Source organism: Ascidia mentula, chromosome 5 (assembly GCF_947561715.1).
Source record: "Ascidia mentula chromosome 5, kaAscMent1.1, whole genome shotgun sequence".
NCBI classification, from domain to species: domain Eukaryota; kingdom Metazoa; phylum Chordata; class Ascidiacea; order Phlebobranchia; family Ascidiidae; genus Ascidia; species Ascidia mentula.
Genome location: NC_138570.1, coordinates 15,795,199 through 15,916,517, shown reverse-complemented (window position 1 = coordinate 15,916,517; position 121,319 = coordinate 15,795,199). Strand labels below are relative to the sequence as shown.

The 121,319-nt window shown below is 39.7% G+C and overlaps 10 protein-coding genes and 1 long non-coding RNA gene across 15 annotated transcripts in view; 6 read left to right on the top strand and 5 right to left on the bottom strand.

Annotated features, from left to right (window-relative positions):
* Positions 1-2,971: 2,971 nt before the first annotated feature.
* LOC145903039 (G-protein coupled receptor GRL101-like) lies at positions 2,972-4,141 on the top strand. The gene has a single exon (XM_082991128.1). The coding sequence runs from the start codon at positions 2,975-2,977 to the stop codon at positions 4,139-4,141; it is 1,167 nt and encodes a 388-aa protein (XP_082847254.1). The 5' UTR covers positions 2,972-2,974.
* Positions 4,142-6,264: 2,123 nt separating this feature from the next.
* LOC145903038 (uncharacterized) lies at positions 6,265-9,218 on the top strand. Its single transcript, XM_082991127.1, has 7 exons — positions 6,265-6,451; positions 6,836-7,080; positions 7,229-7,346; positions 7,645-7,786; positions 8,276-8,413; positions 8,616-8,733; positions 8,926-9,218. Exons 1-7 carry the CDS (start codon positions 6,265-6,267, stop codon positions 9,076-9,078), a joined length of 1,101 nt encoding a protein of 366 aa, XP_082847253.1. The 3' UTR covers positions 9,079-9,218.
* Positions 9,219-15,034: 5,816 nt separating this feature from the next.
* Positions 15,035-21,441, bottom strand: LOC145903037 (uncharacterized). The gene is made up of 15 exons (XM_082991126.1): positions 21,367-21,441; positions 20,632-20,761; positions 19,493-19,834; positions 19,165-19,356; positions 18,745-18,861; positions 18,612-18,680; positions 18,207-18,444; positions 17,969-18,084; positions 17,568-17,709; positions 17,191-17,325; positions 16,731-16,892; positions 16,371-16,673; positions 15,723-16,072; positions 15,402-15,595; positions 15,035-15,348 (listed from the first exon to the last, which is right to left on the bottom strand). The coding sequence occupies exons 1-15, from the start codon at positions 21,425-21,427 to the stop codon at positions 15,041-15,043; spliced, it is 2,859 nt and encodes a 952-aa protein (XP_082847252.1). The 5' UTR covers positions 21,428-21,441; the 3' UTR covers positions 15,035-15,040.
* Positions 21,442-22,631: 1,190 nt separating this feature from the next.
* Positions 22,632-29,289, bottom strand: LOC145903036 (uncharacterized). Its single transcript, XM_082991125.1, has 16 exons — positions 29,233-29,289; positions 29,082-29,158; positions 29,005-29,024; positions 28,776-28,902; positions 28,274-28,615; positions 27,711-27,902; positions 27,202-27,321; positions 26,542-26,610; positions 26,044-26,269; positions 25,388-25,678; positions 25,038-25,169; positions 24,689-24,844; positions 24,084-24,392; positions 23,563-23,906; positions 22,946-23,139; positions 22,632-22,870 (listed from the first exon to the last, which is right to left on the bottom strand). Exons 1-16 carry the CDS (start codon positions 29,287-29,289, stop codon positions 22,632-22,634), a joined length of 2,895 nt encoding a protein of 964 aa, XP_082847251.1.
* Positions 29,290-30,053: 764 nt separating this feature from the next.
* Positions 30,054-30,708, top strand: LOC145903727 (uncharacterized). The gene is made up of 2 exons (XR_014402689.1): positions 30,054-30,282; positions 30,514-30,708. It is a non-coding gene; the product is annotated as an uncharacterized LOC145903727 (long non-coding RNA).
* Positions 30,709-30,854: 146 nt separating this feature from the next.
* On the bottom strand, positions 30,855-31,897 carry LOC145902289 (proteasome subunit alpha type-3-like). The gene has a single exon (XM_082990211.1). It carries the CDS (start codon positions 31,829-31,831, stop codon positions 31,076-31,078), a length of 756 nt encoding a protein of 251 aa, XP_082846337.1. The 5' UTR covers positions 31,832-31,897; the 3' UTR covers positions 30,855-31,075.
* A 1,851-nt stretch (positions 31,898-33,748) lies between these two features.
* Positions 33,749-52,513, bottom strand: LOC145901315 (SH2/SH3 adapter protein NCK1-like). Of its 5 annotated transcripts, XM_082988939.1 has the most exons (6): positions 52,385-52,513; positions 51,738-51,895; positions 51,265-51,355; positions 37,049-37,626; positions 36,246-36,377; positions 33,749-35,473 (listed from the first exon to the last, which is right to left on the bottom strand). In XM_082988939.1, exons 2-6 carry the CDS (start codon positions 51,861-51,863, stop codon positions 35,276-35,278), a joined length of 1,125 nt encoding a protein of 374 aa, XP_082845065.1. In that variant the 5' UTR covers positions 51,864-51,895; positions 52,385-52,513; the 3' UTR covers positions 33,749-35,275. The 5 variants fall into 5 exon arrangements, with proteins under 5 accessions (XP_082845065.1, XP_082845067.1, XP_082845066.1 ...); XM_082988941.1 differs by lacking the exons at positions 51,265-51,355; positions 51,738-51,895; positions 52,385-52,513 and adding an exon at positions 49,743-49,897; XM_082988940.1 differs by lacking the exons at positions 51,265-51,355; positions 51,738-51,895; positions 52,385-52,513 and adding an exon at positions 46,810-47,096.
* Positions 52,514-64,279: 11,766 nt separating this feature from the next.
* LOC145902617 (uncharacterized) lies at positions 64,280-68,764 on the top strand. Its single transcript, XM_082990656.1, has 5 exons — positions 64,280-64,435; positions 64,944-65,849; positions 66,490-66,636; positions 67,170-67,382; positions 68,064-68,764. Exons 1-5 carry the CDS (start codon positions 64,331-64,333, stop codon positions 68,211-68,213), a joined length of 1,521 nt encoding a protein of 506 aa, XP_082846782.1. The 5' UTR covers positions 64,280-64,330; the 3' UTR covers positions 68,214-68,764.
* A 255-nt stretch (positions 68,765-69,019) lies between these two features.
* LOC145901760 (conserved oligomeric Golgi complex subunit 5-like) lies at positions 69,020-98,672 on the bottom strand. The gene is made up of 20 exons (XM_082989534.1): positions 98,506-98,672; positions 98,292-98,431; positions 97,856-97,968; positions 97,680-97,749; positions 96,591-96,711; positions 84,458-84,588; positions 81,347-81,515; positions 80,907-81,019; positions 79,477-79,554; positions 78,838-78,922; positions 78,652-78,755; positions 75,010-75,086; positions 74,784-74,945; positions 74,051-74,150; positions 73,272-73,382; positions 72,602-72,768; positions 71,785-71,910; positions 71,004-71,112; positions 70,257-70,460; positions 69,020-69,637 (listed from the first exon to the last, which is right to left on the bottom strand). The coding sequence occupies exons 1-20, from the start codon at positions 98,549-98,551 to the stop codon at positions 69,446-69,448; spliced, it is 2,418 nt and encodes an 805-aa protein (XP_082845660.1). The 5' UTR covers positions 98,552-98,672; the 3' UTR covers positions 69,020-69,445.
* Positions 89,672-95,600, top strand: LOC145901761 (G-protein coupled receptor 22-like). Its single transcript, XM_082989535.1, has 3 exons — positions 89,672-90,429; positions 91,461-92,029; positions 93,877-95,600. Exons 1-3 carry the CDS (start codon positions 90,172-90,174, stop codon positions 94,889-94,891), a joined length of 1,842 nt encoding a protein of 613 aa, XP_082845661.1. The 5' UTR covers positions 89,672-90,171; the 3' UTR covers positions 94,892-95,600.
* A 17,452-nt stretch (positions 98,673-116,124) lies between the features above and the next one.
* Positions 116,125-121,319, top strand: part of LOC145902566 (uncharacterized) — an 8,109-nt gene continuing 2,914 nt past the window's right edge. The window contains exons 1-5 of the mRNA XM_082990588.1: positions 116,125-116,261; positions 118,693-118,841; positions 119,617-119,988; positions 120,454-120,558; positions 120,999-121,319. The exon at positions 120,999-121,319 is cut by the window's right edge and continues 93 nt beyond it. Coding sequence (XP_082846714.1) covers positions 116,192-116,261; positions 118,693-118,841; positions 119,617-119,988; positions 120,454-120,558; positions 120,999-121,319 — 1,017 coding nt within the window. The 5' untranslated portion in view covers positions 116,125-116,191. The remainder of the gene's footprint in view (positions 116,262-118,692; positions 118,842-119,616; positions 119,989-120,453; positions 120,559-120,998) is intronic.

Below are 121,319 nucleotides of genomic sequence, written 5' to 3'. Positions count from 1 at the left end.
AATACATCACCCAATAACAGGGAAGAATTCATATCTCGGTATTCCTATATAACTCATCAATAAAGGCTGTGAGTTTGATTCGATGATAAGTGCTTATTTAAAATTTTTATCATACTTTGTAACAAAAGCGTTTAAAAAGTATTTTCAACGATGTTGCCTGTGTGTGATGCCAAATGCCGCGGTTCAAAGTTCACGAACAGTTGGAATCTCGTATAATTGAATAGATACTTGTGTTTGTATTTCCGAGCATCTCGTCTGCACTATTGCTACGCGCATAATGTATACCAAGACTTGTTTCAAGTACGCAGTTATTGTGAATATTGTGGTTTCCGAAACTTGTTTTAAATAATATTTCTAAATTCACGAAACAGACGTCGCGGAAGCCTGTTCAATCAAAACTGTCCCCAGGCGAAGAGATTTGTCGCTCGGATTTAAACTCCTTCCTGCGAGACGCGCGACCTGCTGTTTGTGACGTAATAATAGTGGGCGAAAATAAGTTATTCAACAAAAGTTTGCCAGATATTACCTAGTTCAGGTTAATATATTACAAGGGAAAAAAGATGGCGCCATCATTAGGAATAAGTATTCCTAGACAAAAGTTCGATGTATTCTTTTATGTGTTAGTTATTGTGACATCCATTCGTCAATGTTCCCTTTCTCGATTCTAATCACTTAATCGAGACAAATTCTAATAACGTAAACTTTTGCGATTGTTGCGATGGACGTAATAACTTACACTGGCAATTATTAAAATGCAATTGTGTCACGCGGCAGTAAACGATATCGAGAAACGCGGGTTCTCTCTCTCCCTATGAGGTCATAGTACAGTACGAGTGGCCCTGTTGTTCTTGAAGTTTGCGATACTTTCTATTTCAATTTATGGAATAACAATAGTGACCATTATTACTGGAAGCGTACCTATATGACGCCACAATAACTTGGTCTAGCAGCTTTTTTTGTAAAAGTAGATAATAATTTATTGACACAACTTCTTCACGATGTTACAGAATGATTGTTCTTCGTTTGATATTGATTTTGACCTTGCTCGGACTTTTGTGCTATTGGAAGGTCAAGCAACGAAGGTTTGTACAAGTTTAATTAAACCTCGTGTTTCCAACATTTTTATTCGACTTTTTGTTTCAAACTTTGACGTCACGTGCCAATGAACAATAAACTTAAAGTACCAATGGATGCCAACCTACCCATTGTCAATGAACTCCTGTGTATGAAAGATTTTATATTTTCCGTCCTTTTGTTCGAGTGTTTATAAAATATCCTTTGCAGGAGAAACACTGATGTTGATCAAAAGTTGGCAAAAAAAGGCGGGAAGTCGAATAAAAAATAAAATGTATTTTGATCAAGTTGATATCCACAACTACTTGGCCAATACCTGTTGCTGTTGCTGTTTCCAATAATACAGAGCGACTTTCGTGTTATGGTGCCGTTTATTTAAGAAAATAGAAGTGTTTTTATGTAGTATTTTCGATAATATTAAGGTTTGTGGTTGGAAACTGCTCTTTTCTAACTTAATCCGTCGTCATAATATTTGTAAACACGCCACACAGCAACCAGTGGTGCCAGTGCAGTTAGATTGAACGGTTGGATGAGCACAGGGTTGCTGCAGTTGGGTATCGGGATTTTCGGTTGACTGCGGTTTGAAGTTTGCGTGCGAAAAATTGCAGTAAAAGTTCACGTTTGCAGAAAAGGGGTTCAAACTTCCTTGAGGCAGATTTATCCTTTACACAATGGAGTTCAAAAATTACTTCAGGACAACTTTTTCCTTAGCCTGTTTCCCAACCGGACAAATAGATATTCTGCAATACTTCTGCTTTCCTTCATCAAAAACAAATATTTTTCCTTTCAAGATAATTATTCCCACTTATGAGTAAATAAACCAGGCAGTGATAAAGGACACAAAAACATTTGGGAAATCTGTGAATATAACTGACGTAACTCTGTCCGGAATTGTGCTTTGACAGAAACATCAATCTTAAATCATCAACACCAGCTAGAAATAAAGACCCAAACGTGACAAAACATGGACGGCCAAAAATAACCATTAAGTTTGTGTAGAAAAAAACCTGAAACCCACGAATATCGGCATATGACGTCAGTAGGAATCAGACATTTTGGGAGCTCGGGATTTTTTTCTTGTTTGTAAACTCAACAGAGGCTGCGACAATTTTGCGCTTTGTCAGTCGACCTTTACATGACTTCACAGTGCAAGTATAGCGATATGCTCGTCGAATTCACGTGTGAAGAATGATCGTGAATAGTAAATATCTGCGTATCAAGGAGCTTGAATTACAATTTGCTTCGTTTTTGCACTTTTTCAGGCTTTTTTAGAATTCGGTGATGCTCGTGTCTAAGGTTGGTAAAAATAGCAGTAATAGTTACGTCATCGAAAGCCTGTTAGTCAGTGCAGTTATACAGAAAAAAAGTTATATTGGCCAAATGTGGCCCGAGGACCGCGGGTTGGCCAAACCTAATTTATCTGATGCAACGTGACAAACCAAGCAAAACCGCACACCTAAAACCCCATGAATTTGTCTGTTCTCGAAGGGGGGTTGAAAGCGAAACGAATTCAACCAACCTGCTTTGCGTTTCTACGCTCCTCTTACGTAACAAACTATTTGTGGCCCAAATGTGTTGCGAGGGCATTTCGAATTCTTGAATTGTTGACGGGATTATTTACCCACATTGCGCAATTTGATTTGATCACTGACGAGTTTCATTCAGTTTAATAAAAGGTTGAAATTAAAAATAAAGGTAACTAATCACTTCAATCAAACATTCAACGACAAAACTTAACCTTGCATTTTAACAAGTCAGCAAGAGAAAAGTTTGAAATGATTCTTCCCGGTTTGACGCCGTCCCTCGCAAAAACCTCGCCACGTTCAAATAATCGGTTCATTACAATTCCACTGATGCATTGCAATGCCTGCCAACAACAGTTTTTGCAGACGTCAACGAAATGATCGCAAACCCAGTTTATCGAGGTATCTTCTGGGTGACAGGCATCTTAGCACTTGGAGGGAATTCGTTTGTATTTGTTACAACCGTACGTGACTTGATTAAAGTTAATAAAGATCAGAATTTGTTTATTAATTCAAGCGTTTTTATTCTCAACCTCTGCGTGTCTGACCTTCTCATGGGAGTTTATCTACTGGCAATTATCATACAAGCGACTAGATTTTCTGGATCTTATTGTTTGTTTGATAAAGAATGGAGATCAAGTAGCTTGTGTTCAGGACTTGGAGCACTTGCAGTTGTATCATCAGAAGCATCAGCTTTCACTATGACTGCTATGACCACATTTCGCCTGATATCGGCCTTTAAACCTTTCCTCATGCGAAATGTAAGTGTTACTAAATGTGTGATTGCTGAATTGTCTTGTTGGACGTTAGCCATTTTGTTGGCAAATATTCCTTTGCTCAACGCAACTTCCGAGTACTTTACCACTGATGTTTGGTTTCCAAATAACTTTTATGAAACAGATTTCGTGTCAAGAGAAAACATGTCGTTACTTGCACAAAGAATTTCCACATCAGAGCCAGAGTCTTGGTACGATGTTAAACGTACAATTGAAAACGCCTTTCCACGTAACTCTATCAAGGGAGAGTTTGGATATTATGGTGAAACGAGCGTCTGTATGCCACGTTTGTTTGCAAGAACCAATGAGTTTGCTTGGGAATATTCAACATTCCTCATCACAATCAACTTCCTCATGTTCATCTACATGGCGGTTGCTTATTTTCTTATTAACAAACGAAGCAACCGCATGAAAGGATCCAGAAGCACTGATGTCAGCTCCAAGATGCAGAAGAGAATCACCAGGTTGATTTTGATCGACTTTTGTTGCTGGATTCCAATTTGTGTGATGGGGTTTTTGAGTGTTGGAGGAGTGAAGATGCCAGGAGACGCTTATGTGTTGAGTGCTTGTCTGTTGCTTCCAATCAACAGCGCCCTCAACCCCTTGCTCTACTCCAAAGCATTGGAAGAGCGATTGTCGAAAACGAAGGAATGGCTCTCGCCCAAAAAGCCACCATTGCCTACGCCAAGGAGTCGTTTGTCTGATTTAAGTGTTGGATACAATCCCAGTGCAGAGCAGGAAGGTGGCAGAGTGATTAAGATTGAGTGATGAATTGAGTACTCAGAAGCTTTTGTTCATCATTCTTGTTTTAGTCGGAATGAACAATCTGTACATAATTACATCACAATTCGTTATTATGACCGTGTTTTAAGCATAAACAAACCTGACAATCGTTTGATAGACAGAATTTCTAAACCCCGTTTTCAGTTAAAACGTTTCCATTTTTGTGTGAAACACATTTATATCAGTTTAGTAAACGTCAACGAATTCAGTTATTTTCGTTGTGCGTTCCTGAGTCAGTTTTGTCAAAATGTAAAATAAATTTCCACGAATTTGTAAATGTTTCCTTTGCGATTTTTGTGACAGTGCTCTTTGTGACGTGTATGTAACTTGCATGGTTAACAGAGAAAAACAAACAATCTGTTTCCAGTGTATGTAAGAAACATACAGACCATGGGTTCCAACCATCAGTCAACGTACAGAAGAAACTGCTGGCCATTATACTAGGGTGTGCGTTTAACATCTGATGTACATTCATACAGTGTAACTAAACAAATCTTCCAAATGACCGGGGATATATTGCGCCTGAATTTGAGCATTAACGATTTTGTTGTTGAACACTTGACCAGGGCTTGGTACCCTTTAGCTAACCGCTGGCTAAAAACAAACTCTGCTATGCATCACCGGGCTGCGATGTTTTTCTCTAGTTTTACCGACGCCACATAAATGTCTGATACTTGGAAGTTTACGCTTCGTTACGGTTGGCTTCTCGTGAGTTCAACAAACGAGAGTGCTGAGTTAAATATGTTCGAAAAAAAAACTTTTTTGTGGTACAGCCTCGATACAAAATATCTTAATTGCGGAAGGCTTTCCAAACCCTCGATATATTGACCATATATGGTTTGCACCACATTTTCATAACAGCAGTAATGCATATAGATGTTGTATATTTAGGTCACAAACAGGGATTGCTTACCCGGTGTGAAGTCGGTAGGTGGTAACGCATCTGGGCCCAGAAAACGGGTAAAAGCAAAAAGTTTGCGTGTTTTATGCGAAGGCAACTATCCGGTAAATTTAAGTGTATTATCCGGATACTGAATATTGGTCAATATCTGGTACAACACATCACCAATTGTTACCAATAAGAGTTTGCACTTTCTCCACGGTTTACAAAAAGTTTAATTTATTGTGGATTTGTAAGGTTGCATATGCCTGCAAGTTGCCAAATGTTTGTGTATGCCTAATGCTACAAAGGGTGTTGCGGATAATTCTCACCAAGCTGTGTAGTATTACAACAAAAATACGTGTATATGTTTCAGTTCCTCAAAACCACATATATTGGGGAAAATTGTGCTTCTTTTGTTCAACTTTTGTAATAAATCAATAAAGCTTGTTCTTACGTGTAACACACCCCAATATGTTACATATGTGTTCGTAAGTAACAACGTCAGTGCGTTTTCCGTGCAGTTTTTGATGCATCAGAAATTTTTTGAGTATTTTTATGTATATACAAGTTATCGTGTATTTTCCTTACCCTTTTGCCTGGTAATCCTCTGTCTCCTTTTATTCCACCAAGATCAACCTCCTTCCATTCAGTAGAGTAAGGATTGTTTCAAACTGTTGGAATGCGGCAGGTTTGAGTTTCCATAGAGTCATGACAAGTTACTTCCAGTAAACCAGATGTAATCAACAACAACCACACAAAGTACAACATCTTGTTATCTCCGATCATGCAACTTGTAAATACACTTTATATAAATATAACATTGCTCTGAGCAACACGTGTAAAGCTTCAGGCTACAACGATTTAGTTTCGAAACAACAAAATTCTACTTGGCCTAACCACAGATCTAACCAAGGATAAAACTACCTTTCAAGCTGCGGAGATTTTGATCCGTTTCTGTCGGACTTATTTAAATTAACACAAACACTTTCACAATTACTTTATTTTCCTCATATTCAATCGTCCCCTTATTGTAACCAATCACATTCAACGAATAAGAATTATTTCACGTCAACACGAAGGGTTTCGCAAGTTCAATTTAATTTCTTTGTAATATTTTGGTCTTTGTCGTTTGTGCGATTTCTGTGACGTCAACCAGCAATCGGCACGTCACAATATCCTGGTGGCAGCATATAAAACTTTGGGAATTGGTTTTCTTCGAGTAAGGATGGCGGCAAGCATCAGGTTCGTGGTACTCTTAATTTTGTGCTCTGGTAGCAACGGTTTTCTGTTTGGCAAATGGAGAAGGACTACTTGTACATACGAGAAATGGGGCAAATGTAACACGACTCATTTCTTGAACGCTGTTCGAAGGCGAATGCCAACTCCCGATAAACTTGGAATCTGTCTACCACGTAAGTTGCTTCTGTTTAATTTACAGATGTTCGGGTGTAGCTGCTCCGCTTTTGAAACCTAACAATCAGGATTTCGCATGAATGCTGAGTCGTTATTCATATCCTGGTACAAAATTAACGAAACGCTAACGTGGTCTTGTTGATTGGAATTCAATAGTTTTCGGGGTATAGTGAATCGCGTTCCCTGCTACCTAGTCTTCAGAAATATGTTAAACTGGATAATTCTTAACAGTATATAATGCATACATGTATCTTATCGAATGTGAAATAAATGCTTTCTGTATCGAATAGTTGGTGTTCAATTTGTGCAACAATATCCAGCGCAGAAATACACTTTCTACAGACTCCCGTTAGTAAAGTAAATTTACCAAACTTTCTTTTCAGAGACGAAGCGATGCACGGCGGGTTCAATCCTTGCAAACACGTTTATTGACAACCTTCTCCAACCTAAACCAACCATGCCAACCTACTATCCCTTGATCCGAGACGATCCGGAGGCGAATACTACGCCTGTCATTATGCCGCGGCAACCCATCTGTATGGAATTTCGTGATCCGCGAACGAACAAGTCGTTGATGGGAAACTGCAACAGTAAGAAACAGATTTTTGGGAGAAAAAAGCGTTCTTTGGTGAGGACAATAATTTTCCGTTTAGTATCCACCTAATAATCCTTGAAACACATTGTTCAATATTACTGAAAAGACCGTAGTGACGCTGATCGTGTGTTACTTGTTTGTATTGAACCTTTACTTTAACATTTACTCAAACGAATTGAAGGGCAATTATGGCACTCGGCAGAAGAGTCGAGACCTTCTCATCATGATGGATGAAAGTGGGAGTGTGGGACCGGTGAAGTTTAAGAAATTGAAAAGGATTGCAGCCGCCATCGTTAAACGTGAGTGACTAAGTTTAGAAATGCATACTGGATAGAAACAGAAAACGGGAAATATATGAGCTTGGCGTAATAGATGTAAAGTGTCAGTAAATGTAGTCGGAACATAGGGTACAAAAATGATGTAACTTGCATGCACATTTACAGAGAAATAATTGTTCTATATTTGTAGTTTAATTAGCTCAATGAAATGACTGGCACTACCTGTTCATAAACCCAGTACCGACATTTGTCAATTTGAAGCAGGCCAATCGATTGTTTTTCACTTCCTCAATTACAACGTTAATATTTTTTTCCAAAGTGCTTTGTGGTGACATCCGGGTGCGCCAGGACAAGACTCGCGTAGCTGTGATGTCATTCGACGCAGAGATTCACTTTCATATACCTTTGAATCGGTTCTTTAGCGATGTGGAAGACCTCGCTAATGATATCAAAAAAATTAGGTTTGAATTTTTGGTTAAGTTTTAAACTTGTAAATGCAAAATTAGGTGGTGATATTAAGATAAATAGGTTTGACTGACAAAACATATCACGTGTTGATTATAAATGAGTTTGCCCACAATGCAATTAAAAATGGTGGAAATTTATGCTCCATCTACAAAAGGCTTGCCTGCACTCGTAGTGCTGTGTGCTGAGGAAGTTTACACGAAACATATTCAAGTGTAATTCGGGAAATAAAAACGTAGCATCGGCATTCAACTTACTATTAGGGATCGTACATCAGTAGAGCTCTCGCTCTGACTTAATACATTAAAGTTAGGAACAGCCACGCCATTGACAGACGATGGAATAAAGTCTAGTAAACACTTAATTTGTTGCCTGCGTTCTAGGCCAGCTCATTAATTATGAGTTTTTGTGTAAAAAGATTTTATTAGAGTTGTGAAAGTGTTTCATTTCCGAAACCGAAAAATGAAAATTAGGCATTTCTGCAGATTCAATGATAGTTCATCAGTAAGAACTTGCCTTGACAACGCCCTCCGCTTCGCAGCCGACGAAGTTTTCACTTCTGCCATGGGAAGCAGATTGTATGATCCTGGCATCGAAAAAGATATTGTTCTAATTTCAGACGGGTGAGAACTGAGAAGTTGCTTTTTCCTCAAAAAATCAAAATGGGTTTTGCGCTGTATAGTTAAACAGATAGTTTCAACGATTTGTCAAATCATAAACAGGGTCTGGAGTTCTTTATTGCGGCGACTCAACGATTATCCTTTTCCTTCTATAAACCACAGGAACAAATGCTTGCAGACCAACGTCATATTTGACTTGTTTCAGATGCGCCAACTGTGCTTCTCGCCGCCTTCTGGCAACCTCCGACTACCTGATAAACATGAATATCAACGTATATGTAATCGGGCTTAATTTGGGTGCAGCTTGCAAGAACAACCTCAAGGTAGCACCGATAGATTGGATTAAGGTGTTGCATAGATGTTTGGGATTTCCACTCTTACCACTGGGGCAATTCAGTTTTTTTTTGTAAATTCATGCTCACTATAAAAATTTTCTAATGCTACGACTTTCTTCCAAAACCCAGTCTTATTCCATGTACCGACATGACAGGTTTTGCTGTTAATTGTATTTGCAGGTGCTGGCGCAAGGCGGAAGATGCTTTCACTTCTTCTATCTTGATCGGTGGGATTATGACGTAGACAGTTTCCTTCGTGAGCTGGAAAATCCTCCAGGTAACGATTGCATGAGAAGTTGGTTCGACCAATCACAGCAAGGTTGTGAAACGTAGAAGAACCCGAGAGAATCGTGCAAAAAAACAGAAGCAACGTACAATTTTCGAAATGCCATTGTGTGTACATTCACCTTTGAATTACTTGACATATGTTTGTCATGGTAAGCGATCAAACCTAATACAAATATTATTATAAAGACTTCTTTTCATGTATCAGAGTCGCTGCGAACAATCGTAATAGGAAATCCTGTTATATCCTCTTATAGTTTACAACATTTACGCAAACAATCACGTGCCTTAGGGTCAAGAATTTATGTCACCCAAATAACTTTACAACGTAAACTTACAAACAAAGAAGTCTCTAACAACGAACAAAGCCTTATTCGCGTAGAAATGTAATTCCTTCACAAACTTGACTTCAAGATTAGCTTGGTCAAGATTTCAGTGTTTTCCAGTGTCTTACTCCTTATTCTTTTTAAGCGCAATATACGTGTTTGTGTATTTTCTAGCCACACGTCTTAATTTACATTAAGGCCAGCAGAGCTATAATGCAGCAATGCACTCGGTAAACTAAGCATTTACCACCTCTTATGTATTTATTGCAAACTGCAAACATAAACGAAAATCAGCACATTATTGATGAATCTGTGATGCCTTCCCTTAATGCTCAAAGATGCCTCTTTCCTCAAGGTTGCAACTAGTTCTGTATATATTCCTTTAACCAACACCTTTATTAAGAAGAAAGCCGCCGCGCCACGACACGTCCTTGCGTCACTGCCACGTGTACGCTGTTAACAACTCCTATGAGCCGCCATGAAAAACATAAATGTGTGCATTAGATGCTTGAGCAGAAGCTGAAGACAGAAATGTGTAGGCTAACCCCAAACACGAGTTAGGTTTGGTTACTGGTTGATCCAACCCTGGCCCAAACGTTAAAAAGGAGAAGCCACGAGACTTCCTCCAGCGGGCATGTGACGTCAGTGTCTTCTTTGGACGTATATTTAACATGTCACCTTGAAAACAAAGTTCTCTTAAAACATTGCGAATCTCGTGACGTCAATAATGAATTGTTCCTCGCACTCCTTTCCAACTGCTCCGCTGGCTTAAGTTCCATCTTCCTGTATTGGTTCGAGGGGTTTGCTATTTCCGTCATCGTTATGACGTCAACTGGCAATCGATGCGTTGCAATCCCTGAAGGAGTTGAATACAAAAGCGGGATTTGTCAGCTCAAGCAAATAAGACGATGTCAGGAACAAATATCTGGTTCTAGTTACTTAACTGTGTTCTACTTAGTCACCAGTGCAAACTAACGAACAATTTCCTTTCCATTTTTCCTTATGCAAATGAACTTTATGGAAATTGGAGAAAATTTATTCCATGAAAATGTTAAAGCATGTTTAAAGCAATGGGTTAGCTTTGTGAATTTCGCCTTTGCAACACATCCATACTTTAACTCGCGTCTTTGGTCCCATTGCAGTGTAATCTCACAGGACGTTAAGGGGAATAAGAAAATATCAACATAGCGTAAAAGAGTCTAAGTGTTGGAACATTTGATAAATAAACCTGTAACCAAAGTTCTACCGCCAATTCTGGAAGGCAACTTCCAAAGCATCGAAGCTACCAAACGTTCAGCATGAACTTGCGTGCGTGGAAATGAGTACAGGAAGTAATTGTTTCTATTCGTAGCTCAATTGAGTTCACTTCACTGCCTGCTTTATGCAATCAGTGCAAACTTTTGTTAAATTGAAGCCTTTAATTGTTCAACATTTCATCAAAAGTCAGTAGGAATTTCATATTCCACAGTGCTTTACAAAAACATCGAGGTACATCGTGACAAAACCCGGGTGCCTGTGATGCAGTTCGACAAAATTGGTCCTCTAGATTAGGGATCTCAAACACGCGGCTCTCGAAGGCTTTTTGTGCGGCCCGTTAGGCCCTTTTAAGTTCCAAATTACATTTAAGTTTGTGTATAAGCTGCAGACAGATGGCCACTGTTTCGACCTAAAAGGTCTCATCAGTGCAGCTGGTATGACTATCAGACGACTTTGCTGACCAAACGGCCAAGCAAAGACTTCCACTTTGTGGTGACTATACAGTCACCGTCATCCGTTGGGCACCAAACTAGGTGCAACCTTACGGAGCAAAGTCTTTGCTTGGCCGTTTGGTCAGCAAAGTCCTCTGATAGTCATACCAGCTGCACTGATGAGACCTTTTAAGTCGAAACAGTGGCCATCTGTCTGCAGCTTATACACAAATTCATATTATTGGCACCACATTGCTTATCATACATTTAAGTTATTCGTTTTTTTAGAAACCAATTAAAATGCTCGTGATACATTTATTGAAAAGTTTGAAGACAGAAAGCTGCAAAAGCCTTTTTTGGAAAGCTATTACTATTGTTTCGTCCCTCGAAGCCATTGTTCCTTCGTAAGCTGGTCTTGTAAGTTGGCGATTTTACAACGTGTCATAAATTTTTATAATTTATTGTTAATTAACAAAACTTTCGCGGCGCATCTCGGACCATTTTGCGGCACACCATTTTACCTATAGTCCATTCCTGTTGTGCATTATTTTTGGTAACAAAAGCATAGTTTTTATAGTGCGGCCTTTTGGCCCTCCGAGAAGTTTGAGTTTGAGACCCCTGCCCTAGATCGATACTTCGACGACGTGGAAGAGCTCGCCTGTGAAATTACAATTATTTGGTATTATGCAGATCATTTTCTATATAAAATTTACCTCAAAATTAAGGTAAAAATTATCGTTTGGGCAAAATGTCCAATTCTTTTACGGCCTTATACGTGACACATTGTCTTTGGATGTTTTTTTTAGATAAAACACACCCAATTGGCGAAATCATGATATACATATATATAAGATGTTTTAAATTTTGATGGATTATGTCCTTTAGTTGTTATTCACGATCAGCGGGAAGAACTTGTCTCAGCAACGCCCTCCGCTATGCAAGGAACAGAGCTTTAATGAGAGGTGGAAGAAGGGGTCAAGCGGATGTGGAATAAAATATTATCGTTATTTTTGATAGGTAGGAGCACAAAACCATTCATTATAACTAAGATTCTACACACTTTTACGTGATACGCTTTATCAGCTATTGAAAAGTTTTCTGCTTAAAAGAAGTTTAAAATGTACCTGTTTTTTTGACATTGCAATGCTGAATAACAACATTTAAAATACGTTATTTTTGTAGATACTAGCTCAAGGAGGGCGATGCTTTTATTACTTTTACTTGGACCAATGGGATGCGGCAGTCAACAAATTATCGAGATGCCGGAAAATCCACTAGATGACAAGTGTCTCCCCGAGTAGGGAAACTTGTGAAGTCGTAAGAAGTTTCTCGAACAATTGGCAACAACGGTCAAGCGCGCGAGCCAAAAACCAGGAAGAAACTGGGATGCTTTGCACAGGATATGAAGGGTTCAAATCCCGATGGGACAAAAAAGTCGTTCCATTACTACAATCTTGATAATTGCGTACTGTTGCCAACATCATTGTTTCTATTGCTTTGCTCGATATTTATCGACATGATGTTGTTGACGTTTCCATATTAAGTTGTATCCACTTTTATGCGTTGTCGTTTCGTTACTCTCTGTACATACTTCCATGTCTTTTGCTAATCTACAACTCAAAATAATGATGATGTTGGATGATTTTGTGGACATCTAACTTCGATATTCCTTGAAATTAATTTCAAGAAAAGATTTAAATCAAACAACCAAGGCCATGTGCAATTGTCAGTGGGAGAGTATATATATATATATATTAGAAACTAACTTTGTTGTATGTAACGTTTATGTAGTGCAGTATAGTAAATGTTGTTGTTCCAAAAACCATGGGTTGGTAACCAACGGCAATCGAAGTCATCCGACCCACCACAGCTTTGTAAATTGCATAAAGTGCAGTAACTTCGTGAAATGAGAAATTACGCAACCGAACGAAGTTGAGAGAATAATTGTTCTTTAGTAAACCTTACGCAACTATATCTTATCAATCACCTGTCAGTCTGATACCCAACTTTACTCCTTTAAACGGGCACTTCCTTTGTATCCTATTATTTTTATCTAAAACTCTACAGAGTCACCAAACTACAACTGGGCAAAGTGTTTCCGCCTTTGAAACCACTTATCGTTTTAACCTATATGTCAATATCAACTTCGTTATTTGCTTCGTCAAAATAATACCTCCTTAAAGTCAATCAGCCACTGTTAAGCTTTACGTGTAACGCATTTTCAGCAGGGTAACCGACAACAATTTTGCCAACTAACTAACCAACTTCCACTTTGCAGTGAGGCCAAGAAAAAGGAAAAATTACGAGTTTACATCCTGTTTGTCGCCTAGTTTGTTACAAATGATGGTGGGACTACATAGTTACCTCAAAAGGGAAGTCTTACTTGTCTATTTAGCTGACAAGATTGTTGAAAGTTACACCATAGCTGTACTGCTAGGACACTGTGGAGAAACAGCGATCTAGTCTGCATCCTACTAAAAACACAATAATCTTCCATTGCTTATAACGCATTGCTCCATTCTTGATTGGCGAGTTTTTTGCGTCATATCCTGAAATTGTCTATGTCCACAACACCATCAAACGATAATCAAATACCTGCCTACAGAATACACACTTTTTGAAAGCTGCATTTTTTAGTTTTGATTCGAAGTTGCATGCTATGGCATGTTGGCCCTTTTGGTACAATACACAACTGATAACCACTACGCATTATGTTGTCCCACGATAGTTTGGAAGAAGGCCTAAAACTGATTTTTGATACGAACGCGAAAATGGCATAAACTCGCTAAATTCAACCCAAGTTGTTGAATAAGCAACATCAATGATGCCTTTATCTATATTAGTTCTTTTAAATGTGAATATGCATTGCAACACACACAAATTATACAGCACACTTGTAGAATTGATAACTTATATATTCTATATGTCAAACATATTCTTTTTGCATTTTCTTTTTGCATTTTATGCACAAAAAATTTGTATAATAATATATTAAAGGAAGACCTGGAACAAAAAAATTAAATCTGTGCATCATTACCGAGTTATAGCCACATGTCATTCATTGTGGGTTTTTATACCACAAGCTATTCTTGGCACTAAATGTCAAACACGATTAAAACTGATTTTTATGTCTGTTTACCAATGACATGGTGCCAAACATTTCCCTTCAAAAAAACAACTTAATCCACTGGAAGGGCGAGGTTTTATCGAGTATATGGAAAACACGTGTAATTGTAGGTTTATCAACTATGTCGTTTCATCATCCAGCTATTTTCCTTCGATATGATCCGACTTTGACACATAAATAAAAATCATGACTTTTGCTATCTCTTCCTGCCTCAACAGGGATCTTCCATTATTGCCGCCTTCGTATTAATTTGCCACAAATTTACTCATGTGTAGAGACAAGCTTGTGCTATTCAGTGTTAAATAGATAGAACTCCCTTTGGCAAGTGGTAAAAACAACAGTTTAACGCACACAACACGGCAGTATCGAAAATCAGCAGCCTTACAACTGTTACTAGGTTCCAGCATACATGCATGACAGAATTGACTCACTTAGAAGGCCTTAGCTTAATTGGGATTATTGGTGATCATATCCTTCAAAAGGTAGCAGCGTCATCAGAGCAGAATGGGTCGTAGCGGTTTTTCCTGACACGAGAAAGTTAAGCTTGCACCGTTACCTTTGCTTAGGCACTGCTCGACCGAAATATTACCACACTGTTTTGATATAGTGGCCAAACTTGTACGAATAGATCAAACTATTCAATCAAAACAAGAGAAAGAAGTTTTGGAAGTAAGAAATTCAAGGTTACATTTATTGTTGTTCATGCTCATCATGGCTAATATTTCAAAACAGCAAAACGACACACTGAATATATTTACAAAACTCACATCAAATATGAGCCAGAAAGTCCACGTGTGTTTTTGTGTTCACTTTTAGGCTTCTAAAAATGCACTTAACTGTCGCAGTAACATGACTGGTGGAGATTTCCATCAGAGATCGCTTGTCTTCCGACCCTTGGAGGATGCGACATGAGAAGATTGAGTAACCTGATCACTTTTTGTGGATGAAGATCGGACCTTTCCTACTTTCTTGCGACATTTTTCTGTAATCTTATCAACAAAGTTGGAGTAGAGTATTGGGTTGAGGGCGCTGTTGATTGGGAGAAGAACGATGGCAGCAACTGCGTACGCAACGCTGTTAATCTTAACTCCGCTGAAGTTGACGAACACCATGATCGAAAGAGGAATCCAGCAACAGAAATCGGTGACAATTAGACGAACCACTTTACGTTGAAGAGCTGTAAAATAATTTAGTTAAATATTTCCGATTCAATCCAAGGCAAGAATCTACCTGTAGTTTTTCCTCCGGATTTCTGCAATTTATTTGATGATTTTGTGGCCCTTATAATGATTGCAGTGTAAGTTGTAGCAACAAATATAAACACCAAAAAATTGATGATGGATATTGAAAGAGAATATTTCCACGCCCAATCTTTAGTAGTGACGAAGAGGTTTGGGATGCATACACTGTTGGCACTGTAATATCTGTGAATAAAGGGGGAGCGTTAAACACTCAAGACATCAAATACTACCAATAGATAAAATAAAATATTTGTCTGTTTTTTAATGTATCTTTTAATGTGTGGCGTTTTTTGTCTAACGTCACACTCACCCGAATTGGTTTGAAATGTTCAACAGATTTCTATGCGGAAAGTTGGAGTAAAGAAACTGATCGAGTTCGTTCCATGACGTCATTGCTGATACTTGCTGTAGAACAGAATCAGGCTGTGATGATAATTGCTGGGAGTAAGTGAGCAATTTCATGGTGAAGTTTTTTGCCGCATCGAAGTGGACAACCACGTTGCTGAAGTAAGGATTGTTTTCTATCAAAACTTTCTCGACGAAACTGCTTTGAGTGAAGCTCGAGAGTGGTATGAGTGCCAAGGTGAGTGATATTGCCCATGTAAATGTGACCATCAGAAGAACAGATCGAAAACTTGGCTTTTGTAATGCTGACATCGGCTGAAACATCAAAAATGAGTTTTTCTTCAACATTAAAACACATTTAAAAGTCTTGTGTACCATACCAAGCAATTACGACGAAAAAGTTGCATGTTGCACACTGTGCATAGTTAACTGCACATGCACAATCAGGAACGAACCTATAGGAGTGAGCGATTACTATCCAAAACTCATTGCGACGTAACTATAGCGATTTTGGTCTCTAAACGGGTAAATAACCATGCAAGCACCGTATAAAGCATTAATTGATAAACGAAAATTAAACTTAGAAAACTATTCACAAAACCTAATCACTCACATTATAAACTGCATACAAGCGTGTTGCAGTTAGTAGAAACATCGTCATCACAGACGTCTCGCTCGAAAGCACGACCAACACTCCCATGACGACACAAGATCTGCTTGTTAACCACGACAGTGATTGAGCGCAATAACTTCCGCTGTACACACCACCTGCTATGCCCAACATCAACAGGTAAATAGCCATAAGAAAATCGGCTACAGCTAAGTTTAAAACGAGCATGTGATTGGTTCTCATGGCAGCTCCTCTATCTTCTGATAATATTGCTTTCAGAGTCCGTGACTCGCCAATTATGACAACCTGAAAGTTTTTATGTTAAGTCAACAGAAGCAAAGTCTTTGGTGCATTGGTACATACTAAGTTTCCAAAGAAGGCAAGCAAAGCCATGATCCACACGATTGCTCGTAATATCGGGTCGGCGATAAGTTCATATCGTGACGACAAGATATTTGCACCCGTGTTAAATTGCTTTGAACATTCATCACTCCAGTCACTGCAGTCGCGGTGGCCATCCATAATCTTACACATGCAAAATAATTTGTAATCTGTAAATGCTAAAACACAGCGATACATGCACTAATCTTGGAACAAATATATCGGTTTTTGAATTCGGCAATAAAATGTAATATTGTTCTGTAGTTGTTAATGCAACCTTCATGCAATGTGAAATATTTTTTCTAGTGTTGCCATGATTGTCATAAGTAAATTGTCAAACAAAAATAAATCCACGTTTTAAAACCGATTCTATGAACTTTATTTTATTTATCGAATTGCGTGCATCGTTGTGTTGTCATTTGATTAAATAAAGTGTACGTACTTGGTTCTTGTGGACGTACAACGGTTTCTTGTTCTTGCAGTAAAACCTTCCATCTATTCCTGTGCAATTCAGTTCATCTTCAGCCTTATCACAATTCACCACAAAATCGCACACAACTTGGGAGGAAACTGAAACCTAAACAAACAAATTTAATGTTGCTCTGAAATGTAACGTAGTTCATATTTTCGGTAATTTGGAATTTACAAACTCGACTTAATATATTTTAGTTCGTACGACGAGAGCAATCACAGGAGACCTTTTCATCAAAATCCGCCGCAATATAATTTACATTTTACTTTCGCATGTTCAAACCTGGGTGTCTGCCTACTTCGTTAAAGCCACGTATAAGGAAACCAGTGGTACAAAGGTGGTTTTACCATTTGTCCATGTAAGGAGGAACAATAGAATCTTTTCGGGCAAATGTTTCTGTGCTCATCTGTTCCATTGTCGCAATCTTTGCGTCCATCGCAAACTTTTGTCTTCAGAATACTCATAAATTTCCCGCTTTTGCACCTAAATCTGCACATAAAAAATACTAAATCAGTTACAGTTCAAATAAAGGAAAGCATTCATTGCCCAAAATATGTGAATCAACAAATCAAGAAAATGTATACATACATATCCACTGTAAGTTCATACACGTGATAAATATGTCGTATCTACATGTTAAATAGTGCTTAGATTTATTTTCCTGATAAAAGAGGACTTAAGACTCGAATTGCCTTGAAAACGTAAGCCACACTTCCGTAAAGTAAGTCTCTTTTTTAAACAACTCCACCTGTCTGGACAATTGCTTTCGTCCCTTCCATCTCCCGTACAATCAATTATTCCGTCACAAAGCTTCATACTCGAAACGCCAAGTGGTACCGCTACTGTCCGATTTCCGACCTGAACCTGAAGTAATTAATGTAATTTTTTAAACATTAAAAATGATTGCAATATTTTTGTCACTGCTAACAATTTTAAATTTTTGATAGTTTGTGCAACACAATCCAGGTAACAACATGAATTCTTACGTTTATTAGACATGGAATTGTCCCTAAAGCTGGTCCTATCTGCCCGGATGCGCTCTTAACGCAATTGAATAACCCGGTTGGGCACTGAGCCTCACACTCGTCCTCTGGAAACCCAGGAGGAAATTGCCATGTACTGTACTTGGGAAGTTTGCAATCCTCCACACCGTTGCAGAGAATCCCGTTGTAAACTGGTTTTGCGTAAATATATGGTGGTCTGGGACATGGATAGAGATGGCACCTGCGTTTTAAAATTGATACGTCATTTTTATTTAAATGAAGAAATGGATTTGGTTTATCGTTGTATTCGAGGTTTTACTGAAAACATTCAGGCATTCGTTTATGCTAAAATAAACCTAATCATTTTCCTGGATTGGTCGATTTTTGTCTACAAACAACAAGCTATACCTGCAAGTCTTTCCAACTTCACTCAGCAATCCTTTGGAACATGGCAACGTTCCTTTGCAGAAAGCGTACCTGTTCCATCATGTCAGTTTAGAATATTTGAATATTTGAAAACATACCAACCCGGTTAACTTACTTTTCGTCCAGATTGTCCGAACAGTCAGCAATTCCATCGCATATTGAAGTTTGGTTGATACACTTGGTGGTGTTGCCAGTTCCACAACTTACTTGACCGGGTGAACATGAATGGGAACTTGACATTAAAAACAGTAGGTTAAAATTCACCGAATGGCGATGCTTACATTTATAGCTTGTTGCAAATTGTTGTTTTACAAAACCAAACTCTGAACAGTAATGGCAATAACACCATTCAGTTTGGTTGTATGGGACAAAATCAGGAATAAGTAAGTGATTATTTGCGATCAAAACAATTTCAGATATCTACTAATGTGAAAATCCGTTGCTTTTTACACCAGTTAAACTTTATGGGCTTGTATTTTTCCTACAACATGTTGTTGTTAATTTATTCACCGAATACTTCCAGAAAAACAATCACCTGATCGCTGTCCTGAGAGTCACGTGATTGCAAATGTTGGAAACTTGATTCTCGCACAAGCACTCATCCGACAAATCCGGACAATCCACTATTCCGTCACAAACCCTGCGACGCGGAATAATTATGCTGTTGTCAAAACAACGGGTGCAGGTTTTGTCGTTGAACGTCACTCCAGAATTGTTACGTATGTCCCTGTGCATATGTTTTTTATTGATTAAAATACTGGAATAGCTTTTCTTGTTACCCATATAATATTAAAAACGGTTAAATTACGTATTCACCCATGCAAAATGTGTTAAAATTCACGCAAGTAACGACCGAGTTTCACCTTCCATCTTGCCTCCCATCGTTTGCAATGTAGCAAAGATCCGACCCATCGTCACAATCTTGCACACTGTCCCATAACAACTGTTGAGGTAGGCGGCAAATTCGGCCTTTTCTTGCACATTTGAATCCGATTCCGTTTTTCCAATCATCGTCTTCGGGGCATCCATCGCAAGCAAACCCGTTGCAAACAGTAGAACGCAAATAGCATCTGTTGCTGTTCTGACATTTGTAATGACTCGGACAACCTACGTCACAAGGCGTCAAACCTTGACACGTGACCGTTCCGTTGCAAATGTAATCTCGGTGCAGCAGACAAGTTTTGTTGTGTGATGAAGTAGTACAGCTGAAAAAAATATATAGATGTTTAAAACTTCAATAAATCCGGTCGAGTCAAAAAAGTCTAGCCCAGTATTTTTTGCAAAAAAGCAGAAAAAAGTATTATCGCATATTTTTGCTGCTGCGGTATAATTTAATTTGCACAATCACTTGGATGCAGCAACTTTTTTAAAGGCTTATTTTTAAATAATATATTTTTTTATATTTCTGTGTTGAGTCCAAAATAACATCATCGGTTTCTACAACTTCCACTGGTGAAAACAGAAACAAAAAAGGAAGCGCGGTGTCGGCGCGAAAAAAGTTGAAGAAAAAGTATACAATAGCCGGTCTTGAATATAACGAAGAAAATATTAGTAACGATGTTGTGAAACTAAAAATTAAACTTATATTTTATTAATGACAATCATGACCCACTATTTAAATGAGAAGATTGCATAAATTACCAGAACATTTTTCGAACACAACTATTGAGATAATTTTTACTAATTATTATGTCAACGAATTGTTTAACAAAGAACCGGTACATGGTGTTTTGCAAGGTTTTGTATTGAACCATCGACGTGTCTATTTACATTGAAAGGCGCGAACAGCGGATCCGGATACAGCCAACATTAATCACATGAATTCATGCAAAAGGTGACCTCAAAGTGCTTAGAACTTCAAGACAAACAATATAGCCAATATTACTGCTCCGAAATTCATTAGAAAACGTTTTGATCGCATCTGCAAACATTGTCAATGCAAAACCATGTACTTATAACTGTTTCTTGTGTCTCGTCCTGGATCGACGTTTTAATTGAATACCTTGTAATGTAAGGATCACAAGTTGAGCATGATGACGTGTTTGATGTGATTTCGTCACTTCCGTCACAGTCTTGAACATTATTGCAAAATTTTGAAACAGCAATGGATGAACCATTCGAGCAAAAGAACGCTGCAGAAAATAAAGTGTCAAAATCAAATCCAGTCACGTGTATTTTGCACAAAAAGCAACTATTCAAATGCTGAACAATACACAAAAGAAAAAAATGTCGCGGCCACCGATAAAACCGTGATGGTTATCAAGTCAGGCGCCCATAAAGTGAAAAGTATATGAAGTCCTAAGAAAAAAGTTTAGTCATCAGCTGACTGTCGTTATGATGTTTACATGCTGGATTTCTGGATTCGAGAATTGATGTCAGTCTAACATGGTGATAAGCAATTACTAACAAATAAAATGCAACGAAACGCGACGTGCAAAACAATGCCGGACATTTGAGCATTTTGCTGCATACAGATGGCTACTATTTCGACCTATATAAGGTCTCATCAGTGCTCCTAGGTGTGACTATGGATGACTATTGGCTCCATGTTCATTTGCAGATTCAAACATTTAACATCCCGGACATGTCAGGAAAATTCTGTCAGACTAAAACCTTATTTGTTATTTCATGAATGCATTGTATGCGACAATACAATATGCGAAATACAATATACATTTAAGCGATAATATAGTTAGGTGCGATGTGGCGTCAAAAACGTATTTATGAACCGACTCACCGTTGGCATTTGTAGAGGTTACGAAATAAACCACCGAAGCGCAAATCCATAATATCCACATTGCCTTTTGTCCAGTTCAATAAAACCTGCAATACATTGATTTGTTTTCGATGCAACGAAAACGAGCGTACTTTCCGTAATGGTTGCCTCACTTTGTTGCTGCTCGCAGGAGATTGCACAGCAATAAATTCAAGCCCAATCTGTCAGAGGACCACGCGGTTTGTGGTCACGTTGTAGATAGAATATGGCAGGAACATCCTGTATGTTGGGTTGAACCTTGTGCGCGTATATGTGTGTCATTTGACACAACATCCTCGTCGGAGTGAAGGGGGTGTCGAGATTATTTAAAATCAAGCACTGTATCAAAAAAATTTTAAACCAATATTTGTTGGGATTTATTGGCAAAGAACACAACAACGCGGTAATGAGTTCCAACTGTCGTTCGGGGTATATCATAAGAGGAAGTCGTATGTTTATCTTGTAGACGCGTGGCATGACTAAAGGTTCCTTCTACCGTTGTGTTCAGCGATTCTAGTTTTTATTATAAGTCACGACAGCGGGAAAACAAGAAATGTGCATTTTAGCCTTTGTGTTTTAGTCCGTTGGCTGCTAAATGCACTTTTTGTTTGACTTTGTGACACATAACCGCAACACTTGCCTTTAAGACAAATTTTTTTTTTACAGTAATATTGTCATAAAAACACGTACATGCACTTTTACTACAATATCACGTTGAAAAGAAAGGGCTGCCCTATATTCCCAGCAGTTAAACTTCACTCATACTTGTGGCATAAATCCTGTGCACAGGCACATATACAGTTGCCAGTCAAAAGCTTTGCAAAGCTGGTGGTCAAAGCAAACTAATTATGTATGTTGATTACAGTACTACAAGCTATAACAACTTATTAGACAATTACATGCATTCCTTTCGTTATCAAAGACAGTAGATTATTAGCCCGTAAACGGCTCTTGAGTATATCTGTTTAAATTCTCTAGGCTTGTCTGAAAATTTTGATTTAAAAACCTGTTTAAATCAACGATTTGTTTTTAAATCAAAATCGTTGTTATCTTCTGTTTTAATTTCTCTCGATTGGTTTTAAATCCCTGTTTTACGACAGCGGTTCCCAACTGTTGCAACGCGAACCACTATATGTTACGCTGAAGGCTTTTCAGTGGTACACGTAAATGTTTGACGAAAATGTACGGATTACATTAATCTATGAATAAACAAAATTAACAAAGTATGAATCCAGGAAAGCACTTGTTTACCAGGACAGGTAAAAATTCTTATTTCCCTTTTTAAATTTCTCCCAAACATTTTCAATGAAATTAGAATATAAGATTGGGTTGAGGGCGCTGTTGATTGGGAGAAGGACGATGGCAGCAACTGCGTATGCAACGCTGTCAATCATAACTCCGCTGAAGTTGACGAACACCATGATCGAAAGAGGAATCCAGCAACAGAAATCGGTTAAAATCAGTCGAATAATCTTTCGCTGAAGGGCTGCGATAATAGTCGTAATTTTTTGCTTTTGTTACGAATCTTTAAAACGAATACAAAAACGGACACTCGTCTCACATTTCTGTGTCTTGGATGTTTTCGGGGAATCAACTCTGGTCGCCTCGGCTCTTCTCAAGAGAGCGCAAAAAGTCACAGCCGAATAAACCGACAACAAGAGGTTGAGAATGGTGACGGAGAGCGAAAACCTCCACGACCAGTCGTTGCGGGTAACGAAGAAGTTGGGAATGCAAACGCTATTGGCGCTGTAATATCTGTAATTGAACACTACATTTTAGCTCGGTGCAAAGGTTGTTTAATAGTTTTTTGCTCAGTTGACGACAATACGTGTGAGTGAAGGTTGAACCCAAAGACTTGCTCTACCATTCTTATAGGTCAATAGTTTTAGCGGGAAAAAGGTCGAAAAATGCAGTTTGGTTACGCTGGGCATTACAGTTCATTGCAAACGTAATCCACAGAATTAAGGTTAAGCTACATTGGTGTGCAAGCAATTATTCGTTACGATTAACGCCATGTTTTGTAAAATGAATAAATTAGATTGCTAAACCTGTTAATGATCCAACAACCGTACAAGTTTATGGGGTCAACGAACCGATGAGGTTTGCTCATTTAACTGTTTACGAAGTTTACCAGAACTTTCTTTCCTACCGCTCTTTTACAAAATCGATCAGACTTGCCCGAAATATGTTGATACCAGCAGGTAATTGTCCAAGGAAAGAGGAATAATTTTGTGTAATTCATTCCACGAAGTCGCCTCGTACACTTTCTGCAAAACTGAGTCAGATTCGATGGAAAAATGGGGTGAGTAGGTGAATAACTTAATGGAAAAACTCTTGACTGCATCAAAATGAACGTCTGTTGTTTTAAAGAAGGGATTGCTTTCGATCAAAGCTCGCTCAACGAAGCTGTTTTGAAGGTAACTGGACAATGGGAGAAAGGCAAGTATGAAAGAAACTATCCAAGAAAAAGCAATCATGAACATCACAGACCTCATACTTGGTTTGGTGAGGGAATCAATAGGCTGAAAATAGAAAATCTGTGTAACTGAGGTGCTTGGAGTGCAGCAAATATTGCACAGTCCAAATGGGTAGTAACTAAACATAATATATATTGCGTCATAAAATGTGTGCTTTCTCCGTTTTAGCCATGGATACTTGGTTTATACATTCCTATAGTCTACACATCTGCTATCACTTACATAGTATACTGAAAGTGTCCTAGTTAGGGATAAGAAAACCATCGTTAGCACAGAAGTCTCGCTGGAAAGCACGACCAGAACTCCCATAGCTATGCAGGAATTACTTGTAAGCCATGCCAGTGCTTGTGAGCAGTAACTTGATTGATACGAGAGGCAAGCAATACCGAGACAGAACAGGTAGACGCCCATGAGAAAGTCGGCTACGGCCAGATTCAGCACAAGCATGCGGTTTGCCCGCACCGAAGCAACTTCGCTATTCATCGGTTTGCATTCTCGCTTAATCTCTTTTATTTCGCCGACGATAACAGCCTGAAAAAGTTCAAACAATCCTCGTACATTTTGCAACCTTAGAAGTACTTCAACATATTGCTCCATTATATCACATATCATCTGCCCATTGAGTGTACAAAGCGTTTTTGCGACCAGTTTCTGTTTAAGGTAGTTCCTATACTAAAAATGAAACCTAGCATTCGAAACATACTCTTATTTTGAGGCAGGGGCTTTACACTATGATACCTGTTTCTCATTGGAGGTTATGAAATACGGAGCGGAGGTATTTTTCGCAGTGTATGGTACTTTCCAAACTAAAGTCCACTTAAACTTACCAAATTTCCGAACAAGGCCAGAAAAGCCATGATAAATAAAATAACTCCGAGTATTGGATCGGCGATTAGTTGTTGAGGCGATGACAAGGCAAAAGCTGCCTTGAGGTTTGAACATTCGTCACTCCAATCACTGCAGTCCCCTCTTCCATCCAAAATCTATTTAACAGATTTCCAAAGTAAGTTCGACCACATAACTAACGTAAATCAAGTGACAATGCATTAACTATACAACGATAGGACAAATCATTCAATCTATTATGACTTAAAGATGCAGATGAAACCGGGTTAAAATAAAAACTGTGTACAATGGCAACAAGTCACTACAAGTATGGGTTAAACTTGGATATACTTGGTGTTTTTTGATAAACAGTGGATTTCCACTTGTGCAGTAAAATCGTCCATCCTCCGTGCACTTCATTTCATCTTCAGCATTGTCGCAGTTGGTGATAAGGTCGCATACAGACCGTTTCGGAATGGACACCTTTTAGTACATAAAGCAACGGAATTTCCTGACAAACCGGTTTTATGTTAAACATATGAAATTTACTAGTTGTGGTCAATGGCGTCATTAAATCAAAACCGTACTTACTGTACATTGCAATTGGAGGCACCAAGTAAAAACCAGAACTGTTCATTTCGGGAAAGGTTTTACGAAAAGAAAACTGAGGACAATGCAAAGCATTCGGTAAAAACTAATACCTTCGTCCCACTCAACGAAGGGCAGCGAAATTGTTGCCTGCATCTCTCCAAACTTTCATCTGTTCCGTCATCGCAATCCACTCTTCCGTCACACAACTGACTCATGAGGATGCTGATCTTCTCCCCGCTTTTGCACATGAACCGATTTCTACAGCAGTGCTGGGGAAGATTACGCGAAATGCAGACTTGCTCGTCTCGTCCGTCAGCAGTACAATCCAGAATGCCGTCGCAGTTGATCGCGTTATCGTAGGTGATGCTTTCAATTGTTTTCGTCCCATTCGGAAGCCTCACCTAAAAAGGAAAATCACTGAAGTTTCAAGCCTTTTTTTGAATTGGTTGCTAGATCCCTAAAAGAAAAAAAGGTACAAATACGCAAACGAGGCACAAATATGCAAATGGGGAACTTCAAGTTCCATGTATATAGGATTAAAACCCACAAACATCGACGCAATTCGGCAGCCAAATTCGTTTTGCGCCATTGGACCAAGGAATAATTTCGGACGTAAAATGTGCTTGATTTTCAACTGGCACTAATATGTTCTTTTGTACTACTGCCTTTAATCTCTGGTTTAGTTTCTAACTCTACGCCCGCACCACAGCTTTGAAAAACATGCACAAGAACCTAAGTAAAACATTGCATCGGTTAATACACTTACGTAAGTTTGGCAAGTTCCAGTAAAAGGGGTATCGAATCCAAAACCGTAGCGGATGGGAACAGTGCAATTAAATCTTTTGATTGCGGTAGAATTGGGACACTTTGCTACGCACTCATCTTCTGGGTAACCTGGTGGTTGAACCCACTCGCCAGGTGGCGCAAGAGTGCAGTCGCCTTTTCCGTCACACAGAGTCGCCATTAGTCTCTTGTGTCCATCGATGGGACACCTGGTTTATTTGAAAACAATATGAGTACAAACTGCTACTGCCCTTGTCCTAAAACCATTTGACGGAGTTCAAATTGTTTGGAAAACTGTTTTTCTTTGCTATCTGTTTTATGACAGAGCATACGTAAATATCCTTGATTGACAAGAACTTTGCGTTAGTGATCAATTTGTCCTATAAGTTGAGGCCTGCTGTAACGGTGGTTAACAGTTTCGCCAATACAGTACTTCTGGTTGGTTTTCTCTACTTTAGCATTTGCAGAACTTAGAACAAACCTGCATGACGTCATTGCGTCTTGCGTTTGTCCGTCCTGACATGAAAGAGTTCCCCTGCAATAATCATATCTGCAAAACATCAGCTTTAACTCACGTTTGTTTTTGTTTCAACAATTGTCAATTTAGTCATTACTTTGTCAAAAATTGCTTTAGTTAATTATTGCAGAAGGTTCATTGACTTCACAACCGAGTCATTGCAGGACCAGCCATTTTTCCGGATGGGCAAGATCAGAAAAATGAGCTCCTGGAGCGTTGGGCCTGGTTAGTCCAGGGTCGTGAGTTCAAACCTCACCGGGAGCTTGATTTTTCAGATCTCGCTCTGACTTTTCGGGTTGCTGATCCAGCTTGGCTGCAAAGCCTGTAAATCTTATGATCGAAATAATGGAGCTGAAATCCTGCCGCCTTGCTGCGCAACAGCACGGTAACACTTTCGCAATAATTATTGCTGGCTACAACAATTCCAATACTTACTACGAAAAAGTAAATATTCCTAATTTTGTGTTCAAAAAATAGTGAGTGTGGTTTATCATAGGTAAAGATATTTGATGTATTTTACTTGTGGCAATAAATCACAGAATGTTAACCTCCGATTTTCACTTGCCATAATGTAACTTTGAAGTTACACTAATAGCTTAACCGTCCAAGCACAAGTTTAATTACTTTTCGTCCATGTTGTTTGAGCAATCCGCCACACCATCACAGATCTTACTCTGATTCACACATTTACCATCAGGTGTCCCACAATGCACCTGGCCGATGATGAGACATGGGTGAAGTAATCTGTGAAAATATCAAAAAATAATCAGAAGAAACCAAACAAAATCACGTGCATAGTAACTCAGAAAACAGTTTCGCATTCCGAATGCGACGATTGGTTTGCTGTAGACTGCATGTATGTGATAGTGGAACACGTGTTGGCGAACGTTTTCACGTTTGTAAGGTAATATTTTATTTGAGATCCATTGGAATTTCTACATTTTTATCAGAAAAAGTGACAGGATGTTTTTTAAATTATCTTTTGACATTAATGGCAAACTATCTGATTGGTGAAGGATAAATTGTATGTACAAAACTACAAGAAATAATAAAATCACAACCACTCAAGTTAAAGTCAAGTTAACAAAACGGCGCGCAAAATTCAACAAAACGTGAATTTGAAAAATACTTGCTTGCGATTAGTCCGAAGTTGCACGTGATCGCAGAGCGTTGCCACTTGGTTTTCGCACAGGCATTCATCTGATAAATCCGCACAGTCGATTATGCCGTCACAAACCTTTACACGTGGAATAATCATTTTTTCGTCCAAGCAGATATGGCACCGCTTTGGTATAAAAGATGGCAACCAGTCCGGGTTTCGTACACTGCCAAAATACAACAATTGTGGTTGTGCATAAGAAAGCATTGTTAACAAGGTCCCACTCTTATTTTTAAAGGACGAGAACAACTTGCTTAATCAGGTCTTAAACCGGTTTTCGCTATAGGTGCGTGGTACATAGTTGATGTAAACTCGACTATTTCACCAAAAGATGCCTAATAATAAAATTTACCGGTTCATATTAGAATTCCTATCAATCCTTTCAGATATTTTTCAAAAAAATCTTTAAACCTGAAAATGAAATCTAATTGACGTTTTTGTTACAGATCAAGAATATGAAAACTTGGCCGGAAACAGCTATTTTACAACCGAAGAATATTTTTTACAATCTCCAGTTTTTATTTACGTATAACTTACCTCTGAGAGTAGACGGTGACGTTCGTGCTGTAGCAGAGATCTGACCCATCGTCACAATCCTTCACATTGTCCCATAACATCTGCTGAGGAAGACGGCAATACTTTCCATTCCTAACACACTGAAACCCTATTCCTGTTTCCCATTCATCATCTTCAGGACACCCGTTCCTAAAGTTTCCGTCACATACAGTTGTACGCGGAAAGCACCTGTTGCTGTTCTGACATTTGTAATGACTCGGACAACCGACGTCACAAGGCGTCAAACCTTCACACGTGACCGTCCCGTTGCAGAAGTACTCTCGGTGCAGCAGACAAGATTTGTTGTGTGATGAAATAGTACAGCTAAAATACAAAAAAAAATTCTGGATTTCATTAGATAGGCGAAATGATTTTTATGATTTCTGTGGTGATTATCAATATTCTCCAACATTCTCCACTAGGGGTCCTTCCTCTACTAAGCATTTTTTGCCACCGCATTTACAAAAAATAGTCTTCCACCTGCCTTATTTGAGGGACGAGACACAGCGGACATGACGCGTTACCACTTATTTCGTCACTTCCGTCGCAGTTTTGCTTTCCATCGCAAAACCTTGTTGTTGCGATATTAGTGCCATTGTTGCACCAAAAATCTGTAATAAAAACCCTTTTAGGCACAATCTTACGATGCTAATTCATTAAAAAGGTAAATAGAAACAACATACCGTTAATTATACACAACCGAAGTAACTTACTTAACAAGCATATTTTAAAACTACAATGAAAACGTTGCATATTCTGTTAGGATTTGTATAATGGTATAAAAACTTACCTGAGAGTGCAGTTGCCCAAAAAGTACAAACGATAAAGACTCGCAATGACGAACTCATGTTTAAATGCAAAACTAACCTGAGAGGTTAAAAGACAAACAACAATCTGTTGATTATAAGCTTGTTGTACTACACTGCTCAAAACCCGTATACCCGTGCAGATTCATCACTCCACACTAAATCGCGGAAGTCAGTTGCTTCATCAATCATTTTGATCAAACCTGAAAGTTTATCATAGGATTTTTCACCCTTGACAAAAAAAATACAGCAACTATTGCCTACTTTGGGAATAGAGCCTACAACTAAAAGTTGCCATTAATTATAATATATCTATAAACGTTCGTAGTTTTGAATATTTCTGTTAATAAGGTATGAAAGCCATTTAATCGTAATATAGGCACCGTCAGTTTCTGCACATATGAAATACTAAAACCACACACAAAACAACTACACTCAGTTAATAAAGCGTGGAAACACATTGTGCCTAAACACTCTCCTACAAACTTCTTTAAACCCCAGTGGGATAGAGAATAGAGGACCTTGCAACTCACAGCGAAGATAAGAAAGAAACACACGCACACTATCAACTCGAAATGCCTGAAGCACAACGTGCAACACTGTACAAATATATGCAATGAATAAAAATAGTAATTTATCGTCGCCCATGTAAAGACAATGTTTAAAGTGAGGTTCAGATTCTACTTGGAATAAAGAGAAATCTACAACGGTCCATACTTTTTTTCACGTTTTTTCTTGGCCCAGGTGAGAATAAAAGCATTTCCTAAAGGCATTGCAATAAAACAATTTAAATTCAAATTCAAATAGCATGGAGAATAGGTATTTTCGCTGAGAGTCGTAGTTAAATGCAAGATATTGTTGCCAAATATCCGGAAATTTAGCAAAAAATTGGCTTCACGCATGATAAAAATTGTTTTCGATACGCATGAACGACCGCACTAGGTTTCTTTGTGGATTGCTTGTGTTTGGGTTATTTGGAGGTAATTTCACTCGATATTTTTTATATGGCTTCAATATTCAAGAGGTTGATTAGATTGGAGGCCCTGCAAAAAGTCAAACAATGTAGCCGACTGCTTTCTTCTGTTGCTTTGAAACAACCAAATACAAACTCTATTCTTTGTCAAGCAAAAGGATTGCTTCCATGCTCCACAACCTTGAAAATGCCAGTTAGGACGACTATAAGAGGTAAAGTTCGAAAAATATGTTTTTTAAACCTATACTAAAAGTAAAGTTGTCTTTACTTGATTGGTTGAAAGACGATTGGCTAACATACCTCTTGACTGAACAATTATTACTGCCATGATGCTAATGTTTATCCCAAAACATGAAAACGAGAATTAGTTTAGTGAAGTTGTTTGATGTAAATGTGTTTATACCATTTCTATGTGTGTATATGAAATTTTCGTTTGTTTTTAGGAAGGGATTTTATACCAAGCACTCACAAAAGAATTGCAAAATTTGGCTGGAAAAAAAGAATGAGCTCCACTAGCCAGAAAATTATATTAATTCGAAGAATGATGCGTGGAAAGTCAAGAAGAGAACTATCCAACTAGTGTGTATTTTGTCTTACGTTTTCAACCTTTCCCAAATTAATAAAAAAAAAACATCTTATTGTTGTGTTCATTTTGTACAGTTTCTGTGAAAAGTCATTCAGATGATTTCTTTTGTTTATAATAAGCAATGTTACCAAGAGGCCTAAGTACAGAAAACCTGTTTCGCTTCCATACGAGGGCCATCAAGTGAAAGTAGATGAAACATACAACAGGGATATTCAGTTTATTTAATCCAAAAAAACAGTACATTGAAAAAATATCAACACTAATTGTTTGCCAGAAACATGCACTTTATTTTGCACAGCAGCGACAGTTTAATTCACTAAAAGCAAATGTTTTGGCATGGCATGTTTTCAGTGAGCAACTGAATCCTCTGTTATTATGGAACATAAATCAAGCTGTGAACTTTTATTTGACAATTTTCTTCAATCCTCGTCAGAGTCACTTTCCTCCATTGCTTGTTTAACAGCTTCTTCCGCACTTTCCACCATATCTTGTGGAACCATTCTGTGCAAGCCATTAGTGTCTTTGCCAACCCAGCTAAGCTGCAGTTGAAAAGCCTTATCTTTGACCTCGTCATGCACAACATAAATGATTTTCGTAGCTTCTTTAACTGCTTCCTGACAAGAGATTCCACCCAAATTTAACTTCTCGATTTCTGTTTTGGCAGCTTGCTTGGCCTTTCCAATGGCACATCCATTGTACCCCAATGGAACTCCAGATGGATCAATCATGTACAATTCAGGGCAATCATCATAATAAGATGCCAATAGCACACTTGCCCCGAAAGGCCTAACAGAGCTGTATAGGGTGTAGGCATGTATGTACATAGCAACTCTTTCAGTTAGGTACTTAAGAGGAACTGAGCTTCCATATTGAAGTCGATAGTTGCTGGCTTCAGTCCGTGCAATCTCAACAACCTCCCTTGCATCTGTTAGCAACCCAGCAACAACCATCCCAATGTGTTTGTCGATATTGAAAACCCTCTGATTTGAATCATCTTCATGCAGCTTTGAGGTGATAAGTTTCTCAACAGCAAGCACAATTCCGTCATTGCACCGAATGCCAATTGCTGTGCTGCTGTTTTCCACTGCTTTTTGAGCATATTCAACTTGGAAAACCCGACCATCAGGTGAGAATTGGGCAGCTGAAAGATCATAGCCAGTGCCTATGGAACTCATGTTGCTTCAAGTACAAAAGCTGATGCAATGCCACAAGTTAAAAATATTCAAACCAAGCTTTTAACTAAACCTGTCAAAATCACACAAAATATTGAAAAAATATTAAAACTCCAACTAATGATACAATAAGAGTGTCTCAGGTTTATCCACATTACAAATTTTGTATTTTCCATGATTTTTGTGCAAAAATTACTAACCCAGACCATCCAACTTTGGCCTATGTTTGTCACACAGACATCACCCAATCGAATTGTTCAAAAACCTGGCTTTGCTTTAACGTCAAATATAAAGGTGCCAACAATTACAAAATTTACCGGTTATGACAAAATCCCAATAAACAATAACTACAGAAACAACAGAATATCCACATTCTAAACGGCACCTATTCATCTTCAAAGCATTACTCGACAAAATTCACGTTGTACCGTTGTCTCATCCGATGTTAACAGTGAAATACGTTCACCCCGCTTCAAGCTCAGTTATAATGGCACTTCGAAATGAGTACGCTGTGCTTCAAAGCAAAGTGTGTTTGCCATAAATACAAAAAATCCTGTATTTAGCCAATGTTTGAAACTTATAAGAGACAAAATATATGCATACTTTTCTGATTATGTTCTTTTCACTACTTTTTTTACCACGCCGGGATTTGAACGCTGGATATCCTGGCCACGAATCTTGATCAGGTTTTCTGCTGGGTATACGTGTCGGGCGCTTGACCGCTGTTGGAGAAACATAATACGCAATACGCCAGCGTCGGTTGTTGGTATCGACTCGATAACAGATTTCTCAAGTTGGTTCTAACTCTAAAATACTAAACTTAAAAACAGTATACATTTGTTTAAATGCAAATTTATGAAGGCCAGAAGGTAATAAAAAACGTTTAGGCTATGATTGTTTAACTAAACATTTAACCCCTCGCACAATGTTTCGCCCTTTCTCCGTAAAGTCCAGTGTGCAACAACACTCAGTTGTTTTGTTCGACCGGCTATCAGCATTGATGTTACCTACTTCTGAGTACAGGTCCCATATCAGTATTAATAACCCCCAAAATCAAGTTTAAAGGCTATCGGCATTAATACAGAGTGATTTTCTTTTTTGCCCACAACAATTCCTTTAGTCGGTGACCCATGAAGATCTATCTACTGGTACTATTTAAAGAGAAAAAAAATTAATTGCAGCAGCATCGGTCAAAACACAGCAAGGATCTGAGGAGCTTCCGGGAGGATCTCATGTCCTATAGAATAGCAAAAACAGTCCCAGGAGGCAACCAAAGCAAGTTTCCTGCGAATTTTTTTTTCATTGCGTAGAAAAAAGGCCAACAATAAATTTCAAGTTGGATGAGGTTTTTGTGATTCATTTTTTCGCAAAACCAACTCACATTTTTGCACCCTATTTAGCTAAAATAATCTCCGCGAGCAGGGGGCGAAATGCCCATTAGGGGGCGCTTTACGCAACTATCCTCAAAACAAACTTTGACCTGAATGCGTAGACAAGAGGCGGGCCTAACATAAAATCATAAATTAAGGTATACTTCTGTGATTCAATTTTGAGCTACATCGCCTTGAACATTTTGAACTAACTTTTTCACAGCACCCAGCACCAAATGACTAGCTGGCAACAGCATGTGCCTTTCTGCTCATTCAACCATAAATTTGACCCCAATGCATCAACGCTTGCCTTGTGACGTAACTAAGTTTCTCTGTGACAGAGTAGTTCAAGATGGGCTTCTCCCGGGTTCCAAACATTTTTAATGGAAATATTGATATGCGGTCTACAACAATTTTGGAATCCCGCCACTAAAACCTACAGCCTCTAACTGTAAGGTCGGTAACCTACGACTGCCTCTTACAACGCAGAGGTCTTTTTTAGGAATCCATGGTGTAACTAATATCAACGTCTTGGAACAGCAAATTCAGTGAAAACGCAGAAGTTTTATTTTTTAAAACGAAAACAAGATGGCCGAACGAAAGCAAGTGACAAAACAACATAAGATGTAGTAAAATACAATGAGCGCCTTCCCGCCAGCAATAAATAGCCTACTTGTAGTTATGTACACAACACTCATACGGGTTAACCTGAAAAAAACAACAAAGTGTTTCTCCAGGTCTATTCAACAGTACCAGAATGCAAACGCATAATTGTGGTTTGCACACGAACTGGGGCAGGTAAAAAGAAAGACATGTATTTGTGCGCGTGCATACGGATGCTGGAAACCTTGTGTTTATCAAATCAAAGTCATACAGCTTGCTTTTTTTGTTTTATGAAAGCCATTACGTTCAAAAGGCCTGGTATGTAGGCCTACAGCTTGTGTTTAATATCGTTAGGAACGACGGACCAAGTTTCCACAGTTGTCTTGGCAACCAGTGGAGTAAATCATTGGAAAAGCCAATGTAGCAAAGCAAAATAAAAGTACAACGTCACGAACTGCTAAACATGTGATGAAAGTATGGATATCAAGAAAACAGTATTTTGTCATAAAAAATTTTGTGGAAAATACGATTTCTCGGAAGGAAATGCGGTGTTTTACGTTTCAAAACCAATCAATCGCCAATTACGCATTATTGCTTGAATCAACGAACGAAATCCACATTGAGGTTTTAATGAAAGGTATTATGGCGAACTGAAAATAAACAATCGTGACTGTCTTCCATTTCTGAAAAAAAATCGTGTGTTTGTCATTTCATCACGAAACTCATGCTGTGGAGCGGAAGAAAGCTTAATGCAGGGGTGACTTTACAAATATCACGTTAAAGATATTCAACATTAGTACAAAAATCAAATGCGAGCTCGTTCCTGAAGAAGCTAACATACTGTGGCATAACGTAATAAACTGAATTTTTTTTCGACCTTCAAGTTCATGTTTTAAGCAATGATTCATTCACATTTTCGTTACAACAAACAGTTCAGACGGGCGAGTTCCCAGGTAGGAATATTTGAAATTGGCTTCTTAGAGCCCAAACTGGTTACCTGTGTGCCTTTTACGCACGTAAGCACATAGGACTGAGCACTGTGGACGTCGAATAAACAGTGTACATTTTGTTTAAAAGATAGATCCGGTGAAAACTGGTTCAAGTAAGCATGTTTTAAAGACACGTAAGTGTTTCAGTTTGAAATGACAATTATTGATTTGTCACAAAAAGACTTGGGTCTGTTCTGCCAACCACAGCAAGTTTAGAGTGAGACACCTTTCGTTTTGTAAAAAGTATTTGCAAATTATTCGGTTGTACCCCTTTTCAAGCTATTTCAAACAGAAACGCAGATAACAGTAACGTAACAGTTGCCATGGCGACGCGTCGAAACGTAGCGAACCGACGTCGGGTTACATCGGTTAGTCTGGCCACCTGGGGGCGCAAGCGCGTCGCAACGCTTGCCGCACCAAACCGCGTTTAGTACACATGGACGCTCTCGGCGCCGTTGCGTTCAGTTCACAATGTGGGCGGGGTGTTAGCGTGGCAGAGGCGTGGTCAAGTACGCTTTGCCCTGCTCTGGGCTCGTGTAGATTGGAGCGCGCTTATAATGGGCGATCAAAGCTTCGAGGGATTCAAATTTGCGCTGACCGATGCCGAATTCGCCGTTGGGCAGGGCGGAAACCTTGAAATGTCGAATTTTGCCAGGCATCTTCATTGATATCGAGTAACCGGTCTGCAAACAAGTAGACATAAATTATAGCGTTGCACTATCATGTTAGTTAGGGGTACGGAATTAACATAGTTTTGTGCAAACCCATGCAAGTTGTGGACATTACAAAAGGGCGATTTTCGTCACTTTTGTAATTGTTAGGACCACGAAACATTTTGCAAACACTCGCGACAAACACAAACCGAAGACATGACTTTTTGCCATAAACACATATTCCCTGTCAGGAAAACAGGATACCATGAGACTGAATGTAATTCAGGAAAAAAATCTGGGAGTTACAACTTGGGAAACTGCACTCATGGACGAAAAATAGGAATGTGGGTATACATGGCGAGTCACATAATACAAGATTACCCTTATTTCATTGTAAAAGTTTAACTGCGTTGGGTTAAATACACAATGATTTGCGTGTGTTGAGTCGGGACAACGGATGGGCACGGGCTAAATTAAATTAATTTATGTTGAAACCAAAATAGTTTGTGTGAAATTTCGACGTGGATCGGTGCTTTTTTTAAACAACGATGCACGAGACAACTTTTCGACTTATTGGCATAAAAAACCCATCAACTGAAATAAAAATTCCTTTCACACATTTTTGGAATTCCAAGCGGGGGGAATCCCCTTATAGACTGCAAATTTTCAAATTTGAGATCGCGTTTATCCGGGGGTAAGGTTAGAAAAACAAACGACATTTGTAACGTTGCATAAACCCAGCAGTGGATTGACCTTGAATGTGCTTCGTGTAACATAGCCACTGAACTTAAGTAAAACTTACTGCTGTCTCGCTATCACGAACAAGGAATTCTCCGGTTTGTCCTCTTAGTTCCAGCAACCGTTCCGCTTCGATTCGAGAAACTCTGCCGTAAAACCAATCACCCAGACCGTTTCCAGCTTGACTGGATGGCTTCTGTTGCAACACAAATAGATGCTGGTAATGGGATTTAAACAGTAGATTGCCTATGCTGCTATTTTTGCTGCTAGGTATGGAAACTAATGGAAATTGCTCTTCTGGCACTTGAGTTTCGAAAGTGTTCATTGAAACCGACGTTTCGTCGTTTTCGTACCATCCGGCGAGACTTCCTCAGGGTCAGGGTTATGTCACAACGACAATCAAACACATGTGTTTATGCGCTTGATGCATTATCGTTGTGACATAACCTTGAGGAAGTCTCGCCGGATGGTGGACGAAACGTTGGTTTCAATAAACACTTTCGAAACTTAAGTGCCAAAAGAGCAATTCCCATAAATAAGTAGATTGCCTGTTTCACATTTTCGGTTCTTTTCATCCCATGTGACTTTTACTATCTTGGTCAATACAGAGCGGTCTATATTTACTTTATGTTTCACTGCATAGCAGACGTAACCATGGTTGAAAGCGTTAATTGTGGTCTAACATCAATTATATTAAAAACTACAACATGATAACATGTCTTGTCCCCCAGCATCCCTAAAATACCAAAGAAATAGCAAATCTGAAAATGTTGCGTCAGATCTCTCAAGCACCATGTGGCATGTACAGTGTTAATAAGGGCTGTCTTTTAACTTTTAAAGCCAAGGCTCAAACACAGCGGGACTTACGTTAGGGGAAGTTTCGGCCGCAGGCGGGGTATTCGGTATCACAGGGTCGTAGTCCTGTCTTACTATTTCCACATAGTTCTTCGGTACAAGACCAGTGTCACCGCCGGAATTCCGCGCAAGCCACCAATCCGGGTCGTTGGCGGGCTGTTCAATTACATCCAGCGTCTCGTCCTGCTCGAACGCAAGTTCTTCGGGATTACCAGAGTTAAACGCATACAGGGTGCGGACAACCGAGATGACGTCATTCGCAGCTGGAGGCGGCACGACGCTGCTCGCCGGTTCTACGTAATTTGAGGGGAACCACCCTTGTTGGGAGGGGGCGTCGGCATTCTGGCCCAACCACCAGCCATCCCCCTCCATCTGGAGAACTTGGATTTTCATTCCCTTCACCAACGTCAATTCGTCATCTTTGCTCGCACTGTAGTTAAATTTGCTGACGTATTCCTCTCCACCCTGGCCCCCGTTGGGCGTAGGACGGGGCGGTCCGAATCCCTGCGATGGGGAGTCGCCGTTTGCGAAAGGGGGACCGCCCCCAGCCCCGCCGGCCTTTCCCTTCCCTTTGCCGGGGAATTTGTTGGCTGAAAATACAATAAGAAATTTAATTTTTTTTAACACAACTTCATCTCTACTTTTCGGCTTCTTTCATATCGATTTTTTGTCAAACCAATATATTTTTAATTTAATTGACAGACAGACCGTGCTAATAATGTATTAAAATCCCAACACAGCGATCTTTAGACAGCTCAGATCGATTTATTGAGAGAAAAATATATTTCGCCTAAAACGGCATCATCAGTTTCTCCATTTACCAAAACTTATTCAAATAGAAACAGACCGTGCTACTGCAAAACGACCCAGGGTTTTCCCAAAGTAAAGTTGGAAATATTATATTTATCTGAAGACCGTGTAAGTCTAAATTAATCTAAATGTTGCAAAACCACCAGTGTGATTTGAGTGTAGTGAAAAGTATAAAAAACACATCAAAACTTTTTCGATCGTCATAACCTGGCTAAGGTATATATTTAATTACGTCACATATAATTTCAACCATCAAATCACCGCCGCACTTGCGTAACAAACATAATTAGTGCCTATAAGTAATTAAGTATTCGGTATTGTCAATACCCTCCGTCATAATGGCAAGCAGTCCGTTCGAACTAACACAGAAAACAGAAATTGCGCGGCCTCTTTGTGTGCCAAGGCATGAAGGGGTTCGAAGGACACTATTATTACAGTCAACAAAAAAACGAAACGGGTTTAGCGTGAGTGGATCGGTGAATAACATGAGAAAAGTCAATTAACCCTGACACGATCATGATTAACCCAAGCTCTCCATAGTTTAAAAACGATTGGGAGTAATTTCAATCAATCCCAAAATTGTGTGGGATTTTTCAGTAGATGAAACAGGGTGAGAGTTTTAATCATCAAAATATCCTACAATAGCTTTATGACCAATAAGACGTAGTAGCAGATATTTTCAAAAGTTATAAATCCTAAGTCGTTTGCTTCTCAAGGTTTTCGATTGATATGTACATATTTCGCTTATGCTTGTGGGTTCGACATAGGTTTTTTTAACAAAATTTTTAAAAATAATGTTGGAACAAATTTTACAATTGGAGAAAATTTGGCTTATTGACAAAATAAATCCCATTTGGTGAAAATAATGTTCATGGCGTGGTAAAAAGATGACCGAACTTATAAAAAATAAGCTGTTACTTGACTACATAACACGTATTTTACGTCATCAAATAATGCAAGCAGGTGGGCGGTTTTCAACGTATGTCTCGTCCTGTTGTATATTCTGAAAACAGAAAAACATTCAGAGCAGACGGAACGTGGGTGGTGTTTCACGACCGATTAGGCACTAAAAACAAAGCGTGTATCTTGCCATATGCCAATGCGCAACTGAAAGATAGAGCCTCACATATCATATACACGCTAGCTGTCTGCGGTACGGCGAATCCAATGAGGGCAACCTATTTAGAAGGAAACGATCCAAACGTTGGTAGTAAGAATAAGATTGTACCTGTGTTTGATCCAGGGTTGTACCACGACATAACTACGTCATTTAGTTCAAGTTACAACATAAGAAATATAGCTAAGTATCTGTAAAACAGAAACCAACTCGGTGATACTTCTTGAACAGTTACTGAAGCAAGCACAACTACACAGACATATCTAAAATAACATTGACGAACCATCAACATCATAAGTTGCTTCTAATCTTAACCATAGACTACAGATACTGGCCTGGCGATCACTGTACTTTCCGTAATGATTATATGCACATCATAAAACACAAGTTTGATAAATGTGAAGACGATCAAAAGGACTCATTTGCATATCACCTGTAATGCACAACATAATATTCTCCTTTCGAAACGTCAGACAGTTGGTCGAGCAGGTAATAAGCATTAATCATACACACTCATTTGTAAGTGAAAGGAAATACCACATTCTCTCTTAACCCCAAAGCAACCTGATTTAAACATTTGCGACAAGATGGTCCGAGATGCTTAAGCGTCATATAATTATTGACAAAATCCCCCTTTTTCCAAAAAAAAGAAGGGCAGAAAAGGAGAACATGATTTATTACGAAACGAACAGGGAGGCGTTAATGAAATTTCCCCTCAGAATTGTTGTGACAGAACAGTAGGAATACGGAGTCACTTATGAACGCTCCAGTCCCATTCACACTTGACAAGAAGCAAAACAAAGCAGGCTTTTAATTAACACGTGAAGCAAGAGTCGTTATATTTACGGGCACGTTGAAAGAGTAAAGTTCACAGCAGTGACCTTTAAAACAAATTGGATGAAACGTCACCATGTGATCAGAACTATAAAATATATTTTCGGAAAAAAACAAACTCATCAAGATATTCAAAAGTTTGATTTAGTTCTTGGAAAACTCATTTACAAGCATTTACAACACACATTGTTGCTCAGTAACCAGCTGATTACTAGTTAAGCCTTCCACAGGACTGATAACTTGTCAAAATACTTTCCAGGCACGAGCAAAACCTTCACAAAAATGCTTGCACAGCTCAATGCAAGGAAATGAACAGAACAGGCAAAGAAACTCAACAGACGCTGTGTTAAGACTGTTCGCCAACACTTCCTCGTAGGAATGACTGCAAAGGTGTTTCCTTGTTTTAGAGATTAACCTGCCAGGGATCATGCGTTTCCGCGGCGTTTTGGCGTGAGTATCTACTTCGCTTTGCCAATGTATCATCACCTACAGTCTATACTAAGAACAGCTGAGGGTATTTGCTGGGGCACGAACTCTTTTACTAAAAATAATTCTTCCGGAAGGCCGGGTGTGTATTTAACCAAGGTTAGACGAATTATGAAGATTGATTTTTAGTTTCAAACAACGAATCATGTCCTCGCAAAAGCAAAATAATGTGGAGTTATTTCGGGGTTAGCTGGACTGACGTGGATTTGTTATGTTGACAAATGGTATATGGAAATTACTTGTTAAATTCGCTGCCACCGATCTACTTTAGGCAGGGATGTTATCGAGTGCACAACCCAAACGAAGTATAGCTAAAAAAAGGAGCGCATGTTTCTTTTTTGACAGGCGAAGTTACAACAATTGTAATGAATTTTTGTTACATTTGTGCACAGGGATGTTAGGAAAATGGAAATTATGTTTTCTGAGACGTTGTCCTTCAAAATGGACAAAGCATACAAACAAGGAAGAACCACGAAATTCCTCGGCATCAAAACCAAAACGACTTCGATCGTGCGATCAATGGGTTTCGATGTCCCTGATGTGATGGAGCCTAATTGCTGGCACATTATGTGGTGGCGGAAGCGGTAAAATGAATATGCGATAGAGAGGCTATGCTCTCTGCGCTAAGCTGTTGATATTCCGCCATCTTGGCAACGAATTAGGCACTGAGTTCGTGTTTATAATAACGACAAATCCGCTTAATCCCAATATTATAAAAGAATTTATATTTAATAATACAAAAACTTGTTTCAAACAGCAACAAGAAACACAAATATATTAGCAAAGACATAAGGCAAGGAGACATAACAACCATTTTACACAAATCACAACAACTCCATACATTACGTTCCTTAATCCTCACCCACAATTTCATATATTCCTGTTAACTAACTGCACACTAATTAAGCGATGTGCCTCTCCTTCTTCATTCTATTGGTTTATGTTCTGCTGCTACTTCTAAACCACAACTTTCACAAACACATTTCCACCTAACAATAAACCTTCCACAATGCCGTCTATCTTCGGTATTTAAAAAACATGTAATCTTGCAACTACACCACTTACTCCCACCTGCCCTGAAACCTCCCAAAGCAAACGACTGCAAACGCAGTAGTTACTGCATCAACTGCACCCACAACAACATAACACTGCATACAGGACAGGACGGAATCGCGTAACTTGACGTCTCAGCGGCTGGTACTGGCACCATCACATAACAGGCGGATGCACCGATGACGTCATTATTAATGATAACAAACTGCACGGCAAGCTTTCATATACACTGCTGCCATTGGTGGGCTGCTGGGTAGCGGGTGATGAATGTACGTGTTTTTTGTCGCCACTCCTGTGTGCATTGTTGATTTTAATAGTTTCGGCAGTTTTGAATTTCACTTTTTGAATACGTTTCGGTTGCCAGGGTTGTGATAAATGGTGTGTATATTTCTTAGTAATGGATTGTTTCGCTTGATTCAATTTCGTAACGTCACCAGAAGGGGAATTAATCACAGAAACACGCGTCAATATTTCCAAAGAAATCGAGACTGCGCGGCGTTCAGCGCGATTGGACAAACGGAAACTAAAATATCTTCTCCATTTTGGAAGACGGAACAGAAACGATGGGAGAGTTTCATTGTTAGGTTTCGCCATGTAAGTGATGTAATTTGCATGTGGGAATTGGCCACAAACACAAATTCGTGGGATTACTTTCAGATTTCATAACACACCTGTCTAGATCAAAAGAGATTACCTTCGTGATTAATAGAGGCCGTTATTGGTGAAAAGTGGTGGAAGTGTTGTAAAACACCACTCCTAACTGATTTCAACGCTGACCGTAATATCTGTCTAATTTAAACATTTTAATTAAGATTGCAGTTTCGACTGGTTTAGGAACTCTATAACCAAGCAAGAGGACTATGTGACTGAGCGACCGTTTAAACACACGTGCTCTGAGCTGGGTATATATTACCTATGTGTTTAATTAAAGCCACAAATAAACCTTTCTTCTGTCATTATCTTCACAGTTAACTTTACCTTGTCTCTCGAAACAACAAAACACATTTTCAAAGTACCCATCAGAAATAAACACCACGACACACTCAGTCATTCACATTGAGTTGTGGCGCTGAGCTGCCTACGAAAATTCCTATTCAACAAGTTGTCTAAATGCAAACTTGAGGCTTTAAAACTCCACACTCTTACGAATGAAAAGCAACGCTCCGTCACACATACAGTTGAAGAATATTTCTGTATTTATCAAGAACGCAAATTTATAAAACGATGCATCTGCAAATAGATGACCAGGAAGCTTTCTGAGAGGCTTCAAAAGTGCAAACCTGCTTTTACCTACGGTGGAAGCAGAAGAACGGTCTTGGTTAGAATGGGATTTGGCCTCCGTTAAAGTTACATCACCAGTGTGTCACAGCATAAGTTGACCCTTAGGGCACGAGGCCCAAACTAAATTCCGCGACCAGAGGTAATGCTCACATCACGTGTCAAGGGGGAGTCAAAACAGGTTTTTTCTCACAACCGTAACAGCCAACTTCGCATACGTTAAAGTAGTTGGATGAAAAGTTCAGTAAGCACTGGATTCGTAAACCAACTATAGGACATTTGAACGGTAGAGAAGTGCCAGACACATTGGGCGATGGAAGTACATAAGAGCACACTCATGATGCACCAGACACGATACAGACCCCACCTAAGAACGCAAACATTAAGATACAACAATTAAGCCGATACACTGGAAACAACTAGTCAACAAAATAACAGTTTGGGGTCTCCATTAATATTTAAGGACATTGTCATTGTAAATACATACTTGTTTTTGTACCCAAGTTGGAACCCGCAGTTGGCAATTAAACGACATTTGAACTAATTTTAAGCTTACAACGTGCCCAGTGTCACAGGCAGTGCCTCAGTCGCAAAACATTAACACATCCGGAATCTATGTGATGTAAACACGATGCGAATCCTTTAAACCACCAGGATTTTAGGATTTACAACTGATTTTATTGCTATAAAAAGTAAATATTTAACTAAGCCATAAGAGAATGCGCAAAATGCTGATCTGGGATTACATCCTGTTTTGACAGTGACATAACATTCAAATGAATCAATTTGGAAACGTTGCTATATTATCTTGTAACTTGGCAACGAGGCAGCGCGCGCTTCTACATGCAATTCTGTTAATCCTGCGAAGCTCATACTACAGCGACAGCCCAATGACCAGTATAATTGAACACAGACTGGACGTAATATTCCTGGAAATTCGGCACACGCCGTTACAACTCGTCTGTTAATATTTCCACGGAAAAACGAAGTTAACAAATTTGGACCCAAAATTGAACATTAAATTGTCAACTGATAGAATGGACAGCAGTCTACCACGAGGCTCACAACTTGACTAACTGAACTCTTTTAACACGTAACCGTTTTTCGAAAGTATTACAACAAGTTTCGAAACACAGTTTAAGTTACTCACGCACCACTACAACAACAATTAAAAAACGTGCAACCGTCGACTCATTACAACAGGTCGATGACCAAAACTTCAACCTCTTGCGTGCGTTATATCGCTCGGCACCACCTTACCTCTTAACAACATCTTTTGAATCCTGAACTTGTGGTAACTTCTGGCGTGACAGAGTCTCTCTCGTTTCTCGTGTGGAATCTTTCGGCGGGCGTTCTGTTCGCCCGGAACACGACTTTCGAGCATTCCCAAGCGGCTGCCGAATCCAGCGCACGAAAGGACTTTCGATTTCATGCCCTTAGCCCCGGCCGCATTGACTGTGAGTCTAGACAGCGCATTGCAAAACTGTATGAGGTAGACTGCGTCAGGCAGTTCGACACTAAGTACAGGCAAAGGTCGCCGCTCTGTGGCCATTATTTCCAGCAAATGTCGCCCCTGTAACGGTTTAACAGTCAAAAGGTCGTGAAAATTTCGAGTAACACCGTGTAAGTGGTCGCTTCCTACAGTTGGCTCGTAACAAGAGCGCGGTAAGCCGCGAGGCACATCGAGCAAAGAAGGGCGATGCAAGCGACGAGGTGCAATAAACAATGGTTAATGCATAATAAATACCTGTCGCGAGGCTACATTGTCCTTTCTAACTGCCATAGTAGATAAATCGATCAACCCGAGTTTAATTTTGACGACGCTTTAGCAAGTCGGTCAATGGCAACGTCGTGTCATTCAACGTTATTAGCTTCTACGTGAACGTTTAAAACGGTATCATTTCCGCCAACATGTTCAATATATTTCGACGATGTTATTACCCCTTTCTCGTGTAATAGAGGGATACATTGGCTCGAAAAAAAAAAACAGATTAAGACTCTATATCTGCCTATACTATTGACAAAAACAATGCAAAATAATATTACTTGGATAAAACACTGCAAAATCAGTAAGCTTTTCCGACACAGAATGAATATAGGCTCTTTGCAAACCTGAACTTAAACTAAACAAAAAAGCCTTGCGATTAACGCTGCCTTACCCAAAAGTTCGCAAAGACCCAAACTCAAGACTGAAAGAAAGTGCAGAAAAAACTCTCCTTTTATACAAAGCTACAACAGCTTCTGAAAAAAGGTTTTCAAATGTTTTCCCAAACAATCTGTCCAAATTCAATCGCGCCGATCATCCACGCAGCGTCATCGCGCCAATGACGTCACAATGATGTGAGACGCGAATCGTGTGAACAGTACTTCTATGAGGCGCCGATACTACGTGGATAAAACAAAGAGAGTTGCTTTCAATAAGAGGATCTTTTAAGTTGTGCAAATGACTGTGAAGGCACGTAACCCCGACACATTTACTGTGATGCATTCGTCGATATCAAAACAAATAAAGACACACAGTAAGCGGTCATTGTGGAAATCGTCATATTCTGACGTTGCTTGCACAAAAGAAAAGTACAAAGCACTGCACTAAAGGCAGCTGTAATAACATTTTGTTTTGTATCAGTGTTGGATTCATACATACATAAACCAAACATCCAACACTTGTATGTTTCAATATGCAGCATAAAATAAACAACAGAAAACTTCAGCAACGGGAATTGACGTCACAAGTTTGCAACAATAACTACCTGTTTCGCAACAATCACAAACTACAAAACAATGTCTGTGTTTACATTGTTCAACACGTCATGTTTACTGATTGTAGCATTTGCATGGAGCTTGGATATACAAAGTTTTCCGGTACGTTGTCTGTGCAATTGAAAATACACGTACTGATGTACATGCGTTTTGGGCAGTACAAGCCATTGGTTACGTTCTAACAACATGATCAGTCGAAACTCACACATTAAATAATTTATGAAATGTACCGTATCAGTCTTATGTCTGCAACTGAATTGTCCTGCTTCGGCAGTCTTTGAGAAGACTGACTTTTATATATTAAACAATATAAAGTAACCGAGCTTTCGCGAGTAACATTTGATTCATCAGGTGTAAAATTACATAATTTGATCGTCAAGTTAAAAATATATTAAGAAACCGAATGGTACAGAGTTGAAATGTACACATCAAATCCTTAGTATCGCCATTGTGGAAGCATGTGAACCTTGTCTCATCCTACAGTTTGTCAGGATCACACAACTTGTGGTGGGAATAAAACGTACGCTGACCGGTTTGACTGACATAAGATTTCAGTCATCCAAGACATTTAACCAGGTTTGCTTGAACTGTGACGTCACAAAAGCAAGCATTGTTACGTTCCAGTTAACAAATATCGAAACTTTCGTTTCTGGTGTTGAGTTTTCCTTGTCCGCAAAGCTACTTGGATTGGATTGGGTTAGTCGCAGTTGAAAAAAAATTCTCGGTACAAGAAAGTAATAAAAAAACAGGTTGCCAAATAAGACGATTAACGAAACATGGCGTGACAACAAAGATTCGAAAGACAAAAAATCGATTCCAATTTACTTGCGTTATCGACAATGAGACTAATTCCTACTGATTATCGAGGACAACATACATTACAACGTGTTGTAAATAAATCATGCCAAGAATTACAAACAATTGCACAATTTCATGAAATAGATAAATTTTACATGAGACAAGTTCCGCTAGCAGATATCACCAAACTTATATGCTAAAAAATAACGCGAAATTTAAATGAACCGTTTTAAAAAATTATACCGGCTACAAAAAAACATTAGCACTTGAGTTACAAGTTGCAGAAAAACACGCATTAATCACATCAAGACTAAAGATAGCCAATGTTGTGTTTAAAAATTATTGAACAGGCAACAACTTATGCATGTAATATGTTACATAGAATTAAATTTTCAACAAGCAATGTACATACCAAGCCTGGTAACGCCTAAACCTTTTTGAATTGACATCTCAACGTAACCTGTTACTTGTTACGCCTCCTTAACATGTAGCGAATCAATCGAAACGAACGAACACCGCATAATGGATACAACTCCGTTATAAATAACTTACTACATTTTACAAAACTGCTCTTTTCTGGAATATTGAAACTATTGAAAAAGACTGACTTAATTTTTTCATTCAAAAGGGAACTCACTTCTCGGTGGTTTCTTCATCGGGTTCAACTTCTGTGGAAGCATTTTAAGCATCTTTACAGTTCTGACCCAGTTGAATCGTAAACTGAACGTTCCAGAAAGCAGCTCTTGGTAACAGTGTCGAACAGGAATGACAATATTACTGTCACACAAACAGAGCCTAGTCGTGCTCGGCAAACATAGACATTACAGTGGTTACAGCGCGTTGTAACGCCCCACTGATCAACAATATCCTAAATCACGGGTTAAAATTTTCCCTCACGCTCAAAGGGAAAAGGGAATATTTTTCACACAAAGGGAATTACCAGGTTTCTGCCTACAATTCTGGGGTACGGACCAAAGACAGTGAACGATGAATTGCTTGTATGCACATAACATAAAAGGGTTAAAAATAAACCCGAGTTATTCCGTGTTGTGAATTGGTGAGATCAGGTTGATGTTAACTGTTTGTGAAAAGGCAAATGCCATGTTACGTCATCGAGGCATTTCTCATTTGATTATTCTCGAAAGAAGCTAAACAAGGCACTCGGAAAGGAATGGCAAACATCGTTCCTTAACGTCACTGTGGGTCGAGGGCGCCAATAAATCCCACACTCGGGTAAAGAGAATCTCCCTGGAGTCACATGATTTAAGATGGTGAACCAAGACCTTCCAAAAACAGGGGATTTCCCGACACAAAAGAAAATACCGAAAGAGGAATGTAAAGATTTATGTAGTTACAAAAACTTACTTCTTGTTTAAATTGGACAAACCTCTGCATTTCTTAAGCAAAGTTACATAGTGCAAGCACCACGTAGTGTACAACGTAGTAGATATTTCGGACTATTCAAGTTTGTACAATTGTTACAACACTGCAACACGTAATAAGCGCAAAACATCTCAAAAATAATGTTGTTGTTTTTTTAGGTGGAAAGCTGTGTTTTGCACAGCTAACGTTTGGTGCACCCAGAAAAATTATACATGTTCCTTGGCTATTTGGAGAGTACCAAAAAACTTTTTTTTTTTTTTCTAAACGTGTGCGTTTTTATTTACCTGATGCAAATGACGTTTAAATATGCTATTTAGTTTTGTACTGTCAGTGACCAGATAATACGTTTTCCGAAGGGCTTGACAAGACAAGATGCAATTAATGCACAGCATGAAACAGAATTAAAGTTTAAAACCGAAAACAATACATGAGACGTGACGTCGTGCTTGTTCATATTATTTCGACCAAATCACCGGTTGCACGTTATGAATCATAAGGGCGAAAAGTTCAAATTGGTCATGATGAAAGTTGCAGTTTCGTTTCATAAACGTTTGGTTAATCTGCACACCTAAGCTTATAAATAAAAACCATAAGCGAGTAGTACTTCTCGTTAGAAGATATCAATAATATATATTCAGTGTTTTCAAAACTAATTAAAAATGCATTATAAGAGCTAACCTAATACCTATATTCATAAAGCTTTCAACAATATAGGAAATAGATCATTATTGAACTCTGTTGACGTCACAATCACATTACGTCATCAATCAAAACAATGGAAGTGATAATTTACACAAATTATTAATTGATAAACGGTTAGCATTATTTCACCTACGACACGTGAGTCTTGCGGAACTTACAAAAAAGCGCCAGCATGTATATATTTCGATGCGTATTGTTGTATAAAACATTGGCTCTCCCAATTTTAAATCCAAGTTTTAAACGTGCCATACTTGTGGTATGTTGATCCCTGTTATGAGACTCCTGGTGAACTTTAGGATTCGCATTAAGTGAGGGGTAGTTCCCCACTTTCATGTTCCGGTTACGTACTCATCTCTAACAAAATGTTATGACGACTCACCCGAAAACTGTTGGCCGTTTTTTTAGGACGAATTCGCGTGCGTAATACAACAATTCGTTTTCTTATCACTACAGCTGCTTATGGAAACAAAACTGTTCTGTAGCTTTTAATTAAGCTTGTGACGCCCAAATAACATTCAAACGAGGCAGTAGTGCGGCATGACATACCAGTTTGGAACCTCTGCATGAAGCTCTTACATCAAAAGTGGTGAAAAACGATGCTGTTACAATTTAACTTACAAACATGTTCACAAATAAGAACACCTAAATTGGGTCAGGCAGGTCAGAGTACTTTGTAAGCGTCATCAACGTCCCCAAATAGAACCAAACAAAAAAGCCTATTTGAGTTAATTAAGGCTGTTACGCTTATTAGGTACAGAAAACATTTCTCTAAAATCGAATTAGGCTGAAACACAAAACGACCTTCACTTCAACGGCAAGCAACGTGATTGGATAAAACTGCTCACGTGGTTAGTGGACGGCCATCCCCACATCGATTGTATGGATTACACAAAAACATAGTTGAAATGCCAACAATAATAAGTCTCGTGTTGTTGCGTCAATACACACGCTCGAGTTGGCTCGATCGATCGATCGCCCATTTCAATTAGTTTTGACGACTGTCTCGTGATAGATTGCACAAAGGAAAATTGAAAGACACGAATATCGTTAACTTGTCACGCTTCTTTCTTGTCCCCATGCAGCAAAAACAGCTACAAAAATCGCAAAATTACGGTTTCTTTGGATACACAAGGGATGTTGTCAAGTATCACGCTTATAGCTCCAAATGTCAACAGATGTAGTCTGGTAGCAAAGAACTTCTTAGTAAACAAAGTGCCGACGCCAACAACTGCATCAAGGCCATCACTAACGTCACACCAAGTAGCTTAAATACAACACGACAATGCTTCGTCTAAAATAAACTATTGTGGGTTTAAAACGTTTCATACTGCGCTCATTCCATTTTCGCAGACAAGAGTTTCACGTAAAGTGTTGCGCCAGATAAAAGGTTTTGCGTCGGGTCTTGCTTTGAAGCAACTGATTAACTATTGGGTTATTGCCATAAATAGATACCTTTTGAAACACGAAATACAAACGTGTACGTACCTATGGACCGAAGAGATTTGCGAAAGTGTCGGTCCATATCTGTACTTTCCGATTAGGCAGGACTTGAAGCAGTTGCTGCAGGTTCTTCAACACAACAGACAAGCACTAGGTCTGCATGTTTCCTACTAATATACAAGCTTACATGTAATCCTATTCTCTACCCTCTGCACGCCAAGCTACGGAAAAAAATCGAAACTAATCAACTTATTTCATTAATAATACATTCGCCTGCCACAACCTAGCCCTGCCTCAACCAAGCAAGATACAAGTAATCGCATACTTCTTGTGGCTTAGGCAAGCTACAACCAGGACAGTTAACGATTTTATAGTTTGCCTAAAGGAAGTAGAAGGACGACATGTTGCACAAGCCACAACCCCGACACATCGTCCGCTAGTTAATCATCTACCATAGCAAATCAGACGAAGAACAAATTGGGATTTCGAACCCGCGAACCACACGTCAAGTTCTTCTACCTTAAAGTAAATTCCAACGCAACTACACTCTCGATTGCGTTTGATGCTGTTAAAGGAAAATCTAACCCTGCACAAAAAAATGACACATTATCTACCAGACATAATCTTTTTCTGACGGTTAGATCCAGGGCAAAGGGTTGCCGGTCACTTCCGGGTGCAGTGATAGGAGTGACAGCTTAAACGTGGAATGCATAAACTGCACTATCAAACACTACCCTACGTGCGTCACCGCTTAAAATTTCCAAAAATAAAACAATAGTTGATGGAACAGAGCATTGCATAAATCAAAGTCTGTGTCACTATGGATGACAAATCACCATAAAGTCATAAACTTCCCGAACTCATAAAAGTAAATAATGTTTAGTTGGCAGAAATGCTGCCAGGAGATTATGATATGAAAGTGTATTGCAAGATAAGCAAAAGCATTTGTTGAGAGGTTGATTAACCGGATGCTTCAATGATCAACCATTTGCATTAAACTCTGCATATAATTTCTCTGTGCATAATATCAGCATATGTAGTTAAAAGATACAGACTTAGCTTTGATCGAAGCAAGTCCAATGGTTGATCACAGAAATCATATTTTAACATTCCTAAAAATTGTCACATGTTTATGTGCAAAGCCAGTAAGTTCGACATTGTCAGGAACTGGTTCTGGCATTAATCAGCCATGACGTAAACCTGACGGCAATAAACAACTTCTTTCTGGCACGACTTTGTCTGGTCTGCGGTAGACTTCCTAGTTCCAATGCTGAATCGCTTTGTAATGCCATGGAAAGAAACATTGTTCTCAGTTCATGGACGAAGATAATTTCATGCATTTAAATATGCAATTGCTTATGTTGAAAAAATTTTTTTTATATGTTTGATGACTTATGTCAGACTAACACAAGAAAACATACAAAAATCAACGCCAGAAACAAAAATCGAGATAGTGAAGCAGTACAAGCAAAGCAATCTTGGAATATAAAAACAAACATTTTTGTACATTTCTCAAATGTCGTTGGTCATACTATAAGACATGATATGAATTGAACTAATAGCTTACCAAGGCGATTAACGAAGGATTCACCCTTTCCCTTATCACGCCTCAGGTAATTGGATGGAACCAGACCAATTTTTGAACTGCTGTTTCGGACCTGTTTGATAGAAGAAATTCATAAAAACACAAAATAAGATTTTTTATAAGTTGAAAGAGAAAAAAGAAAATCTAATTTAATTGTTTCGGCAAATTTTCGTGTGTTCTAACAGTGCAGAAGAAATATGCTTGATTCTTTGCAATGCAAACATTCAAAATCATGATCTATTTTTTATCAACGCAAATTATACTGAATAGAGAAGATATATACACACAAGCCATTTCATTTGGAATTTTGTCTTTTGGGTTCTAAATTTGCTGTAAACATATTGATCACACAACCAATAAATTAAATAAAAACATTTACTTTTCTTAAACAAAAACAAACAAACAAATACATTCATTATATATAAAACTTGCGGTAAACATAAAAAGCTGATTACCTTCCACCAGGAAAACTTTGCATCCAATAGCACCAATTGCTCATTCTTTTTGATTGACAGCTCTTCGGGTTCATTGGCATCATAGTCATACAAGGCAGTTATCATCTCCTCACCTCCCCCAGACATAATGACAAAACCATACACTAACTGCTCACTATCTATAACAAGAAGTTTCTGGTGTGTGTTGGAAGATAGATAAAAAGCATAATTTAACATAATAAGCATGGCATAATGATGGGAACAATAACTATGGACAAAAGGACACCATTCATGAATAAAAACTAAACCTGGGAAGTGGCTACACATCCTAATCATTAAAATTGTATATATGTGTGATCATATACGAAAAAACTAAAGTTTGGAATAAAAACTGAACAAAAAGTCCATTTATAGTAATTGTTAGTATGCATGTAAAGGTTAAATGGTAAAGTCCAACTGTGCAAATTCATTCCCATTTGATTTCAAGCAAGGAATTCAGTGAAATTACATTCAAGTACTTTACTACTAACATAGTTCGTAATTGTGATTAAGAGTATTGTCACCCACTCAACAAACACAATAGCGTGTGGCTATACAGGAAATTGTATGCCGACACTGTGGCACACAAGACAACATATGTCTTACTATGGAGCATTGGCCTGGTTTACCTCAGCGTCGAGAAGGGATTAGATCTCTCACAATTGTAGATGTACAAACATCAATCCAAAAGAATTAAAGATAAAGTTATGTTCATAAAATTGTACTTATTCCTAACACATCTTCCAGATATCATTTCTGTTTATAATACGTGCACACAGTTTTTAAAAAACACAAAAAATGGAACCAAAACACAAATCCTATTGCCCATTCCCATTTACATGTGCGCTTTAATTTGTTAGGTTAGTAGGTTAAACGGCAAACAAAAACTAGAAGAAGTCAAACAAATAAAACTTCTGTTAATTTGTTCTGCTTTGGCCAACAACGCACATAGAAATCGTGAATTATTTCTGCAAGTCAATTCTGCAAAGAAACTTCGTCGCCGAACCCAAAGTCTTTCTTAATGTAAATTGAGTTAAACAAACACATACTTTTAATGGATTTGTACTAATTGGGTTCAAAATGCCTAAGCCAACTCGGTTACCCGTTGATTTGTGAAAAATCTGTGCGGCGGGGTATATGACTCTTAAGCGTGCACCTACGACACCTATTGGTTTTACGTTGTTGTTATAACATACTCTAGGTGTCGCTACAACAACCTGATTAAATGTGTCGCAAATATCTGGACGTAAAAAAAAATAAACTAACTGGACGTGTCGTTGCCTAACTGTACAACAATACTGCCTGATGAAACACATAATTTATCATAGATTTTAACTTTTTCAAAATGATATTAGAACATCATGTATGGCTGTGGCTCTCTACCGCAACGATCTTATAAATACCAAAACAGACAATATACTCTAAATTGAGGTTCACTTAGGGACTTTACGCCTAGCCTAAAGCGTTACCTATTACGGCATACGTTGCACTACCTGGAAAATGACGACAGCGAGCAATAAAGGCGCCCACAAATATTTTCCACAATTTGGCCAAAGTTTCATCAGGTAGACGTTTGATTTTTCCCCAAAAAAGGAAAATTACCCTAAAGAATTTTAATTTTTTTTCCTTTAACTCACTTCTAACTTAATTCAACAATTTAACTTATGTTTCGCACAAAAGCATAAGGCTAACTAAAGTACGTAAGATATTATAATGATACCAATATTTGATTTTAAGGAGCTCATACAATATGGCGCTACGGCGTGAGTACATTACATTAACATTTGTGATGTAACGCTATGTGCGACTATGTACAAGTCAACGGCGCCATTGTTTTTATGGTAGAGGCGCAAAGCGAACCGTTTCTAAACAATGGTATATCTCGTATGCCTGGAGTTTTGATCTGTATCTTTTGATGTTATTTTTGTTTGAGTTTGATGATACTGGTGATTGGCGCGAAGTTTGACATTATGGGTCATAGGATTGAATTGTAAGGGTATAATGTAAAGTGTTCCAGCGCGTTTATATTTGGTTTCTCGGGGCAGATCACTATTGGATCACGTCAAGCTGGGAACCGGTCACTTGAAACACCTTCATGGGCCATTCCCATGTAATTCAAATTAAAAATGAGCATCCAATCAAAACGCGGCACTGAAAACCGCAAGCGTTGGTCCTTTTCGGGAAGAGTGGTGAGATTGAACTGCCTTACTTTAATTGCTGACCCGATGATTGACCTATAGCTCGCGGAAGGGAATCACGAAGTTCCCAGGTCACAGATGCGGCGTCGCAGGAAGCAAAGACGGCCAAGTGGGCCCCGATTACATGTTGCCTCACACGTCGCCGGAGTCTGGACGGGCCCCGCATGAGAAAGTCTCATCGAGGTGCTGTGTGAAAGAGGTTGTCACGGGTGACGCATTCGTGTGAAGGTCGTCAAAGTGCTTGGCGCGTGCGGTGATGTTTTGTTACATTTATGCATATGGCGTTTCCTGAAATAGCCACTCGCTTTTGGGCTGATTCGGCATCGCAGACCTTCTCGGCCTATTTTCGGACCTTTTCTGTATATCACGCCGACTGTCAATAAGTGGCGATGGCTGATGACAGCACATAAAATACAACTGTTTTGACCAGATCACTATTGTACGCTCCGCACATTTTTGAAACAAAATTATTCATAGATGGCATTGATTCGAGTGGTTGTTTTGTTTTCGTGCATCGTTTCCTTTTACACATATCGCTGCATTTATATCTTAAACATTATCAGCGACAAAACCCTTGTGATTTATCTTTAATATCCAATTTATGAATTGTGTTTTACATATTGTGAAACATAAGCATGGTTGGTTTGCACAAAATAATTGCAAATGTGGTCACGGATGATTTACGTAACATACATTTGAAAGCTTTCATAAAATAAAAATATATATCCTGGGCAATGCTCCAGGTATGAGACCACAGTTGACATATTGGATAATACAATGAGCGTATTTAACCTTAATCTGGAAAATGATCAGTAAATTGGCAACATTCACGAGCTTGTTGAGCAAACAAAAAACGTCAAATTCCTTCATAACAGTGCGCGTTGCACAACCTGGAGCGTTGCACAACCCCAAACTGTTCAATTTCTCGCCGTTTTGTCGATAGTATCTATACAGGAAGGCACGGAACAATGTTTCACCTTCAACGTGGAGGAAAAGAGAAGGAAACGCATCGATCATCGTTAGTTGGCGGCTGACAAATCATCGTTGAAATATGATTGCTCATAGCAGGCCTGTTGTATGGTAAGCATGCGATAAACCGCACAACAGGTGTGTATCGGGTTGCTATCGGGATATCAACGAAGGCAAACTTAACTGCGATTGGGCAAAAACTTGCGCCAGAGCCTTAATGCGTCTCGAAAAATTTGCAAAATGAACAACTGATCATTTAAAGATGTATAGGGTGTGTCAAAAATGACAACAGTAAATGTATTTACGTTTTTTAATGGAATCCAGTCGATTAATGTGATCTTGAACAATGCATATAACCCTGGGAAAAACATGTCTATACCGACATTTTTAATTTGCCATATATATTAGAAGGTTTGAAACAATGAGAAAATATAGATATACTGTGGTTATCAAATTTATTCTCATAAATAATTAACTCCATACAACCTAGGTTTGTTGTCACTAGATTAAGTCATTCAACCATTACAAGCAAGAGGCGTGTTGCTATGCGGAAACTACCTGTTTTTTGCAGTTTCCTAACACATATACGCTATTAATGGCTACCGAGAACAGGCGAAATCACGTGGAAGCGTTTAATCGCCGTTTTGTTTAACCCGCTTTTGTCAATCTATTATTCTAATCTCCTGTCTGATTTACCAAGCACAGCTTGTCAACCCGTTTAAATTTTAATGAAGGTTATTAAGAAAAACAAGAGGTAAAGCGTTGATGCCGAAGCGGAAGTTTTAAACTTAAATTGTTCCATGTTATTAAACTTCATCGGGTGAAACACATCCATCATGGGTAGAAGCGACGAGTGTTGTGTGAACAAATTGACCCATTTACAGTGAGTAGTAGATGGATATATTACCTGCATTAACCCACAAAGCTCCTTTGGCAAAAATAAACTGTTGTATATCTCACTTATCTCCATGGCAACGTCCTGGTTTCTGGTTTACAGAAATAACTTTTGTGATCCAGTATCTAAAAACGGCAAATGTCGCAATTATGATATGTTTCCACCAAAACCTCACCACATGATTTTCAAGGGGTTCATCCATTCAGTTCGCAGAAGCAAACAAAGAACCTGAAAACAAGAACGTGACTCACGACGTTGAAAAAGAGGATCAGGGTCGGTTCAAATCCTTTGTGAATCCCGGTGGGGTCGCATACCGCCGACGGGTTCGGGGTCGTAAGAAGGCGAAACCGAACTGGAAGGAACACTTGGCACCAAGCGTCAAGACCCCAAGTTGCTCGTTTGCAAAGCAGAAGTGAGATTAACGCTGGCGGACAGGGGGGGCCAAATTCCAAGCGATAAAAACACTTCCAGTGGCCCCAGTGATGGACTGTCGCCCGGCGCCGGGGCCGTGGCTGGTAAATCAGCGCCAGGACGCCGTGTTCCGTCACGCGTTTGAGCGCGAATCGCCGCTTTTCCGCCCGTTAAAACCCACGTCCGACGGGCTTAGGCTAATCCATCTCAAGTCAGGAGCATGGAGACCGAACTCGCCCTCGTCTACCGACCGAGGTACTTTATTTTCTGATCCCTTTTTTGTGTTGACTCCGACTTCGACGCACAGAGCCACGCGTACGTCACGTGTCTGCGCCGCCAATGGAGCGTGACGCCTGGCGGGGATGGGGATAAGATGTCCAGATGTCAAAATATTATCGGAGCGTTCAAGAGGAAAGCAGTGAATCACTTGGGCAGGGGTGTGTGTAACTCCCGGTTTGGGTTATTTTAGTCACGTCAGCCTCTGTGTGGGGTAAACCGGATCGTTTCGGGCGGCTTTTCCGACGCGTAAACACCTATCCCCTTCCGGGATTTGACCTTTTATTGTACTCCAGTATAATATACTTAGTATTGGGCCAATTGTAAACGCCTTAAGGCTATCGGGATTCAGCGAACTGGAATTTTAATATACAACCACGTGCCTCGTTGACTGGAACTTAATATACCTGTATATCATGAGTGTATATATTGTCTAAATCCTGTAATGACAAAGGTCTTTCGGAAACGTGGGCAGGGGTTTCGGTTCTTCGTAACGGACTCTAAAATTAGAGTGGGCTTCTTCACGTCCACCAAATTTTCATACTTCCTTTCATAGCAAAAATTTTATTGAAGCATATCGGTGCTTGAAGCCAACCTTTTTACGGTGTTCGAGGCCAGATTATTGTTGGTTAAAAAACTAAAAATAACTGTAGCTTTAAACCCTGTCGATTTGGCTAGTTTTTAATACGTTAAGTAAGTCTTCCCAAGTAAAAATTCAAAAGCAACATGTTACCACAGCTTTTAAAATTTTAACTTTTGTACGTTATCAGATTAGCCCCTAAATTAAAAATCTGTTGTTTAAAAGATTTCGACACATTTTTGTTGGTGTTTTAATATATTTAATGTCATTGCACAATTCACGAAATCATCCTAGAACTGGCGTAAGAGTAAAAAAACTCGCAACGATGGTCGTTGCAACTTGTAAGTCAAATGCCAATTCACCACATCCCATTCCGAAGCGCCGAAGGAGCAATACATTTATCCCTGGTTATGAGCTGCTTAAGCCGGCAGACAGCTTGTTGATTCTAGCCCGAAGTCGACGCGAAATCCACTCCAAGGAGGTGGTCGTTGTCTGCCAGTCAAGAGTTTTAAAAATACTCGCTCAGCAAATGTCAGTTGACATTGAGTGGAGCGCTTCTGAATGGATCAGTTTGCCCAACTCCCAGTTACGACCGCACCATGTTTGTCGTTCTGATCCTCAAAAGCGTCACTGGGGAATTGACACAAGCTCAAGAACGCCGAATGAAATACCATAGGAACGATATGGTGGTTTGTTACAAAACACTGCATTGGGAAATTGGAGTTCAGTGCATCAAAGCTTGACATTAATATATTTTCTCATGTAACTGTGCGGTTATTTACCAAATTTCGTTCCCGAATACATATCAACTTAAACAGCAGTTTATTTGGTTTTAAATGGCGAAATATGCCAACATTCCATATGTGAAATACGAACAGATATTACTATGGGATTGCGTTTTGAACTTCTCTCCATTCGTCGTTGCTGGACGAATTGGGAAATTATCTTTGTTTTGATAAAAAGATGAAGAAACACTTTCGAAAGCTAATTTGCATGATTGAAAAAACTTGCCACGTGGCAGTTTTTAAATTGAGTATTTTGATCAGATTTATTGTCTATTTAATATGTTCATATAATCGTCCCACACGCAAACACAACATGATTATCAGATTTGCTTTGAGAGCTTTTATCTCAACGCAAAAAGCATCGCAGTGCTAACGTGATCGGGAGATGTATCCACGTACAAGCTTCCCGCAAGCCGCGTTCATATTAAGATACATCTCACCGGCAAAACCGCAACCGACGGGGATCGCCGATCTCGCAGAAGATCGCGTTTCGACGTTGGGGGTCGATTCGCATTCATTTCGCGGTCAGATAATAATCGCGATTCGTGCCCGCGTCATACGGAGCTGTTCACTTGAGGTAAGACCTTATGATATCGCGGAGGCGAGACATAAGCCCTCGTGCGTTACAATTCAGCTGGGATTGCTTTAATGGAAAACAGAAATCCGCAACAAATATCGAATAGTTTCTCCATGGGCCACGACTTGTTATGACTGGAAACGTTTTGATTTTATAAATATTATATTCGTTTATTGTGAGAGTTATTCGATTAAAAATAAAAAAATAAGTAGAATGTATTAATTGTGGTTATCATTCGTTCCACTAAATCAATTATTAATGCCATTATCTAGACAACAGCTCTGAATAAAACTTCTCAAAGTAGTTGAATCTTTTTTTAGAACGTAGTTTCAAATTTTCGCGCAAAAAAATGTCAGAAAAACATATGCTCACCAGCTCACGTAATTCACTTGTATAAATAGGTCCTTGAACCATATATTTCAAAGCAGGCCAACGACAATTTAAAAGCGATAGTTTCAACCCGGAAAATATATAAATATGAGACCTTGTAGTATTTTAATGACAACCGAGTAAGAAAATGAAAAAAAATACTCTAATAAAAATCATTTCTGAGTTTGGAAGATAAAGGTCATGGTGCAAAATCCCTGGTTTATATTTTGCGCTGTGAGATGTTGACGCCTGTATGTGTTTTGGACATTTGTTGTAGTTTAAATCCGGGGCAAAAAATGCCAAAGAAATAAGAAAACAAGTTTCACCGTACGTGGCCACCTTTGGTGTTACGAGATCAGCGAGGAGTCGCGGTTCACAAGTTCGCATGCACATGCATCTTTAACGGGTCGCCACCAGCGCTTAAACGATACAAATTCGCAAATTTTACGCTACTTGGCGGCTACTCGCTGCCTAATGCACTCGCAACATGACTGCTGCCAGGTTTCGACCTGTGTTCGTGTCAATATTTTATAATCCTTCGCGTTCAACAAGATACCAGGAGATGCTTTTAAAAGTTGACAGTTGAGTGATTGACAAGCTGCTACAAACCTGTTGAGGCGAGGTCGGAGTGGTGACGCAAGTAGCAAAATTATTATGCTTTAGATAACAAACGCTTTGTGATGAAAAATTTTGCAAAAAAATTGCAAGTATGTTTGAAGCAGATAAACTATGCCCCAAAGTCTCAGACACTATGTCATTAATAGTCAGCTTTGAGTATTTGCTTAGAAGGCCAAGTACAAAAGGGCCACAGTTCGAACATTGGCGTTTCAATGCTTCACGATTTAATGGAAACATTACCAGATACTGAGTTAAACAAATTCTTTTAAAGCCAGAACAAAAAATTATTTGACGTTTTTCAACCGAACCGATATTTTTCGGAACCGTTTTGAATATTCGGACTTTTAATGCAAAGTGTGTGGAAGAGTTCGTGAGTTGAAATAGGTCAACAACCCGTCAAGTTTTCATGGCAGTCACGTTCCCTGGGACGTTGCTCCCTAGTTTTCGACCAAACTCACATCCTGTCACACGCTGTTTACGTCATCGCACGCGTTTCACGGTTTACTGCGCACGCGAACTTGCGAACCTCATCCTACGGCCCGGGTGTTTATAGGATAGGGATTCGTCGGCTTATCTTTTTACATCTCTATGACGTAAGCATTGAGTTTGGCTACGCTTAAATGAACAGTAAGGGTACGATCGTCAGTAGGGTATTAGGGTAGAGACTGGTTTATTGAAAGCGAATCACAAGTTTCAGGTTTTTAGTTAGTTTGTGACGGAACTGCTCTGCCAGACTGACAGCGGAACTGTTCATTGTTTGTTTTGCTTTGGTAGTGAAAAAATCAACACGGAGAATTGAAGTCATGTTTTTTTTACCAAAGCGCCATTTAAAATTACGAAGTATTTGACTTTTCCTGCCATTTTGACGAATTGAGTCATTCCCCGTCATGTTTTGGAGCTAAGCATTTGTTCGCTTAGAATTGCCATCAAAACGCCTTAGATTAAAAACACAGATAAAGGGATCATGTGTAACATGCTTGATACTATCAGCAAATTGTTGGCGTTTATTAAAAAAAATTTTAAGTGGCCCACTGTTTCGATCTGTTGGGTCTCATCAGTGCAGCTTGGTGACTGGTGATCAATCTCGCTCGCCAAACGGCCAGGCAAGTTTGGCAGTTGCTTATGTCATGATTGATTAAACATGCTATGCTGATTCTGCTTCATCAAAATAGATCCTACATCGATGAGCGGTTATTAGCCAAACATACAACACTGTGTTTGATATGCAATGAAATTATTGATTCGTGCAGGGATGTAAGTGATGAGTTTCCTCTGGGGAGAACGCAGAAATCTCTTAAATATGTTTCCGTAGACTTTATGTACAAAATTAATCGAAAGAAACACGATTGAAACGGTGCAAAGCGAAGGTTTTGGGCTGTTTTAAGAGTCGTTGAATATTTTTTCCATGCAGTATAATGATACAAGTTTTAGGCTATGAATAAAAACTGGTCCAACACGTAAAAGTTAAGGCTGCAAAAATATACCCTGAATCTTGCAAGGTAACAATTTATAGCACAAAGGCCGTGCACACGAAAGACGGAAGATTTTATCATCTAAACCTGTTAAAACGACAAACTTGGTTTCGGGCGGTCACAAATATTTATTCTGCGGAAAGTGAGCCGTGGCAACGTTGCAGTGGTAAATAAATCTACTTCAGTTCACGCCCTATACGCGATTTTCTACGGCCTGCATAAAAATGTGCGGTTTCCAAGCACAATCTACACGAACGAGAACCAAAATATCGCCACGCTGCAAAATCTGCAACGTTGATAAGATTTGCAACCATTTGGTGGCAGATTGCGATTTAAAGGCAATACTGTCGATGACAAAAATAATTTAAGTATTTCTTTAGATACCAAAACGCGCATGAACGTCACGATTATTGTTTAAATTAATACCAAAAAGCAAATATAATACGTTTAATAGCAAATTGTGTTGACAACTGCCTAACAGTTCCACCTTATGTGATTTTTTAGGGTAAAATGATAAGATGCCGCCTTAGGTTTTATAGCAAGCGGAATAAAATAGATGAACATATGAAACTATGCTCAAAACTTGTCCCCATAATTGAAGATTCGTATAAGTGGAACAAGTGTTAAATCTAGATAATTTCGGCGCTAAATATTTGTGGTAAAAGACGAATGTTTACAGGGTTTCAAAATCCACAATTTTTTCAAGCCAATTTTTTTTCTTAATAATAATTAAACGATTCAATTTTTCGGTTTTAGTGAAAAATCGCTCTTAAACAATTCAACGTCACATCTTTTCTACACACAATTCTTGGGGACGGGAAATCGCAGATGTTTCGGTAAAATAGCAGCATTCTGGCTTTTTCTTTAAAGCGCGAAGATAACGGACAATCTCTTGCGCACGTCGATCGCGTTTGCAAACAAACTCGCGATCTTAAACGGTAATTACAACAAGTCATCAACAGCCATGTCATCTATAAACAAGCCCAGAGGCTCCATGCGGTACTTCGGCCATCGTTGATACCCGATTTCACAGCGAATTGAACGTTAGCCATTTTGACGTGTTGCGCATGGCCTCAATGGGCTTAAGGCAGTGGTGGTCCTCGAGTACTCCGTGGGTGGCATTTAAATCAAGAGAGTTGCTTGTTTACCGCTGCTGTTGGTCGGATTTGCCCATTTTTGGGGCTCATCGTTGCTGAGCTTCTCGGTATATTGTTGTCTGTTACTTCTTGGATTTGCGAGTGTTTCCGAAGGTTTTGCGCCGTTTGGGAAATCCGTAAAGGTGCCCAGGATGAGGTTTAGTGAATTGATAAACATAAAGACCATGAAAATGGGTTTTCGATGTTTTTTAAAGCGACGAGACGGGTACGTTTTTTTGTACAAACCATTTGCTTTTGAAAAAGTTTTTCTTTGAGAATCGAATTTTTTATACGAAAGCAATTTTTGTAGCGTTATTTTATTGAATTTGGGGCATAATTTTATTGTGCTTTTGATTTTTATTATTGTGTAATGAAAATGCGCTTTCACTGTTACTGTACGAGCGCCTCCCTGGGGTACGATGACAGGGTGTGGGTGAGTGCGCCATTTTAAATCCCGCCTATGCCCCACGGCCCCTTCCTGGAACAGCAGAAAGCTCCAGCGCCCCCGGATAATAGGATTTTGTCTGTAAGCTTCAACAGAGCGCGCACAATATTCTGATTTACCAAACGCGTGTGTGGTCCTGGCAGCAGGACTCGGAGATGCTATCACCCCTTTACCATTCAGTTCGGGTCTTCACTTTTACTGACAGGCAAGAGGCCGCTTGTTCACTGTCTGCCTTACCACGAGACTCGGTGTCGCTGCCCAGTCAGGTTTGATGTGGATTAATTAAAAGCCGTTTGTCGACGGGAAAGGCCACACCGTCAGTCAACGACGGGCTCGATCGTTTCGGTCCAGCTCATGCACCGCACATTGGAGTAGGTGGCACCCAGTCGCATTTTGGAGTGCGAAAACTTGCCCACTTCGTACTTGTGCGGTGGAAACGCGTTTCGGCGAAAAACAAGCGAGAGTTTCGTTAACGGAAACATCTTTTAAAGCAACAACTCTGGACGTGTTGTTAACTTAAAGATCCGCGCGTGCAATCAAGGTTTCTAATTGTGCTTGTCCACCTGTTAGGGAAAAAGTGTTTTGCTTTGTGTATTAAGTATACTATTTACGTGTTTTGGGGAAAATGTTGCTGATAGAAAATGTTTTTTGTCCTAAACCCTCACTGCCGTTATTTGCAACAACGCACATTGTAATGAAAACTCTGTAGTTTTGCCTACACGCTCAATTTAAGCCTAAACAGTGACCCACAACGACATCGACAGGTTTGTTTACGTTCAATTAAGGGAGCTCTGTGACGAACTTCGACCTGGCACTGTGACGTAACAGAAGCTCAACAATGAAAAACAATCTATGAGCCAAATAGTGCCACCACCGGCTAGAGCGGGCGTGTGAAATGGCCAGCAAGAACGTTTCGCGGCAGCGAAGGCTTCCGCTGTGGAACAGGCGCCGCGCATCAGTTGACGTCAGATTACAGTAGAGTGATGGGATTTTGGCTGCCCCACAACCATCCCGCTTCGGCTTTTTCGCGATTTTTTGTGGTCTCGTAGTCTCTTGCTGGACGTTTACATAAGGCTCAGGCTGACTCTGCGCTGATCGCAGTCTGGGGCGGCTTTGCAAGAGCTAGGGGTCATTTTTAGCGATTCCTCTGAGCAATGGGTGAAAGAGATTTGAGCCCGAGGTTTAAATTCGAGGCAGTGAAATTTAAACAGTTTCAAGTTACGTCTACTGAGAGAAAGTGACATGGGGTTGTATGCGCAAAGACTCAAAATTTATTGAATCCTGAGTTGATAACAAAATTTGGCAACTTATTTCGTGTAAATAGCATTGAACTTGAACTCAGGATTTACATGAAAAAGTGACCGACGTCATTTGTCATGGCAACCAGGAAGATCGATCAATGTGGCGAAGTTGATCATATCATGTAGCACGGCTTCAATCTAACACCAAAGAGTTTATTGCTAAAATACCGAAACTTTCATGTCGCGTAATTAGACATTGTTAATTTCAAAAGAGCTTGCATTTTGCCTTTTTTAAATCAGATATTGGAATTTAAGTGTGTTGGAAAAGATTAGTTGGAAATTTTCAAAGCAAAGGCAGCAAAACAATAGAAAGTGGTTTGTTACATGGTTATAGCACTGATCAAAAAGACTTGCTTATTTTTCATTTTGGGATCCGTTAAAACCGGTATAACGTTATGAAAACACACTAAACAGGACTACGAATATAATTTTCGAGTGATTTCAATGCAAAAAAAATAATGTAAAATTGTAAACAATATATTGACCGATATGGCTTTCAGGATTTTATCCACCTGTAGGTTTATACTGTGGTAAAGTTCAGTCATGCACAACAAACCACCGTTCCACATTGAAAGTATCCTCTCCAAACCATCGTCGAACGAACTTACTCACAAGTCGCCGCATACGTATGATAGGAAGCAAACGAAGGTAAATTGCAAACTTTGCTGATGGGTAAATTCTCACAAGCTTTTCTTGCCCCTTGGCATGTTACTGTATGATGGTGGACTTGATCTTATCTCATGAAGTATAATTTGGTTTTTGTTGCTACAAATATTTTAATGTTATGTGATAGGTAGCGGACTACTTTACATAAGAAAGCCAAAGCTAAGATGCTGGACATATAGGTTTAATTATATTATTCTAAATGATAGGTTTGTTACCACACAGTGTAGAAACCATACAGCCTCGAATTTAACTTACCTACTCTTCACATCTGATTCCTTAAATACGAATAACTTTGAAAGCAACCTATATCGGACATAACGTAGTAATATTCGAACTCTTTACGTGTAACTTTATTCCGACGTTTCGCCTGTTATACAACAAGGCTTCTTTACATGTAGACTATATACCATTAAAAACCCGTATATGAGCAATACTATAAACGTAGTTTGGTGGGTAAATTTTAATCGTATTCTAAAAATGAACCTTGCAGATCTCAGCCACCATGGATCGTGCTACTGATGACGTGATGAGCAAGATGGGCCGGGATTGGCTGCAATGGCATTTTCAACACGATTTTAATTGGACGAGAGCGACAAGCAATGGAAAGCTGATCGACATCGCGGGGCAGTCAGCGAATCTTTGCCAAAACAATGCGAGACAATTTCATTGCTCCTCATCTTATCTTCACAATCCAGCTGCGTTTCACCAGAGACCGATTATATTTAGGGACCCTGCGACGTATCCTTGGCTATGCCCCCTCCCGTCTTCCACAGATATCCCAGTGTTTCGCCCAGAACTTTGGTTAAATTCAGGCAACGATAACGCGCTGCTGCAGCGACTATTGACGCCGAGGAGTTTCGGTACAAAGAACTCACTTCTGGAGCAGTGGCAAGCGTTTTCCGCTCTCTACGGCCTCAAAAGTGGAATGGACAAAAACTGCTACTTGTGTAGGGCGGGTGATATGGGACGACAGGCCTCGACGATACTGACTGGGGTGGAGTTACATTCTGCGAGGGGTGGTCAGATGCATGGACACAAACGTGACTTCTCAACGCAACATCTGCGCAAAAACCGGGGAGGATATCCATACCAACGACTCCCACGTCGAGGTGATAATTTCGGTCAATCGGAGTTGCGCGGAACTTCCATGGATAGGGGAAGTACGGCATCTCGCCAGTCAAGTTCGCCCAAATCCAGCTCGGCGGAGAGCGCGGCCAGTCCCAGTCCCATCCCGGGAAAAATGTCGAATTCGGCCGGTCAACAAGCAACCCAAGTCCGCCATATTGTGTGTCCGCGGGTCGGGCTTACAAGAAATCAACCGTGCGAAGGCCAGGTTGATACGATAGCAGGGGTGAACGTTGAATCTGCGTTAAGAGCGTCAAGCTACGAGTGCAAAGTGAGCACAATGTTTAGTTGTGTTTGGATTTTTCTTTTATATATTTATAATATAACAACTGGCTCATGTTCAAAATGGCCGCCCGAAAGTTCTGAAAACTTGTGTTAAAAATACGACAGCGGGCATGGGTTTATCCTGTTTGTTGGAGCATAAAGCAATAAAGTGAACACTAACTTTAACGCTTAGTCAAACACTTCAATCACAATTTGTTTTTTTAACTTTTTTCGAAAACACGAAGTTGAGTAAAGTTTTCATCCCAAAGTTCTGCCTTCACTGATTTTTTTGCAACTTTGGTCCCCGTTCTAGATTATTGTAATTCGGTTTTCCCGCCGAAAAAGTTTTGTTGGTTGAAATACGTTTACTCCAAATCCCCTTTTTCCATATCGACTTTTTTATATTTACAAGAAACATTCATAATGGTCACCTGGCCAAGTTATTAGCGTTGCAAGAAAAAAAAACGCCAATTTAAAAAAAGTTAGGATCTCCGTCATTAAGATTCTGGATAGATAGATCTCCAAGTCTATTTTCATGCGACATGAAAATATTAAAACCATTGAGGTAGCAGAATCTCCGGTCGGCCTTATGGCCTTTAAATGTTGTGGAAAATAAATTGTCAATTTTGAAACTTCCCATATTTCAGGTTTGCGGAAAAAGTTTCAAGGCTCAGTACAATCTCACACGTCATATGCCAGTACACACGGGAGCTCGACCGTTCGTGTGCAAAGTTTGTGGGAAAGGATTTCGTCAAGCCAGCACCCTTTGTCGTCATAAAATTATCCACACTCAGGTAAAGTGAAGGTTCTTCGAAATCCGATAGTATTGAAAAGCTTGACAGAATTCAAGAAAAACAAATGTGAATTAGGATTCGGTACCTGACTCAACATCTTTAAGTATTATCGATGCCGATGTCATTTTACCTACAGGGCATGCTGTTTACTTAGGTTATAGTGGAGTACCCTAAAATAAAAATGATGATTGATACAAAAAAAATAAATTGATGAGGAATTAATTTTATAAACATATAAAGAAAATTATTTGGGGTTTAGCGATTTCGATTCTGCACCTGTCCCCAAAATCGATTTTATATTTAAGGTTGTAGAAACTTTATAAAGCGCTATTAAAAAAATAGAATTTCAAAACAAATTCGATGGTTTAAAAACCCTTATGACGAGAAACTGACAACAAACAACAATTAAAAATAAGTGCTGAAAAGTGTCTGCTCTGTTTTTCTATCTTTAACGAGTCTGCAATGTGCAGTTCAGTAAATTATAACATAATACCAAGAAACCCCATATCACATTTATTCCTTCTGTATTGCAGGAGCGACCGCACAAATGCCAGGTTTGCCACAAGGCGTTCAACCGGAGTTCGACGCTCAACACACACATGCGAATACACACCGGTAACCGTCCTTATACATGCGAGGTGTGCGGAAAGGGGTTTCACCAGAAAGGAAACTACAAGAACCACCGGCTCACACACAACAGTGAGAAGCAGTACAAGTGTTCAACATGCGGAAAGGCTTTCCATCAGGTACAGCTACAGTCTTCAATCCTATACTTTATCAAGTAGATTTGACCCAAAATGATTTTTATGCAATCCGCCGCAAAGTCAACCAACAGTTCTGCACCAAAATACAGTTTAACCATCAGCCGCAATTATATGTTACTCCATGTAACCTTGTATATAACACATTACGAAAAGTTCTGTAAGATCATTGGGTTCACTGGCATCACAGCCAAGACATTGCTGCCAAACTAAATCAAAGCCACTTTTCCCGATAAGTCGGAGCGAGATCTGAAACATCAAGCTCCCGGTGAGGTTTTAACCCCACGACCCTGGGCTAACCAGCTCTGCCGACTGAGCTACGGGGTCTCAGAGGTTTGAGCAGGTGTCGTCTATATACAATGTTGCGTTCTAGCGCACAATTTTCTGTAAGAATGTACACAAGTAAGCCGACTTATTTCAATTGTCTACGATGAGAGTAGAAGTTGTGGTCGCAGGTTTAAACGTATAACAAAGATGAAACTACACTCATGCTACTGTGTTCTTATGTCCAAGTTCAATAGCCATTTTCTCGTATGTTTTTGTACAATTAATAACACCAGCTAAATCACGCCGGGTCAATACACTGATGCGTATAATTTCGGGAATTCGCAGCACCATACGGTTTAAAACTGAATTAAGCACAAACCAATCAATCGTATTTTGCAGGTTTACAATCTTAGTTTCCATATGCACACACATAAAGACACAAAGCCGTTCACCTGTTCAACTTGCGGAAAGGGATTCTGCCGCAATTTCGACCTGAAGAAACACGTGCGGAAACTTCACACCCGACCGGCTATGTTCACTCAACCGTAGTGAATTCAAGTTCAAAAAGTTGCAAAATGTCCACAACTTGCCCCATTCAATAGCAATGTATCCGTTAATCTTTATGCCACCGTTTTAAATTTTACCCTAGCATTTCTTATGTTTAACACCGGTTTGTGATGAACGGAACATAATTGTGCACGGATAAATTAAAAATTCAATTAGGAAAACATGATATGAAGACTACAGGAATCAGACTGTTCTGCTTTGTGCAACCAACAGATCTGATGCTCTACTTATCAGATGTTCGATAATTCCCACAAAGAGTGGCAGACGATCAGTGCCATCTTTAAATTAAAAAAAAGAAACTTAACGACGTCATGAGATTAAATTAAAATTTCGGTTGTTTCAAAAAAATTATAAAAAATCCTTCGGGTGGAGAAGAGCATATAGCTTCTTGTAAAGGTTGATCACCGAACCACAAGCCGAAATTGAACAACTAACTTTTTGCCGATCCTCATTTGTTCCTATACGCGCACTTGTATCACGCCCTTGGTGTGATGTCGATTTGTTGTATGATTAGTGTCTCGTTCAAATAAATGTTCGACAATGATGATGTGCCTTTAGTTCTGTTGCTGTATAGAGTGAGGAGTGTTCTTACTGATCTTGTATTTCTGCTTTGCGAATAAAAATCGTTTTGCAAAATCGTATTTGGAATAACGACTCAAGTACCCACAATAATCTTGTGTTTCTTAAAAACATTACCATCATCACGCCTGCACCAACTGCCTCAGTACATGTTGACCATCCTTACTCTTGACAAGACACAACAACGTGTTTTTCACTTATTGTGCGATTATTATACTTGTATGTATTTCCACGTACATAAAACGACATCTGACAACAACAGATGGAAAGAACATTGCACCAAGACCAGTGGTTCCCAACCTTTTCCGTTCCATTTCTCAGTTGCGTTTTTTAACCGTTAAAAATTTTCAACCCCAATCACAAAACACATGTATGAATTCACAATGATGGGTTGGATAACAATGATAATTATTTGACCAAAACGTTACTAAACCAAACTCGAAATAGGAAGAAGTGATTTAATTCTACACAAACGTGTTGAATTGAAATTCATCTCAGAAAATAGTAAAGTTTTTCAACGTTGCGAACTACGGATCTGGACAGTACATAAAGTTTGCCGTATTGCATACCAGCGATATAGAACTTAACAATCAACAACAAGCACCGTTCGTATTCCTCTACCAAGTGTTCAACACCTACAGACGTTCCATGCCTTCTTGCAAGAGTTTCACCATTACAGGATAAACAGCAGCAAACGATGTCCCTTGTCTCGATCTCACAGAATTCACGTAACTCTCTATGGCACCTCTTAACATATTCAAACGTTCCTTTTCACTACGATGGTCGTCCATCCATTTGCTGTAGCGTCCAATCGACCATTCCATGACCTAGAAACGGTAAAAAAGGTCATTGCAAAATATCCCGATCATGTAGGCTGTCTTCTAGGTCGAACAAACTCGAGATTGTTCTGTTCCATTAAAAGTTTTACAGTTGTTCCTTCCAAAAGGCTTTCCTGCCCCTTTTCCTTTTTTTTCACACTGTTTAATTCACTCATTCTCTCCTTTTCGTCGCCAAGCTTTTTCATTTCTACTCCTACGATCCGCAGCATTACATTCATTATTTTGTCGACAAAATCGTGCCTGGTGAATACGCCCCAAAATACGCATTCGTTCACTGGTTGGTGCTACAGTGTATACATTTTTTAGACATACTTGATACAAATGCTCAAAGAACTATTGCGTCTTTTCAAGTAAGGTAAAAAGTATGTATTAAACTGTGGAAATAACACCTATGATTCCCCACTCACCTAACCTTTTTCTAACCTTGCTACTGACTTTTTTACTCAACCCACATGGGTTGAAATTGCAAAATCTTTTACGGTTGTTTACAGAACTTCGCTAAATTTTTTATCGTGTCTGAACCTACGTCATAATAATTTTTTTGCTCAAACTACCGAAAATAAATCGTTAGAACGGGGGAAGTCCCCAGTAAACGCCACACTCGTACCTGATGCGGAGATCGGACGTCCGGTGGCGCTCGAGAGAAAAGAAAGTGCAGAGCGACGCTGTAGGGAATGACGTCACCAAGTGATGACGACTCGGCGACTGCGTCATCGGATTGGAATAGCAACGGCCTGTAAGCTCGTAGCAGGCGATAAGTGCTGCCGAGGTCGGTAACACGTCGGCAAAGCGGTGCGACGGACAATTCCATCTGGTGAAACAAGAGCGTTTATACAACCAGGTTGTATTGCTTTGTTATGACTTATAATGGAGTCATATATTTGAAGCAATTTTTTGCGAGTTAACTCTGTTTGAATTAATGATATAATGGTTGTTGTGGTGATAGTTGGTAATAAAGATAACAAGAGTTTCCTATGATACAAACTTTACATTGTTATTTTGAGTACAATCACAGCAACACACACATGGGTAATACCAAATTGAAAATATAATTACCTTTAAAACAACATACACGAACGTTTTTGATAAATCTGTTTAATGCTAGTTTGAAGTACAAACTTAAGTTTTCATTTAACCATGTTATACGTTTTAAATGCTAGTTTGAAGCTAGTCCAGTACCACAGCCACCAGTTGCACTGATAAGACCTTACAGGTCGAATTCATACACACATATTCAATCAACATCGAACAAACCGAAAATAATGATTACACAGTCACATCAGCCACTGACAGACGACGACATTTTTACGTCACTATGCACCCTCTAAAGCACTTTGTGACGTAACAAACCTACCTGGGCAAAATCGGCTGCCAGTTTCATTTTTCCGGCTTCTCCAAGAGGGCGGACGAGACTGGCGTGTCTGATAAACAGATCGATAGCTCGCTGTGCAAGCGGAAATAAGCTGTGAAGCAAAAACAGATACTGAGTAAAACAATGATTATAAATGGCAGTATAAGGCACAGAAATTCGGGCACAATTAAGGCTTTTTGAAGTGAAGTCATGACATTTGACAAATATTGGTAAATTTAAACAAAATAATACCTGTCACAGTATTTTAAAACTTTGTTGTACGAAAGAAAACAGAGCAATCAGAATAGGGGCAGTTATTTTCAAAGGGATTTATAACACATAAATCGGCTACTTAAATTGGTGAATTACTTAAAAAAAATTGTGTTTAAAACAGAATTATCTTCAGCATCACCTTTTAAATACAGTAAGTACGTTACTGCCGACCGATAAATATAGATAAAGGTAATTAGGAAAAACAACAGACCAGTACTACATTAATGCTGTAACCCATCTCTATGCATATGCGCAAGTGTTTTGAAAGTGAGGTCAGTGTACCACTGAGCTCATGTAGCTCGGTTAGTAAAGAGTTTGACATGGTTGGCCCAAGGTCTCTAGTTCAAACCACCGGGAGCTTGATTTTTCGGGAAAAAGTGGCAGATACAGCTTGGCTGCAATGCCAGAGAACCTAATCATATCTACGTATTGCGATAAGCAAAGAAAAACGTCATTTTTATCCGGAAACAGATGTATTTAGGTTGGACACAAGAGCAAGAGTATGTCGAACCTTTCCATGACGAAGTCCTTGCATGCGAACTTGGTGAAGTGATCGCGAACGACACGAGAAACGAAATCACGAAGTTCTTTAATGTACAAAGAACAAAGAACGTTTTCCTCACTTCCGTCACCATTCCTGCAACGATACGAAAGTTGTTAGGATGTTTCCTATCACATCTGTTCCGGCCTAAACTATCTTGTTCTCTATACACAACCGCAAAGTCGAAAACGATGCAGGAAATCGCCTGGAATCACTCCACATTCCATAACAGGCCATCATAACGATTTCCACTTCTTACTTTTAAACCACGTGCGAAGAGGAATGGTTTACAGGCTTCGCAGCCTAGGCATTGCAGGGCCTAACGATAGTATTGATAGCAAGTAAACCTAATGATTTCGATATGATAGCTTTGAAAGCCAAGTATGGTCGCAGTGGGGCGATCCTGCCAATCATGCCGTTACATGAAACATTACACCACCAGAAGGTTGGTTGCTTTTTAGCGAAACATATTTGTCTTGTACGAAAGTCGACAGGTTTTAACCCTGGAAAGACAAGTTTCCATAAATGTGGTATGAAAAAAAAGTGGAAATTGGTGCGATAACCCAACATAGAAGGGGAACGGAAAAGAAATTTTATCACAAATGTCCGCAAAAAGTTAATACTTAGTTTAAAAGTTAAAAAGCGCAAAATTTTAGTTGCAATCAGAACGGGTTGTCGTGGGGAGAATGGGAGAATCTGTGTAGTGTGTGAAGTGTACACGTTCATTACGTCATCAAACTAAACAGCAGAACTCATAATCGCCAACTTATTTTCCTAAATCACTCACAGGGAGAAGTCCTCATTGTGGATTGTTAAAATGATCGCTTCCACCGAATCAGCAACCGAGGAGACGAGGGGTTGAACTGCTGACGCCATTAAAACTGTCAAGTGTTCAGTTGACGAGCGGATGATCTCTAGTGCCTCAAGCGGAAGTGTCTGCTGCTCGTCGATCAGCTATCCACAAACATACACAGTGACATCACCGATAATGGCAGTTACGTCATAAAAACAGGACAGCAATTGGATTGTGGAGACACGGTATAGATCCGAATGTAAAATTAGAGCTAATGCAGGTTGTATTGATTTTAGCCACAGACGAAACATGCTGAGTCATGCATACGTAACTTATCATTACGTGACGACAACTTAACAATCTACGATTTGTTTTGAGTGTTTTGCACTAGCAAGTAAACAAACATAGGTTTTGTTTCAAATATACCGACCTTATATAGCAAGATATAAACACAAATATCAGTAAAACAAATTGATGGTACAACTAATATAGAAGTCTTGGACGATCAAACTGTAAGAATTACTTACAGAGTAAATAAAAAAAAATGATGTACAAAATCACATCAAAGCAAAACTGCCAGTTATCATGGCAAAGACATAAAGGTGAAAAAAGAAAAAAGGCAAGATCACTTTTGCATGGCTTTATTCATAATAGGAAGGTTCACCTTTAAAACAGCCGTCTGCATTGCAAAGAGTGAGTTGACAACGTCAATGTTGCGGAGTTGCGCTGAAGTTGGCTGACCAATCACCTGACTGGCATCTCCTTGCGTTGATATCTACACACCAAACATAACTTACATCGTCACACTGATTTCGTTGTCGATTTGGTCATTGCTCTGTTTCCGGAACTGGTTATTCGTGTTTTAACTTTTTTTCGTGAATAAATATTAATATTATGTTGCTGTTGGTGTCAGGGATGTTATATTTGAACAATCCGTCCTTTTGGAACAATTAAACGTAACTTTTCTTGTCCGGCATTTCGCCTGCTTTTTAGCTAGGCTTCCTCAGGGTGATGAATATTAATTTGTATTTGCAGCAACCGAGACCTTACGTCTAATTTTGTCAACCGAGACAAGCTCAATCAATGCAGAAACGATAACACATAAAATTGCCGCGAGCATGGAAACGGTTATTTCCAAGTTAGCAAGTCAGCTTTTTGTTGGAGACAAATTTATTTCGTCACGGCGATTCCAACAGAATGCGAGATGATTTCCAGAATCGATTAACGAGCTTAAAAATGCCTTTATTTTAACAAAAAAAAACCAACAGATATATGAGATCTAATATTTTCTTTCACTTGCAAACGAGTCCCAAGGATGCTTCACCTACTGTTGATACTGAGGAAAGCAGGCACTTGTCAAAATACATGCCTATCATGTATGCTTTTGGGGCCGATTGTTTCATGCGCTTCGGTTAACCAGAAAAAATCGTCCTCAAGACTTACCAGTTGTTCAGATTTGACGGCGAAGAGTTGAACGGTCTTGGCCACATTCCGAGCAACCGTAACTCCCAAATCCCCATCTACACTCGCCACCCCTATCTCACTACAAGTGACAAAAGTAAAGCTTTAGTTACAATGTTCTTTCTATTATAATATGTTCTTTCAAGTATAGTTTGGGAGTTGAATACTTGTTTGATATTTAATACCAGTTTTGTGTTTGTCGTTTTTTGATACTGATGATGCCCTAGCGCGATATACAAATATTATGGAATTTAGTCTTAAACGATTTTTCTAACACTTTTGTTAATCCCAGAAATCCCTATAGTTACAATGAATGAAAAAGAACTGTGTTGTTTTTGAATTATAATGTACATCGCAAACTATGGTAAAATGATCGGGTTTTGGATGAAAGTTTTAAAAACACTACGGTTTAAGTAAAAGCACAAGTTTGTGTTTAATAATATGATCCTGATCGTATTTATCAGTTCTGTAGAGTTCACAGTGGTCGTTTGTTGGAGTCTATCTGCATATACGTGTTTCTTAAACTCGCACTAATTACTTTTGCGATATTTTATTGTCATTCCACAGTGAAGAAATACACGTGGCATAAAGTCTTATGCTTAAAATTCCCCAAGAAAATCTCAGAAGCGTTGGCTAAATATTAATTTAGCTACATACAACATAAGGTCCTATAATGTGTATGGTTTAGTCATAAATACGGACAAACTTCACTGACCTGGAGATAGTCTTGATGATTGCATCCAGCTCGTCGCTAGATGGCGGGCTCCTACCCCCAGCTGGGAACACGAGGTTGATTGGATCAAAAAGCCGAGATAAAGAACGCTGCAAATACGCATTCTCGAAATTTCGGAGCGTGCGTTTTAGCTCGGTCTCAGCACTGCAAGTTCAGAGATATTTATTATTGCGTCACAAGAGTTTGTTTGTGACGACATACGACTTACTTGTAATCGCCATCTTGTGGCGGTTGGATGACGGCTGGAGAAGGCGGAAAGTTTTTGGGTGTTGTTTCGATTTTGCCCTGTTTGGAAAATTGTAAAATTATATAAACGTAAGGTCTTTAAATAAATTTAGTCAATTCAAAGATATGTAGTTGAAACAAAATCGAGTATTTTTCTAGCAACGAGTCCGCTTTTTTTGAAATTTTTTTTGTTTCTGAGTATAAATAGACTGGCCCATATTGTTATTAACACTGTCATGTTAAAGACGTTTCGACAAAAACTTTTGTCATCATCAGTTTGACTGACGCGATTGGTAGAGGTCAGCTCCTTATATTGATGGAGCTCTACCAATCGCGTCAGTCAAACTGATGATGACAAAAGTTTTTGTCGAAACGTCTTTAACATGACAGTGTTAATAACAATATGGGCCAGTCTATTTATACTCAGCATTATGAGAAAACCCGTGAGTTGTGTTCCTAAGTTTTTGTTTCTTTTATAGCAAAATATCTTTCAAACGAAATACACCAAATTTCTTTAGAATAAAACTGAAGAAAACAAAAGTGAAATTTATTTGATGGTTTATTACATGTCGGGCATGCGGGATAAAGTTAATGCCCACCAGCCACATTTTCTTTACCATATGGACATTTAATGGTAGAACCACTGCAGTGACGTAGGAAGTAAGGTGAAAAGGTCAACGTATAAATTTTCACACAATAAAACGCGCTGTAATGTTACCTATCACTGTAGGTTTAAAAATAAGCCAATAATATGTAGGTTTCTGTGAGCTGCTTACAGATGGCCACTGTTCCGACCTTGCCAACGTCCAGACAAACACTTCCACTTTTGTGGTGACTATACAATCAATGTTATTCGTTGGGAACCAAACTATGTGCAACAATCCGGAGGAAACCAGGTGGAATCACAATATGACAATGCAAAAGCTAAGCCAATCATATGCAGGCTTAATTGCAGTCGGCACGTGACTTGAGTCATGCCAAAACTTACGATATACCAACCACTCTGGAAGCACGTGTTTTCGAGATAAGAGAAATACCGGATACAGCGGATTTTGCGGCGGCATTTTCGGAAATTATATTTCTGCGGTCAAACCGTGAACACAGACATCGTATGAATGATGCATGAACGTTCACCCAGCAAAGCATATGAATGATCCCTTGCGGTAAAACTATCAACAGCGGGGAGGACAAAAAACACGGTTTCTGTCGTTATGTTTTGAAAGGTAGAAATTTAACCTTTTTTTACACACGGCTGGGTTCGAAACCATGTTATTCTGTGCAAAACACAAATCAGACACATGGCCTATTCAACGCTTTTCAGAATAAAAAAAAACTTGCTGTTTTTCCTTTTTTAGAGTTTTTCACTTCACGTAGAAATTTCAATAAAACATTAATTAGGTTACCGTGGGTTTTAAGCATACCCCGTACTTTGTGACGTCACAGTTTTTTTTGCTACCTGACGTCACCAAGCCGACATGGAGTTTACTCATTCACACAGAGGTGTTGATGCGTGCATATTGTGTAAGTTTTGGTGAACGTCGGCCAGGAGTTTACAATTGGAATTTAATTGAATTTATTTTTACTGTTTATGCAAAGGCGAAAGTAGCCGAGCAACTTTACACACGAATTAACTGGTAAAACTGTATCGGCTCATGCAACGTGCGTTTATTGGTCTAAATTGTCTTTTAAAATGCGTTGTGGCCAACCGTGAGGTTAAAAGGTTTGCATCAGTGACAGAGGGACAGATTAAATCTTTTTATGAAACAAAATATGAAAGTAATCTATTTAAAACTAACGAACCATTTCTTCGTTCAGTTGCAATCATGTTCGAAAAATTGACTCAAAAAAAGATGATTTTCGTACAAAACAATTGGACCGAGCAAAGATTTTAATTGGCCTAACCTGGAAAATGAAATAATCGACGCTTATGCTCCCAAAAAACACCAAAAATGTGTTGATCTGGTAGAAAGTTTGTGTATAACGAAGGTTTACAATTACTTGTGCTTCGGCATGACACCTTACACCATATTTCTTCATTGTTCGTGTCATGTTGACAAATTTGACCTCATTTTCTTCGCGTTGCATTTATTTCCAATTTGTTTCATTAAAGTTGAGATTATTGAAGCGATCGATGTTTAATAACTAGGCAATAACGTTGGATTGATCGAATCCTAATCATTTCCTGGGTTTAATAAAGATTAAACACCCGGTGAGTTGGGGATATTGGGTAAATCCGCTTCAAATAATATGAAAGATTTTTGTACAGGATCAGATACTGAAACTTAGATGAATGCACATTACGTCACAACTTGCTGAAGCACAGCATCCAGAATCATGTATTTAATGTGATTCGCTTTTCGCAAATCAAATCAAAAATTTCGAAGGTCTAAAAAAAATTTAGTGCAGAACGTCCACGTCGCAAGGATCTTGACCTTTTTTGTGGATCAGTAACCTTCGTCACTTGGCGAAAAATATACAAAAAAAAACATACCCATCTAGTAGAAATCGTATATCCATTAGGGGCCGATATCTGACAGTCTGATAGCATTGGCACTAAGTCGACGGCTAAGCAAGGAAACGGAATCAGGCGAAAAATCGCTAGGACATAAATATTTCAGGAGGTGTCATGAGCTGGTGCAACACTCCCGGGGCTATTTATATCAATGTCGGGTGGACAACGTTAAGTTTTTCGAAAAAAAAAGTCTTTTTTGCATAAATATTTTACAACGATGGACTGACGCGAAGCTGTTGCGTAGTTCGGGATTATGATTAATTTTGGGGACATTTTTGTTTGTCTTTGCTCCTTGTGCGTTACATCATCCTAGGCTCACAGGCTTCGCAGCCAAGGCATTGCAGCCAAGCTGGATCAGCCACTTTTTCCCGACAAGTCGGAGCGAGATCTGAAAAATCAAGCTCCCGGTGAGGTTTGAACTCACGACCCTGGGCTAACCAGGCCCAACGCTCTACCAACTGAGCTACACGAGCTCAGTGGTTTCATGGGGTATATTGTGGCCAAGGTACACTGGTGCGCATGCGCACAACTTGTCAGGCGACCTTTACATGCGTAGAGGATCTCCACCACCGTAATCAGACAACGCAGAAGTAATGCCATGCTTTCGCATAGCAAGGCAGGATCGCCCCACTGCGCAGGCCCTTCATATTTGGCGATCCCAGCTCTAATATTCTGATCATAAGGTTCACAGGCATCATCCTTAAGTAAATTTGTTTTTGTGTTTGTTTGATTGAGTGCAGAAAAAACAACCGAGTAGCCACAAAAACGTATATTTTTCTCTCTTAATTGAACAATCAGCCATAGCAATGTGTAAGGTAACCAATAAAAAATTGACACAATCTAAGCATATAAATTTGCTCAGTCTTTACTACCCCAAAAATAATCAGGTGTGTATTTTAACGTACAGGCGCTTTGGTACTGTGAATCCCACCGCTTGGCAGCAACGCCCGTATAACAAACGCCATTAAACTGTGCTATCATTTTTTTGGTCGAAATACCAACGGTGGAGCAATGACTTCAGAATCTTCATTTCAAAAACATTTTTTTTCCTACCATCGCAAATTTTCAATAACCTCCTCAAAACATGTGTCGGTGACCACGTGAACAACCCACCTGTATCATAGATCTGTTGCTTTCAATTTTGCTCCACAAGTCGTTGTAAAGCCGAAGCAGCTTGGGGTATTCCCCTTCGAAAGCCTGTTTCACGAAGTTGGAGGCTGGGAACAAGGGGTTAACAATATCAGAACCCACCACCTCATAGTGGACAGAATACGAAACGAGCAACATTATTCTATTTACCTCTGGAGCTCTGGTTCAACTCCTCATCCAAAGTGCGGGTCAAGTATTCCCAGAATTTTTTTACAAAGCAAGCGTCGCCATCGGTCTGCGCGTGACACATGGATAATGTTTGAGGGCGAGGGCGAATATACGCATAAGAGTGTTAAAATATATGCAACGAGTCATTATGTATATTGTATATTCATAACAGTGGAAATATCTAACATTTGTGCTTATTTTCACACGTTGTGTGTAAGAAAAAACAAATATGCTAAGTTCCAAGAAACGTATTTTGTGTCTTCAAAATTTGACAAAGTCTCTGAAGTAAATCCAATATCGACACCAAAAAACAGCGTGCTAATTTTTTAGTCCATGTCGTACTGGAAAAAAAATTCGGCTTGTAATACGTCTGTCAGTATATTTACGTAGAAGAGTTGTTTCAAGCATGCGCACACTTAAGATGGATTATGTGAACATCAGAGAGGCAAACTCGCTTATCATTGCGTCATTGAAACAGCTTAAAAAAAATGAGATGGTCAAATTCCCTAATCGATGTGCAATCGACACAGCTTCAGAAACGGTATTAACACATGTGGAGAGCAAACCTGTCGGATAATCGATCAAATAATCAAATCCGAAAAGGTCATTAGGTTTGTTTACCTTGGTCAATTCATCGATGAACAGAACGTGTGTGTTGGGGTCACGTTTTTTCAATAGCACTTTATGGAGGTGCACCATCTGTTACATAAATAAGAAATAAGACTTAAATTTCAATTAATGGGGATTAATGATTTAACGCCTTACTGGTGAGTGCCGCAACCTAAAAAGGATATTTTCAATTCGGCAAGTCTTTAAATTAGTCTTTGCGGTACAAGGCAATTTTAACAAATTTCATTCGAACGGAAAACGGTGTTCCTGTTCTCGGAATGCGAATTGAAGAAACAGGATTAGAAAAAAGTAACGAATATTAGTCGCAAATCTAAAGCCAGAAGGAGCTCTTATCCAACCCTTTCTGTAAGTATAAAACCGGTTTTGATTGCAACAACCATAGATAAATAACATGCGACATAAATCGTCTTTGTTTTTATTTGTTGATTGAATCAGACCGCGGGACCGAACTAACGCAATTTAGTTACATTTAAACAGAAGTCGTCCAAAATGTTATCACCGTCAATAGTACTTACAACAGATAGAAACGTTTTACTACGCAGTATAGTAATGTACATTATAAGTTGTAAGAGACTGACTAGCTGTAAGAAACAACAGCATGATGACAGCTGGCCATTGTTTGTGCATAAACTTTTTCAATATACCGGTCTTACAAAAGATGCTTTCACAACAATGGTTGTTAGCAATATCAGTTTAAACCAGTGGTTCTCAACCATTTTGTACTTGCAAAACACTAAAAGTTTTGGAATAATGTGATTTGCAGTTAGATAAGTTGAAATATGGGACGATTTTCACACGAAGTCGTTGTGAAATGATTTGCCGACAGATTGTGGCCGCCAATTAGCGAACAAACAATTCCCTTAAACCAAATTTGTATTAGAAACGGTGGCGTCAAAAGGTTTTCTAAATCTCTGCCCATAAGCTGTCGATTACATTACGAGGACGAATAAGCATTGCATGTAGTGTCATAATTTTGATGATATGATCGATACATTGGTGGCATGCGTCTACTACTTATCAATACATTGATTGATAATTTCGAAAAATTAACGATTACGTTGTGGCACTAACAAAAGGCGCTCTATATCACAATGGCCAGGGACCTAAACGAAAAATATTGAATTTTTGAAACCAGTGCAATTTTCATAAATGACTATGATACACTTTCTATGTACAAGTTCTTAGAGGGAGTGCCTGTATTTTTAATCAACTCTAGGGTGCCAAACGTATTTGGCGCCGTGAGTCATATTCAAACACCAAGAAGGCACGCGAGCCAGGCAGCTTTGCAAATAATGAAAGAATCAATAATTTTGTTTGTAGAATTGCTAATTTATGCCACAATGTAAGGTTCATGTCCAGGCCACCAGTTTGACACCCCTGCCTTTAATTTAAACCATTTCCCTTTGATGGTATTCACTGACCTGGTTAGTAACGCTTGCTATTTGATCGATCAGGGTTTCCATATTGCTCCACAGACTGGCCCGAAACAATGCACTGTTTCCAGGTGTTGGTAATCCACTCACTTTGCCAGGCCCTGTGTACATTGTTACACATTCAACATCGGCTTATAAGAAGTTCCGTTTTATTGTTCATAATATACCAGGACAAGGCGCAACCGTTAATCTCTGGGTTGCACGAAGAGTGGCAGTCGTTTGTTAATGGTAATTGATAAATGAAAAAGATATTGCGGGGCAACATAAGACCGCCGCTTCTGGCTATCTGTTGTACTGTCGTGTGGTATTAAAACATTCTTCGCCGTATTAACAAAAAAAGGAATAACGATTTACGTCGTGTGAGTTTATAGTTATAGCTACCGAAGTAAACAGAAAGTAACTAAATTTCTTCTTATCAAACACATTACCTCTGGTTTGGTTGGAGCTGGAATTTTGGCTGATGACGTTGGTGTCGAGCGCCATTCGAATACTTCGTTTCACAGCGGCTCGTGACGTCATTACCACGTCATCTATCGGCGTTTTCAAACTACCAAGGTTAAAATAGACTTGGAGAGCCGTGGCAGTGTGTGTTTGATTCTGTGAACAGAAAGAAAGAATAAGCATATATACGGCGCTCAGATGCGAAAAAAACAATACGAATCCAAGATGGACTGGGATCATTTACACATTTGTTGATTACCTTGATATGGGACGCTTCATTATGTCACCCATATAGGACCTTTATTAAAATAAGGTGTGTGCTATGAGTAATGATGTGGGGTGAATTACTGACAGAAAGTTGAACATCTGGTGCGTGTTTTTTTCAAATGTTTTTGTCGCTTAAATAAGAATGGAGCCAATAATATGAATTTTGTGAGCTGCATATACAGATTGCCACTGTTTCGACCTATAAGGTCTCATCAGTGCAGCTTTATTCATGTCACATGTTTGCACAAACTGCGTCGACCTTCTTGGCTGCAAATTTCGGCAAAGACACAGGAGAAAGGTATCACTCGCAAGAGCATTTTAATAACACAGCTTTCACAACCAACTCCAATATTAATTCCATACTCCCGTAATTATTTCTGCGTTAAAGCCACGCCGGCTTGTCGTTGTTTTCGCTTCAATCGAACCTTAACGCGAAGGGCGGCCATTAACAAGCCAAACACCGCGAGGGAATATTTAATTTCTCGGCGAGTAAAAACAACAATAAGTGTCAGGAGTCAGGTGAGCAAGCCGTGTTCGGGGGTCACGTCAATCAAAACGGTAACGAGACGGAACGTGTAGTTTATAAATTATTGATCGCACGCCGAACTCTGGCTGGACGATCGTGGTACCTTTTCCATAGCTTGACGCAACGCGATATGTGATACTGTAAAACCCAGGCCCGGAAAACAAACTTTTTTATCTGTCAGTTGATTGTTTTTCGCTCCGCCCGGTTAATTCTCAGTGCAGCAATGACGCGGGTTAAGATGTCCAGTGACGTCATATAGCAGTAAACTGACGTCAAATTTTGCGTGGGTCGGATTGTGATTAAATAATTGCAAGAAATAGTGACTGTATTGTCGTTTTTCGCTTCAAATGTGACAGTGTTAGGGGAAGCGTTTGCGATAAAGTCATCGGTATGTACGACGTAAACAACGGTTTATAGTCTGTTCGTAATTATTGGTGCATGTGTGATATTTGTTCCACAAATCCAAACGAAATCGTGTTCTTTATTCTTAATACAAAAACAAAACATTAATACTGCGGGTCAAAGTTCATGCTATCAAACTCTCCTCTAAGCTTTATGGCGAATACTTAGTTGATGCCATAAAAGCTTGGAAACAGATATTTAACATTTGTGTAATCTTAAGTCGCTTGTCTTCGAAGATCTTCGCCTACTTATATCGCCTTGATTAGTTTTGCTACAAACAACAACGCAGTTTAAAAATCAACATCGCTTGCTATGGGTTTCACCACCAACCACGAGTACAAAGATATGGTGGCCCGTGAAAACCAGTTTAATTTAATTAAGATTTATCAGCTCACAGTTCATCTATATTACCGGTTACATTGAGTTTATATCGGTCATTTCGCCAGTGTAGCTAAGCGCAACATTTCAGCAGGTCGTGGCTTATAATTGTCCAAGCGTAATTGACTGTGACGTCACAAACGAATAGCAAGCACAGGACAGCTCTTGTGCAAGTCCGGGGTTTCAATATAGGGTTACTGTTGACGTGTTTCGAGTATCATCAAGCAGTATAAAGAGCTTTTGTGCAAAGGTTTGATTCAAAATTCCGTTCGCACAAATTGGTTTTGTCGCGTTTTAACAACGTGTATCCTTGCAAGGCCATTTACATTCAGAATGGGAAAGCTTAAAGCGGAACTGGGGATGGCGGCACTGCTGGAGGACACACGCCGAATGTTTTGTGCCGAAAAAAATCAATGTTACTGTTGTAGTTATAAATAAAGTACGCCCTACTGATGATACGAGTTTTCAGTCATTTCATTACAATTCACTGTTACAATTAATTATGTAACAAAGTATTATTGTAATGAAGCGTTGTATCACCGCATTGTTTTAATACTATGTCGTATTTTTGGGTAATGACGAGCCTTCTGATTGGAAACAGAGCTTTAGTTTATCACGATTTTCCCTTTAATACTGCGGCTTTCCGAATTCCATACAGGGCATTCACCACGCAAGCGAGATAATTGCCTGGGAGACGGTTTAGGCTTGAACGCTTTTATCGTTTGCCTCCAATATGCGCAAATGCGAAAACACAAGATTGTAGACGCCCACTCTCCGCTCGCCCGGCTTGTTTACGAGCAAATAAAGCTTTTTGTCCAATCCCGCGTTTGACGTCACGACCGACATGAAGCGCAAAATAGGTTTTCTTGTAACCGATTTGGACCAAATATTTAAACACACGAACTGAAAAGGTGAATTGAAATATTCTGATTGACACACAGCGAATTTAGTCTAATGGTCTCTTATTTTGTTTGCACAAATGTTCGTAGTCAACGTGGGAAAAATAGAATACTGGGAAATTTTAACTCTCAACAAATAAAAACATGTCATCCATAAGTAGTCGCGGTTATCGCCAAGCTTTAAATCGAACTTCAAAAAGCTTGGAAACACAATCTATACGATTTGCAAAGGTTATAGTCATGCAAGTGAACTCCATGTTGGCAGTATCTGTTGTATTTTTTGAACTAAAATTTAAGCCAACTTAACTCAAACGCTCCTCAGACAAAAAAACTTTTTATTACGATCGACATTTCGATTGTCGTTACACACAGTGTAATACCTGGCAGCATCAGCAACATCCTGTTGAAATTTAGAACACTTCGTGTCAAACGATATTTAAGTAAACCAATATGGAGCCAGTAATATAAATTCCGTGAGCTGCAGACAAATGGTCATTGTTCCGACCTATTTGGTCTCATCCGTACAGCTTGGTTTTACTCTTATAGACGATCTAGTCGTCATTCAAACTTGTACACTTGTTTAAAGTGTGCAACATATTCAATCCACGAACACAACAGTCACGTACCAGGGAGGCGATGCCTTGGTCGAGGAGTTTGGAAGCGTGGCCTTTCACGTCGTCTTTCGCACGTAGAATAAACACTCGGTCGTTTTCAATCACTTCTATGCCACTCAAGTCAACTCCTTGCGAGAGGTAATCTGAAAATATCGGTCGCGGTTAATTAATACCAACGCCCCACTGTGTTTTTGGCACCAATACCGCAAGGTGTTTTTCAAACCGTTAATTTTACAGGTCTGTGGACCGTGGTTGGTGCACACAAAATTTTTTTTCGAAGTCAAATTCTCATGAATCAATATTTGTAAATTATTCACACGTGAACTGGGTTAATGTTGTCAGAAGTGTTGAACCCAGGTAAAGACGGCAAGCACGCATTCCGCAAGGAACTGTGACGTCACCAAACGATTCGGCCAAATATGGAAGCGAATTCTGTGAATTTAACGAGTATTAACTGGACGAAACATCAATAATTAAACAAGGAAACACTAGCTTTGGGGGTAATTGATGGAAACCAATGTTGTTCCATAGTTGGACAAAAAATTCTGGGAAATTACGGTGAATGAAAGCCCTGTGCATAAGTTAATTAGGGACTTGCCGCCGGTTCCTTAATCATAAAATCATACCTTAATAACCATGCATTGATATCCAACCCCGTCATCTATTAATATTTAATCAACCGTGAATCACAGAAAATAAATTTCTACCGCATGTAAACGATACTTGTGCAAACTGGGAGAAATAACGACAAGATACTATAACAAGGGACTTTCACTTTCTTATAAAAACACCAACGCATTTCCCGGGAACAATTCTTGTAATAAATCAGTTTCCAGCGATATTAAATCAAATTATGACGTGATTCACGAGTCCAATAAGCCCATGTTATACATAAATAATTAACATGATGCCAAATTATCAGAGCTAAGACATTCATAACGACATTATGATGCTGCGTTTTCGTCATTGCACCAATTAACGACAACATTGTGGATTACATTTTCTGTACTCGGGTGTATTTTGTAAGGCTGTGGTTTTCAAATCAGTTGGTTAAGTAGCGCATAAAGAAAGCCTTTTGGAAGATGTGCTTAGTTTTTGTCTTTTTTGCGATAAGACGCGGATGGAAATGAATTCATTTAGATCTCGCGACGCAGATATCACAAATGAGGTAGCGGTTGATATTTACTCATAAACTTTTATAGCCGCGCAAACTTAACACGGCAAATAGGGAAGAATTTTGCCAGACCCACATCACACTAGGGTCAGAACAAACCTCAAATAGCACAAAATTATGTTTTGTAGAAACTTTTTAAAGCTCCTACATTGTCTTAATGGCTTTACCAGTCACTGATAACGGTGGTAATAACTGGATAAATGACACGAGTTGTTGCGGCCTCAAAACAAGTTTAGCATTACGATTGGAGTCGAACGGACTAAAGTGACTTTGTATCGTTGAACTAACATTTTTGTCACAACAGAAAATGACACGTAACACATTTGTCACTATAGCTACAAAAACAATTATGACAAAACACGTTTCTACAATTGACAAACTCTTCTTCCAATCGCGCACATAATAATCGAAAGTTTTCCAAAATTTACCTTTTCCAAAGCATAAATCGAAAAGAAAACACAAAATGTTCAATCAAGTATAGTTGACGAAAACCTTTCGTCCCGTTTACGTCACAAAAACCGTGTATCCGGCAAACGATAGATCGTGTTGAAAAAAACACAGGTCAGGAGATTCACTTTCTGTCTCAAGGCGTTCAAAGGAAACAGGTACAGGGTCTGGAACAACGCGCGCTTTGTTTGCTCATAAAGAACCTGGTGGTCGGCAGCGTGACCCGCAAAAGGTTTCATCGATTTTCGTGTAGACGACGGTCGAGTCTTGATGTATGATGTTTGTGTGGTGTTTGTCATGCCAGGGTTTGCAGTCATTACGACACTGTGTTATTTATCATAAAGATGAATAATGTTGTTGCTCCAAAAGAGGATTTTTTTATGAACGTTAAAATATAAAATAAGCGTTAAAGGTTTTGTGTACGCCGAACTGATGAGGAGAGTTGATCTTGAAAAGTTGTTCCCAGCAACGCCTGTATAAAGTAAATGTATTTCAGTTACAGAGCACCGATCTATGGCAGTTTTAATGAGAGACCAAGACAGTGGGTGACATGAACTTGCCTTTTTTCTTTTCGCGCTGACCTCCCGTCAGATAAAACCGAAGAAAAAGGCAGCCTCGAATGAAACCAAATATTTTCCACTCTTGAAAACTGCATTCAGTCAATTGCTATTACTGAACATGAGACATTGGCGAGTTTCCAGTTTGGCGCAACAGCGACCGTCAGACGTACGTAGGTGTTATGGGCAATTGCATAGTTAGCATACGTAGAGAGAATCGTGTGAAAACAACACTAGGAACATTGTGCGCAACGCTGGAAGCAATAGCATAAGTAAGAAATATGCAACCGTTTCGTTTTTTATCGCTTTGTTGATTTGGAAAACCAAAGGTGTTCTTTGTGCAATTTTAGATATTTGTGTTTTTTGTTGATTTTCCACACAAGTTAAGCACAAAAACGTTTACGACAAGGCAATTTTGTAAAGCTCGTTCCGAAAGTCGTTTTCAAGAACTTTGGGCAAAAGGACAGGATAAGAAAAAGGGAACAGATCCAAAAAGGTCAGTCTAATACAATCAGACAGAACAACACAGATTTTGAGGCACTTGCGCAATCTGTAGTCTCACATAACGATCTACACTTTGAACCATTATTGTTTATTTAAGAAATGAACACGAGTTTGCGGTTGGTGACATCGTGGGTTGAGGCTTGGTTTCAAGGTTTAACGACGACTTGATGCGCTTCCCAGGGTCTTAACGACCATTTTATTGTGGTTGTTAAGTGCAGATGAATAAGCGATTTTCAGGTTATTTGTTCGGGACTTGGAACGCGTTCGAATTGCAGGGCGAAGTGTTTTTCATCATCAACAACCGAATAGAAAGGAACGATTAGGCCCCAAACAGGATTTCACGAATATCGTGTTTTTAGTAAATTGAAGTACAGGTGGTGGACTTAAGAAATTTACAAGGGTTTGGCGTATTCCAAGTATGGCACTTTCATAAACACAAATTTTCTGGATATTATATCGTGCGTACGTATGTATGTAACCTGTATGTAAATTTTCTGCCTCGATTTGACGCTTTACAAACAAGCATAAACAAACTAAGTTAAGACTAAACTACTTCAACAGCCATTATAGAAAATTACGCAACCTATACGTATACAATGTGAATAGCCGAAAAGATTTCCGCAAATTAATCGTTTCGTCCTCGCGTGGCATAAGATTGTAGAGGGCCTGGGTAGCGAGGTGCGCGAAATCAAAATAAACTTTGTGAGCCCCGCCCTCTAGTTTCAGTGAACCACCTGTAGGAGAGCAAGCCTAATTGCAAAACCCTGACATGTCGATGGCAGACATCGGCTTTAACTATACATGAGAGGGATCGATTATAAACCTATAAAAAGCATGGCCCTCGGAAGGACAGGGGGCAAGATAAGGTTGAATGGGTAATGATGGATGCGTTAGCCAAGCAAATATTTGTTGTGTGGTTGTGTCATCCCAGTGTTGGTTCTTGTGAACAATACAGTATGCATGGAACAGAAGGAAACTGAAGGTTCATTTAAGTGAACAGCAGTTAAAACGTCCCAGTATATTGTGTTGGCATGGGTGTGGATTTTTGAGGAAAAAGAGGTTGTTTTCCAAATAGTTTAGCACAAAACTGTAAAACAGGTATTTTCTAACATATTAATGGCGTCATGTGAGAACTTTTTTATGAATATTACGGTTGAATGGACGACTTTTATGCAAATGCCATAAATGCTTTTTACAATCAAAAAAGATGATTTGTTTTGCTAAAACAAAGGGAAAGTAACCCGCACTTCGCCACAAATAAATATTCAGCAAAGCAACAGTTGAGTGACACAAATTCGTCAAAAACTGACATCTGTCACAATCCACGCACGTCAATACATCACCGGGCGAACGATCCACGTCCAAAAAGATGCAAAACAACACTCGACCCGCGGCACTCCATACGCGCGACGTGAGCCAATATTTATCGAGAATTGGGCGAACGCTTCTTAGTAGTGACACGGGCGAACCGGCAGGAAGATATTTACGATGCGCTGCGTTGACTTTATCAAGTTTGTTGGGCAGCTGTATGGACTAAGTATATGGTGAGCTTGAGAGACCGATGTCTCAGCGGAACTGTCGTTCAGAGCAGCGCATGGTTTATTGGACAAGCTCGTTAGACGGCTGGAATTGATGTATGTGGTCTCTCAGGGCAATGACTATAACCAGGAAGTTTCAAAATTAACAATTTACACGAATGTAGTTGGGCGAAAGGTTATTTAACAGGTGAAGATCAATTATAACTGGTTAGAACAAAGTTGTTACGCCAATTATTTGAAGGTTTTTGGTAGATCGGAGTGCATTTGAACCATGAGATGACTATTTGAGCAGCAATTGTGATAAAGTATATGGTGCTTACATGTAATATATTTTACATAGTTCGAGTGATTAATACGGAAACTTAATAGCAGTAGTTGTCGTTGTAATACTGCACGGTAATTCAAATTAAACATCAACTCGGAAAGGAAAAGGTTAAGATACGACAAGAATAAATTTGCGTCGCGAGACGTTTGTAATTGTCACGAGTGTTTTTTAGTGACCAAAATATGGGAAGTGTCAACCAACCAACCTATAGTGTAAAACCCTATGAACCAATCCAATCTCGAGAGAAAAACTCCCCAAAGGTGAAACACGTGGGGCATTATGCCGCGTTTGGGGGAGAAGCCACCCTTGTTAGAAAAAGAGAAGCAATCAAAGCAAAACAAACACAATCGATTTTTTCTCCAGGCAGACAGGCTAGAAGGGAGAGACGAAGCAGTTAAACCAGTTCTTGTGGCGGTTGAGCTGCTATTAATCGTCACGACAGAGCTGAGGATCGATGTTTGATCGACCGGCTGAAAATCACGTGACGTGATGGACGAATTGCGCCAGATCCGTTAATGCCAAATGAACGGGGAATCGGGACATTCACGTACCTCCGCCCGACCCCCAAGCGGTTCGGTTTTGTTGTTTACACTGGTCTTTTCACAGCAATACTCGATCAGCTATATGTAATCGTCGAGGCTTGGGGAAAAGAATTCGTCTCTAAGGAAATACCAGTGCGTGTGCTACTTCGTTTACACAAGTCAGTGCAGACGAATGACATAATGGTTGTGATGAACATACATTCAGTGGAGCTTCAGTCTATAGCAGTATAGAAAACAAAGATTCTCACCAACTAGTATAGTTTAGCAGTAAAAGCAAAATGGTTTGATAATTTCAAAATGGGGAAGCCCCCGACGCAAAAGAAAGAACACAGGGCAAGATATCAGTTTGTGAACTGCCGATGTTGCTACTTCGTGTTGCGAGTTTGTGCAGGACAGGGGAGGTGATGAAATATCCAAATGAACGAGTTCAGACCTGATTCATAACACATGCTTTGCAATTCCCAACAGACAATAAGGACGCATGTGTCACAACTCAATATACACTAAGTAAAGCGCAATACCAACCCTGTTCGATTTGTGTATTTCAGTTTCCGGTATAGCAATAAAACCCAAATGCTGCTAAAAATAATCTAACCGCAATGATCCGTCGATCCCAATCCTAAAATAAACGATAATATCATGGAAGAAGCTGGGATTGTTTGCCGAGAGTGCAAACACAACGGGAGTACTGGTTTGGAAGAGTCAATTTCGGAATCGTCCCAAGCGTCTTTCATGGAGCACAGAACGGCTGGCATCAACCAACTAACTATATACGAGGGAATTCCCCTAGTTCTACTCGCACTCGAAGCTGCATCAGGCCTTGCTTGCAACCTCGTCACTTTGCTGCTGTATTTACGCAAGAGGAGATTGGTGCAAAACGCCGGTAATCTTTTTACGGTGAGCAATGCGATAGTGCTAAGATCAAATACCTTTACTGCTTCGTATTAACAGTGCAACGCGTACTTCATCAAAATTCATAAACGGTATGCCTTAAAAACCCGGTTAGTCACACTTTTTGGGCTAATACCACTTGCCTCTGGGATGCTTACATCGCATATGTGGAAGTTTTTGGTCAAAGATTTGGTCAAGATTTACCAACGATACCGAGCATGTTACGTAGTATGACATGGATATAGATAACATAACCATCGGGCAACACACACTAAATGTTTAATAATACCACATATAGTGTGGAAAGTAGGGGGTAAACGAATCAAAAACTTATATAACTTTGCGAGTAGAAATGGCACTACAAAAACACGCTTCATCACTAACGAAAGTTGCCTCCCATGTATTGGTTTGTCAATATATAGGTAATTTATTAAGAAACTTCAAACAGTGGAATTCCCCTTGGCCCACGACTATGAATCATGGTTACTTCTAGTGTGCGTGGAATGATAAACTTCAGTTTTTTGCATGTAATCACAGCATGAGGTAAATGAGGGCATTTTCGGCGTTCCCAATCAGGGAATTGGATCGATGGATTAATAGTAACCTGAGCCCATTAAAACTCCCAACCTTCGATCGCCACGTCATTAATTATTCTGAAAGCCCGCAGAAAGTTTAGAATTACCATAGTGGGTAACGCAACAGTCAACATATAGGGAATTGGATTAGAGTTTGGACGTTGGCCATTATAAGCAAAACGGGGTTGCCGCAAATATTTTCTTTACTATTTTGTTACCCGCAACGGAATTTCTAAATTTTCCGCCGGCTTTTGGAATAATCAATATTTCCTAAAGAAAATCGTCGTTTCAAAATATAAGGCAACATAAATTTTACAAATCCAAAGAACGCAAATAATTTGATAACCTTGTACACATTAGAATGCCGTGCTTACAAAGAAGTAGTTGGAGACAACTGCGCAACTATTTCACCAACATACAGATTCCAAAAAAGTTTTTTTAAAAAACCAAAACCTTTTTTAGATCAACCTTGCCATGATTGACCTCTTGATGTGTGGCGTCGCTATCCCTGTTACCATGGCAGTACAGCTCCTGCCTTCAAGTACGGGAAAGCACCTAAATAACCTCTGTTTCGCCGACCGAAGTTTGCTTCTTTTTCTGGCGATTGCAAGCGCGACGGGCACCTCCCTCCTCGCCCTGGACAGAGGGGACATAAGTCTTCGGGCTTCAAAGCGCTTTTTTGTGAAGCGGCGACCCCTAGTGGCAGTGTGGATTGTTTGGTTTTTGTGCCTTGCAACCACCGTGATTCCACTTTTATCCATGATGCAATACGACGGGGTATACGGACCTGACGTTTCACCGCGGCGAAACATTTCGTTGTCCTTGCTATCTGGTCGAGGTTTGCAAGAACTGGGAACAAGCACTGCAGATGTGACGTGTACAGCGACGTGCTGGAAGAATCTGTGCGCGCTGACGAAGCTGGATTTGTCGTTACAAGTTGGGTTTCAAGTGTCTGTGTTCGCCATGTCAGCTATCCTGCTCATTACAGTGTACTTGCGGATTCTGCAGTCGGTGACTCGACGAAACTACAAGTAAGTTTCTTTCATATATCACCGGTATTCTCCATATTAACACACAAGGTTTAAACTTCTGTATCACAATTTGTCCGACAATCTACCAAAATCATGTCCAATAAAGACAAATATTCAAGAAATAACAACGTGCCTAGCGTCAAATTTTAAGATTCCTTGCAAATAACGATGAGTAGCGCCACCACATTGTTGGCTGAACTGGAACTATAACCAAAAGTGGATGAAATATGCCACTATCAACAAACGACACGACCCAGTGAATAGAGTTTCTATAATGGGTGATTTCAATGACTAGGGCTAATCAAACTGTGCAAAGAGTTGCAGGCCAATAGGGCACCATGGTATCCAGTGGTCACAATCACGTTGTTATAAAAAAACGATAAAATCATTAAAGATAATTAAGAAAACATTCTTCAACTTTAGCGTGGTTCCACAGTTTACGCATGTAAAAAAAACCTTACAAATAAAGCCGGTTTAAATTAATTTTAAAGCAAAAAAGACGGAAAAATTAAAACGGATTTGCATTGGTGAGATAAGCAAACGAATTGCCTAAGTACCCAAACTGGGACATATAAACGGTATAAAATACCAACACAACAGGCAAGGAATTGCACCAATACAGTGACGATGCAAGCCAATGAGAATCATTACTCCCTCCCCATCGTCGAAGACATGAATTTTTCATGAGCGGTCTGGTAAAACAGGCACCGGATTTCACTACCCGTTGTATAGGAGTCCCCTATTCTTCTGCAATTGTTCAATGATTTCAAACATAAGGGCCCGCTCCACGAGCTTCGCAATTATAGCCTGACATGAAATTGAGCTGGGATATCAGTGCGCGAATCACCGCGACATTACCATTAGCTTAACCGTGCGGGCCATTATCAGCAAGTAGCTTTCAAAGGTTTTCATTGTAATAACATTTCGAAGCACATTCAAAATATCTGTGTGCTCTGGTTATATAATATATTCGAACCACTTTTACAAACTAAACCAGTGGTTTTATAATGTTGCCATTATCGACAAAGTTGCTGTTTATGAACTCGTTTCACAAAAATTGCTTAAAACCAAAGTTTCCAAAACTTTGCGTCACGACGTTTTGGTGTTGTTTGGGGACCGCAAGTTCTATACGTGAGCAAATTAATGTCCTACAACAATTATTTGGTGAGTCGTCATAACGTTTTGTTAGTGGGGCGAGTGCGTCAACTGTTTACGAAATTTGAAAACCACCACTGGCCTGAAAATATAATTCAAGTGGTACCCGTTCTTAACTGTGCTGCTTACTATAACTTGATGAGGTCAAAGGTCAATCAGACCGTGGATGATTTCCAACTATTTTGCACAAACCGAATCACGTGACAATGCAACAAAATCGAATTCAGTCCAATCCAATCGAATAAAATGAACACAAACTTAAATAGGTGGGACATTTTTGTCCAGTGTTCGATTCACAATCACAACATTGTACCCACAGCGCACTTAAATGTGGGGTTAACAGCGTGCAAGCAACGACAGGTTGTCGTTAGTGAATCGATCACGTATTGATAGGTTTTATGGCAAAACACTAGGCCTAAATAACTGCAAGCAACTACAGTATGGGATCGAAATATACGGTGTATAACTTTGTACAGAAATAGCTTGTTTGATTGCAATTAACGCAAATCTATACAATCTCTAATGTTCTGTTAGTCCTCTTAAAAAAGTCTTTAAAATCCACAAATCGTAATTGACAAACACACGTGTTATAAATCGTGCTTAAGAATACGAATTTTCATATTTTTCCATGCAGTCAAGCGACGTAAATTTTTGTTACCATTCTTATCATATGTTGTCAATACATTTTACAGACAGGCGAAGAAAATCGGCGGCCAGCAACTTTCCAAAATGACGTCAACAACCAATAACAACAAGAAAAAAAGCTTCATTTTGCGCGGGTATACTTGCTGTAAATGGGGCAGCGGAGCGTCCCCCGAGATTACAATGACTGAAGTCGGCAAAGACAACGAGAAAACGAAGAACTCTCCGCCAATCATCGTGCAGAACGTCCGGAACGAGAAAACACCGTTAAAATCTCTCCAGAGCTCCAAACAAAGCAGTGTGGAGGAGAGCAGTATCTCTGGGTCGCAAGCTCACCTCCTTTCTGCGCCGAAAAGCGAGGGAGAACAGCGCAAACAATCCGAATGCCGAACCGACTTCGCTTCGGTTGCGCTTTCAATCACGGTGGTGCTCGCCTTGAAGAGGATGGTGGCCGCGAAGATGAAGGAGAAGAGAAAAAGGATGCGACATCTGCGGAAGATGACGATCCTCATCCTCCTCGCGTTTCTGCTGTGCTGGACGCCGTTTCACGCGCTACCCGTGATCAAACTGATTGCAGGGCCGGGAGACGGGGCAACTGACATGTGTGCTAATGTGAAATGCAGCGTCAACGACACCGAGCTGACATTTCGCATCGCTTTATCTGGCAAGACTGACGAGGAAGCGATTTGGAATTGCGCATTCCTGTGGAGTCTCGCTCTGGCCGCTGTCACCTGCACACTCAACCCTATGCTGTACAGCTTTTCGCGGGAGAAAATACGTAAAGACCTTAAGACGATGTGTGCGAGCAAACGGGACAAAGTTAAGTTCGTGACGTCGTCGCGAGGACGTTTGCGAATTTCTGCTGTTTGGAGTTCGCCGTGGGGGCGAAACAAGGGCAACGTAAACCGTGTGAAGGAAAAGAACACGCCGTCACCCACCGAACCCACCTGCAAACGCCATGACAAGATATTTCGCACGAACACGATCGAGGAAAGTTCGTCAGCTCACGATACGAGCGATAAGTTGCTGACAAAGTCGTCTCTATCCATCATTGAACAAGTCTGACACAACTGTAGTGATTCTTGTCCAAGTTCTTGCCGTACACAAACCACGTGGTTCTAAAGGCACGTCAGGATACCAGGACAAGGGCCTGATCGGCAAAGCGGTTTTCTTGACGGACCTTTTGTCTAACCTACAAGCCATAACACAGTAGCATTCTCACTTTGAAAATGTAGCAAATAAATAAAAACGCCAGAATTCCTAAAGTTCCAAGCACTACGACACATGCGTTTTTGATGCATAAAAGTGTCCAAGATCCAATTACACCACTTAACAGTTTTTTTGTTTCAAACTATGACCATGCATTGTGACATACGGTGCTTATTGCACAAAAACACTTGTTTTTATTGCAAACACGATGACAACTCCGAGCAATCACAAGACACAGGCAAGAATATTCTTAGCCTTTTCAATTACGGCACTGTTTCAAAGCCCAGATGTAATTTTTGCCTATTTTTTAACGCAAACCAATTATTTTGATTGGGATCTACCATCAGACAACAAGTCCTTTCGACTGGCACCAATACTGTAAACTGTAACGCGATTCTTCAACAGTACGGAGCAATCTACCCGTCTCCCACCATACGCATGTGGTAGTTACACTAACGCACTGTGTTCGTTGCACGACATTCTTCAAACTTACTTTTCCACGTTTACATTTTCCACTGTGGCAGTAGCGAGACTTGTTTACCTTTTTGCGTTGATGTTTTACTGAGCGCGCGGTTCGACATGTTATCAAAAAAAAGCAATCATCAAGTTTTGTGTTCATTATTTATGATCAGAACAACAAGTTGAAAGGTATTTCTCCATCAGTTTTCACCTGTGTTTGGCAGTTGGAAGGTTTCGTTTTAACTCATATATATATGCCTACGTGTTAGGCATAGTCGGTATCGCGTGTTCAAAAATAAAAAAAAGAATAAAAATATGGTTGAAACAGTTTTTCCCGCTGCAAAATGTTAATTTCGAACCTAGGTTTTAAAATCACCAAAAGCCAAACAAACTAAGTAGGAATGTAGGGCATCGCTTCATTAAATCGGTATACCTTAAAACCAACAAAGCATAATATATTTAAAAACAGCAATCAGTGATTTTGTATCCTTTGGTAAGCTTGGGAGCAGAGAGATAGACAGGAAATTGATCAAAGCGACAACGTCTGAATGTAACTTGTTATGTTTTCGTCAGAACCAAGTGTGTCAATTAGACTGACGTTTCCCCAGGGACAAAACCGCTCATCGACATGGACGTACAACAATGCGACCGCATAATAAAGCAAGCAACTGCAGCCAGCGCCATGTAATTACGACGTTACAAGTTGACGATGTGCAAAACGTAATTAAGTCACGGTCGTTGTTTGTTGCAAGGGTGTGAAAAAACTGAGTCATCAACCAAGAGTGCTGGTTGGGAATTGGTCGCCGCAAAATCAGGAAAACTACAGAAAAGTATTAATCTACACTCATGGTTTCCAATTTTAAAATAGTTCGATCGTTCAATCTCTTCCGCAACCAACCAACAGCTCTTTACTGCCCCCTTGCGACTGGGAAGTTTTCACATACGTATCCACTAGAATACCTCAACAACCATATACAACATTCAGACACCCAGACGTGTGCTTTAAGGTAAAAAATATTTAAATCCAATATTTATGTCTGTAATTTTGAACAGAACGAGCAAAGTATTTCTTTATTTCTAAATTGAATGAACCAACCTAGTTCGCTGAGGCTTTGTGCAGCTTTTGTTATTTCCCTCACACCACCCTGAAGTTGGCTGTGGAGTCGTTTGCTCAGTCGTTGAATGCGGATAATTCTCCTCAGTAAGTCACATGTCACCTAAACAACATCACAACTAACATAAAACATAACGTTACAAACTAACTGCAAAATATAGTTGCTTTACCAAACCTATTACATTGTACAGTTTTAGTCAACAATTTAATCAATTGTTTATCACTGTGTAAACTGTCAATATTTATGCCTTTAAGCGCCACCCCTCACATTTTGGCGCATACATTGCGCTATAGTGCTCCTAGCGACCTAATTTTTTTTTCAAGGGGTAGCTTGAACGCAGTAGTTTTTTTAAATAATTAAAAAAACATACCTTTCTATTTGATTTTTTTCGGTAATTTGTTAATTAGTTAGAGGTAATTATTTTAACTGTTAATTGGGCAATTAAAACAGATGCATTACGGTTCAGAAGCGCCTTTAGTTGATGTAGTTGCATTTTGCATTATAACTGATTGAAAAAATTGAGCTAAAGTAAAAAAAAATGGACAAATGTGTAGAGTGGGCTGTTTCATTGTCTAGCGTCTATAGAAATAAAGTTGTAGACGGTTAAACTCGGTGACAGTAATTAGCAACACACATTTAATTACTGCTATATGAGCGCCGCAGGTAAAGACTTGAAATCCCCAAACTCACAAAAAAAATTGATTTTTGGATTGGAATGTTGGCAGTAAAACATTAAAACAAACAAGAAGCAGTATGACTATTAGGATCACAGTTTCTCAACTAGGGGTCCACAGTGACATACCAGGGGTACACAGCGCTTTACAACAATATAAAGTTCATGATTATGTATGAAGAGTCACCACCCAAAAAGGTCTTTTATCCCTAATGTCAACAGAGTAAAAAAAATTAGCCAGCGGGAAAAACATGAATCCAATTGAGTTAAGAAACCTTTCTGGGCAAGGAATGATGCCAGTCCCCAATAATATATGTACACCTTTAGCATTAGATTGAGCGTGGCATTCTTTTCATTAATGGGAATCACCAGCACTTAGGGAAAATGAATCCCTTACTTGAAGTCGTCCAAGTTGAGTTGTACGAGCAGTGATTTTCTGAAATGGTTCTCCAACTTTTCCTCGTATTCTAAAAATACAAGTTTTCAAAATATTTCTTTCAATTTGTGTAAAATTTTCTTTTAATAATAAAAAGCTGAAACTTATAGAAATTTGCGTCAGCATATGTGTTTCACCTATCAACAGCAGATTGCAAAGAGCTTATTCTTGATTGCATCATTGTCAAAACACTTTCCAGTGATTCTATACCAGTAGCTTGTGCAAGCAAATCCTCGTGCCTTGATGCTATCTGCAAGTTTTGTTACAAAGTAAATATTAAAGATTTATAAAACTGAGCTGAATATACTAGTACCAAAGTACACAGACAGGCTGTCGATCATGTACCATTTCGCAAGTAGTATTTGTGTGAAAGGTTTAAAATGACAGCTGTACAAGTCACTCTATAATTATTTTTATTTTCAATGATTTTTGACAATATTTGCTGGTGCTAAGACCTGTGAATGATTGTTAACCTGCTTTCACCAACATAACAAAACAACAACCTTTTTGTTGTACCGAACTCATGAGCTATGGGTGTTTACCAGTTACAGCAAATATGACAAGACCGAAAACCTGTGATTGAAGTTCTTTGTCCAAAATACTGATTCCATCAACAAGTTGTGCAAGTCGTTGTGAAATGGCAGCACTCTGGATAACATTGGTTGCATATTCCTGCACCTCAAAGTCATCGTTGAGAAAGTCAGAGAGAACATCTACAAAAATCAATTAACAAGATATTACCAGTTCGAAGAAATGATAACTGTATTCATCACTGTTGACTACATACCGTTTGAGGAAAATGTGGACAAAACGTCACTTTTTGTCCCATCCATGATGGCAGTCACTAACAATTTAAATATTTTTTTTGAACAACTTAAACTTGAAGAACAGCATACGTATGTCCCGAGTTATAGAGCCAACTGCAATAACACTTACACTAAGTTACCTGAAACAGCAACCCTGAAAAATAATTAGATTTTATGGACAAAATATGTTACTGTATCTGTATTCTTGTTTTTTTATGGCCATTGACTGTTCTAATTTCACTGGTATATCTATGGTTTAATATGGATTGGTCCAGAAATTATTTTCCCTTTTTGTAATTAAATTGCCATAGTGGCAACAGAAATTTGCAGCAATGGTCTCGGTCTGTAAGTTCTACTGTCGCTAGATGTCAGGCAATTTCACAATCTCCATGTGAACTGAGCGAGTACACAATCAATAGTTTGATGGTGATAATGGACACAATTAATGGAAAAAGAAACCTTTCAGCCTTATCCAAAACAACATCATTAACTTTTGTAATGCTCACCCATACACAGTGTACGCACGCAGTAAAATCACTGAACCAAATCATTTGTTTGCCAACAAATGGACTTTTATTTCTCAACAATGGGGAAAATGGGCAATTTAATGAAGTCGCATTTGTGTGGAGTGCTAGAAAAACTTTATTCAGTGAAAAATGTCGGATAAAAAGAGATCATTGTCCGTTTCATCGACAGGAAAATCTTCTATATTACCGCGAAGCTCAGAAAATGCGCGATTTCGTCGAAAACTCTATCGGAAAAAATCGTCGTCTTTCCAAAATGTTCGTAATTCTTCGTCATCCTCTACTTACGAAGCATATACTTCGAGGGTTAATTTAACACCGAGAAGTTCCGCGAGAAGGCGAAGGCCAAAAGCGAAGTCGGTTTCGGAAAGTTTGCTTTCTCAGTCATCGCCCACACTATCTACTTTAGCTGCTAGTAGCACATTGACGTCAAGTGTGAGCAAACCTAGCAAGCTATATCAAAATGCTAGTCTCGAAATGACACCAAGATTAGAAGATTTCTCTTCAGCTTGTCTACAAGCAAAGCCTGCTCCATCATCTGTGTTTTTATTCGAGCAATCAAATCGAAAACGTAGCATTGCGAGCTCAGAACAACAAAGTACTGAAACCGGAACCAGTACAGGTCTGCCAAACTGCGTGGCAACTTCGACAACTGGTTTGGACCGACATATTCGAGAAGAAGAAACCAACAAACTCAGGTGCATCTGCAAATTAGATTAGGGGAGTCCATTTGCGGCTTCTTGTTTGGAAACTGGCAGTTGGCACAAATAAGCTAGTAATATTCAAACGTTTGGTGTGACAAGTTAGTTTTTAGAAAAAGCTAGTAATATTCAATCGTTTTGTGTGACAAGTTAGTTTTTTTTTGCGTAACCAGGGGGGCTTGTTGCTGAGTTGTTAGGTTTGATATTTATGAATAATAAAATAGTTTTCTGGAAGTTTCGAGAATTAATTACAAAGAAGATTAATTTCCAAGAGGGTTTTCGCTTGCCCCATCGCAGGTACAGCCCTTTGTGCATTCAGTAAACAGTTAGCACTGATGATGAACGCAGTATAGAGTATAGTGTTATTTAGGTTTGGCTATCATCTTTATTACTTTTGTTTTAATTGCCATTTTTTCCATCATTGTTTTCAGACTTTTAAATTCAAATCTGGATATGCTTGGAAAAAGTAATGACAGAACGACGATAAAGGGTGCCGTTTCGGATGACGTTATTGGCAAAGAGAGAAAGCTTGGAGTTCGCACAAATGTAAAGAAAATTACAAGTCCGCTCTTGCAGCACGACAGAAAAAGTCACATTGGCATTTTGGAGCAAAAACCTGAAGTTAAGAAACCTAAGATAAGCGACGAAGGTAAGCTGAAACAAATTATCGTGTATACGGTAACCACACTCTAACTGTATAATTGGCGTTATTTTCAAAATCTACAAATAAATGTTTCCACGCAGAACTTATGAGAAAAACTCTTCGGTCCAAATCAGACAATCTGCTAACGAGAAAAGACGGCCGAGACAGCAATGCATTTGGAATGCACATACTTCCAAAACTGCAAAGTGAACACCAATACGCTGGAAGGGATATTGTTTCGCAGGTAAATTCACAGAAGAAAAGACACATACACCAAGAAATATGCCTTTTCGAAGAAATGTGCTTACTTTTGACTTGTGTGCTTAGTTTTCATATCCATTGTGCTTATAGGCGACGAATTTTTAGTAATATTGCGTTTTTAGAGAAACCAGCCGACAAAACAAATTCGGTAAATTATCTCTTGTCGTCAATGGTAACTCTGTTTGCTCTTTCAAAATACCAACACATCTTTTTTTTAATATGTTAATCATTTGTGAAGTGCTGTAAAATTAGCTCGCTGCAAAGGCAGTACTAAATGACTAAAAGCGTTACAAAAAGGGCAGTTATAAGTAAATTGCATCAGTTGCACTTATGCGTTTTTCTGGCAGTTTAAACCAGACGCCGTACGGGAAAAGACAAGCCTTGATAACTTGATAGGACCTCTGGATCTACTGGATGACTCGGATCCCCTTCGTAGGTACATTACAACAGTTGGACACGAAGTTGTGATCGATGACCACATTGTCCTGGTGGGAAAATTGAACAACGAAGACGGAACTTACGAGTATGACCACATTTACTTACTTATGTTACCTTTACCCAATGGTGGCATTCAGGGGTGCACAAAAGATTCGTGACCCCTTCTTAGAGTTTGCGAACCGGTTGTACAAAATAATACTTATCAGCCAAGATAAAAAAAAATACACTTATCGATGAATTAGTAGCTTCTTACTTCAGTCACGTCTTAGAAACTAAAGTCACACTGACCTACAACGATATAACCAGCTACATTGCTCATGAAATAGGCACATGCTTATACTGATATCTTTTTAATAGAACCCCTTCTTAAAATATTTGAATGCCAGAATCTTGTCATTTTGTTGCATGGCTGTCAAAACAGTTCAAATCATTCCTTTCTAAAAAGTACCGGATAGGCTCAAGTATGGTGAAAACATGTGTTTTTGTTATATTTTTCTCTAGCAAAGCAGTGATTCTGGGGAAGCTTCAAAAAAGAAAACTTCCCGAAAACTTAGCCAACCGTAACGGTCGATTTGGGTCAGGTGACGACTCACTGATGTCTCTTCCTTCCATGGTCGTCGAGAAAGCTCAAGAACTTTTTCTTGATCCTAATGAGGTTCAAATTCAAAGAAGCCTCGCCGGTCAGATGAACCAACGCTTACGGAGGATGAGCGGAGCGGTGACCAGTCTTCGTAAGCGTGTTGTTGTGAAGATGAGAGAAAGGTTCGCTCGGAAACGGAGGATATCAGAGCAGGAGATGTTTTCCATGACCAACATGCCGGTGGTAGAGGAGGAAGATTTTATGGAGGAGATCGTCTCATTTCACTCCTCGGATGATCCATCTTTGGACCTCTCGCGGGTCATGGGCTCCACAAAACCTCTTTTCATTGGAAGTGGAAGACAGGTCGCGAGTCCGCAAAAGGGAGCAAGAGGGCGCTTTATGATGCGCATCCCAAGTGATAATCTAAACCCATTACGCGCCAGAAAACTCCTCGCCGAGAAATTGCGGGTCCTGCGCATCGACATGGGCCAAGACATTGGTGAAAACTTGGCCAAATGGCGGCGTCGGGATGTCGAGTTTCCCGTAGGTAAACGACAGATTAATCGGAATGAATTAACATTAGAACATCTGATGGACAAGAAAAAAACAGGCGAAGAAATGCGGCATATGAAGGAAAGAATGCGTTTGCTAAAAACAGCAAGTTTGTACGGTAAAGCTCCACCGTCTTCGTACGGAAGCTACTTACGGGACTTCTCAGCCACGAATTCAAACTGCAGTAGGAACTATACATTTTACCGCAATTTGGCAAATGTAATCCGAGGATGGGTAGAGGTCGGCTCCACAAGGCGGGGAATAGGGGAAAAAAGGAACGTTTTCTATGGTGGTCGGGAACATGTTTACGACGAAGTGATGGACGTTAGTAGCTTTGAAACTACAGAAGTTGACAAAACGGTTTCAAAAGAATCAACTCAAGACCAGGAACAGATTTACGACAAAGTTCCATCCGAATTAAGCAAGCCTAAGACGTATGACACTGTGGCATCAAACTCCCTGAAACCGGTTTCTGAAACCAATAAAAACTCCCAAAATAATTTGGAAACAGAAAGTCTTCCAAACACCCTGAAACAGGATTCAAACCCAGGTAGTAAAGAGGATTCCACTGAAATTTTCGAAAGTTTTCATTCGGAAAATGAAACTTCTGGAAGTTTCGCAATGGCTCTGCAACCGAGCGTTGGCTTCAAACGTAAGGATGGAAAACAACCGAACCTAAAGAACTACATACGCATTGGTAAACGCAGAGATACAAGGAAGCAGAATGTGAAAAAGATCGATGCGTGTGGAGACCTGGCTCCACGATGCGTCACCTTCTCCCTTCCATTGGTTACCGACCGAGACGAGACTAAAACTAAACCAGCCAATCAGGTGACGACAGATGCCTGTCGTAGGTGCTACACAGAACCGGTGACCTTTGTCGAGCGTCTTTCCAAGACAAAAGGTGGTAAGGACGCCGCATACTGGAAAAGTAAACGACAGTCCACATCTTTGCCGATCTACGAACGTGAAAGCTATGCGGAGAAAGGAAAAACGTTACCTCGGAGTTTGTCTGTGCAATCAAACATCGAAAAAGCTCAGGCGTCGCCACAGAGGAATTTTCATCAATCCAAAAAAATCCTGAAAAACCCTAAACTGTTCAAGCGAGGTTCGAGAACACTGGTGACAATTGGAAGACGATCACGTGACTCGAAAAATCTTGCCGTCGTACCAGGAATTGCGACCGGGCCCAGTTCTGTCCCGAGCAGAACGTCACGAGGTGGTTATGATGACGTATATGGTTACGATGAAGTTGCTAGCGAGTACGACTCAACCGATGACGCCACAACAGCGGAAAGAGAAACTGGAACAAACACCACGACAAACAGTACCTCCATGTGGTCTGGAACTGATGCAACTGCAAGTAAAGAAACAACAAGTGCAGGGAATAAGTCAACAGTCAGAACTGACGAAGATACTACGGGAGGAAGCAGCAGTTCGGCGAGAATTGGACATTTAGCGAACTTTTTCGACGAAGCTCTGACCCCCGTGTCTGATACCTTCAAAATGCCAAAAGAGAACCCGCATTCTGATGAAACACCTGTGAAGGCAAAAGGACAAAATCCAACCGATACATCCTCCACTATCGAAGTTAGGAGCAGTCAGCGCTTGTCGTCGTTTGTACCATCAAGCCTTGATGTATTTGGAAACAAGGTGCAGCAGAAGGCGAAATTTCCGGATGGTTTACTGAAGATGGGGGGAATGGATTATTCCTCAACCAACGTGTCGCAATTAACCACGTGGTTCGATCGCTCAACCAAGACTGAGTTGACGTCAAAAATCAGCAGTTCTTCATGTGACGAAATTGAAACCAAAGACACGGAGAAACGGAATAACAAGAAGAGCGTGTTTAACGAAAAAGCAACCATGATGTATCTTCGTGGCGATGGCATTGTGTTGCGCAGCCTCCAAGTGCAGGATCGGGACACGGTGGCAAACTACAGCGCAAGGGCCGCTGGTGCAGGCGCTATCGGCCACCACGAAATCCCGATGCGTTTAAAATACACTGACAGTCAAAAGCAGAATATCCTGGCAGTTTGCAATGCAGGTCAGTGCTTTGATATAAATTGCGATGAACACAAGCAACCTAACACGTCGACTAAACCTACTTACGACCCGCCAAGTTACAACCAGGTTACTTTATTGGATGTCAAAGATCTTGTAAAAACGCGCAACAAGGACGTATACGATCCCGACAACGACACGCGCCCTCCTAACTCCATGTGTCGCAAATGTCCACTGAGGAGAGAAACCTTTAAACCTTTCTTTCCGGAGCTTTACGCGGAGAGAGCGCTCAAGCCGTTCGCGTCCCGTGTTGTGGATTTCGCGCTTTACGAAGGAAGAAACACTTACACCCGGCATTTTCCGAAATACACCGAAGAAGAAGTGGAAAATAAATGCGACGATTTCTCTTTCCAAGCGCTTTTATTAGGTACGGGTCGTTTCCTTACAGAGGACGCGATACGAAGCTCGCATTTAGACGTTCGAAGCGAGTTGTTTTACGAGCGATTTATGCTCGAGGAGATTTTTAATGTCGCGGAAGAGTTTGGCGCTATGAGTTTCTCTCAAAGGTGTATTAGAGACGCAAGGAGGTTGTGTATAATCGAGAACTACATCAAGAAGCACAGTGTCCCTCCTGTTACTGGCATGCTAGCAGCAACTTCTGTGCAGCAAATACGTACACTCGACAGCGGGAGTTCAGAAACCAAAAGAAAACAACCTTATTCGGCACAAAATTCCTCATACGATGAAGATGTTGCGTTTATTGTCTATAAGATGGTTTGCCAGGTTTCTATTTCTGACGAGTTGGTGAAAAAAGGTTTGGCCACGTGTGTCGACAGACGGAGGTTTGTCCTATCCTCGCTATCAGTGGGTAAACTTTTATCCGAACGTAATGAAAACTCCGATGCAGAAGCAAATTCATCTTCGGAATCCTCTGTATCTGCAGCAAGTCAGATCTCATCACGAAATACCTCTTCCGCGGGGTCATCCAGTAACTTCCCGCCATCAAGTGGCGGAGAGGAAAGGAGGACGTCGGAAAGTGATATAGATCAAGTTGCAGTCACTCCCTCCACCAGTTCTGCAGAATATTCCGATGAGGAACTTCCCACCCCACCGCAAAGTTCCAGAAGGGCTCCGAGCGACACCAACGTACAGCGAAAGAGCAAAATCTCTCGGATCCGGAAGATGTTCTCTCACGAATCGAAGAGAAAACGTTCTGCTACCAACGTAAAGCTCCCAAAGAGGAAGCTACCGAAGTCAATCAAATGCTTCTTCCAGAAACTCCTCCTTTACGGAAAAGGGAAGAAAAAATCGGTTAAATTTGATGAGAATTACTTGGAGAAATGGAAGTCCAGCACGAGCTCAGTTTCTTCTGCGGACGATTCGGAATATTACCTTTTGCAACTTGAGGAAAGATCATCACCAGATTCTAGTCTAAGCGATACAGAGAGGTGATAAACGATTATTTTGCTGCATGCTTTTGTACATGAAACTGGAAAGTTACCACACTTGCAAACTATACTGTATTACTTGTATTTTTTAACCACGGAAGATACGCCCATGTGCTTGTAGGGATAATATATCGACCACCTTGAAAATGATCGATCGGCGCAGTTTTTTCGAATCGTGAATAACGTAAAAGGCCGATCGAGCACTGCCAGTATTTCAATCTACCTTTGTTTGCAGTCACGTTTAATTCATAAAACTTATTTTCAAAGTTTGATGACAATAAAATAAGTACTGTGTCACACATTTGTCTATATCAGTTGAGTCAGCAAATACATGTTTTTGTTTCTACCAATATCTGATATATCGTAGGTAGTAGCCACAGTTGAGGAGAAAAGCGAATGTGTTCATCAATTTATGTTACAGCTCTGACGAAGTAAACGAAAATAATCTCACCGATCCACAATCCTCAGTTTCCTCCCTTCAATCATTAAGACAAGAAGTCACGAACAACGATCCTGATTTGGAAGATTTAGTCCCGAATTCCCGCCTGGAAAATTTAAGCATGATTTCCACCCATGAAGATACATATGAAAACTATGAAACTGTGTTTCGCCATACATGCCCTGAGGATGAAAATAGCGAATCTACTTTGCCCCGTCCATCTGCGGGTACAATTTACACTAAACCTGTCACCGAAACACGGCCTGTGAAGCTAACAGGATGCAAAGTGTTCGGTTCGGTTCCTGAATCTCTGTTGAAAAAGTTTGGCAACATTACTAGAAACACCTCCATTTATGATGAAGAACCAGGAAGAGCGTTCTTTGATAATCTAGAAAATGTTTCTTTCTTGAGAGAATCTGCAAGGAGTGGGGGCAGCGTCCCCCAATGTACCAGATCGGAAAGTTCAGAAAGTGAAAGTCAAACTGATGCTGAAGTGAACGGGCTTAGTCTTTTGTCAGTAAATTACGGTAGCGATTCAAAAGATGACAAAACGGCAGCTTCCGAGTCATCAGCATTGGAATCAGATTTGAGAACTTCCGCCCAAGTTCCAGGTGTTGCTGCACACGCCGAACCTTTAGAGCAAGAAGCCTGTTGTTCCTACACATCACAACATAACCAAGCACAGAGGGAACTGTCACCTTCGAATTCTTTCAACAGTTCGGTGTCTCCTGGGGTGTCTAGTTCAACAAATCACCCTAGTGATCACACATCTTCCATTCACTCAAATACAAGGGAATTGGTTCATGAAAACGTAGCAAATTGTTATGAAAGTGAGTCGCAGATTTCCATCAGACGTTACTCAGTTGTGGGACAGGACTGGGAGAACCGAGTTGTAGATGCAGAGTCTAGCGATAAGAAGATAGTCCTAGGAACAAGAGGATGCAGGGAGAGGGATTCCAGGTCACCGGATTTGGTTACAATTGGGCAGAGGATCGGGAAAAAGTTACTTTCTCGCGGCGCTGTGAAGACTCGACCAACGGTCAATGTTGATGCAAGTACGTCGGCCCACCTTTTCGTGCAAGAAATGCTCGACGAGGCGGACGGATCTGAACTAATAAATCACAGGAGTAAGACCAAAAATGATCTGACTCCAGAGGGAACACGGCCATGTCATTCAAATCGAAATTCATCCGTACAATGTAATTACAATCCAGAAGATCCCCAAGAAGTGACAATTCAATGTATTGACCAAATAAGCGATCGTAAAGATGAATTTATAAAAGACCAAGACGTCGTGGAAAAAAGAACGGGTTCTGTAAAAGCAGCACACAAGCTTGCTGAAGTTGATACGACATCTGACGGTACAAATTTAAAGTCTGTAAACTCAATTAAAATCGATAGAAACACCTCATCAGATTTCAAGTTCAACACCGAAATCGTAAAGTTAGAGATTAACAAATCAACTGACGAAAGCTGTTACTCGGGTGGAGTAAAGAATTTAGTAAAAGAACTTAACGCGGAGTTGCAGAGAGTTGTAAGTTGGGCAAAAGAAGTCGGGTTCGCCACAACTGAATGTAGCTCTGCGTCAGAAAGCGATAATGCGGAGGGCAAAAAATTCCGCAGTGAAGTTTGCCAGAGTTTGTCGGAGATTAAAAACAGCTTGAGTCATTATGAAAATATGTTGCACGAAGCCAAACCGAACGAAGGGGACGACGCTCCACTTCTGAGACAGGAAAGCAGTGAAATTCAACAGAAGCTTCTGGAGGTCGTGAACCAGTTGAGAAATGACTTGGTAAGCCAACCTAAGATAAACGACAGAGAAAGTAGCGAAGTTATCGGTCAAGCTAAATGGCGTAAGGAATTTTCTACCTTTGATGATGTTCCTTCCGAGCAACAAAACATTGTTCCCTCGGTTTCAATGGGCGATAAGCGTGCCTGCGGTGCCAACAAGGGAAGTTCCCAAGTTCCGTGTCACAGTATGTGCAGCAATGAAAATCATCCCGACGCCACGTCTTGTACTCGTTGTGTTTGCAGGAACCGCAATAATAATATTCAGAAAATGTGCGACCACTGCTCACGTCAGAAGACATGGAACCTCTACAACAAACGTTTCCATCCCTACCTGAGGCACAATCACCAAGCCGAGAAACACCCGGTTTTGAAGGGTGAACGTTCGGAAAGCTATTTCGGTTCGACGCAGAACGAATGCGACCCCCTCTATCTGCCGTCCGTCAAATCGTTTGACGTGGATCAAACCAGAAAACTCAAGACTAGAAAGAAATCAGGGGAAAAAATAGCGAGGAAAAATACTGCATTTTATCCATCTGGGCGCTCCTCGAAAGCAATAAAATGGTGTAAAGACGTAAGGGGAAAACGTACATTGTCCAAACGACAGAAGAATTTCCTCAAAAATACCAAAAAAGTACCTGATGATTCGGATGAAATGTCAAACAACGTAGGCTTTGGTTCGGAGATGAAGGTTTTGCCTGAGGTCGACGCCGAACCATGTACAAGTAAATGTACCAACACCCGTCATCGACATCAGATACCAAAAAGTGGTCATGAAAGATTGGACGAAAACTACAACCTGCCTCTCTTCTCTCCAAGACCCAGTAAGACTGTTTTTTCTTACAGATAGTAAAGTTTGAGCCAGGGGAGATCTAAAAATTTTCACCAGAAGATTAAGACCCAAAATTCACAATGAGTTTTTGGGCGATTACGACATAAAAAGTTACTGTGAAACATTAATAACAATTTTGGTTGCTGAAACCAATTTAAAGTCAACTGATGGAAATTTGTATATTTTTACAAACTCAGTTTTTTTTTGGAGACTTTGATTTCGAACTCCCTATGCGTTAAAACACAAAAACTAGTTTTACGTGACGTTTAAATATGTGATTTACGAATCCCAAGCCTCAAGGTGTTTGTCACTGCTGTAAGTATTGTGACGTAACTATGCCCTTTGTTACTCTACAAATAAATCAAAAGTAACTTCAGTTTAGTTGACTACTAAAACTGTGTTTCTCAGTTACTGCGAAACAACTGGAAAACCAACGTCCGCATGAGAGCGCAAGCGAGCGTTCTCTGATTAATTCCAGCTGTCGGGGAGAAATAGTTGTTTCACCCAGAACAGTAAAGTATGAAACTGCTCATGCGAGACGAAAGCAAGAGAACGAATCAGTTCAATTAACCGTTCCTGTTCTAAAAGAGTACTTCGAAGACATTTCATGCAAGGTGGGTGAATCATCTAAATCTGTGGGTTGCGACCCAAAGTTGGGTAAAAGTTTTTTGGGTCGCTTGATGCAAATAAAGCGAAAAAATACGCATCAAGATTTAAAATATCTGTGTTTTGTACTTCTTGCATTGTTAGTTACGTGCAAGTCATTGCATGATATTTACGCTAGGGTTTTGTCGGTTAAAAATTAATGTCGGGTAAAAACAAAGTGAAACAAGTTGATCTATAAAGCCATGTTCCTTAGTGGTCCACGACCAAAATCGTGAGCCAAAGGTCAGTTAAGTAAGCCACAGTAATTTGTTGGAAAAAATATGTTGAAATTAATCAGTCCCACGGTACGGAGTTCTCCACACCATGTCCCATTAGAGTTTGGAATGCCCATGAGCATCGTTTAGCTAAACCAGATTTTTCTAGATTAAGCAAGCGAGTCATAGATTTACCAGAATGTTATGTGGGACCTGGATACCCTGAAAAGGTTTCGCTCAACACAACCTTTTTTCTATGCCTGTTTGGTTTTCTATTTCCTTACCCCGCATTCCCAATCATACTGAAAGTAGCCTACGTAACGAAATAATGTAATCGCAAGGTCTCTTTAGTCGCTATTTTTCTATTGACAGCAACTAGCAATATAGATGCTTCAGTACGTAACTTCAAAACTTTTCCAGGATAGCAGCGAAGTCGGTGGAGGAAACACTCAAATTATGGAAGCAAAAACAGCTCCTGACAGAAGTCTGCATGATGAAAGTGACGCCAGTATCGTTTCCACGGGCCGAAAGTCTCGCGGTTCCAACGCTGTGAAAGTAGGGCGCAACGTTGCATATCCGAATCCTTCGAGCAGGACGAAAGAAAAAACTAAAATCCTGGTTCAGAGAGGAACCCGCTCCGATACAACGACAGAATCTTACTCCGAAACGTCCATGTCACCCGACAATGATTTTGATTTGACCAAAGGAAAAGATAAACGCGGTAAACAACGAATGGAGAAAGAAACATGGAGAGGGAATCGTATAGATGACCCGGTGCCATTAACGTCCAACTTCTCATCATCTCAATGTTATGATGCGGCATATCACGATAACTTTGCTACTGACTCTGTTATCAAAGTTGGAAGAAGGCGAATGCCAAATATCAGTAGCGACTTCATTAAAAAAATTCCAAACGACAGAATGCAGCAACGCATCGGAACCAGAGGCCAATCGACAACGAAAAAGTCCCCAGCAATTAATTTTAACTCAGAAAGCGAGAGCGGTTTTTGTCAGAAAAGTGTCAAACCGGACAATGTGAAACCGAAGTGGGCCCAGAAGCTTCAGAAGTGGAAATCGCAGGTCGGGAGTTCTGCGGACGATTCGGCTGTTTTGTCCAGACGCGAAAAAATCCAGGCCAAAAAAGCAAGGAATATGACTTGTCCCCCCGATCACTGTCGTCGTCACATCAGAGACCATGACACCTTCTGCGATGGTCAACAATTGCGGACCAGGTGCAGAAATGTAAAAACTCCCGTCCGCATTCGTTTCGGCGATAGAAAGGATCATCAGAGGGACATTGGAAAAAATCGGCATTTTTCTCAAAGTTCAGACGAAGGAAGTGGTGGCGATTCGCAAAATGTTGTGAATTATCTCACGGGCCTTCCTCTGCGAAATAAACCCAACCAGTGTGAATGCAAGGGTAAGGTTTACATATAACTCGGATGCATAATATCCCGTCGTATCTCTATGTTGTGTTTTACATAATTCACTTGGACTCGATACAAATGCAACCAACACACGTTTAACTTAAATAAGAACGTCGGCGGTCTTTTGAAACCGGATCGGTTTGCTCTTTTGTAATCATTTTTAAGGGAGATAAGAGCTGGTCCGAGGTAATGCTCTATTATACAAAAATTTGGGGTCTCTATTTCATGTAAAAACGACTCGATTTGGTCAAATGTGCCAATGACCGGCCCTGAAATAGTAATAAAACTGATACAAAAAAGAGCTGATTTGGTTTCAAGCGCTTCATCAATTTCTACAACAAAATAACCATCTTCTTTTGAAACCCTGGTAAAGTGTTTTTGATAGCAGGAAACCGATCAATGTCACTCAACCACGAATTTGTCTTTGCAGAAAGTTCAAAACCATTACCACGCATAAAAACTGTCCACAGGGAATTCTCACCGGAAAAAGGTCAGATAACGTACTTGAGCTAAGTTGATGGTTCACAAATTATGCGTCGAGACGCCGTGATGCTTCGTTTCGAATCTATGGGCGTCGCGTAACCATCGGTGTAGGATTGCAATATACATTTTGGTTTAGAACATTACAAACCGAAATATAGTCAAGCAGTTTATCACAAAAATGACAAAAGCGTGCTGCCAATGCTTTAAGTATACTTTGCCTGTGGTATCTTGCATCCCTCTCCTTCCTTCACACATAACCATCACCTCACCTAATATTTGTGACAGAAACATGTCCCTACAAAGAAGACTGCTGTGTGTGCGCGAACCACAGGAGTTGCCATCAACACAGACGGGATATCAAGGACAGGTGAAAATCAAATGGCATCAATATAAACAGAAAGTTTAGCTTGAATTCATTGCTGACGCTGCCAGAAATAATGTTCAATAAGCTGGCACATTGTTCACTCGGTCTATTGCAGATTTATTAAATGTGAAGTGACAAACAAATCTATTACGTAACAATGCCGATTACCTTTATGCTACAACAACTGCTGCGCTGCGTAACAATCCACGAGACACTTGTGTTTGTCATGATAGTGAAGGTGATAATACAGGTTGTTTGAAACTACCGTAACGCATGTATGTGGTTTTTCTAACAATAAATTTTCATTAAAACGAAATCCAGGATTGACAATACTCACGTTGTCATCCCTATTTGTTTGTGAGGGGTGCTATGTCACCCCTATATCGACGCCTATAGAAAAGGGAAAAAAAGACAAAAGAATTAAAAAACCTGAACTATTCTTTTACGTCAAAATAATAAACTTTTTCTTTAGCCCAACACCCTCATCAACCTCAATCTTCCCAATTCCGAATAAAGACAGCATATCTCGGGCCTGGAGAGGGCTTTGCCAATCAACATCCGACACGTCATCCGCTAACTCTCCTTCCTCATTACGTCTAGCAAATTCAACGACCCGCTTCGCTGCGCACGCTGTGACGTCACTGGCGGACATAGCAGCGCGAGTTGTTGCAGTGGCAGCGCTTCTGTATTTCGTTGTAGGGGAAGACGTGTTCCATTTGGAGGGACAACCACCCACGTGATACGAGGAAATAATAAAAATGGTTAAATGGGATCTGTGTGCTTTCTTGTTACTCTGGGAAAATTATGTTGTATTATGTTCACATTAAAGCATAATGTGAATGTGGCACAACTTAGCATGTGACGGTTTAAATATAAAAGTACCAGTCTCTACCACGATAACGAGTTGTGCCATTTTGTTTATGCCACCAAACACTTTGGATCCAACGCCAGACACGTTAAAATCCTTTAACTAAACTTTAAACCATATCCAAGTAACCGAATTAAACCAGTCAAACTCAACACCCGTAAGATGAAGAAAAAACCTTTTTCAAATACGTTTTAAACCACAAAACCCAGCAATGCAACACGCAGTAACCCAGAAAGGGTATTACATGGATCAGCGCCACGCCACACCCGTAACACATGACCCCTCTCTACCTTCGTAACCCTTGACAACAACAGCGCGTTTCCAAAGCAACAATCGATATCTGACGTCACGTATTGCGTGGACACTTTTTGAATCGGCCAACTTTGGGCTTTTAAGTGGCCACTCGGGCCTCCAGCGCGTGTTTCAAACGGGATGACAACAAACATAACTTGTTATGATGACTATGTGGTGGCGAAACAATATATAAATGTTGCGCTTTGGTTCTTTGTGTAAGCAGACCATTTGGAGACGGTTACTCGGAACGGAAAACCAACGAGGATATTTTGGGCGTTTATCTGACCAAACTTGCAGTATACCTGTTTCGTTTTAAAGGTAAGAAAATGGGTTAGGCAGTTTAGCATTGGTTTGCGTGGGTGGACAGTTAAGGATTCCCACCCACTCACACTGATAACACAACACACGCACAACTCAAGCCCGAGGTCATTTTCACAGAAGATTGTGAATTTACTGGGCGCGCTTTCTTATGTAGTTTTAATGTTGTTGGTTTTTCCTTATCGTTTAAACTAAACTTACATTTTCTGTTTTGGAAAAGAATGATTACAAAAGGAAGCAACTTGCCTATTTATGATATGTTTGTAATTAGTTGGCCAATATTAAAATTAATCGTTGACTCGTCAAGGAAAATAATATATTTTATTGATGGATGTTTGAAACCAGTACACCTATAATGTCTTTCTTTTGTACAGCTAATATCCAAAGGAACAAAAACAAAAAGTGCCTTACACTGCTTTGAAAGTTTGAAGTACAGATATAGATGCATTTCAGAATCTCATAAATATTACAATAAATAATAAATAAAATCAGCTTTACGTCATTTTCAGACTCTAGCGTAATGGAACGTCGTCGTCAGAAACGTGAAGAATATCGTCGCAAGGAAATGGATTTGGACCAACTGGAATTCTACAGCCACGAAGCCGAAAAGATTCTAGAACGTAAGCTGAAAAAACGCGAAAAAGCTGTCAGCAGTTGTAAACAACACAAGCACGCCCGATCCAAAAACGGAAAATTGGATAAACCGTCTGGTTTGTTTTTCTCGAAACAAGAAACATCAGCGCTGATGGCTCTGGGGGAGACCTCCATAAACTCGTCTGCGCTTTTCAATTACCCGGAGGTCGGTGGCAGTCATGCACGACGGTCCTCTGTGACGTCGGACACGGTAGACTGCGTGTTCGAGACTAGAAAGCGACGACATAAGCGAAAGCGGACTTCGTCCAGAACAGAAATTTGCCATCTTATGCCTGCACTTAGCGTCACTGTGAAATATATTAGATGACATTTGTTTTTTCTTTGCGCGCACTTGTTTCTCAGTGACTTTGGTCACTTTTGCATTCAAATACAACGATAACGTACTTGGGGAGGTTGATATATTCGGCTTCAGAAACAAAATCGTCATCGGCAATCATTTTTTTGGAAGTCGGATAAGTCTTTTGAGTAAATCTATAATATGCTGAAAACCCGAGCAAAACAAACGTGCTTGCTTATCGTACTTTATCGTACAGAAAACAATACACTGTACCGTTTTCTGCATCGGTTAGTTATCATTTCGGGACACGCGCATTCTTTGCAAGAAGTAAATCATGCGATCTCGGAGTACGGGAGAAAAGTATCCTGAATCCTATCCAGCCCGCGGTCGATGTTTCAAAACTTTAGCGACACATTTATTTCCTGGTCGGTTTTACTGTAAATAGACGCACAAACGGCACGCGGGCACGTTTCGTTTCGCACAGGTAACTCTGTGAGGCCGGCGAAGACGCCCCTCCATTGAACCAAACTCCATCACCAACTTATAAACACGACACATACATAACCAGTGGGTGAGGACTAGGCCAGGAGCTAATTGACGAGCCGTGTAAACTTAGTTTGAGTGCCAAGTTCTAAAGATACAGTTTCCAGGCTTACAAGCGCAAGTCTGAAGGTTTTGTGAACGCGAAAAATCTTGTTTCCGAGTTTCGCGATATAATACCTAAATATTTAAATTTTCACTTCAATTTGTAGTTAGACAGTAAGATTTTTTGTACTTGGATCGAACAAATTGCTTTACGAGAATGGTGCAACAACCAAAGTCCCCCAAATCGCTATTTACCACAGGGTTGTTAATTTGAACGTTCTTTCTGTAATTGTTTTTAATCCATTGCGTCCGATATATCGGATAAGTCAAGGGTAGGAATCTCGTGATGGTAATTTAGGCCATAAATAACATTTGACAGTCACGGTTTACCATAAATTTAAACGCCAATAAACTTCAATCATGACAGGGTCTCTTTCTACGTTGGTTTCATCAGTGAAATTTGTTGGAAGTTGGCGATCTTGTCAGCTAAATGGACAGGCGAAGACGCAGTATTGGTTTGCCAAGGTCGCTTGGCCGAAGAGTGTTCCATTTTGATTCGTCTCAGGTGGATTGTACCTAATGTCCTACCAAACCGAGTCACCACAATGTAGAAGTTTTTGCCAGGCTATTCAGCTGTCAAGATCGTCACGAGTCCTCAAGTTGCACTGATGAGACCAAATAGTGGCCTGTCTGCGGCTCACTTTTAAACATTATTGGCTTTATTGCTGTTGCGTAATTATGATGTAATATCACAACGGAAATGAAATAAACAGCTAAAATTTTTGATGGGTGGATTATTTTGTAAAGGCCCGTGAAATGACTCAGAGATTGCTTCGTCATTCTCCCATTGTTGTACTTATGCTTTACCGTTATTGTAACACGGTGAGGAAAGTGAACAACTGCAGGACAAACCTAATTTTCGATCCAGCAGTACTTCACGCATAACCCACTTAAGACAAACTTCTCGCTTCACCACTCACATAAACAAGCAAGAATTTCCAGAAAACAAAACCACAAGGAGAGGTATTTTACACAAGGGCGCCCACACGTTGGGAACGCTTCACGCCGTCGAGAAATCCCGCAAGCGACAACTGCATTGCACACGCAGACGTTACCACGGTAACGCGTAAGTCAACAGCAGTCTCGGGCATAACGAAAGTCGTTGCCTCAACAGTGGTGGGTTAACGCCCCATTGGCTACAGTGAGCAAGCGTCTGCCTAAGAGACGGGAAAGGCCTTTTTCTTCCTCAGTCGCAACGTATTGCTGTGGTGCATGGTTTAATTGTACTTTGCCTTATTGTTTCAACAGCAAGTGTCAGTTTTAAGCAATGCTGTTGTCATCAAGAATGAACTGCCTTTGGTTTCTCGCTTTGACAATCGTCTCAAGTTCCGCTGTGGGTGAGTAAAAATTTGGTTTGTTGTGGCGCTTGTTAGTGATAAACAACAGAAAAGCTGTAAGTGTGTTGTGATAAACACGCAGAAGTGTTTCATGCAATCGCATGGATCGCCCCACTGCGAAGGCCCTTTCGTGCCAATCTTAGCTATCGTATATAGATCATTAAAACATTGTGATGAAGACAAGACAGCTCTTGTGTGTTGTGGAGGCGTCAAGTTTCCACATGCGCATTGGGACGTGAAATGACTTGTTTTTGTCAAATCAAGTAAAATGTACTGTGTTCTATCTATGAACGTCCAAAGCGAAATGGAGAAGCCATAATAAGTGTTCTGCAAAAAGTATTTTAAAGATGTTTGATTTCAATGCAAAACAACTTTCTCAACGGAATATTTGTAATACTAAAATTAAAAGAATTTCAATTGTACCTCAAAAAATTACCCAATATCAGTTCTTCTTATGACGAGTGCAAATACGGGCTGTAAAAGTGTAAAAACAACATCTCGATGTTTTATAAATTTGAAATTAGAACAAAATTAAAGCGTTCCCATATTCCAGTATAATAGACAACTAGTACCATTCCGATATTTAACTTTCTGTCCGCAAAAGGTCGCTTTGTATTTCCCGCGGAAATCGCTCTAAATTGGTAAAACGGAATTTTAGATTCACCGCAAATTTGTTGCTAATATTTGACAATGGCTCTTTGGCGAACACTGTTTAGCCTGTTGGTAATATATTTGAGAACAAAACAAGTTTTGACGCAATGTTTTAAAAAAATGACTGACCGGTGGGCGGTAACAAGGAAGCCGACAACATCGGGTAAACCAAAAGTTCTATTTTGATTCGATTAGTTTTTGCGAAACATGAACAGGCTAATTGGTTAGGTATGCATGTTTATATCAAAGCTGACAAAGGAGATGTTTTTTTTTACTTTTTCATTCATCAAGCGTCGTATAACTTTACAGGATATTGTTAAAATGCAAAGCTCTTCATTAAACACTTTATGAATCCTCTATCTGATGATGCGTATTTTAAATACTAAAAATTGGGGTATTTAAATTTTTTATATTGATGCATTTTTTTTTATAAAAGTTACCTCTATCTAAACAAAACGGTTGGGCGATGACAGATCTCTTCTATTCCCAAATCATCGTCATGTGTTTGACGTTTATTAATTCTGAAACAACATTGGGTGTGTTACATTCTGGGTAAATAAACATGCACGGTTTGGAAACGTATCTGATCTTCTCTATGCAATTTGTGATAGCATCAAGTGATTATTTTCGTCAACCCATCCCTGGATTTTACGTCGAGAATGTGGAACCCATCACGTTTCCGTGGGGTTTGCCCACTCAAAGACACACCCGTAGGGGATTCGAAATCACGGCATTTAGCTGAACAACGACCTCGTCAACCCCTTTAACTGCATTGTCGAAATAACAAACTCGTGTTAATAGGCATTATGGGGTTATAGAAAGCTCAGTCAAAGAGCCCCGGTGGTGAATTGCATTGAAGCATGTGTTAGTTCAAGGTGTGGAACGTTGTGCGTTGAAGTGGTGTTCAAAAACGTCCAAACATCACAGAGAATGTGGGCAACAGGATGCGCAACGTATCCATCGACAAGAGTGTTTGCCTGGCTACATCGTTTTCTAACCGCGCAAAATACGCGACTGTTGTTCTAGTCGACGAATTTTCGTTGACACGCATCGCTGGCAACCCATGTTTGTCTGTAAATTGCTTTTTCGTATAGCGTATCAACACCTGCGAAAGTGAACATTGCATCTGAAATGAATACGGCTAACTCAACATAAGATTTTCTGGACTTTATTTTGCTAGGGGGCTGAAGCTCGACAAAATTGTTTGGTTGGGGAACCACCTTTTTTGCAATGCATATAACGTGTCATTGAAATATTGTCAAGGTTATACAGCACATTGTATAATACAATTAACTACTTATATTCAAAGCAAGAATTAAACAGTGTGAAAGACGCAAAAACAACTTCAATAAATACATTTTTTTATACAGTAGCTATAGCAACAACAAATGTTTCCGAAACCGTCACGCTGACAAGTATTTACAAGAATTAAAACATTGAACTTATAGCTTGTTTTTGTCAAATAATGCTGTACAAGCAGGTTTTAAGTTTTTTCTTGTCCATAACGTTAAGCTATAAGCATGCGGGAAAGATGTATTATGTCTATGTTATTTTATAATTCAGATAATATTCATTCAAATTGCGTAAAGAGAAATTTGTTGCGAAAGGGTGTTTTCAACAAAAAACAAAGTAGACGACTGACTGTTGAAAAACACAGTCTGCAATGATACCAAAATGTGTATTGTCGATTCTATTATAATGTAGGCGTATAAGTTTTTCCAGTTAAAACATACTGTGCGGGAGGATAAGCAACGTATTATGTTGCAATCTTCTCTTCCAGATCAAAACACGACAACAACTACAAACGCCACTGTCATGGTTTCTAATGAAACAACAACCGTGGGAGGAGAAACAAATTCAACCATCATGACGTCTGTAACTGTCACAGACAACAGCACGACCAACCTCACACATGCTACAACCACCCAGGTTTTTATAATTATATTTATTCAACAAAATATTGATTTTAAGAATAAAAAGACTGGCCCATATTGTTATTAACATTGTCATGTTTGAAAAACGTTTCGGCATAAACTTATGCCATGATCAGTTTGAAGGACGCGGTTGGTGTAGCTCCATCATTATAAGGACCTGACCTGACCGACGTCACGCAGATAATGCTTGCGCGGTATTGATTTTAGTTTTCAGAAAATACAGACGTATCAACTTGTGTTCAACCCGTAAGGTTTTCAACAGGTTGTTCATCTTGCAGTCCACGCTGATCTATTGGCGGGCCACAAAATTTTCCATAACATATTCTCAGTTTATTTTACTTACATTGATTAAGATCATGTGGCGATAATTTGATATTGTCTTGCTTAATGTATGGGTCAAAAATGTTTTATTTTCACATGTGTTACAAAATGCTACATTTCCTTGCCTTTTAAACATTGGTCTGTGTTGGTCCACATATTTACTAAATTCACCTGGTGATTCACGAGCACAAATGAGTATCCCTGGGTTACATTATTGTTACTCATGGTATGAAACTGGCATTTTTGTGTCTGAAAACTCAAAGGTAAATGTTAGCTTATATCTATCGTAGTATATTTCATGTCAGATGACGTAGTTACCTTAAGCAACATTGAACGACTACAAAACCGATTTAAATTGTGTGATTTGGATTAAAAAAATTAACCACTAAACATCACTGTATGTAAAAACGTGTAACTTAACTATAATTCTGAATGTGTTGTTTAAATAGGTAATTACAACCTCTCCTTCGAACACCACCAATCCTCTAACAACCATAGCAGCACCAAACAACAACAACACAACTACAAATGCTACAGAAAACGTCACACAATCCACAAGCACCGTAGCCGCAACTGGTATTTCAGACACTATAAATTCAACTGCTACCACAGACACTGTGACAACCACAACCATGACAAATATGGAGAGCGAAACTACCACGCCTGTGGATCCGACAGTCGCGGTGCAATCTACCAATGAAAGCCCAACAACTGTTATGGCAATAGAAATTACTACACAACGTACTGAACCTGCACCAGAAATAACTACAATGCCGGCCACCACGACACCAGCTCCTCTTATGGTTTCATCAATAATCGAGGTGGGTGTTTTCTTGTCTTTTGGGTGTATGACAAGTTAAAGTTGTTTATGTGTTTGAAGGTAAACGTAATTCTGTCAAAAGACAGGAGTATATTGTTTTGAAATCCATATTTAAGGGAAAAGTTGTGCGATGCATTTGGCAAATTTCATCGCACAAGGAGAAAACGTTCCTCAATTCTTTCGATAAACGAAGAGAATCGGTGTAGAAAATCGGACATACGAAAAATTGCAATAGTTTTTGAGCACTTCATGTGACAGACTTAGTTTCAAAACACTTTTAAACCTACTGCAGAGACTATTTAGTGAGATAGTGTCACTGGAGATAGCAAAGACACGGTGACGATTTTTACGTTATTTTCCCTTGAAAACGTAAAACGTCGCAACAGGGCGTCACGGCGCACGGTCTGTCCTACAACACCAACACCATGATTATCTCTCAAAAAGTAATCGTTATTAAAACCCGCAGGAAGCTCGGCAAGCGTTGAATCAAACCAACAGCAGTATCAACGCAACCAAACTCTTCAATGGTGTTGTTTTATTTGTTGAAGCTCAAAACGAGCAAGAAATTACGGTGAGTTATTGGAGATTTGTCAAAACCTGTTTGAACGCAAGTTAATCCACGACGCCCATTTTCAACAGCTTGCTATACGCTTCATTATTGCCAGTGATGCCATGCAGCCGTGGTGATAGCTTAGAATTGTACTTTTGTAAAATGTGTGTGAAAATGAAATGTCGTCTTGTTTTTTTTTTCTTTTTTCTTTTTCTCAATAATTTGACATTTTCGACCCAAAAACGTTACCACGCTGTCGATTTAGAGGTCAATAACTTTGTTAGTTCCAAAGTTTAAAAGTAACTTATAAAATTTAATTTTACTTTACGTTACAAATATTTATGATGTAATCCAATGCTTTCAATAAGTAGCATGTTTGTATTAAACAAGTAAGCTGCAATGATTTGTCACAGAAAAACAAACTTTACACAAATGTTAAAAAACTGTAATTCTGCTCATAGGCATTTGCCGGGAGTACAACTGGGATGGCGATTGGCGAAATAATCGACGCCAATAACTCAGCAGTGCTGGAAGATTTCACCACGCGATTTCAAACCAGAGAACGGAAAATTTTCTTTTATGCGATCATGTTGGATGTAGTGGTGAAAGCAAGCAACACCGACGTCACCAACTTCTTTCTCGATTCAACGACGTCAAACTTCAATTACACGTTACGGGAGGACAGCCTTCTTGAAGTCACGTGCGATAAACTCGAAGCAGCCGGCGGCACGCTTGCTGGTTGCCCACAAGATACAACGACTACTCCAGAACCAGATACAACT

Coding starts and splice junctions, on each gene's coding strand:
- LOC145901760 (XM_082989534.1), bottom strand. CDS start 98,551: ATGGATGGGACAAAAAGTGACGTTTTGTCCACATTTTCCTCAAACG. Junction 81,516..84,457: donor ACCAAGGCATCGCCTCCCTG/GTACGTGACTGT, acceptor TTCTGTTCACAG/AATCAAACACACACTGCCAC. Junction 72,769..73,271: donor TGCAGACGGCTGTTTTAAAG/GTGAACCTTCCT, acceptor GTTTGTGGATAG/CTGATCGACGAGCAGCAGAC.
- LOC145901315 (XM_082988938.1), bottom strand. CDS start 44,166: ATGGCCACAGAGCGGCGACCTTTGCCTGTACTTAGTGTCGAACTGCCT. Junction 37,627..43,874: donor TCAAAAGATGTTGTTAAGAG/GTAAGGTGGTGC, acceptor TTGTATTTTCAG/CCAACAAATTCCCCGGCAAA. Junction 36,378..37,048: donor CGGCCGAAACTTCCCCTAAC/GTAAGTCCCGCT, acceptor GTGTTGCAACAG/AAGCCATCCAGTCAAGCTGG.
- LOC145903039 (XM_082991128.1), top strand. CDS start 2,975: ATGATCGCAAACCCAGTTTATCGAGGTATCTTCTGGGTGACAGGCATC.
- LOC145902289 (XM_082990211.1), bottom strand. CDS start 31,831: ATGAGTTCCATAGGCACTGGCTATGATCTTTCAGCTGCCCAATTCTCA.
- LOC145903037 (XM_082991126.1), bottom strand. CDS start 21,427: ATGTGGATATTATGGATTTGCGCTTCGGTGGTTTATTTCGTAACCTCT. Junction 18,862..19,164: donor ACTCTCAGGACAGCGATCAG/GTGATTGTTTTT, acceptor TTTAATGTCAAG/TTCCCATTCATGTTCACCCG. Junction 15,349..15,401: donor ATCCGGAGGAAAAACTACAG/GTAGATTCTTGC, acceptor ATTATTTTACAG/CTCTTCAACGTAAAGTGGTT.
- LOC145903036 (XM_082991125.1), bottom strand. CDS start 29,289: ATGATTGATGAAGCAACTGACTTCCGCGATTTAGTGTGGAGTGATGAA. Junction 28,616..28,775: donor TGTCTCGTCCCTCAAATAAG/GCAGGTGGAAGA, acceptor TTTGTATTTTAG/CTGTACTATTTCATCACACA. Junction 25,170..25,387: donor CTTCGTTGAGTGGGACGAAG/GTATTAGTTTTT, acceptor ATGTACTAAAAG/GTGTCCATTCCGAAACGGTC.
- LOC145901761 (XM_082989535.1), top strand. CDS start 90,172: ATGGAAGAAGCTGGGATTGTTTGCCGAGAGTGCAAACACAACGGGAGT. Junction 90,430..91,460: donor ACGCCGGTAATCTTTTTACG/GTGAGCAATGCG, acceptor AACCTTTTTTAG/ATCAACCTTGCCATGATTGA. Junction 92,030..93,876: donor GTGACTCGACGAAACTACAA/GTAAGTTTCTTT, acceptor TACATTTTACAG/ACAGGCGAAGAAAATCGGCG.
- LOC145902617 (XM_082990656.1), top strand. CDS start 64,331: ATGCACAACAAACCACCGTTCCACATTGAAAGTATCCTCTCCAAACCA. Junction 65,850..66,489: donor CGTCAAGCTACGAGTGCAAA/GTGAGCACAATG, acceptor CCCATATTTCAG/GTTTGCGGAAAAAGTTTCAA. Junction 67,383..68,063: donor GCGGAAAGGCTTTCCATCAG/GTACAGCTACAG, acceptor CGTATTTTGCAG/GTTTACAATCTTAGTTTCCA.
- LOC145903038 (XM_082991127.1), top strand. CDS start 6,265: ATGGCGGCAAGCATCAGGTTCGTGGTACTCTTAATTTTGTGCTCTGGT. Junction 6,452..6,835: donor ACTTGGAATCTGTCTACCAC/GTAAGTTGCTTC, acceptor CTTTCTTTTCAG/AGACGAAGCGATGCACGGCG. Junction 7,787..8,275: donor AATGATATCAAAAAAATTAG/GTTTGAATTTTT, acceptor GCATTTCTGCAG/ATTCAATGATAGTTCATCAG.